At 43.0% G+C, this 144,179-nt stretch overlaps 1 protein-coding gene across 6 annotated transcripts; it reads left to right on the forward strand.

The window, feature by feature from the left end:
• The first annotated feature begins 28,018 nt into the window (after positions 1-28,018).
• PRR5 (proline rich 5) lies at positions 28,019-119,938 on the forward strand. 6 transcript variants are annotated; one of them, XM_086757685.1, is made up of 10 exons: positions 28,019-28,134; positions 28,595-28,677; positions 66,429-66,542; positions 77,075-77,155; positions 83,150-83,198; positions 83,878-83,935; positions 88,441-88,532; positions 90,741-90,881; positions 115,597-115,735; positions 118,566-119,938. In XM_086757685.1, exons 3-10 carry the CDS (start codon positions 66,439-66,441, stop codon positions 119,114-119,116), a joined length of 1,215 nt encoding a protein of 404 aa, XP_086613811.1. In that variant the 5' UTR covers positions 28,019-28,134; positions 28,595-28,677; positions 66,429-66,438; the 3' UTR covers positions 119,117-119,938. The 6 variants fall into 6 exon arrangements, with proteins under 6 accessions (XP_086613811.1, XP_086613835.1, XP_086613803.1 ...); XM_086757677.1 differs by having other exon boundaries at positions 28,079-28,286; XM_086757709.1 differs by lacking the exon at positions 66,429-66,542 and having other exon boundaries at positions 28,025-28,134; positions 28,595-28,696.
• Positions 119,939-144,179: the final 24,241 nt, after the last annotated feature.

Below are 144,179 nucleotides of genomic sequence, written 5' to 3' on the forward strand. Positions count from 1 at the left end.
CAGCCTTTCTTCACAGGAGAAGTGACACCAGATTTTTGTAGAAAATTGATAAATTTAAATTTATTTTGGTTTAAAGTCTGATGGTGGTGCATAGAATGGGACAGATTACACCTCCATCCCTGGAGAAAATGTTGTGGGATAAAACAATCCTCACAAACCTGAGGATCCAGCAGCTGCGGATTTATTTCTGACACTGGAAGGGATTTCAAAATGTCCAAGACCTCATGCCAGAACTGTAAAGCTCTTCCCTACAGGCTATATTGTTTCAGTGTTACGTCCTAGAGACAGCTATGATACCCCTGTTGACAGAGGCAGGGTTTTTACAGCTGGATAGGCTGGCACCAGCTTGAACCTTATTCATTATGAGATCAAAGATGGGTTTAGGCTGTTGATGAAGGTACCTCTGTAAAATTGTAATGACAATAGCTCATATTTTTGTCTTGAGCCTGTCTTATGTTTACATTGTAATAGCTTGTGCAGGTGTTATCCCAAGGCAACAGCTAAGGCAATCCTGGTTTTATTCAATACTGCTTCCAGAAAAAGAGAATCCAAGCAGAGGTACAGACCAATGTCAAAGACTTGTCCTATGTCAGAGTGAGGCGGTGGTCTTCCTAGGACTGGAAGGAGAACCCCATCTGATCATTATCTAGAATCTTAATTATTCCTGAACCCTCTAACCCATCAAATAAAGTGACAAAAGAAGCCATGGCAAGAGCTAAACTCTGTTCCACACATTTATGCTCGCCTTTCTGTTCCCTTCAGTTTGGTATTGAGTGAGAATGGGATTAATAAGATTGACCACATTTAAAGGCATATGCATGTTCAAGACCCTTGTTTGGGACTTAAGGAAAATCCAGAAATAATTCAACATTCCTGTATGTCTTTTGTAGTCTATAATGACTCTCACTTCCTAAGTCATTGTTTTAATATTTCCACTTCCAGACAGAAAGCACTTCTGAACCCATGAATAGGTAATCCATCTTTCCCTGGAAATCATCTTTATTACAACCATATTAGGCATTTCAGTGGAGTGAACACCTTCAGCAATGTGTTTGCTGAGTTTTTTTAGCAAATTGTTTGAGCTCTGTGACCTGATCTTTCTGACATCCTTTTTCAAGTATGTTTAATGTTCCTAGGAGTAAAACCGTACTTCCTCTTTGATGGCTTTCTCATTCATTTGCTTTTCCCCCGTTTGCTGAAACACTTCAATCTGGACCAAAGACTGACTTTCTTGATTCAGTGCCCTATTTTTACATTTAAAGGTGGCTGTGTCTGTTTTGATCAAATGTAGATGGTACAAAATTTGGGAGAAAAATCAGCATACCTCACCATTGAACCATGATGTCTTTTTCAGGTATATACCCTCCTTCCTTTTCTCACCTTCAGTAATGCTTTGACGTTTCCTGAAAGGACAGGCTTACGCGTCCACTGTTTCACTAACTGTCCCCAGAAGGAGAACCAGCTAAGAAGCCTAGATCTCAGCAACTAAGGTAAAGGAGATCATAGCTCCTCAAGGTACTAGAGAGGAAAAATGTGTTGTTTAAGACAGAACCATGAAGTTACAACCATGGAACAAAATTAGGGATGTCAGACTTGATTGAATGCACCAGAATCATACCTGATGGCTGAAGGTGAGAAGCAAGATCTTGAATGAGAGAGCGTCCCTCGAAATCCTTGGGACCCAGGGCAGTAGCTAAGAAGTTGCAGCCAAACTTAGCAAATGCCACACCACACAAATCAAATCTGTCAAATCAGTACTGAGCTGTTGTGGGAGAAAGGAGAGAGGAGTCCTTGACTGCATACCTTCAGCTGGGAAAAACATCTAATCTGGAGTTGTCTAATGATATGCATCCGTTTTTGTCACAGCCAAGCGTCTTTGGCTGCTTTGCATTTCAGTTGCTTTCATCACCAGTAAGAATTAATTTAGTGCTTCTTATGGCTTTTGCCGACAGAAACAATTACAGTCAACAATTCAATGACTGTTAAACTGAAATTTGGTTTAAAAATAGCAATTGGAATTAAACAAAACTTTGAGTTAGAACTCCAGTGAGACAAAAAAAAAATGGGCAATCCTTTTGGTTAGAAGTTGAATACTTTTGTTTACTAGCTCTGCTGCTCCCTTTAGCTTCAATTAGATTTCATTCCAAAGCATTTTATGCAATTCCATATGAATGGCAATAATCCATATTAAAAGGTCTCGGGCTTCTCACATAAAATTTCAGATGTTCGAAGAGTTGTCCTTGCAATAGCGATGCCAGTTTCAGGCAAGCTTACTCTCCAGTTCCTCAGCAGATTAGCTTGGACTTGCCTACTCTTTAGACTGCTTCTTGTTCATTTCCAAAGCTCTGCAGAGTCCAGTCTCCATCCCTGTATCCCTAGAAGACTCTTTTATCCCTGGAAGATTCCCTGCTCAGGAACCCATAATAATTTAGGGACAAATTTATGCTATATCTTAGACCATTTAACATCTTTCATTTTGAAAGATCCTGTGCCATGTAGAAGGCAGGATTGTCACAACTGACGATAGAGCTCAGACATGTGAGTAGTCCTTTATCAACTGGGATAAGTCAGTTGGGCTACAAATAAAGGCAAAAGTGTGTCTGTGCAGAGCTGTATGTACAATCCCTTATCCTCTACTGAAAAGCAGCAGGAGTATGACATATATTTAGCAGTAATGTGACTTTAATTAATGCCATCAGATACATCTTTCTTTAACAATAAAGTTTAGGTACAGGAGGAGATTCAGTGCAAAGTGATAGTGGCCACAATGGTTTGGTTCCCATCTGCCTTCTTAATAAATGCCCTGAGGAACCTTTAGGGAGCACAAACCACAGGAACTTGATTTCATTTCTCTTCAGAAGGTTTGGATCTCCTGAACCACAATGTAGCTCTTCATCAGGCAGGAATGTGATAACATGATATTGCTGCAGACAGAAAATTTCAGCTTATTCGGTCATGAGGGCCTCTGCCTGCTGCCGTTGCAAATGCATATGCATCCAACTTCAACAGCACAGTAAAAAAAAACCTTTTTATCCTCTCTGCTGTAGAGCTTCCTCAACAGCTATTCAGTTTTCTTCCAGTTTTATGGCATTTTCTGTTTACTTTTGCATCAGACATGTAAGTGCTAGATTCCTTTCTTATTTAAGAACTGTGGCAGTATTTTTGGTCTCTATAACACAAGTTTTCAGGACATCAGAAGAAACTTGCATGAGATACAGGCTTTCCGGTATCCAGGCAGGAAGGAGAAAAGACACAGAGACACCACATTCCTGATGTCCTCTTCTCTCTGTTGGCAGCTGGAAAACAAGCTGCAGTTCAGTCTTCACTTCCAGTGATGCACCATCCAAACAGCTCCACTACTGCCAGGATCCCTGGGAAGACAGTGGGGATGCCGCCCACAAATGTCTCAACACTTCCAGTATCAAAATGAGAAGGAAACACTGTGGTTTAAAAAAAGAAATCCAATTTTATGAGTGCATCTTAATACATCAGAACAAGAAACACAGGCATATTTTTGTTTGTTTGGACTTATTTTAAATGCTATTTCCTGTTTTACTAGCTCATAAAAAAATCAAGGTCATATATTCTGCTGCAAGGTCAAGGTCATATATAGCTGCAATAATTGCAAGGAGGCAACTCTATTTATGCTGCTTGAGACTCTGGCCCTTTTAAAGAAGCTTCATATGTCAGAGACTCTTTGAGCATACCTTGATGCAAGGAGCAGAAATATATATATGGGATTCATGGTTTAACTCTGCATGAAAATGTAACTCATATTGCTTTCATGCACCCTAATACCAGTTTATTAAAAAATTATAACTGCCTTCATTTTATCCCTTCTCTGCTTGTCGCAATGCAATATTTTATGTGTATTGGCTATATTCAAAAGTACCCAAGTGATAATTTCTCCTCCTTTATTATTGCTGTATTTCACACCTTGTAAGACTTGATCTGAAACATGTTTATTAAAAGTGACAGCTGGGAACATAAGAACCCGAGCGCAGTGAAGACGTTTTCTACCTTGCTGGGCTGTGCTCCTGGAAGCGTTCTGCTTCAGGCTAAGCTGCCTCTTGCAAGATGTTGTCATCTGAAAAGTCATTATTACACAAATATGTGCCTGGAAACATTGATAACAAAATCAGTAGAAAAATACACAATGAATAAAAAAAAAATGGCTAATTTTTAAGTCATTTTCAGTCTACAAGTTTTGCAAAAAAATAATTTTATGTCCCCGGCACAGTTTGCAAGCATTTTAATACAAAATGTTCTTTTGTTTTCCATCTAGTATTCTCTCTTTCATATCCTTTTTGTCTCTTCATATATCCTTTCCCAATCTCCGCACACTGCTAAGCAAAGGAGAGAAATAAGGGGAGAAAAACTTAAAATGTGCAGAAAACAGGTTTTTAAAGGAAGGGAGTGATGACAAAAAATGCACATTCTCTCTTCTTCTACAGAAAAAGCAGAAAATTGAGATGAAGATGAGATAAAACACTCTTCTCTTAAAAAGTCTTCAGCCAATAATTTGCACATTAGTTGTAATTAATTAATGGCATTAGTTCCTCTTACTACCACCAATTATTCCTTGCGGGCATAATTTCATTCTGTCCTCTGCAGAAGCACAGAAGGAGAACAGAATGAGGATGCTACAGCCCATTTCTGCAGTACTGCTGCAGGGCATGGGTCTTGGGTCAAGTAGGTGAGCATGGGGAGAAACAAGCCCCCTGATGAATCTCAGCACTAGACTTAAGCTCTTCTTCCCCTCTCACAGCGGCTGGGAAGATAGATAGGGTCAGAAGGGTTTCAGTCCAAAAGTGAACCTTGTTAGGTACAAAGAGATTCAAAGGAGAAGGGAACTACTGCTTCCAGGGCCAGCTGGAGTTACAGCAGATGAAGGGGATCATCCAGGCATTCCCACAGGGATGTACCTAGGACATGGGTTGTCATACTGCATTAGGAAGGCAGCTGTGGTTCCCAGCTGTGCAGGGAACATAGTGATTCGTGGGCTATATACAAATGTTTCATTCATGTTTTGACTGGTGCTGGACTCTGTGAGTAGTTCTGGTAACAGAGGGAGGTCTAGATCTGAAACAGAGTACCAGCCCACAAGAAAAGGGAACTGATGCTCCTCATCCAATGGAGAATTGTGCTAGAACTGGAGTATGTGTCCACTGGGCACCATCAGCGTGGTCCCCTTGTTCCTATACTCCATGTCCAGCAGCAAGTTTGCAGTCTTGTCCAGACTAGTTTGCAGTCTTTCAGGGGAAAATGAAAGGTACCTTATAACTAGTTATTTTGAAATATCATGTCAGCACATAGGGAATGTTTTCAAGATCACGTTCTCTCTACGATAGTTACTGCCCCATTGCTAAGCAGTACCAGTCATTTCTAAAACATCTGAACGCAGCTGTGCACAGATATATGGATGGTAGGATAGACAGAAGCATAAATATTCCTCAGCAGAAACTTAAAAGAGAAGTTATGTCCTCTCTCTGTTCCCAAAAGTGAGCAGGGCTCTGGCCAGAGGAAGACAGGAAGGTCTGTAAAAGCTTTTATGTTTTTGCTGCACTTGATAGGATTTCTGTCAGAGTCCTGAGGGCAGTAGTAGGCCTTAATGACCCTGAACAGCCTCATCTGGGGCCTCCACCCCCACCCATGGGCTCTATTTAAGCTCAGCCCTGAGGCATTTGCTCCTGCATGAAGTGCTAGTCCACAGCTACTGCTGTAATCACCCTTGATCTGGACCTCAATCCATAGGCTGACTTCCTGGCTTGACCTGGGACCTGCCTTGTCTCTATGGACCTGCAGTTGGTGGTAGTCCTGGGAGAGATGGGCTAGCAGAATGAGTGAGTAGCACAGGAGAGACAGCTCACACCACCTGATCAGTGGTACCTTGGCTCAGATCTTGATACCAAGTGACATTTGATAGTCCCATACTGTAGAGGAATTCCCTCAGGGAGGGTTGTAAAAGGAAACAACTTGATTGTGCTGTACTTGAGGAGTTAGGTCTTGTGTATCAGCCTCTTTGGTCTCCTTGGGGGCATGAGAGTGGGACTGGCTATTGAATAAAACATGAAATCGTTGGAACTAGAATGTTTAGCTTAACGTCTCCAGAACTCTGGATGAGACTTGAGCCAGTGTTTAAAGCTAGTGATGCTTTGAAGCTTGATCTGCAGCTGTTGTCTCTAATGAAGCCCTGGCAAAAAGCCAGTGTACTAAGAGAATAGCTTAGAGAACTTCCTCTACAATTTACTTCCTTCAGGGGAAGTATTTCAAGAGTGACCGTGGCAGGTTTTCAAACAATTTATTTAGAAAAGAATGGTTAAGGGGAGTTAGGTGCCAGGCACCTCATGGGCAATGAAGCAAATGCAAGCTGGATATACAGCTCCTACTTCTCTCCTATAAACTCACCACTTGATAGTACTGTGGTCTAACTGGCCTGCATTCCCTTTCTGCAGCTGATTCCTACCTTTGTTCAGGGAAAGGCTCTAGAGAATCAGCCCGTGTGATACTCCTGATGTTTATGCAGAGTTGGTGTGGTATGTCATGGTGAGGCTTGACTGAGCGCTGACAGCTTCTGTAAATGTTAACTCATGGCAAGATGAGACTCCAGAGCATCCTACACTTCCTATTGTGTTAGGAAAAAAAGAAGGGATGAACATTTGAGTGATGGGTTTGTCAGGTGTTTTCACTGTTATAGCTTCATCTTGCTCCCTTCCCACACTTATTTCTGCTCCAGCCAGCTCTGCTGAGTATTGCTGGCTAACTCTTATATGGGTGACTCAGAAGAACTCATCCTGCCTCAATATTTCACTGTGTAACTATAGGGTACCAAAGTTGTTATTAATGTTTGGTGCAATGCAAAGATATTATCTTCATTCTCCATATGTTCTGTCAGGACAAATGTTATTGCCACAAATAACATTTCTGTACCAAGTCATACAAATGTAGCTGTTTTCTCCTGCCACTGCTGTTCATTTTTACCTTCCAAATAACTGTTTACACTTTAGAAGATAAAGTGAATCCATCTGTGTTTTATAAGTAAGAGGATCACATGTCTGGAAGAGGTCAGCTGTAGACATGTTGAAACCATGGGAGTCAAGAAAAGCAGTTAAAACAGCAGCCATTGTACTGTCTTAATGATGGCAGACATTAAATTTGACGTTTAGCCAAATGCTTGTTCCAGACAACTTTGGAAGCAAGTGCCAATGACTGTCAGAGACATCCTCAGAAAGGCAGAATGCTCCATCCAGCCGAATGCTGGAAATGTTTGATTACTTGCTGTAAAATATACGAGTAAAGGGAGCGTTAAAGGAGGTAAGCGTAATGCTGTGCTGAAATAAGCAAAAAGGTGAGGCACAGCCACTGCTTTGGTGGGTTGCAGGACTCTGAATTTTGCACCAACAAAGTCCACGTTTTCTTCTCCTCTCCTCTAGACAGAGGTCCACTTTCACTTAGGAGGGCTATAACTGAAATCTCTTTTACCTCCTGAATGTCTCCATTCCTCGCTTTCTCCACTCTTGCTCATCACTTATAGTCCATTCATGATCCAAGTGTTGAATTTCATTTGGCTTTTGTCTTAGGGGCCATACTGAGCCTATGGCAGAACTTTCAGTTCTAACATCTTTGGTATTTGCTTGTGAACAGAGGTGGAATAACTGGGTTTTTTTAGCTCACTGTTCTTTTATACAGTACGAGTAATATTCATAGCTTCAACAGAGGACTACATCCCACCAGCCAACTCTAAAACTTTTATGCACAGCCTGATCAACTTCACAGAGCACCCAGAAACTTGAACATTTTCAGGTAAAAAGTAGAATTTGGGGTCTCTCGGGTACCTATAACTAGTCAAAATGCAGTGTATCAGGTTTACCCTCAGAGCATTTTGCATATAGTTTACAGACTTTTCATATTGCCATGGGGGTTCTGGCAGTGCTGGTATTCACAGCCAGCTCCTTTTCGTGGGTACAGACACAGGAAAAATCTGTCAGTGACAATCTGATGTAGTTGATGCAATCACAGCCATACTGATACGCTATTCATACCTTACTGTGTCCTGTGAATACTTTCCTTACGATGTAGTATCATCATTCTGTGGGATGCAGGCAGACTACCCATTCAAAATCCATCTGAATTTCAGCCAAGGCAGTAAAATTGAATTACTCATGAATGCCTGTCACTAGGCTTGCTTTTTGCTCACATTTTTTGGAAGAAAAGTGGATGAAGTCTCTTTGCCTTTTTCGATGCTCTAACTTGGGCAGCTGAGTATCTTCCAGAGCAAATCAACAATGATCAATGCAAAGTGAATTCATGCAAGTTGGACTAGTTCATCATGTGGAATTTATCAGGTACATAGGGGTGTTCATTGTTAGCTGCTCCTGTGCTTATATAGGAATTTCCAGATTGTCATGATATAGCGATTATGAACTGTTAGAAAAATCAGTCTGAAAAGAAAAAGGCATTTCTGGAAACATTTTTAATAAAAGAAAAATATTTAACTGCATATATTGCATGCAAGTCACTCATAAAACAGATGTAGCAATTCACTTTCAGTGCATCTTTTCCAAAATGCACTGGACACATCCTTCTGTATTTCAATATATAGATGAATGATAAATTAATTTATCATCAGTAATATGACTTTGTTATAACCATTATTTCTGAGATCTAAAAAAAGAGTATTTAATATTTTTATTATAAGTCATGGTCTTTATTAGTGTATTTGCTAGGTGTGCTGTAGCTCAGAGTGGCAGACTGCTGAATATGGGGTTTGGTCACTGACTGAAGTTTAACAAAAAACCCCTCAGAATATATATATTGGTAAGTTTAAGCATAAAAGCATCCCTGTTCACCGTGGGCCCTGCTGAATCAAGGTCTCCAGTTACTACAACTTCAGTATCTTTGGCATAGTGCAAGATTGTTACTATTCCTCAACAGTTAAATGTTACTGTACAATAAAACAGAGAATTTATTTCATCTTTTTCATCATTGCAACTTCACAGTGTGTTATGGCTCCTCCTTTTCAAAACATGTTGGCATTTTACATGGCAGATCTATGTGTATCTCTGAGTTATGCCCTGATGATTTACCTGCAATTATTTCCTTTTTTATTTACTTGTCATTACAATTGTTATTCCAGTCTAGTTTACTCATTGCTTTAATTTCATGCTCATCATTTAGGTATTTTTGAAAGCTAATAGCATGATCAATGCTCTGTTGTAAATAGGACAAGACATCTTAGATGTCTTAAGTAGTTTGTAATTGAAAACAGGTTGACAGCCATGGTTAATGCATTGCAATCCAATGCAGTCCTTCCTGGGTTTGTTTTTTCTGCTGGCTTCCAAATGTTTGACAAACTGATTTCAATTTTAGAGCACTGGGTCTGTGGTTCATAACTACTCACCAAATAACTTCTGCATCTTATGCTGCCAGCCTTCTGTTCTTTGGTTGTTGATGTTAATATTTGTACCTGGGATTTACATTGCTGCTTTCATGAAGATGAAAGAGATGTGGTAGATGGGCCACATAACAATTTCCATTCCCTCCTTGGATATTCAGGGATGTGATTTCACATTGTACGCCTTCTGATTTATGATCTGCTGATAAGGGTGGCCCTGTCCCCATCAGTCTCTGTGCATTGAGTATGGTGGCCTGCAGTCTCACTGGCAGGAGATCACATCACTCATCTCAAAGACAAGAAGCTTCTTTTCATGTTTCTGCAAACTGCTCTGATTCAACCCATGCCTGCAAAATCTGTATTTGATGCAATAAAACCAGTGGGAGGGTACAGCCAAGAGAGGAGAGACCAGTGCCTGCAGTTAGACAAGGCTAGGAATACTATTAAACAGTGCCACTAAGTCCCACTGATATTATTAACATTATTTGTAGGTTTAAAGGCAATTGCTCTGAGTTGCTCCTAAATCCTTGAATAGGAGACTAAGAAATGGAAAAAGAGTTAATAACAAGTGATTAATGTAATTCATTATTTACTTGTAATAGTGGTTTCCAGAATGCAGTCTAATGTCCAAGCTATAAGTAGACAAAAAAAGGAAAGGTTGTATAAAGTGTATGTCCTTCCTTTTGGGAGAGCTCGATGTATGAAATACATATTTCATATAGAATTTCATTCCGAGCAGATGACTCTCTTAATTTTGTAGAAAGCAATCCTTTCTTTTGCAATTCTTGAAAGCTTTTTGTCAGCAAGTGCTTTTGATGCTGTTATAATCTACACTTGTGTCTAGATTTCATGTATCTCATAAACTTGCTTCTCTTCAGAAAAGTAGGTATATCCTCAGGTCATCTAAGTACTCCTGAGGGATGAGCAGTGCAACCTTGCAAGCAGATCCAGGTCAGCATTCCCATTCATGATCATATTTCTTCATTATTTTCACCTAATCTAATGACAAGCCACTCAGATGAAGAATGCATTGATTTAGGTGGGTTTGGAGGAGCCCTGCATGAAGTGATGTAGGTATCCTAAAGATATATCATGTTCCTTTCATCTGCAAATCGTTCTAAAAGAGGCATGTTGGAAAGAAGGCTGCCTCAGAATTCCTGTGAATACAGGAAAAAGCAAAAAGCTGGCACATACAAAGAACTCAAAAGTGTAGGCAAGGATTTAGGGACGTCACTTGCCATATGTGCATGCCTAGTAAAGAACTGCAGCAGTTTCCGCCTTGTTAGCTATGGGGTTTTTTTAGGACAAATACCTTTATTGGCTTCTCTTCTGGTGCATTTATGTTTTCAACTATGTAGATATTTTTTTTAGAAAATTATTTACAAGGCTTGTTGCCCCCACTGATTGCTTGTCTCCTTCCGTAGCAGAAACATATGCAGGTAACTATGAAACAAACAATGATTTTTTTTTTTTTCTTCACTTGAATATAATTAGAATTTCCACTCTGACTGCAGATTGTTTCAGGTCTTGTGGCCAAGAAAATACCTAAGTTTTGCAGGAAGAGAATGTATCAAAAAGGGCTCACTTTTTTCAAGTTGACAGCTACTGCTTGGGAGAAGTAGCTGTAGATTATCTATGTAATTTTTTTTCAGTTTGTGAAGTGTGCTATCCTCAGACTAGAAAAAAACCTAGCAAATCTATCTTGTACATTCAATGGAATTATTTCTGCGGCTAAAAAGATGTAAAGATTAGGCACGTGTTATGAATCCCAGCCAGGAATCTGTGTTCATCCTGTGCCCAAAATTCCCTGGAGACCTAAAGATGTTGCTTCTGGGTAATGGTAGGCTCTTGTTTGCCCTAAGAATATTTCTCAATGAGCCTGATCCTTCCTGTAGTGTTCAACTAGGCAAGGCTCCAGGCCTGCCCTGGATACCCCGTTCCCTCTCGGTTCTTCCTATTCATTTTTCTGACAGGCTTTCCGTGCTTTCTCTTCCCTGCCCCCACCCCGCTTATTGTTCTATTTTTGCATGTGTGTTTGTGTGTTGTGCCTGTGTAGCTTGTTTCCACTGTAAGCCTAATTAAATCTGATTGCATTGCCTGGGTAGCCTTCTACAAAGCTTTGTCTGCAACATCCCATTTGGTTTAAGTCAAATGTTAACTAAATGTGGACGTCTTTCCGAAAGCGTGTCAAATGAGACAGAGCCTAGGCTATATAAAGCAAGCGTGGTTCTAGCACATTCAGCTTAATGGTGGGTAATGAGTAATAAAGTGGAACACCGTAGCGTAGCTGCTCTCTCTTCAATCTCTCCTTTTCTTGGACTTGTAAATGCAAGCAAATATTCTGCAATTTTGGTATTTCTGTTGTGGTTTTTAATGTGTAGGAACTCATGTAGGTTCCTGAAGGGCGATGGGGAGAGTATGATAAAGTGAGAAGAAAAAGGCCTTTGGAGTTTGAGAGGTGAGGGTTAAGGGATTTCAAGTGCTGAGGCAAGGTGAGAGCTCCCTTAATGCTACAGGGCATGGAGCAAGCTCCAGGAGAGCTGCATCCCTCAGTGCATCATTTTACTCCCCAAAAGGGGAAAGGCTCATGCTTATCAGGTGAACAGTGTTCACCATCCATTTGGGGCCTGGATGAAGCCCTGGTATGATGTTCTTGGTTGTATGTTTTGCAGGGACAAGGTGTAAAGTTTGCAGGAGTATTCTGGTTATGATAATGTTAACCCCCATGATCCAGCTGACAGGAGCAAGGGATGGGGTGTGTAATCAATTTATGTTCAGATGGCTATAGAGCCCACCCCTAGAGTCTGGTTCATGGGGTAAGGGGTGGAGTTTTAGTGAGTACAAATTGAGATTGGTATCATGTGAACCCCAGTAATCTGCTTGGCAGGGGAGGAGGAGTTCAGGATAGGTAGTAAATTCAGGCTGTGGTGATGTTAATCCCTGTAACTTGTTTCCTAGAGGTGAATGAGAGATAACTACATCTGCTTATTATTTCCATGTTGTGATCAGCCCTAACAGTCTGGTTTCCAGGGAGAGATCAAAGGAATTCGTAAAGAAAAAATAAGATTGTAGTGATGTTGAAAGAGTTTATAATGGATTTGTAAGAACAGGAGTGCCCCTGAAGGGGATGCCACGAAGGGGGCTGTGGCCTGTGGATGGCCCATGCTGGCGCAGAGGAAGACAAGTAAAGAAGCGTAGCAGGAAGAAACTGTTAGGCACACAATCCCAACCTCCAGAGCTGCCAGAGGAATTTAGATGGACTGAGTGTGACCCACTGCAAAAACTGGGGAAGCTGGGACAAAGACGGAGAGAGAGGGGTTTTGTTTAAGCTGAGCCTAGGGAACTCCTAGGGCACTTGTGTTTGTGCTCCTTTCCCCCCTCTTATTACCTGATTTTGTGTTCAGAAGTTGGTGTTAATTTGCAATAAATGGAAATAAAAATTCCATAAATTGAGACTTTTGCCTGTGACCTTGCTGAAGGACCAGGAATACTCAGGTGAAATGGAAGAACAATCAAAGAGTCACAAGAAAAGCTTTAAGGAGGAAGACAACCCTGGGTATCCAAGGGACCTAGATCCAAACTAAAGAACGCATGAGAGAGAAAGGAAGTTGAGGCAAGGGTGTTTACTGGTCTTACTACTTTGTGTGGATTATGTATTTCTTAGATTCCTTGGCTACATAGTCAAGAAAAGCAATTGCCTTGAGATTCATGTGACACTTCTGGTATGTGCCAATGTGACTGCATGCATATGTTTACACCTATAACACATCCAAAAAGTTAATCGTAAGACAAACAAATCGCTCCTCAGTCATGTGTTTGGGGTTGGAGTGTGTTTAGGTCACTACAGAGCAGGGACTTGGGAGGTGATGTCAGTGCAGTAGTTCCCTAATTGGTCACCATTCTAATCAAATAAAGATAGGTGTCTTTCATCTGGGTCTGAACTTTAACTTCCAGTCAATGCATCTTGTAGTACTATTTGCTACTAGTTTAATTATCCATCTAGTATCACAAGTCTTTTCTGTATGGAGCTTATTAAGAGATCCTAATCGAGTCTCCTCACACATTTATATCACATGATGAAAAGTGATGGAATGAAGGCAGGCTTTCCAGTCATCGAGTTGTCTCTCTTACTCTCTTATCCTTATACTTCCCCCCGCCCCCCCCCCCCACCTTTTTGAAACATGGACACCAGCAGCTCATCTGCTGCCTTGTAATTGGCAAAGAGAAAAGTGAAGAGAGAATGATCTTTCAATCTTTTCATTTTTGCCATTGAATTTGTCTTTTCCTTTCCCATGGGAGTCTGCGTATTTGGATAACACCAGACTTAGCCTAGAAATATCCGTAGTTCTTAGATTTACTTGTGTCTCTGGGTGATATAATGCAGATCTGTTTGCTAAGAACATTTTTTAAAGTGGGTTATTCCTCCAGGACCTAGGAGATTACTGTCTCTATTTCCTGTCTAAAAAGATCTTGGTCCTTCACAAAACTTTAATAGAATATATTTGGAAAGGGCTAATCAAATCAACTGGCTTTGGTATTAAAGCTCAGTGCTTTGAATTATCCATTCTCCTCCACCAGGAAGAGTAGCCTCTGTTATTCACTGGCTACCTAGGCAGCGTAAGCTCCTTTTGTGTTTGGAGTAATGCTTAGGCTAAATGCCTGAAGAAACTGGTGTGAATTTTCCCCTCTGGATGCATCTGCATGGCATGGTACAGTGCTGTATCAGGATATTCTTATTTCCATGTAGAGTCCCACTGCAGTCAGTGGTTCTGTATTTACAACACCAGGTCCTCAGCTTTGGTTGTTAAAATATAGAAATACTTCACTGAAGCGAGATTGATGTTTGATATGTGCATAATGATGCAACGAGACCTCATTCTTCTGAATTATTCTCCATTTACACATTCCTCTGCCAGTAGGACCTGCAACAGAAACACACTGAAATGATTGCAGAGGATGAGAATATTACAAAAATATGTCAAATAATATATTTTTAATCATATCTTTAACATTATGTGGTGTGTATGTAGAGGAAAAAAGGTGTTGTGATTTAAGGCCTATCCCATTAATGTTAACTTGCTGGGGGAAAGAAGAAAGGAATTGGGAATGCAGAATTAAAATTGGCTTTTCTGTAGCTCTTCTGAGCTGGAACCATGTGTCAGCAATTTGATACCTGGAGCACAGAGTTGCTATGATCTTCCTTGTTGAAGGAGAGGAGCTTCATCCAAAATATATCTTATGAATATCATAGAAGTTGCATTTACTATTCTGGTAATATTGTCATGAATGTGTCTTAGGTGCAAAAATTATATTTGATCTCTCTGCTTTCTCTGCAGATTCACTGTAGTGGGAGTAGGATCAGGCTTTCGTTAGATATTTTGTTCTGCACTCTGTCTATCTGTCTGCACCTCCCTCTGTTGTGCTGTCTTTAATCTTTCTGAGCAATTTTCTCTCTTCCTGCAGGGGTGATGATTGAAATGATCCTTTGAAGCAACCAGCTTTGACATTTGGAAAAAAGAAAAATCAAAAATGAAAGAATGCTCTAATTAAGCAAAACATCAGTTAAAGCTCAAGCAAAAATAGAAGATTCTGATCAGTTCTTTCATGTACGCTTGAAAACTGCAGTGTGTTAGCAGAGGGGCTCATTAGAGGGTGCTTACATAAAGTCCAGATTATTGAGCAGGCACCCATGAGTGATATCCAAGACTGTATGTAGGAAAATGAAATATTCACCACCCTTCACATAACACATGTTGTGACCTACTGTCCAGGCAGTTCAGGAAAAGACAAAACTGGGGCTGTTAAACACTGTTCCAGAACTTACAAGGGGCTCAAAAGGGTGTGTGTATTCTTCACTGCTGGTTTCACTGAGAGCTGGGCCCTCTAGGTCTAGGCATTTGCACATGTGTGTGTTTAATGGTACCCGTGTGATGTGTGAAATATATGGTAAGATTTTTAAGAAAAAGATCTTTTCAAGACCATGGAGTTCTGTTCTTCTATGGTGTTGTCCCTATCTTAGGTGTTTGGTAGATTGAGGAAGTCCTGAAAGTACAAGCTTCTCCTTGTATCCCCATGTCTTATGGCCACCTGATATATAAAGCTGAATTTGAGTGTTGTGAGAGCAGAGGTTGGCATTTCTGCATACAAAATGCCACAGCTCATTGTTTCAGCTGTACTGCCATTCTTCATAAGACAGAGATTACTTTTGTTGTGAAAATGACACACACGTACTATAATGAAGAGAGTTTAACCTGAGAGAGGCTCTCTTCGAGGCAGGGCTGGTGAGGATGTCGCAGGCCAGCGGGTTCAGCCCCCCTCTATGCTTTAGCCAGTGCATAATCCACTTCATAACAGTAGTGAGATACAGCTTAAAAATGAGTACTTGTGACATGCCCACACACCGCCTTTTGAAAAGCTGTTTAAGTGGAATGATATAAATCGTTCGCATTGTTTTACTCGCTTTCCTTTTCTTCTTTTGCTGAGTGAGGAATAACTTTCTGCAGTGAGGTTGTGCACTGCTGAGTTTTTTCTGAAGCTTTCTCAACTCATTTAGCATTCTTGGGCAAAAATGCTAGAGGAGCAAGATTGGTGGAACTCAGAAAAGACCCTCGTTTCAGCCTCCCTGCGTTTTGAGTATGCCCAGTTCCTAGCATGGATGTTTTTCATTTAGTCATAGGGTTTTTTTTTGCTCCAGGCCTGCAGACAGTTACATGCATCCTTAAAAGCCCTTCCATTGGAAAGATGCACAACCACAGGAGGCAAAATGGATGAAACTGGCACAGAGGCAGGAGGAAGGTCACAGCACTTTGGCAGGACTGGGAGTTTATTGCCTGCGTTAATAATGTGCTAGTGTAGGAGAAATAAATTTTGAGAACTGATTGCATGTGAGGGTCGTACTGTGCTATGAAGACTTTTCCCTGCAAGAATTCACAGCTTTTATCTTGCAGTGGTCATTTGTCACCAAACAGTGTCCTAAGGGACTGCACACCTGTAGGCTGGCAGCTTCTCCAGATTTTGCTGGGCTTGCCTGGCTTACAGCATGGGTATAACGCTCTCCCCCCGTGGACTGCAGAAGGAGCCTACTCAGTTACCTTAGAAGGACACCCAGGTGTTAGGGGGCAGACCATGCATGTAAGCATGGTCTTGTTGCTCTTTCAAGGCACCTTGCAGAAGTCTCACCGCTGGGGCTGAACAAGAACCTCTTCCCTCTGGCAACAAGAACTGTTTATGAGCACAGTTTGCTGATGGACAGGGGTGCTTTTTTGGGGACCACAGACTGGAGAATTCAGTGGTCAGTCTCGGTTCTGACATAAGACAACGCATCGTGTGTGTATGTAGAATAGCTTCTACCTACTTAGCAGTTGTTATGCTGGTGCTGCAGAGATCTTCATAGTGTAGTTAAGAGCTGGGAAAGATGTGGCGGCCTGGGTGAGAATGATTTTTCTCAGGCACAAGTACAGCATAGGTTAAAAAAAAGTGCTTTTTGGAAAAAATGAGCTCTGAAGTACTAAAATATTGAACTACTGGCAGAACAAGGAAGACCCTGTTCTTTGCTCCTTCAGTCATCAGGCTTTTGTTGACAATTATTTTGGCATGCATAACACACACTGTATGATTTACCATAAATTTATTCAACCTCCTGAAAAAAATGAGGCTTGTACTGGTGTTTGGTTCTGCAGCCTTCTCTGATGCCCAATGTGACAGAAAATAAGATCTACTACAGTAAGTCTTGTGTTCTTTTGCTTTTTAAATACATGTATTTTAGTTTTATATCATTCTACCAGAACACTTTCTGGCAGCAGATATGGCAATACCATTTTAAAGTTGACTCCTTTGATAGCTTCCATCAGATCTGACAAGGAGTCTGTTCCCAACAGAGATTTGTTGGGGCTTCTTGGCTAAAGCATCTTCCCAATCTTTTGACAAATTCAGAGTCTCAACACTGTGAATCTCACACTCACCACCCCCAAAATACTGTCAGAGCAAGTGGCTTTCTTTAGAAATGTCCTCTTTCCAAGTTTTGCATGCTGAAAGATCTTCTTCAGATTTACTAAAGTCTAGCTTGTGGGAGGATCTGATGACGTCTTCTCTTTTTATCATCATCTGCAGCGCATCAGCTGTTCCTTCCCTGCAGACTTGATGGCTGATCTGTCACCACACGGGCCCCTCTAGCCTGCCTGTGTGTCCTAAGGAGGCTGGAAAGCAAGTCGCTTGGTGCTGGTCCTGTGAGCAGGACCTTGCGCAGGGGAGCCTGCGTCACTACTGCAAGCAAAGGCCGGGAAGTCAAGCCATGTCACTGGATCGCCTAGCATAGTTCAGAGAGTAACAAATATTAATTGCCATCTGCTGACTAACAGTGACAGCTGTCTGTGACAGACAGTATCTGTTTTGTTTGTTCTCGCCTCAAAGATTATCTCCCTGTGTAAGAAGAGAGCAGCTGGGTGAGGAGGCCTCTGGAAGGAGAAGGGATGCTCCTTCCCTTGGGGAGCAATTGAACCTGCCCAAGGGAGAGAGAAATCCAGATTACAGGGTGGATCAGAGGAAGCAGCAGCAAGGCTTTAGCCAGGCAGCATTTTGCAGCACATTGAAGCAAGAGACTGCTGAGAGAAGCAGCGAGCACACTTTGAGCTCTGTGTAAGAGAACTTCTTGGAGAGCTGCAGGGATGCTGCAGATAATTGCAACCCACTAAAAAATTCCAAAATATAGCTTGAGAGCAATGGGCTGCCTTTCTAGGATACAATGGGCAGGGGGAGATTTGTTTATAAAACTTTTAAACTACTCACTACTAGTCACTTGGCCATCTTCTGAGCTAAAAAGTCAATGAGTCAGGTTTTTGGTCTAATAAAGACTGGCTTTTTCTAAGTTTGAATGCCTTCTAAGCTGTCTTTGAGGAGCACCCTGTGAAAGAAAAGGTCTTGACAGATTTGTATCAAAACTTGGGCCAGTCTGGGATCCCATCACACAGTCTGGTGGTTCTCATAAAATGAATTAGCAATTTGACCTGATTTGAATTGAATCATCGTAGTAGTAAATGTCATTTTGTTCTCATGTTACCAGACTTAACAGAAAATGCTAAGACTGAATCATTGGATCACCATGAAGATAAGGTGCTTTTCTCTCCTCTGTGCCTGGTCTCTGCAGATCTGCTCTGAGGTGCATGGCTGGGCTGCCTCTGCCTGAGTGGAGGGACTTCATCTTTGCAGAGCAGCGAACACTTCAATTCTCTCCTTCATCAGGGTATTGTACATCTCTAACACCAAGAATCTGCCTCCCCAAAATGTATCTTAAAGTTTTGCAATATTTTGTGGTAGGTTATGCTTTAGTAGAGGGCACTGGCAGGGGCCTGGACTTGTGGTCAGATGAAGTGTATGATGGAAAGAATAATGCTTCTTTGCATGGTGCTTTTTTCTGCCCATCTGTTCAGCTGGCATCTCTTGGAGCAGGAACTGTCTTGCACTGTGTGACTGTATGATGCACATTCGTGGTCTTGCTCTGGGTTGAAGCCACTGGAAGATGCTCTGAGGGGGAGAAAGGAGCATTTCTTTTCTCTGACTGTGGCAGATCGGTGTACTGCTGTTTTGCTGGCCCAGGTAGGCCAGGTGGCTGCATTAGCTATAGTTCCTCTCTCAGATGCTTGACAGCAAATTAAGTCATGAGGCAGGAGTGCATGTTGAACCCCTCCAAAGGTTGGCTCCGTAGCTCTGTTCTCCCTTTCCTTCTCCACGTCTCTGTATGGACTGAATCTGCCCTGAGCCCGGGCAGAAGCACATCCTCCCTTGCTTCTCTGAATCTACAAGATTTGCTTCTGGTGCTCCAAACCCTCCATCCCTCTCTCTGTATTTAGACTTACTACTGGCCTTAAGCTTTGGCAAAGGCAGTGAAAAACTTCTTGGGGAGAAGGAGGAAGCTCTTTTCTGCCCAGTATTCACAAACATGCCGGTGTATATTAAGTCCATACTGTCCATGTGAGAAAGAAGCACAGTACAAGGAAAATAGGTACCTCCCACAGGAGAGGGAAAAAAAAAAGCATCATCAGTGCACAGCTGAACTTGAAAATTGTTCTAGAATATCACTCTGAAACTCTTCAGTGGGTTTGTAGCTGGTCTAACCAGTCTTTTACATCATGGAATCTTCCCCTACATATTATTCATTAAACAAAGGTATTTATTAGAGCAGAAACTGCAGCACATGATATAGATAACATCTCTAGTGCGGGGGGGGGGGGGGGGGAAGCTCTAACCACTCTAAGGAACACATCTTGCTTTTGTGTGAATGGCAGGTAATATTCCTTCAGTGGCAAGGACAACATATTCCTGAGGAGCACACAGAGGATTTCCACTGTTGGATCCGTTAGGAGCCAGAAAACACCCTAATGCTGCTTCCTCCCCCCTCCTTCAGCCATGAGTGTTGCTCTTAGTAAGCTTTTCTACTTTGTTTTTCTGCATGTTTCGTGCAGTGGGCTCCCAGCTGCTTCTGAGGGGCAGCCTTTTAAATCAGTGCTTTTCACTCTTTTTTCCATGGGCGTCTCTGATTTTAAGGGGTCCATCCAAAGGTACAAACAAAAAAGCCATCCTGCTGGCAAGTGGGCTTACATTTGGCACGTAGGAGGCTGTGGAGTCACTTGGAAGGCTTTACAGTTGCACAGCTAAAAAGAGATTGAAAAACCCCAGTTTAAATGAAAGCAGAAAGGATTATTGTACTTGTACCCATGTATGTTTTGTCTGCCTGATAATGGCCTTATCCGAGCAAAGGCATTTTCCAGAGGACTTGAGTTACTAAAGGCGGTGTTTACCATTCTGGTGGTACACAAGCCTTTCTTCCAGTTATTTGCACAAGCTGTTCATCTTTCCATATTGACAAATATTTTTCTCTTTTAAATTTCTTTGAATTGTCTCTCTTCAAGGTATCAATAAGAAAAACTTAATGACTGTACATTGCCCCGTGATCAAGGATATTTCTTGGTAGGTCTCTCTTCCACAGAGGTGTTTTTTGACCAGGGAGCTGAGTTCCTCGTGATAGGAAAGATGTCCTTCAGGAACACTACATACCTATATGGCTGTGCCACTTGGCCTTTTGAAAATACAAAACTTGCCAACTTTGGATCTTGACCGAGTAGCAAACTGATATTCTGTTTTGTACAACTCCCAAAGTCTTCAGCCATTCCCAGCAAGAGAGATAATGCTCAAGAATAGCTGAAATTTTCTCAGTCTACCTCTATTGCTCCTGTCTCCCACAGTGAGCTGTATGAAAGTATCTGTAATGATGCCCTGCTTCCGTATGTAGCCAGTAGAGGCGAGCAGTTCAAACTCAAGAGACTCCTAACACACAAATACAGAAGATTTGAGTTAATTGATATTTGCTGTTGGAGAAAGATCCCCTATGAGTCCTGCTGCAAACAAGTGTTAGCCAGAGTATAAATGAAATGGCGCAGATCTAAACAGTTCTGGGCAGCCAGTCATTATCCAAGTAATGTGTCTGGATACATCATCAAAAGAGATCAAACGTTTTTTATTTGGAAACAGCAGTGGCTGTGCAAAGACAAATAGGATATGCTCTTGGAGTCTGACAGAAATTTCAGATCTCTTTATGGTAATGTTTTTGAAAAAACCATTGCAACGGTGGGTAAAAGGGAGCAAATATGTATGAATTATAATTTTATTACTTTTAGTCTAGCATCAGGTTCATAATGTTATTTATTAAAGTCATTTTGGTGTATGGATTTTAAAGACGATATTATAACTCCCTACAGCATTATCAGTGTGCTGCTATTAATATTTAAAATCTGTTACATAGAACTACTGTGAGTTTGATCTTCAGGGTATGAAAAACAGTACTTAAAAAAGAAAACACACTCTCTTAAGGAAGAGCTTCAGCAGTGTAATAAATTGTTTAAAAAACACATCAGGAAATATAAAGTGAAAAATATTAAGATTTTTTTTTTGTAAGAACTTGAAATCACTGTAAATTATACATGTGGGTTCTTTAACCAAACATTTTTTCCTTAAAATCTCTGTGCCATTTTGCACTCTCTTCTAAATATCTCAATGTCCTGAGAAATGTAATCATGGTAATTATGTACCATCTCTTCTTTAACAAAAGACCCGTAGCACTTAAACTTTTAATGATATTATGAGGTATAGGAATCACTTTTACAATCAGGGAAATGCAGCTAGCACTGCCTTGGAGTTTGGCAACTGCTTAGTAGCAAGGTAAATGTGCTACGTGTCATTACAGTCATGGAAGGAATTGTTGACTTGGATCCAGTGGTGAATTGAACAGTGGTCCCAATTTATTAATCACCTAAAATCCTAAAAAGGACAGACAGAGAAGTCCTATAACCTAGTTCCCTGGATCAGAGCAAGTTACTGATTCAGAAGGGCAAGAGCCCTTCAAGAAACCAACTCCATCATTCCCTGCAGTACCTGCAGCACAGCAGTACAGAAACAGTGTTTTACTTCCTGCAACACTTCTCAAGATTCAAAATATTACCTTTTTTTTCTTATTAGGGCTGTTCTGCTTTGAAGAAGTAATCAGATACTGCACATGGCCGGGAGAGCCCCAGTTCCTGCCAACCAGTGAGAGGGAAGGGAGGTCTAGACCTATGCGGAGAAGGAGGAAGGCTTGAGAAATGAAGGGACAGAGCAGAGAGAAGTGTCTGCAGCCCTGTTACACGTAAAGGACAGTGGGCCTCTCTGCAGCCCTTGCCAACAGGGGTGGTAATAGTGTGGAAGGGCAGCAATAGCTTCTTTGATAGATTGCTTTTGTTGGTGAATCTCATGTCCTAGGGATAGTGGCACTCCCACGATTCCTGTCATGACTATGCAGTTCCCTGATGTCCAACAGGAAGGTCACTGGGCAAAAGCCTGTTTGTTTCTTTGCCCAGTTCACACCAAACAATTTACACCAAATTAAATAGTTCCAAAGACAAGACAGAGATAGGTCCTCCCTCGAGCAACCAAAGTAACAGTTGTAGTTTTGCTGCTACAGGAGCTGTAGGAGACCTGTATGCAAATTCAACATTTGAATCAGAGCAGGAACTTGGGTCCCTGGCACCCTGGACAAGCGTTTTAAGTCCTCAGATGCATCATGTATTCTCAGGACAGCCTCACTGATTTGAATCAGAAGTTTCAGTCTGGATTTGAGACTTTTCCTATTGAAAGCTTCATTTGAAAATTGACCAATTCCGAATAGTTTGAGGTGAGATAAAAACAGGAGGAAGGACAGCGTCTCTCTAAGCAATGCTAAGTGCAGAAAGAGCAGAGATCCCAGCAGGCATCTCTGCAGAGTACTGCGGTACTGCTACCAGCAATTGTGCTGAGGGCTGACATTGCACTGAATTGCATCATCAAAGATGCTGGGTTTTGAAATGTCAGCTAAACTGCAATTCATTTTCCTTCTCTGCTGACTGTCAAGTTGAAACCTCTGGTTTATTTCATATATCCTTCAGTGTTGGCCAAAACAACTCTAAAATAAAAAATGGTGTTCTGGTGTTCAAACCGGTTTTTGTATTCTGAATGCTTGGTGGCAGCCGTCTGCTGCTGTACTTACATTTAACTTACCAGAACACTCTGAGATACCTTGAGGTTGGAAAGTTCCTGGGCCACTGAGAAGCCGTATGAGATGGAATATAGGATGTCTGAGACATATATCAGTGGTACGTTGCTGATTTGCTACATGGCCTTCAGAAACTCATACCTGTTTTTACGTCTCTTTTGGTGTAAGTACTCTCACAGGTATTTTGGTGTTTTACCTGTTACATGTATTTTGCAAAGTAACTATCAGTGTCTCAACTGGATGCTTTGACAGAGCTAATTATTTAATGTTACTGAAGCATTTGGTATTTTTGGATAAAAAACAATACAGAAAACTGTTATCCCTTATGTTGTAAAACAGATTCTACTCCATTCCTAAATACTTCCTTTATTTAAGGCTGATGGCAAAAAAACCAAGCTCATTAAGAAAAATGTAAGATACAGTTGCCTGAGGGCATCCTTAAATCAGGGATCTTTCCTTTTCAGATGAAAAAGTGAACATCTACAGTGAACAATTTCAGTAGCCAAGAAACAATAAAGAAAAGGCTTCACATGCTAAATTAAATAGGTGGTAATTACTTTGCGGCTAGAGAAGGGGTGTGGGAAGAAGGCTGAGACAAGCATTCCACTTCTGGGCCTCTTAAGCTATGAAGGAAGCCAAAGTCCTAAGGCTCCATGAAGCATCAGAAGTCAGGGGTCTTTATCCCAGTTGTCCCATAGCTGAGAAAGTTATTTAATCATGTACTTGTGCCTTGGTTGCCTAGGTAGGTTGCCTTTTCCACTCTGCAATGGTACCTTTGTACTACAAGCCCTATTTAAAATCTTGTGATTATGGCTCATCTTCACTTCCCCTGAGCTTCCCATCCTCAGCTCCTCTGATAACAATCCCTTGTGTAATGTGAGGAGATGCAACAGCAGGGACACACAAAACAAGTGCACACACAAAACCCATAACTGTGTGCAATAAAGTAAATCTGGCCTGATATTAATTTCAACCAGCTGGTGAAAACTGAGTTTTCTCTGTGCTCTTACTTCATTGTTTAGAAAAATGACTAGTTGGCGAGGTATTGTTCTTGCAGAAGGAGGGAAATTTCTGCCTCCAGTAATATCTGTGAAATGAAGTTGCCTGGAGTGGGCATGCTATGGCTTAACCGAGGACACTCTCTGGCAGTCACCCTCTTTGACAGTGCGAGCTGGTAGTTTTCCACAGCCTTTACTCAGTATCAGGACATCAACCTTTTTCCATTAACTCATCCTTTCTGCAGCTCTGTGGTTTCCTGTGCTTTTTTTAGTGCTGAATTTCCTTCCATGCACAACTTTGTTGCACAGCTTTTACTTCAGGAGGCAAGAGGTTTGCCCTTGTTTTGATAATTGTGAACTGCTGAGGGCACCAAAAGAAAAGTGCTAGCAGCTAATGCCCTACATTTCCCAAAGCCCTACATATTCTTTCTGCTGCCATAGCTGAGACATCTAAAAAACGTGCCGCCTCAGCATACTAGGCACTAGGAAATATTTGCTTAAAATTAAGTTTACCAGTGTCCTGTCTCTTTGTCAGCCTGAGAGAATGAATATGAGCACCAGCGTCTCCAAGAACATACGGCTGACCATGTTTCTTGCAGAGCTATCTCAGAGCTTGGCAGCCTGGCTCAGTGCAGCTTCTATAGATGCTCTCGCTGCTTCTCTCAGCCTTTACTGGTACCACTCAGGTGATTAACATCACTGGCAGCGGTGGCCCTGCTCCTTGCAAATATTCCAGTTGATTTTCGCCATCTAAGCAAGTCTCCTCTGTGATGTCACCTGTAGGAGAGAAAAAGAACTCATAAACCTAGTGATCTAACTTAAAAGCTGCTGCTGTCTCTATCCACATCTCTGATTATTTGTGTGTGATGCTGCTGCTCCCTTTGGTCACCTAGTGCAGCCAAATGAAGCAAGATGGAAGTTAGATGAGGTCCCATCAGTACGATAGCTCCCAAGACCTGGCCCCTCCTGCAAGGCATATTTACCTTGCTGCTTAGCGCAGACTGTTTGCTAGGCAAGCTCCCTCAGGTAGGAGACCTCCTACTCTGACTGTACAGCCGACTTGCATGTGCAAGACAGCAGGTTGGGCTTCTTCAGTGTGAGCATGCCCTGCAAGCTCTCACGCACGGCCTGCTAGCGAAGCCGCCTTTGCGAGGAGGTGAAGAGCAGTGAGGGGATCCTCCTGCATCACCACTCTAGGCTGGCTGGCTCTCCGCACCTCCTGTTTTGCTGGAAGCACATTTTCAGACAGGAATTCAAAACTGGCTCTGCGAAGGGAGGAACTGAAACACAGAGAATAGGGCTGAGCTGCCTTTTTTTTTTTTTTTTGGCTTCCGCTGCCTTCCTGGGCATGCTCTGGTTGATCACTTCTGGTTTTATACAGGTACTGAGGAGGGCTTGCCTTCTCTCTGGCTGTGCCCTGCGCACTAGGCTGACTGCAGTTAGAATGCTCCTAGTCTGCTCCTTGATGCACTTTTATCAGTATTGAACTGATGGTGAGCGATAAAATCAGTTGACACTTCCTCTAAGCTGCTGCTGTCTCCATGTTAGAACTGTTATCAGTGTAGCTGTGCTGTACTAAACTCTGCCCATCATCTCTTGCACTTACACTAGTAAAAAGTGTAAGTATACAGATTAGATACTAGTAGGAAGAGGTTGCTAGTGATGCGGGGTTTTTTTTTCGTGAAGCAACTGGATGCATTTGTCTCTTAGCAAAGGATTTGAGCGTATTGTGACTGATGGCAGTGAGATTAATTTGAATCCTCTGGTATTTTTTCCTGTTGTAATAACCAAGCATAACTAACTATTTCTCACACCACGATACCATATTGGGGTGGTATTTCACCTACCCAGAGTAATCACAAATTAATACTGCAACATGAGGCTCTGATCCCATAAGAGGTTCTTAACAGGAGTTTTGTGCCCATGCTAGTTTTGACAGAAATCAGCTGGGCTGTGCGGGGTTGCAGAGAGGTTGCTTATTCCGCAGTAGCCATGATCCTGGTAGTAATCGTTAAAATTAACTGTAAGTACCAATTCCCTCACTTTTATGCTTGCTAGGGTGTATGTAGTTTTTAAAGCAAAGCTTTCAGGTAACTTCCAGAGAGAATGTAACCTGTACATTTTTGCTTAAATTAAAAAAAAAAAGAATGTATTTGAGGCTTCCAATGGCAAATTCAGATACCAGTTCCTACCAAAAAAGCATCGTTTAATAGTGATTCTGTAACACTTATGGATCAAAGACCCAACTCAGGTTCCTTTTTATGTTAATTAAATGTGTTTTAATCGTTCGGTTTAGATTTTCTAAAATTGAGACAACTTAAAAGAAAACAGACAGTGATGAAGATGTCTCTTCCAAGTGCTTTAGTTTGTCTTAGAGACCTACTGTTTAAAAAAAATACCAGATCAGAAGAAGGATCTGCTCCCTGATCCTCAGATTAAGTCTTCTTTGCATTCAGGGACATTCCTGTCATTCCTCCACCCCAGGTTTAAAAGGGCAAAGTTGTCTTCCCCAAATTTCTGGGTCAGTTAAGCCGATAAGAAATCATGGCTTTCTTCTGTGCAGGAGTATAGTTTTATAGGTTACATGACTCTTGAACTACTTAATCATGAACTTGACTGTTTCACCATTTAATCGCAAAAGACACCGTGAATCCTGCAGGTATAAATACCCAATGACAGCTCGTGCACTGCTGTTGTCTTTGCAGTCAGCAAATAGGGGGCCGTGTACTTTATTAATTGGTTTTAAAGTGTAACGATTTTCCCTGGACACTGCAAAGGAGGACTCCTTTGTATGATCCTTACTTCTCTGTTAGATTCCTTCATCTAGTGTTACCAAAGTCATAGAATCATAGAATCTTAAGGTTGGAAGAGACCTCCAAGATCATCAAGTCCAACAGTCAACACCACCATGCCTACTATGCCTGGAGTGCCACGTCTACACATTCTTTGAACACCTCCAGTGATGGTGACTCCACCACTTCCTTGGGCAGCCTGTTCCAGTGCTGTCAAGTCATTATAGTCTGAACACAAGCCGGGACAAATCAACACAGTAAATCAACACAGTAAGTCACTGATGCCCAGCTTCCACTGAAATGGGAAGAAGGTGAAGCACGAGCAGTTCCTTCCGAGATCGAAAGATGATGTATTTTGAAGCCTATGGTACCATGCTGTGATGTCTTGGGATTAACACCCAACCACAGCCATCACTTGAGCCCACTCTGTGGCACCCTCGTTCCCTCAGGCGGGACAGCTGACGCAGGTAGGAAGCCGAAGCAGCGTGCCTGCCAGGTGCCCCAAATGAGCTACAATTTGATGTGGCTGAAACTGGCGGTGGAATTGATTTGTATAAAACTTCCTTTGGTTTAAATCCCCGCAGGGTGTAATCCCTGCGAACTCAGATCAAAACTACCAACTGCAGGCTGGGCTAAACCGCAAGTTTTGGTTGATACAGAGCCATCAGGCAAACTTCAGGACAGGCTTCCATGCTCTGGCGAAATACTCGCCCGTGGCCTCTGCACACGCGTGGCACAGGGCACGATGCTCACCCGTGGGCACACGCAGCGGCATCGTTTTTCCCTGAGAAGTGACACCTTCACCGGACACGTGTGCTCGTTGGTTCTCCTGCCTCCCCCAAACTCCCGCCTCAACCCGCACCTTCCGCACCGGAATGACCGGTCCGGTTTGCTGCCTGGGTGCCGCTCCCCTCTCTTCCCCTTCAGCAGCTCGCCGGAGCGGGGAGGGGGCTGCTCGGTCGGGCTTCAGCTCGCCGCTTCTTTCGCGACCACAGCTCGGGTGGGGTGGCGGGGCACGGACAACCTCGGTCCCCAGCCCTCCCAAATCGGACGCCGCTCACTCGCCCGCCAGCGCTGGATCCGCGGGGGAGAGAGAGGGACACGCGCACACACACACGACGACCTGCACACCAAGGGAAGGGGTTCGGCGGATTTGGGGTTTTTGAGGTCTTGTTATTTCTCTCGGCGGCGAGGCGGGCACCACCCCCTCCGGCCCCCCTCCGCTCTCTCGCCCCGCCCCGCCGCATTGTGCATCGCGCCGCTGCCCCGGGCGGCAGCGCCGGCACCGGTCCCTCTGCGCTGCGGGACCGCCGGACCGCACCCCCTCGCGTCTCCCCCCCCCCCCCCCCCCCCATCTCCCCACTCTCCTTCCCCTGGCGGCCGGGACCGCACACGGTGAGTGGGGGGCGGCGGGGTCGCGCACCCCCGGCGGCGCGGTCTGGGGGAACCGGGCGTTGCTGCTGCCGCCGCCGGGTCTGTGCCCCCCGCCCCGCCCTGGAAAATTGGGGGAAGGGAAAGTGTGTCTGCCCCTGACGTCCCCCCGGCGGGTGAGTGTGCGGTGGTGGGGGCTTGCGGGGCGGCTCCGGGGTCTCCTCCTCCAGCCAAGGGCCGTGCGGCGGTGGGAGGTCGGGGGTGTCCGGCGAGCCGGGGGAGTCGGCGGGGAGGGGGGGGGGGGCGGTCTGTGGCCCGAGGGGGACTCCCGGTTTTGTTTATTCCCGTTAAACGCGATGGGATACGGCACCCGTGGCCGCTGAGGTGGTTCCTGGTAATTCGGGAGCTCGGGCTCGCGGGTTTTGCACCCTGCGTGAATGTTAAGCGAGCGTTTGTGCAGACACGCATCTCCTTTTTCTTACAGCCTGAAACAGCCGCCTCAGGTAACCGGAGTTGGCTCTGAGTGTGATTCCTGTGGGCTGACTGCTGTAAGCCTCATTCACGCAAGTAAGATCTATATGCATGAGTAAGATTTTTTTTTTTTCAGGATGATGTTGCATGTTTCCACCCTGAAGTGTATAATCTCTAGTAGCTTTTGCAAAAGATGGGCTTGTCCGTTTTAATTTCCGTGCGCCTGCAGTTGCTGTTAATTTTGACAGCTCGTAAAGTGATTGTTGGTAAAGGTCCAGTGTCTTCATTTTCTTCAAGAATACATTAAATTGGATGTACGCCAATGCCTTAATGTTGTAGAAGCAACAAGAGAGGCAGCTTTAGAAAAGAGATCGAGGAAATAATTTAGCTTTTCTAACGTTCATAATTTCCAGCCAGCGTACTTTTAAGGCTTTCACTTTAAATTACAGGCAACAATCAGTTTTTTAGGTTTACCAGCATGTTGATTAATAATGGAAAGATAGATCTAAAACTAAATTTTGATGCTTCATTTGAAATAAATGGTTTTTGTTTCTTCTGGCTTGCACGCCTATTCTCTTTTAGGAAAAGACAAGAATAGTAGGTGATGATTAGGCAGCTTTCTTACAATTTGAATAAAAGAAATGGTTCAATATAGGTTGGCTGTAGAATAATGGCCACACTTGGCATCCAGCACCTAGTTGGATGTAGAGCTATGATGCTGCCTAGCAAAACTCTTCTTTGTTCTTAACTTTTGCTGTAGCCAAAGAATAACCTATCTAAAACTTAGTTCTGGGACTCGGATGAATACTGCTACTGCATGTAACTCTAGTTTTGCTACAGTAGTCTGTTAATGTGTGACTTACTATGAAACATGTATTGACAGGGATTTTGTATTTATAATATATGCCATTGATTGAACGACATGATGCTTGATCTTTCTTTTTCTGATTAATAATCCAATTAGGGAAAGACGCTGGAAGGAATATAGAATTAAGACACATCCCCAGTGGATATGCGGTAGAAAAGACACTGCAAAGCAGAGACAGTGTAAGAGGAAATTCCAAAAGCACAGAGCCAGATTTTGAACACTCTTAGGCTTGTGCTTAGGCTCCAGAGTAAATTTCTAGGTTTTCAGCTCATTCTTGTTAGTTCTCAAACTTTTGGATACAAAGTTCTTTGAGGGACCTTGAGGGAAATGTATCTGTGTAAGCCAAGAGTCTTTTAACACTGAAGAAAATCAATCCCTGATTCTCTTCAAAAAACCTGATCCTTGGGTTACAGTCATACCTCTCCCCTATTTCTATTCTAGAGGCCTTTCCTTTTAATTTTTATGGCAGATAGAATTATAGTTGTAAAATGTAGCTACAATAGAGCAAGCCAGTAAAATTACTTAAGGTTTTTTTTTTTTTTAATGTAGAAGCCAACAGGGTTAATGAACAGCTCCATAAATACACATGATAAAATGCAAGATCGGTAATAGAACTGTAAGTGGCACTTAATCTTTGAAAAAAAATAATAAGTAAGGGCTAAAAATAGTATTTCCTGTTTCAACAATAAATTTTGTAATGAATATTATCTATGACAAAGTAGATTGGTCCAGAGCTGGAGGCTCTGACCATTTGTACCCGCTGACCCTTTGGCCTCCTTCTCTGTTTTCCTTTAAAGTATCTCTCTTGCACGTGTGTTTGATAATAAACCACAAATGCAAACAAAAAAGCTGTTCTTTAAAGGGAAAGTCAGAGCTTTTTTTTCTGCACAATAGTGGCACTGTAATTTCTAGAACGTATTCTAATCTTGTGTAGCTCATCGCAAACTGCTGAGCTGTGTTCAGGTTGTGCCTAAATTTACACAAGTGATAGGTCCCATGCGTGGGTGAGAGCATCCTTGCACCAGAAAGAAAGCACCTAGGTCTGGTTCTGATTGTTTAACAGTGTTGAGAGTGTTTCAACATCATTGCTAGATAAATGCCTTCATATTAAGGTCAATGAAAAATTTGCCTCTCCAGTAATTCTGGCCATAGCCTCTCAAGGAGCTGCTGAGTTATGAGAGCTGGTAATTATCTGCCTACATCTCTGGCCTGGGACTTACTGGGACTGAGCACAAAGAAGAGAAGAAAATGACAAATGCTTGTCCAGAAGCACGTCCTCTCGGTGGCGTTTGCTTTCCCCCTGGTTTCTTACGATAGGACAGGCGAGTTTGGGGTGTGGAGAAAACAGTTATTAATTAGCTAGTGCATATCTAGCTCTTGGAAGATGGAAAATACTGTATGGGGATAATTTGAATTAAGTGTTGTTATTCCCTGTTATTAAAGAAATTGCTTGACTGCTCTACATCTCAAGTTGGAGCCATAGGCAATTTTAAACTGTGGTTTAGGTCTGTTTAAGCAGAAGGGCCAGGGAAAGTCTTTCAATAGGAAAAAAATAATAGGTAAATATTTTCTTGTTTAAGCCTTTTTTTTTTTAAGTAGCTGCAAAATCTGTGTGTATAGGAGAGAGGAAAAGGGAGTCGAATGGAGCTGAGAGAGGAGCTGTGCTGTGAGGTAAAATTCTGATATTGTTCTCTCATGCCACTCTGCAAATACATTTGCATTTAAAATTTCCAGGCAGCCAAACTGTAGGACCGGTGCAGAATGCTAAATGAAACCTGACAGCTAACTTGAAAAACGCCACATAACGATGCTGGGCATTCCCTCGCTTGGACAATTGAGTTGAAGATTGTTTCTTGTAATGATTACGGATCTGAAACAAAGACAGGTGCAGAAAAAAATGAGACATCAATTTTATTCCAGGTTATTTTCACTTGAAAGATGTTTACTTTCTGTCACATTACCCTGTGACTGCTGGAAGACTCACGGGAACTGTAAACCCCAAATCCCATCCTGCCCATCAGCTAGCCACAATGTACTCCTTTGTGTCGCTCAGGCTGAAATTCAATCTGCTTGGGAGGCTGACGAGTGGTTCGGGACGCAGTTGTGATCTGAAAGATATTGGGTATCAGCAGGGAGGTACCCTTTATGCTGCTTCTGTGAGCAGACAAAGCAGCAGCTCTTTTGGGGAAACTTGGTGATGCATCTCCTGTGCAAGAATAAAACATATTTATGCTCGGTGGTGGCGTGATGGAGAAGCCAGGATGATGACAACCGAGGAAAGAACATGAAAGACATCAGAAGAGTTCGGTGGGTTTTACTTTTTCATGTGTAAAACTCGAGTGTCTGCACTTACTGGGAATGAACTGCCCATCTGCAGACAGCCTGATAGTGCAGAACAATCTGAGGAGACTGAGGGATGGAAGTGGGAAAATAAAATGAGTGATAGGTTAACATGTGTATTGGGTGTGAAAGAGCACACGCAAAGTCACGGGGCTGGAACAAATCAGGGACCTGTGGTCAGGCATGGCTGCTGCAGTGAAACAGTAATACAAGGCAGCGCAGTTGTCCGTGATATCCCGGTTATGAGTGGAAAAATAACAGGCCTTACGTGTGTGGTGTGGATGGATCTGGCTCCCTGGCTTAAATATAGGACACCTGCCCTTTGAAAGCTTGAGAGGGAAGGGAAAGAGCTGATTTGAAGAGCAAAGGGACTGATTTCTGAGGAATGATTAAAGGTGCTTAATATAGATAGATTATCTAAGAAGCAAAGATACCAGCAATTTCAGGTGTGGGTACTCAAGAAATAATCACTTAGCCTTTGCAAGAGGATGCAACTAGACTTAATGGGCTGCAAAAGAAAAGGTAACTTGAAACATCAAGAAAAGCTTCTTGATGGACTGAAGCTGAATAATCTTCCATGAAAAATGCAAGTAGCATTATTGGTTAGGGTTTTATAAAGCTCCTAGAGAGCCCTGGAAAATGTCCTGCAGGGCTGGCAGCTTACGGTCACATCTCCCCTGGCTGAACTGTGCCCACGGATTAGGACGGAGGTTTTAGAAACAAGGATCTTGGTTAGCAGGCCAACTTCTCTGCTTGAAGTCAACTTCTTAACTCCCCTGTGTGGTCTGCTGGGAGGGACAGAGTCATTCACTGCTAGTTTGGATTAGATCCCTGTAGGGAGGGAGATGGACTGGATGAATTATTAGATCTTATTCTGTTGTTAGCCTGTGATTCAGAAAATGTATGAACACTTCTCTTGCTGGCAGCTGACATGCATGCCGTTATTCTGTAAAACAAACACTATAGCATCTTGTGTGCCTTTCTGATCACGTGGCAAGGGAGGATGGGAGGAGGGAAGTGATGAAAGACACTTTCCTGTGGTGAGCACAGCAGGCTGGGCTAGAAATATTGCTTGGCTTACATTGACTCTGTTTATTTGTGTCCTTGAAGCCATGTTGAATTCTCTTGAGGGAAATCTAGAAAGCAACAGGCTCAGGGTGCTTTCCTACTTTAAGTTCTAGCCATTATTGGGTGGGGCGGGAAGGATATTCTTGGACAGTAGATACCTCTTCCTGTGCTGAGTCCTGAAAAGACACAACATTGCGTACTTGCCGAAATGTGAAGAGCAACTTCAAAAGGTTGTGCAGCTCTGCTGAAGTAGTAGGTGATGCACAAACAGATCAGAAGGGTCAAGGGCCGAGATCCGAAATGCACTGCAGTCAGGGGAGAGACTGCTGGTTTGGATCAGCTCCAGCAGTTTTTCAGTCCAAGATCTTATGTTTGGATTTAATCAATTTATTTGAGATTAAGGTGTTTTTTAGAATGTGGTTCCAAGAATATAAAGAGGTTGCAATTTTGAACTTAATTAGTTTTATGGTGTTACTGTATCCTAGTGATATTACCTTGTTCCTCTCTTCAGCTATGAGGTGGGTCAGTTCATGAAGTCTGATTAAGGAGACCACGGAATAGTGTGATGTGCGATAGTACGATAATGTACCTCTCCCAGGTGGTTTGATATCTTAATATACACTCTTTCCTTCGCTGGATTTCTCATTGTATCCCAGAATAAACTGGATTCTGTATAAGTTAGCCATGTTCTCACTGTAGAGCAGGTGGAGTTGCAAGTGCTCCAAGATGGTATGTTGTTGCTAGATAGGGAGAAATATTTTTATTCTGATTCATAGTGGCAGCTTTAAAAATTGGAGATTGTTTGGCTATCTTCAGCATGAGTGGTTTATTGGAGGGCAGGCAGGGAAAGCACTGTTGACAAACATTTGCAACACTGGCAGGTTCTCCTTTAATTAAGTGTAACTTGAGTCCCAAAATTTCCTTATCTGGTGACTTGGTACCAGTTTTTTACTTCCTGCATTGTCCGTTTAAAGTGGAAGGCCAAAAGAAAATAAACTATGAAATTTTGTTGTCTTGGTTGCAAAGGAAATCAGAAAGCTGAGAGAAGTTAAGCATTCTTCCAGAAAGTGCATTCACCGAGTTTGGATGTGCTCATCCAACCCCTCCATAAGCCAGTACTGCTGGTTTTCTTTTCACCACTGTATTGGTTTTTCTTTCTGTAAAATGTTCTTTTAAGGTTCTCTCCAGGAAGCATGAAGGGCCACTTTTTTTCCTTTGATTAACTACTTATATCCTGATCTAGAGAAATACCAGCAAACTGGTTGAATTTGGCTATTTTCTTTTAAAGTACGGGCACTAAGGATTACATACAGAGAGTCTTGGTTCACTCCTGACCGCTCCACTGGTGGTGACCATTACTTTATGGTCATGGCTTTGCTTGTTTGTTTTGCTGGTTTTTATTTTTTTTTTTCTTTATTTATTTTAATTTTTGCTTTGGAGGACTTGGTAGAGGCCACAGTCAGCAAAACTCATGATTGGGTTTGCTTGGCGTAACAAAACCTCTACTCCTAAATAAAGCATTGTTCCTGGTATAAATTATCCTGCAGTGTATCCTATCAATGAGGTCTGAATCAGTCCAAGTCAAAGTGCCAGGAAAAAGACATTCTTGTGGTAATTCTGGCATCCCTGAAGATAGCAAGTATTGGAAAAATTGAGAGAGAGCTTGTTTTCATAAAATATCCAAGCCAGTTTTATGCAGCTGAGAAGCAGCTTGGGAAGTTCAGATAAGAAGCCAGATGTTGGCTTGAACTTGTGAGATTTGCTTGCATGGATTAAAATTGGCATTACAGCATGCTTCCCAGATTAATTCTGTAATGTATAATTCCAGCATGAGTCGATTTTCCATTTTATTCTGCATGACTTTTGTTCATTTATCATTATTAAACAATTTCCTGGGGATACTCAGGCTTAAGTGTGTTTTTGTATGACTACCAGAATTGTCTGTGGTTAGACAGGCAGAATAGAAAATATTAATGCAGGTTAGAAAATGAATTTTTCCAATTTACAGCACTGTGTAGACCTTGTTACAGTCATCAAGGATTTCTCAAATTTTGCCAGAAGATTTAATTTGAAGAATGGTCCCAGCTAGGAACAAGATCCAAGGTTGATGCTTAGCATACTCATGTATAGTAAATTCTGCTTTCCTTTGCTGTTTTTAGGGTCACGTTTTTAACATTGATAATACACTACTGGCATCATCCCTTTTTACTCTTTTGCTGGGAAAAGAGTATCCAAAAGAATATTTGTTAGCTGATTTAAATTCAATTAACTTAATTTTGCTATCATGGGGTTTTTAACAATGTTTAATGAGAGATGCAACTGAATTGCAGAGCTATTATCTCCCCCTGAACACATCGAGGTCTTTCTTGAATTCCCGTGAAGGTTTCTTGATCATTCACATTTTAACTCCAGCCCTCATAATTATTTTGTAGCATAAGGAAAGTCCTGTAGGTGCTAATTCTGGTAGCCTTTCTCATGCTTATTTAACAAATAGTTCCAGTCCCTCATTTATCTGCCTCGGTATCTATTGTTTATTGGTGATTTGAATTTTTTTTTCTGCCTTTAAAGCCTTGGGTTGGGGAAATAAGACCACCCTCTGCTAGTCAGAGTACAAACACAAAACAAAGTGCAGTTCCTGCCCTGCACATTAACGTTTTATTTTTATGACTAAATGAGGGAGATTCCTCTTAACTGGTCTGTACTCAGACCTCTCCAGACTCTCAGTTGCCACTTTAGCAGCATTTAAATATCCTAGAAAGCAAATCTCCAGCTAAGGGAAAACAATTTAAAACTGAGCGCCATTGTTTAAAAAACAAGCCTTGTGCTTGTTGGAAGCTTTGAAAAATTAAGTTTATAAAGCCTACCTTTTATCCGTGTGCTTAGGCAAAAATGTGATTGCTCTTTCCTCTCTTCTTTGCCTTGCTTTTCCTCTCATTCAGGCAAATGGGCTGATGAATGCTTAGGCAAAATGTACCCCTCCTATTGTCTGTCTTGTTTGCTTGCCTTCTTTTAGCTGCTTCTCTATTCAGTGTTAAATAAAAGGAGAAGGAAAACACTACTAAAAATGAAGATACTGTATTGTCACGTAATCCTGTGAAGAAGGATGTTCTGCTTCTCCTCAAAATGGTCAAACTGGAGAGGTTCCTTGCTGGCCTTAAAATTTGCGATGGCAACAAGAACGATAAAAGCACATTGAAATGACAAATATTTGCATGCTGAGCGCAAACTACTGTATGTGGAGCGCGCTGTGTCCGTTGAAGACCACAGCTTGGAGTGTCATCTTGTAGGCAGCTGAGGTTCAGAGGCAGAGCTTGGGGGTGTCAGAGGGCAGTTAACTGAACTAGGCTCTTTTCTAAATATTCTTTAGTTTTCCATACAGGCGCTCATACATGCAGATACACGCACAGACACATGTGATTTAACAGATGGAGCATGCAAGTTGACTCGCTGCTCTTAAAACAGAGGCCGCTGCTCTGCAGATTTTGCTGTGTGTCTTCACAGTGCCCAGTGTAACCTCATACAGGAAATTACATGGAATGTAGCTTCCACAAAGATACGCCGGGTAGCTGGATGATGTCTTTCTCGTATTGGTGCAGCTGGTGGAAGAAGTGCATGGGGCTTGCCAATCCAATACAGGAGAAGGCACGTCCAGACAGACCCCAGACAGCTTCTGTGCAGCGATCCCATCACCACTGATTGCTAGGAAGGAAGGATGGATGCGGCTTTACACTGGTAGAACATACCCTTTTAGGCTCCTTGCTTCATGCTCTCATAGGGAGTGTGGGGAATGCTATGTAGTCATGAAGACCAATGAAACAGCTGACACATCTGTTGGGGTTCCTACTCTTCCAACCTGAGCTTTCCAAGCCTGGCGAGATGTATCTGGTAGAGCCCTGAAGAGCTCAGAATGGCTTTTTATCCACAAGTCCTACTGAGCAATATTTACGTAACATGGGACAGGATTCTCAGTGGTTTGATCTTTGGGTATGACCCAACTCTCTGCCACTGTGTGATCCCATATAAAGTCTAGAGGCATGTTGTGGTTTGGGATGGCCACGGTGATTAGGAAAGCTTCTCCTGGAGGGGCATGGGGAGCTTAGACAACCATTGCTACTGCTTTGGCTGGCCACAGCAGCTCTGTCCACATGTTCAGAGATCCCAGATATAAGCAAATAAAAGCCATTTGCTTAGGTTCCCCCCACACTGCCTTTTTTTTTTTTTAACTTTTGCATCTGCTGTGCTGCACAGTCTCCTGCCTGCCTCTACATATGAGGCAGTAATGGAGCAGATTTATTAAGATGATAGATTAGAGAACAGGAAATAACAGTGGATTTAGTGGAATTTTAAGACAGTTCTGACCTCTGGGGGACACAGCATGGTGTGCTGGAATAAAGCTGAAAGATGGCGGTGCCCTTGGTCAGGTTGCCCAAAGTCACGGGGACTTTGAGAGACTCACTTTGCTTATGTTTTAGAAACAAACACCTTGTTGTTTTGCTGACTCTAGCAAAGCGCCTATCTTTCCACCTTGGAAACAAAGGACAAAACCTTTAGCGTGTTAGTGATGCCAGTCCCTCTCAGACCAGTACTCAAGTTTAGTTCTTAGTTTATTATGTTTTTTTGCTTCCGGAGAGGAAGTCAAATGGATTGTGGCTCTTTGGGTGGCGGCAGAAGGTGTTTGGAAACGGCAAGTCTGGCACTGTTGCAAACAAATCTTGGTGCTTGTGGCGTGCTTTGGTAGCTGCTGAGCAGGGTGTGATGAGCAGGATTTATGTGAACAAGTGTGGAGAAGTTGAGTAATGCCTATGCATTCAGAATAGCTAAAAGTATCGATTAGTTTTGCATTGAGTTTTTAGGTATGGATCTGGTCTATAAGCAGCACCACGTGTCGTTTTCTTTGGGGCTTTTCCATGCAAACAGTACTGCCTCATGCTGTAGCTGATGCCTGCAGCGCTGACAGCCAAGTCTTGTGTGCTGTCCTGTTTCCCATCCCTCCCTCTTCCCCACCCCTTCCAATTACTTTTCAGCTTCTTCTATTTAAAAACTAAATTACAACAGTAAACCTATTACTCTCTGGAGTTAGGTTTATCTGTTGCTAATTTCACTGAAGGGAACAGCCACAGCCTAAAAGATAAGACCATGTGAATTAGGATGCTAAGTCGTGTTGGGGGCTTTTAGTTTCTACTAAGTGAAAGAGCAAATATTGCAAACTTGAAGAAATACAAGGGAAATATTTACTGCAGCCTCTATACATGAAGTAATTTCAGGGGAGGATACAGATTTGCCAGCTGTGCTGCATCTCAGTACACCTGAGTGAAATGCAATGCAGCTGCCTGGTACCTAAGTGGAAGATGGACCTTGGCACAGCACCGCTTGATGCAGCTACCTTTGTGCCTTGGGACCTTGTGCTTTGGCCCAGCACGGTTGTGCAATGGGGGACAGTGGCAGCAGGGAACAAAGACAGAAGGAAAATGACCTTCCAGCTTTCTTTTGTCCCTCCCAGGAAAACCTGGGCCTTGTGAAGTTACCCTGAAGCTAAAGCAGTTTAAAAACTCACCGAGTCAAGCCACCACCCTTGCTGGAGAGCAAAAATCTGGTCTTCATTTCAGTTAATTCTGCTTGCTTCAGCCTCCAAAACCCTTGTTTGGCCCTTAGGGCGATATTCCAGCTGTTAATTTAAAAAGCCAGTCTGGCTAACGCCTTCTTGGAGGAACAGCCTTCCTCTTACTGGGGATACCAAGCCTGGAGAGACCTCTGGCTCCACAGTGAACATCTATATCCAAACAGAAACAAGCAGAGCTTTTTAGTGAATCAAAAATCCCTGTCTCCGGTGTGTTCACCAGCTGACTGCTGCAACATCTTATTTGCTGTGCTCTTGTGGCTCTCTGGCAGTGCTCTCCGCTGTTGCGTTTCATTGTATGTTTTCTGAGAACACAAAGGCATCTGTGTTAATCTCTCATTTTCCAGGCAATTCGGTATTCTCTTCCAGCCTCTGTCTGCCTCCTTTTTCTGAGATTTTTCCTCAGGTGGAAGTAAAATTTGGTAAAAATGAGGAACAAATGTGTATAAGGGGGATTGAGCCAAGTTTTCAAGACTTGAAAATTACTGTGAAAGGAAGCCAAATGGGCTTATGCACTTCTTCATTTCTGTTTGTTTGGTTTTTTTTTTAATAGAAAGGCAGATCTAGCCCAGCCTGTGAGTCTCTGTGGCTGTAGTAAATCAGGCAAGGCGAGAGGGACTCCTGCATTTCTTTCTTTAGCAAAACCTGTAGCCTTCCTGCTCAAATCCCACCACCTTAGAAAGACAGCAGATTATTTCCGCTCCTGAATGCAAATTGCGCTGTCACTGAAGAAAATGCACTTGGGGGGCTGTGGAGGAGGGAGCATTCCCTTGTCTGTTTTTCACTTTTAAGGGCTATTTTTGTTAATGTATTTTTTTCAATTCCTTAAGCATCACTATCATATCAGGAACTAACTTTTTAGAGTATCTTTCTTCTCCTGCCCTTTAATTAGTGGATGAGACCTACCAAACATCGTCCCACAAATATTTCACCAAAATCAAGATGTTCCTGGTGTAAGAGAAGGTAAACAAAGGGAAGGAAAAACCCAGAGTTTTGTAGCAGTCATAGAATATTAATAGTAGGCTTTCAACTTCTTGTGAGGCTTCAGAATTCATTTTGAGGCAAGGAAACAATTTTTTAATTACCTTTAAATAGAGCACTGACGAGTAAAAAAAAGCTGCGTTGACTCTGCGTGGAGAATGGAGCAGCAGTGACCCAGACTATCTTTCTTTGGGGACTGCTGTGTTGTCGTCGTCTTGGTGAGGTCTTCAGTATTCAAGAGTTGGATACCAACTCTGTGTGAAACAAATGGAGTCTGCCAGCCTTTTGTGGTGCCTTGTAAAAGCCTTTTTTTTCCTCATCGTTTGAAAATGAAGGGAAATTGGGAGGAATTTTTTGAATCTTCTGGCTTGCTGCTATGAGATTATGTGGAAATGCTTTTGCTGCTCTTTAGTTACACATGAATGACTGTGCTTAGAACATATCCTGAGAGAACATATGCTTCTGGTTTTGCTTATGCTTAATTATCTTTTTTTTGTACTGCCTTCCCACAGCACCTACCTTAGCCAGATTTTGGTCTGTGAGTCTATGACCGAGGCTCCATAGTTTGAGAATAATGCAAAAAACCCCAACAAATAATAATTCAGAATCCTTAAATACAACTATTTTTTATGCTGTTTTGTAGATGATTAGGAGCCTACTCAATGAAACTTAGAGGAAAAATTGTCCAACTTGTAGTTAATTTTTATTGAAGTGCGATTGCCCTTGAAGCTCAAAGAGAGTTTTCCCCAAATAAAAAGCCTGAGAAACTATGCTTAGGCTTGTGCAGGCTCTCATACAGCTTTCAGGTTTGTGGTTTGCATTCTTCGGGGTTTCCCCCTCTTCATTCTCTTTGCATCTGAACACTTGGCAGCTTTCCAGCATTGTTCTCCGACCTCCTGTGAAGGAGTGCAGGAACGGTGCTCTCTCGCCGCTAATTCAGCAGAGATTGAGCGATAACTTTTGCTAAAGGTTAGAGATGCCGGCTGAGGATAGGTTCAGAATCACCCACCTGGCCACGTACGTCACCTTGCGGTTCCTCCTCGTCATATGTGCCTATTTCATACTCAGGGCAGATAAGTGCTACCAAAGCTGGCTATCACTCAGAATCTCTCTTCTGATTCACTTTTTTTAGGGCATATTTTTTTTTGTTGTGTAAGTGGAATAACTGAGGCTCCAGTGTAAATACTGGCAAAAGCTGCTTGCTCTCCGTTCTTTATAAATGCTGTACAGATGATTGTGTCTCTGTATGATGCAGAACAGTGACAAACAAGATTCCAGGTAAATTCATCATCAAAGCACTTAGCAGCCATTATTGTCCACCAGCATGATTTTGATAAGCTCCACAGTGTGCCTTAATACCCAGATTCTTCCATCTCTTTGGTTATCACCTAACTTTTGCTGTTGTAATGCAGAGCTTTCATAAGATTTCCCAAAGTTTGCTTTCACATGTAGCAAGATCTTCTGGTTGGGTTGTGCTGCTGGATCTAAAATCTAAATTTTGTTTCCCTTCAACTACTTGTGATACTGGATCTCCAGTGTTTCCTCTGTTTCCATGGAAGCTTGAAAATTCTCCAACTGTATCATCTTTCACTGAAGAAGCAGTTTTGTTCAGGTTTTAAACGTCTCCTACTTGCATAGGGTTGTTACCTGCTTACAGAAGGGCTGTGGAAAGTGTTTTAAAAGTTTGTAGGTTTGCATTCTTCCTGCACCAGCAGAAAATCGCATTGAGGTTTTGCTGGATGACTCAGATAAGGCACAGCGAAGATTCTGTCTGTACTACCATCCACTTTGCAAACAGCTGTTTTCAGTTAAAGTAGGGAGAGGCCCACTTTGCCCCGGTTGTTTGATGCTGCCCTTGCCCCTCTGCAGTTACGTACAAGTTAGTCTTGTGTGTGTCTGCTTAGCCGAACAGACCGTGTGAGCACTCGCTAACCTGCTTCAGGCAAAATCAGAAAGTTAAGGTTGGACTGCGAATGGATAGCTGCGGTAGTACTGGTGTGGCTGTTCCTCCTCTGCCCCAGGCAGGAGGGATGGCTGGACCTGGGGAATGCTCTAACCCTCCTCCATCCGCAAAGGGAGCTGTTTGCCCAGTGTGACAGTATCTCAGCAGAAGCTTAGAGTGGTTTAAATAAATCCTTTTAACACTAGTGCAGCAATCGTGTTTTGGCAGAGCTGGAGTGTTCCTGTGAGCCTGGATAACATGTTAGTTTGCAAAATGTTCATGTTTAAAATGTTCAGTATTGTTTTTCTAGCAGCTTTTTCCCCTCTTCTGCCTGGTGAGAGGCTAACACTTCAGGCTTTCATTTATCAGTGGGTTTTTTGTCCATGTGTCTTGGTACACGCTCCCAAAGCTCACAGAGTGCTGTGCAAGTAGCGGGCTGCCTGTGGTCTCTCAGCAGGCAGTAACTCTTCCTTTGCTGGAACCAAACCCATCCATCCATTCAGGTGTGAAAATCTCAACAGTCATGGAAATTTCAGTAGGAATGAAGACGTGACAAGCTGTCCAATTAAAATGGAGAAGAGAAAGACACCACCACCCAGACTGAAAAGGGTCTTATTTTATAGAGTTTAAAGTTGTGTAGAACTTTAGCCAAGTTGGAAAACATTTGGGTAGTCCAGGATAACTCCTTGGTTTTACCAAGTGGAGGAGAATGGGGAAGAACTTTTAGGTTTTTCTTTTTGTTGATGAATCAAGGTTTGTATTTTTTCTTTCTTATTTTAGTAGTAAGGATGTTTCTTTTCAGTTCAGGTGACAACAGTTTAGCACTCAAGATGATCTTGAGGATTCCATGTTTGTATTCTCACAAAAGTGGCAGACTGGGACAAAGCTGTACCATGATGGGTGATGAAGTGACATTGTGTTCTGGCTATAGAATGACTGAAGGGAGACTCTTAGTGGTACTGCTGCTGTTGCAGTTATTGTACCTAAGCAATTTATTAGCAGAACCATTGTATTAGACTTTATATAAGTTCATGGAAATAGACACTTAAAATACATATATACACAGACACATATATATGTACACACATTCTCAGTTAATAAAAAATCAGAGGTCTGGTGTGAGTGAGAAGATAACCTAGAGCCAGCGCCAGTGAGCATCCTACAGCCTCCTTCAGTCACCTGATAAATGCCTAGTGTCAGCTGGCATGATCTAAGTCTATACAAGTGTAGGGGACAAGTATATATTAGGTTTTTCTCTGATAAACGGCCAGCCATCCTGTAGGAACAGTTTCCAAATCACACCCTCCTTAGCCGATAGGCAAGGCTTTCTTCCTTGCTTTCTTTGCAGCTGGTGAGCCAAACCAGCATCACACCTGCCTGCCATTCATCTGCCGGCTTTGCCCGTGCCAGACCAGCTGTGCAGCAGAAGTTGCCATCTGTCTGGGGTGAGGACAGATTGCTAGTACAGGGACTTGGGAAGTAATTAAAAGGCGAATTTAATTTGGTCTTCGAGCATGTTTAGGTCCAAGTAGCTCTCCCCCTGCTGAAGGAATCTGGGTGGGAGGGAGGAAAGAAAATTACAAGAGGGAAATATAGGGAGGAAAGAATCGAGCTGCGTCCTCGCCATCTGTCCACTGCGACTCGCGCAGCTGCTCTGCCGTTGACAGGTTGCTGTCTCTCCACCCAGCACAGACAGCCAAATGACTTGCATTGTGAACACAAACCATTGAAGATTAATATTGCTAAATAGCCTGGTCAGAATAAACTGTACCTGGAGGCTGAGCCCTTAACCGCTCAAAAACCTTCAGTATCTTCTTCCTCCTTCTTTTTCTTCCTTCCCTCCACCCAAGATTTTCCCAGAATTTGAGAGCCAAATATAATTTCAGTACTCATGCTTTTTCTGGATCAAATCCCATACCTCTGAATGCAGTGTGATCAGTTTTAGAACATCAAAACATCTAGATAACATCATTTGTTATCTAGAAGCAAAAGGGACTGGCCAGACAGAGCTACAGTGGGACTACTTCCGTGCTTAAAATTAGTTAAGGATGTGCTTAAATGCTTCATTAGCTCAAGGCCTCCTTCTGCTACCTGGGGCTGCACAGTTTCTGACAGTCCCAGCTCCAGGGGCACGTGGAAGACGACCTCCTCTATTTGTGAAGAATATGTATTTTGCATCTATTGTTGGGGAAACATGGCAAACGGGCAAACATGGACATTGAGGTAACAAATGCTAGAAACTAACAAAAATACTAAGAGTGTAGAGTGCTTTTCTGATTGGCTTTAGATATTTTTCTTGAAATTTCAGACGGGCACTCAGGAGGTGTCTGAGAAGGTTCCCTCAGCGTCAGGGTTGTGTGTGGAGTCCACCTCTCCTCTCCTGGAGGCTCTTCAGGGAGGGTCTCATAACAGCCTGGGTCCTGATCCAGTATCTGTTGACATCAATAGAAAAATACCTTGTGTACCCAATATAAAAAAAATCCAGCACGACACTATGTGTGGTTTTTCTCTTCTGGTATTACTAGTGATCATAGAGATTCTCCAGAGATTAGTCACTGGCAAGTGTCCCTTCCTGAGCCTGAAGGATCATTCAGGCAGTTGTTAATCCCCAAGAATAGCTCTGAGCTTTAGTCAATGAAAAATTGAATATTGTTTAGAGGCTCAGTGTGTCTCTCATAACTGTTCAGAGAGGTAATGGTGGGGTGACATTACACCTCCCTAATCTTTGCACTGTAGGACTTTAAATTTTTAGTGGTAAGAGCACAAAATGATAGCTGAGTTGAATCTAGTTGCTTTTTGAGATAGTCCTGTAATTGCTGCTACTTCAATTTACCTATATATATATTTTTTTTAAGTCAGTTTATTTCCCACGAAACCCTTCCCTGTGTACTGCCTCCAGCACACCAAGCCTTGACATTGCTGCACATCTAGCCTCTGGCTGGTTTCAGTGATGGAGGATTGATGGAGCCAAAAATCTGCTTATTCTGTATGATAAATCCAAACGCAAGATTCACATCTCCCCAGACTTCAGCAACTGAGAGATTAGAGACCTGGTCTGTCTCCTCCCAACAGCAGTTTACTCTGTTATCCAGGCATATCATCCTCACTAGAGAGAGGGGAGTCAAATACTACTTTTTTTATCCTTTTCTCCTTTTATTCCCAAGGGGTTCAGGCAGCAGTACCTGCTTTGAGAATGGCAGCAGATGCGGGCTGTGGAGCTGTAGTCTCATGTTACTAGGCTTCCTCTGGAAGCTTTTGACTAAGCAGCTGCAGTCTCATGCGTAGCCAGAAGCTAAGTCTGAGTGTGTAGTAGAAACATAAGAGGAAATTTAAGAAGTTGCTGCCGCCAGCTATCAGCTACCTTTCTTCAAAATCTGCAAGGCTTGTAGAGCAGAAAATATCTCAGTATTGCATCTGGCAGCTTCACCGGAACCTCACCTTCCTTGACAGCGGAGCTGACACCGCTGGATTTTGCACAGAAGCAGAGTATAACGCATCTCCTCTGCCAGCTTTACTTTGGTAGAGCAGGGGAAAGAGGCAGAAGGGGTAGCAGTGTCATCATTTCTTAAATTTTTCTTTCCAGACTTGGAAAACTGCTGTAATGAGCTTAAGATGAACTGCCTACTTATTGCTAGTTTTTTTTCTTTTTCTTTTCCTTTTTCCCTCACATTATTAATGCAAGTGATACATGACTGTAGAGTACTACCCATGCAAGGATAGGACTCTTTTTTCCTTTTTTTTTTTTTTTTTTCCTCTGCATTCCCCCTGGAAATGGAGGATTAAGATGTTTCACATTCCTTTTGCCCAATCCATGCCACACAACCAAAATTTTCTTTTGCAGCCAGGGCCTTGTAGGCATCTCTTCTTGTAGAACTCTGCTAGGGGTCCTGCATACATGTCTAATGTGGTGCCAATGCTGGCATCGTTGGACTTGGTTGTCCCAACTGTGGCCATCAGTAACCCAGATCTGCTTTAAAAACAGATAAATTTGAGTGGCTTTTGCTCTGGTGTGTGCCTCCAAGGTGCTGAGCCACAAGCTTTTTGATTTGAGAAGTCCATGTTAACATTGGTGGGTCTTGGAGTGTGTTCAGCAAAGTCTACAGATTTGTGAAAAGAGATAAAGTTGTCAAGAGGATTGACCTTGTCATTCCCTTATGCCATGCAGACTTTAACTTCTTGCTACATTGGAAGTCTCTTTTGGCTCTGCTCTGCTGTCAGACGCCTCTTTCTCTCCCTTTCCTGTTCCTTCCAAAGCTTGCTTATCGCTGGCCGTGCCAGGAGCGATGGATCGGATGAGAAGGGTGTGATTTGTTTCTCTAAGCTGGTTACGAGTCTCAGTTGCCCAGGATCCATCAGTCTCTTAATCTCTCCATAGAGGGTTGCTGTTGTTCTTAATAGGAAGCTACTGTTCACAGCGGATGTTTTTCACATAGGCTTCAGAAGCAGCTGCCTTAAATGTGGTCTGGCACCTCTGCAGACAGAGGCTGAGCACTGGGCTTAGGGGCTGGCATGGGGATGGCTGTGGGCAGGACCTCCTCGCTTATAAATAAGAAGAGAAATTGAAATGTTCCCTTTTTGGTTTTCCACCTCCTGCAGTTCAAATGTGGCTGCAGAGATAGAGCCAGGCTGCTGTGCAAAAAAATCCTGCCTGGATTTGCTCCGTTTTCAGAAGCAGGGGTAAAGCAGTTGACAGTCCTTGTCCATGAACTTGCTGAAAGTGACTGAGGCAGCAAAGGAGACCCAGCGCAGGCTCAAGTTAAATTCTTCCAAAATGCCCCTCATTTACACTCTCTATGTCCTTTCCAGTAAAACCATTCAAATGCTGCTTCAAAAATTAATGTGTTTGAGTGCTTTAATGGAAGCAAAGGAGAGACCTTTCTGTTTCGTCCTGAAAAAGCCCATGGAAAGTTCAAAGGGAATTTTTAGCATTTAGTTATGCTGCATTCACCCATCCAAGAACTCTTCTCCCAGAGTTACCTGAAGCTTTCATGTTTTATTGAAATTGCTGGGGGATGTTGACTTTCATGTGAGACTTGTAAATGGGCACCCTGAAAAACCAAGGCACTAGTATATCAAATATGAATTTAAGTTAAAATGATGCGCATTATGCTGAGGATTTTCCAGTCTCTTCCTGATGAAATTGTTAAATATTTGGTACTGATGTAGTTGCACATGCAAGCTTTGCTTGCAAGATGTTTTCACTTACCTGAATATGAGTTAAACTGAGGGTGCTGCGAAATCCAGTTCACAAGGTGCTCTCTGTGAACTGGAGCATCACAACCTACATCTGTGCCAGCACGCTCACGGTAATCTGTGCACCACTTCTCTGTGCCATCAGTCGGTCCTTACATTTAAGATTCAGTCTATGAGAAATGACGAATGAGAGAATATGAATTATTGGAGTTTTTGGTGTGGAGAGAAGTTTTGAGTGTGGAGAAAGTCATAATCTGAGATAAGTGGGATCTTTTGGTGCTTTTAGACTCGGTTAGTCCTGCTATTAGTCCCTCAAAGTTTTGTTCTTGGTTTTGGTGCATGTGCTAGCTTTTTCTTTGTCTCCATGGAGTAAAATTTGACAGATTTTAATGCAGAGCTTTCTATGACTTTTTCATCCTACTTCTAAGGGTAACATAAAGGATTTTCAGGAGAAATTATTGCCTTTAGGTTTCTATCTTTATAAGTTTATGTCCTCAGAGAGATAAAAGCAGATTAAGTGTCACTATTGCAGCAGAAAAGAAACTCAGCGGTACATGCAACAAGAAACAGACTGTCAGCAAAAAAAAAAAAATCAGCTATGTGAAGTTAGCATTAAAAACAATCTTCTTATTTGTCCGAGGTACAATGTTGCCCCAGGGAAAGTCAACAAGGGTTTTCCTATCCATTTCTGTAGCTAAAATTCATCAGAATTCATCCTTTAGTTCTAATTTGAATTTATAGTATGAGTTTTAATTCCATTAAAGGAGAAAGATCAGGGAAATAAAGCCCAGAAGGCTGAACAAAAAAAGAGATTTATCTCTTTTTATCTTTTTATCTCTGACAAAAAAAAAGAGATTAAAAAAAAAATTGTAACTGCAAATCTTCCACAAGTCTGAAAGTAAAGTGAACCAAGGTGCTTGGGGAGCCAGGTATAGCATAGGCTGAACCCCACAGCTTCACTTGCTGAGACCAGTTGTAGACTGGTTTGTTAAATGGCTGGGGAGGGAAAAGCCAAGAGCACAAAAGGCCACTTGCTTCATAGACTGAAATAAGGCTTAGCCACCACAAAGGAAAATCTGCATGTATGTAACTCAAGGAATAAAGTTAAGAGTACATATCGTATGTTTTATATCCATGTATTTTCATTCTTCCCATGCAAACCACAACAGCTTGCAAAACTGAAAGTAGTGACCAAGCCTTTGCAATTTCCAGCTATCGATATGCTTCCCAGTCATTGCAGCCTCAGACTAAATCTTCCAATAGAAAAAGATTTGTAATGTTGCTACTGTGGGTTTTCACACAAGAGACCTTGATCATATCAGCTTGCAAGGCTTGTTGTAATTCAATTGCAATCACCATTTCCAGCCAGCGTGTTGATTCTTGGCTTGCACCTTTGTAGACTGCAGTCACTGAAATGATAGAGTTTATTTGGCGGCCACTCACGGCTGAATTGAAAGACATACATAGTAATACCCGACATTAGAGTCCGTGTGACTGATATCTCTGGCCGTAGCTAGCTGAGCAGTAGGTGTAAGTGCGGCAACTGTGTTAGCTCCACTGAAACACTGATTTACAGCAGCTCTTGTTATTGGTCCTGAGGAAGAACTGACAGTCCCTTCACTGAGCAAGTTCATGCTGTATGAGAAATGAATTTCACCCAAACTCACAAGTAAGTTAAAGTACAGTCATTTAGAAAAGGAGGGCAGTTGTATAATGCACCTGTGATGCACGATCCTGTTTTTACCCTATATTTTTGAATACTCGCTAGTGTTTGGACAGTTGGCTTCTGCCAGAAGTAGCATTTTGAATTTCAGCAAATTCCAAAATAGCTGTTCTTTCAAGCAGCATCACCAGCCATGCTACACCTTTTCCTCCTCTGCCTCACACAGAATATACCTGGGAATTACACTGCCCTGTGGCTCAGAGAGTTTTGAGCTGAATCTGGATTTGGGGCAGCTTCGGGATCCAAAACCCTCTGGAGTCATGTTTCCTTCCATGCTGGTCAGGAAGTCTCTAAAGCCTACACGACGCTTATGTCTGCAGAAGTGTTTTGGGTTGTTCACTGTTGTTGCCCTCAGAGACTTTGCTTTTTTCCCTATAGCAAGGTGGAGGTATGGGTAAGAGTGCCCAAGAAAACAGTAAAGCAGTGGTGAAATTCTACCTCTGGGAAATGCCTGGTTTAAGGCATAGTATCAATACTTGATAACAAAAGGCTATATGAATTCTTGATTTTCATTACCTGCCATAATAATATACTGATTGCTCAACTGGTATGAGGAATGTGCTTAATTACAGTCTCCTGGAACTTCTGTACAACACCATCATGGGTTGGATTTTTTCAGGCATTCTCTTTTTCCCTTTCCCCTGAACCTAAGAATAGATTAAGATATACAGGATATTAGATGAAAGCAAGATAAATGTAATTCACAGGTTTAAAAAAAAAATAATTTATACTTCATGCATGCATTGATGGAATATCTGAGCTTTGATCATCAAAGTTAGGTGGATTTAAATAAAAAAGGCAGTGGAGTTTTATGCTGAGATAACCCCCTCAAATCCTGAAGAACAGCACTGTGATGTTGGTTTGTTATCCGGGCTAATCAAATTATCACAAGTTGTAGGCAAAATGGAGGATTTATTTTTTTTTTTTTTAATCTGCTGGCATGCAATTGTCAAAGCAGGATCTCCAAGCAAAATACTGTTTTCATACCCATAAGCATCTAATCTTTTGAGAACCAAATAGCTATTATTACACTTTCTGTCCATAATATCCATCTAAAATCAGTGGGATTTCTCATATACTTTAAATTGAAGATTAAGAATCTTCTTCAGTTTGCCTTTTAAGCAAGGGAGGGGAGACAAAATTCATGACAAGGCCTGTTATTTTAGATACATACTTTGCTAGTATCATTTCCAGCTGAGATGAGTTGGTCTTAGCTTTTAGAAGACCTCAGTGTCCTGACCACTCTAGCAGTTTTGGCAGACTCTTCTAATATAAACCCAGCTATAGCAAGAAAGCTCTACTGTGATACAGCCTGCTTTGCTTAGAGAGGTTTTCCGTATACTAGTACAATGTTCAATGTCCAGCTGTGTCCACAGGAGTTTTTGTTGGTATAGCATGTTTTTATCTAGCATACTATGCTCATATATTGGGTTTTTTTTTTTTGCTGTACATCCCTCACTTCAAATTTGTTTGTGTGTCATCTGCCAGATGCATGCGTGTCACTGAAGAGGTTGCTTTCCCTCCCTTGCCCTCGGGTACTCAAAATGCCAGTTCGTGTCTCTGTAGCCGACACGCTGTGGGTAATTTCTCGCATTCTGCAGGCTGTCTGCTGAGCTGCTTATGTGCGCGCTCCTTAATGCCTTGCAGTCAAAATGCACTGACTTCACACAACACTGTTATTTAAACTAACACCTCTGATTTTGACTAAAATAAGCGGTAACAGAATGAAGCTCACACCCATAGAGCAGACAAAAGGTGGGAGTATAAGGAGATTACTTAGTTCTCTCAAACGCGGGAAAGATTAACCTTAAAGTATATATTTTTAAACACATGCAGTTATTTACATCCTTTCAAAGTGGGTGTGAAATGCCACAAAACAAACGCAAGAGCGGTTTGTACCCAGGATAAACTGAACCAAAAAGGAGATCTATATATATTTCTAGTTAGATTTAGCAGTGTGTTAGAGCTGGTACTAATAACTATGCAAAGTGCAAGGCAAGAGGAACCATACTCAGAATGTGGATGCAGATGTGTGTGAATACTGCTGTCTGTCTGTGTCTATGTATGTGTGTGTGTATATATATGTATCTATTTTTTCCTAATATTGTTTTACATTTATTGACCAGTGATTTAAAAAAATATATTTAAATTATAAAGATGTTTGTATTGTAAGTCACATAATTATAAATTCTGTGCTGCACTAAGATATCCACTCTGGAGTTGTTTATTGTGTTAATAGTCATCTCAGAGAGGCACTTGAAGACCAGTCCTGGACAGGCAGTGATGGTATGACCATCATTTGAAGCCCTAAAGAAAGAATTTCCAGTAATTCTAAATGACACATTTAAGACTTTTCTGTACCTTACAGGACAGCTGCTCTCCAGAGGTGATCACTACAGATCATGCAGCATATTTCAAACCTTTTTCTGTCACCTCTTCACATCTGGAACACAGGACCAGGTTGGATGAGGCTCTGAGCAACCTGATCTGGTTGAAGATGTCCCTGCTCCTTGCAGGGGGGTTGGACTAGATGACCTTTGAAGGTCCCTTCCAACCCAAACCATTCTGTGATTCTATGACTACTTGCATGTGTGTGCCCATGGAAACTCTCTTATCCTCCTTAGTGACAGATGTAGCTCTTGGCGTCAGTGTCAATGAGTCGCTCCGCCCAAAGAAAACAAAACAGAAAAGGGAAAAGTGCAAGAAGAAATGTTTATTTCTTTCAGTGATGAGATGAAACAGCACTTGTTTCACTTCTGTATGTGTTGTGTACGGGCTTATTAGTGCACTCTTGAGAAACAATTCCTAGGACAGCAATATGTGCAATACTACTTTTTTTTTTGTGCATGTTTTGTTGCAGAGCTGCCTTTTTTGCAAAGAACTGGCTTTTTTCAACCAAATTGTTTCACCCGTCAAGAATTTTCCTGTGACTCTCGGAAACCTGCTGCAGAGTCTCCCCTATTTGCTATTCTGTCCTGTTTTCTTCTCCCTTTAGCAGGTAAGCACATATTTCTGCAACATTATTTGCAACTGGAAAATGTTTCCAATTTCAGACACCTGGAGAGTTAATTCCCTTGGATTGACTAGGGTTAAGATCTCTCTTCCAAGATTTCCCACAGATCCTACTTTATTTTCTGCCACAGAAAAATATCTGAATAACAATGCAGTACTTCCGGGCTTTTAACATGTTAAAAATGCATCCCTCTAGCTTTAGTGCAGCTTAAAAAGTGGTATGCATGAACTTTCAGCTGAGAATCTATTTACAGCTGAATCAGGGTTCTGAGCAAGCAATATAGAAAATTGCTTGAATTTCTGTTCTCTGAGAGGAGCCTCTAAATAACTTTGTGCCCTTGGGGAAAAAAAAAGCCCTGAAGTAGAGAGCCAGAATGGGTGATGTAAAAGCTCATCTGTTACCCACCACAGCGATCTCGAGCTGATTGAGAGGGTTCAGATACTGTTCACCAAGATCAGAGTCAGACAACCGTTGCAGAAACAGTTGAAGCCACCCCAGCTGCCTGTGCACCGAAGCATATGAGGAATTCTCAAATGGCCTGTATATGATTGATGTATACGTGGGCGTGGCAAGAAGCGGCACCCAACAGCTGAGTGGTAGTAATATCTTACACAGCTGCAGCTATTTCTGCAGAGATGCTTGGCACAGCCCTCTTGAGTTCCTTAGTATTCAGTGCTAGAATTGGATCTGCATTTGAGATTCAAGGTTTTTAGGAAGGAGGAAATTTATACAGGTTTCTTGAAATCACTTTCAGTAAATGCTAGTCATTAACAGAGAGTGTGTATGGGGGTGTGTGTGTACGTTTATGTGAAAGGAAAGTAAATGTGCTTAATCTGCCTTTGGTGTTGTTCTGTTTTTCTTTTAACATTATCATCACATGTAGTAGCTCTTATTATTTCAAAGCAACTTCAGAAATTTTCTCAGGGAACAATTGCCGGTTTCCTCCTCCAAAAGAATTTTCTTTCTGAACATATTAAGAGACTTAGTTTCCCTTAAAGATTTATTTACTTTATCACTAAGCCACAGAATCTAACCTCTGCCATGGCTTCAACTTTTTTTTTTTCTGTGTTTTTTACGCAAAAAGGTATCTTCTAAAGGGTTCACTCCTGAAAACTTCTATTTTCATTTACTTGGCTAATGCATACTTTCTTCCCAATTTGTATCAAGCTGTAAATGATAGGAATGCGTATTCCATGCTACTTAATTGCAGAAGTGCCTGGATTTTGCTATAGCGGTTACTTGGTCTCATCTCAAAGTGCAGGGGTAAATGGTCCCTTATAATCTGCAGCTCCCACTGAGGCCTTGCACCATAATCCAGTGCAAGGCTGTGACCTACAGCAGAATTTAGCTTGATCTCTCAGATGTTTAAAAGGGAGCGCAATTTTCACTTGCGTTTTACTTTTTTCCCCAAGAATTCCCAGGGTGTTGTTACCTACTGCCAGCCTGGATTCCCTGAGAAGTAAGTTAGCAGCACCAGTAGCAGAGAGGGAATATTTGACAGCTGTGCATTGTACAACAGGAAATTGATAGTCCCAGGTCATGAAGAGTACGGGTATGGGCATTGGTCATTTTGTAAGTGATTCCTCTGGAAAAGTTGAGGGAAGAATCTGGGTATAATTCAGTCAGGAAATCCCTGCTACTTCAGCCTACATTACTTCAAGCATACCCAGAAAATTTCTACTCCTGAACATTACAACCTTTTCTAAAACAAATACCCACATCTGCTATTAACTAAGTTAGCAATCTACCAACTAATCTGTTACCAAACGTGAGTTCTGTCAGCAGCAACTCCAAATACTGCTGTTCAGAGGATTCGGCCATTGCCAGCAGAACTAAAAGCTGCTCTAATGCTTCACTGAAATATTTTGAAAAGTTTACTGTGAGCACTCCATCTTTGTTTTGTTCATTGCTAAACTTTTTATTCTTGGTATTGTAAATAACTGCCTCTGAGAGTAAACAGAGAGACATGTGCATGCCTTCTGTTTTTAGCAGAGCATTTGCAAATTATCCCACTGTAAACTGTTTACAGATTACTATGTAATCTGCAGCTTTACTATGATGGACTGTCAGGTCAGAGTTCCCACCACACTAGGAGGCATTATTAGACATTATGCCTTGAGGAACTCACCATCACCCTGACAGAGTGTTTGCTGACTGGACATACCAATGCCTTAGGAAAAAACACTGGCTGCCCACTGCACACCCAGCATTTTATAACCACTTGGGTTTTTTCATTGCAAAAGCTGTAACTTCTCACTTGTTGGCAATATAATAGACTTTAAGTGATACTTATGGTTTTAAGTGCAGCATTGTATTCAAATTTTATATTCCAACCATGTGCATATTTTCACAGTTACATTTATTATTTGTTCTTTGTTGTGGTATGATATAATTTACGGGTCTGGTCCTACTGTAACAGGGGCCATAGAAAACACATATTGAAGGTTTCAGGCCCCCATTAGTTTACATCTGCAGGCCATGGCCTTTGTAAATGGTTGTACATAGATTTTACTTTCTAGATATGCAGAGTCCCATATTATTCCACGGAAATGTTTAAAGGTTTACAATCCAGCATGTACAGAAGCCTCATCATGGCAGGGGCCTAATCAGAAACAGCAAAGTAATGTGTTTGCTGTGCTCACAAGGAGACAGAAGTCAGTAGGAGAGTGCTGAGATAATAAAGGAGGTTAGCAGTGTTTCCTGCATCACAGCTGATAAGGACTCAATCTTTTCATAAGTAGTATTATGAGAAGTTCCTGTCAAAGTTGTAACTCTTTTCTCCCTTCTTTCTCCCTTTTTTCTCCTCCAATACAAAGAGGAGAACTTGACAGTATCTTTATTTATTATTTAATCCTCCTTGTCCACTGTTGAAGTGAGTGTTACTCTCAGCTCAACTCTTCCCTGAAATCTCAGCTGACTTCCTAGCCAGAAGATGCTCTTAACCAGCAAGTCCCATTTGATTTCTGTTGAGGCTGTCCCACAAAGGCTACAATTTTTGTCCTTTTCTCTCGGTCTTGCAGTGCTTTTGGTCAGCAGCAGAATCTCCTAGAAATACTCCTAATTTAATAACTCCCTACTTGAAATAGCAACTGAGCTTGTAAGCCAAAGATACCTCCCAAAGGTCTCTTCATCTAGGATCAGAGCATGTACTTGATGAAGTGAAACATTCATTAGTTAGATGCCAGATTATTTACACTTGTATCATGATCAACGTGGCAGTAAGAGACTGGGGATGACAGTAATCTAATCTAATTTTTTATATTTACAGCTTGGAATACCATATCCATATCTGAATTATTCACATTATGTTCTCTTTATAGTTGGCAGAGAGAACAGGCACATCCCAAGCATGACTTACCTGACCAGTTTTAAATATCCTTTATTGGATGCGACGAAGTGTGCCCTGGATGTGCCTAGTTTTCCTAGTTTTCTTCACGTTACTTGTTTACCATCTCAGTAAAGTACAGACAATAGTAAAATGTAGACGAAAGCATGTTGTCTATTGATCTGCCTATCTAACTGTATTTAAAATAACTATCAACTGTATAACAGCTGAAGTCTTACGTTTATTGCATTTAATTTTGCTATAAGGAAGGTGAAAATAGTATCTTTCATTCCTGTTTTTTCACCAGTTCCACACAAATGCAGCCCAACTTTCATAGAGCTGAGCAAAGGAGAACAAGTTACCTCACTGAGGTTTGAATAATCTTCCAAAAGTCAAATAATGAGAATTACCAAAATAAGGCCTTAAAAATCATAAAACAGGCACAAAAAAATCATGGTGTGGGATTGAAAATTTATTATTTTTCGTTTCTTTAGAACTTGTGTTCTGCTTTTGAACTGAAATGGGACTGTTTCAGCACCTGATGTTGAAGACTAGACAGCATTCCTTGATAAAGTAGTAAGAAAAGTATGCAGATAAATGCAAGTGAGTCCTGGTCACATTTTCATTAAACCTCTTAACTAGGACTTAACAAAGTATCTACTAATTTTGGATGTCTTTGGTTTTGGCCCTCTCTCTTAGGGAAAAATTGTTACACAGTATTAAGGATTCAGTCTTTAAAAAGGAAGGCTCCTATACTTTTTTTTTTAACACTATCGGGTACCAACAGTAGAGTTGGAAAATCTTTTGCCTTTAAAAAAATCCTTCAAAACATTTGAACCAAGCAGTTTTTCTGCTGAAAGCATAGGTAAGAAGCAATGCACTACAGTAAATGAACAGTGAAAGTTTCTATTTTATTCCAGCAGAATAAGTTTAGATGTGTTTACGTTTCATATGACACACTAAATTCTTATACTAAAACCAAGGAAACGCAAATGGAATCAATGAACCAAAAACCCGGATTAAAAAAGGTCTTTATCTTTATGCCAGTCTGAGTCAAAAGTTCAATTCTGGATACTCTCCTTCCTCAGAGTGTTCAAATCTGTATCCAAAAGTTTCTGTTGGAGCCAGTCTCTAAAACAGATGACTAATAAAACTAACATTGTGACACGGACGTATATAAATGCACGTATCTCCTTTTCAACATGTGGAGTATTAGCTGAGGGCTGGGATTGTTTTAGATTTATTTTATGTATAAAGTGATTCAATTCTCCCTTCCCTGTTCCTCCTCCCTTTTCCCACTCTGGCCAGATCTTTGTGCTGGCTCCTATTACTGCATAGCCAAATATTGTGGAAAGGAAGATGGCTTTTTTTGAATAATTTTCTTTTTTCTTCTTCACCAAAAAGGTAAAAAGAGTTTACTTTTTTCTCCTTGTGTTTGGCAATCAAATTAAACAGAGAGCTTAAAAATTGATGCAAGCAAATGGCATCCAAAGTGCTGTTGTGCATTTTATAATCTCAGCCAGCTGTGATTACAGTCTCATAGAATATATTTTTGCATTTTTTTCCTTTTGGTACATTTCACTGGTGATTCACTCCCTATAAGGGATTCATCCCTTTTAGGAGGGAGAGAATTCACTGGTTTCATGACCTTTTATTTCTGCAGTAGAAATGGGTGAACTCACTTGGAATAAATCTGAACCAAGCCAAAACATTACACAGAACAAAATTAATTCCAAATCTGACCTTTTTGCATCTTAGAGGGAGGAAAAAAAAGAAAAGGAAAAAAAAAAAGGTTGCTTCCCTCTGTCTTTTGACTGGTGCCCTACGATTTGCAAGCACCAAAATATCACAGCAGGGACTAAAGCTTTATGGATGTGTCTCCTGGTGAAAAGCAGATGAACAGCAAAACTGGAAGAGTTGCAGTGCTGTGGCCACTTCCCAGGTACGTGCCCAGCGTGTGATGAGGGGGCCCCTGCAGCCGCCTGGAAATGCCCGGGTGCCCCGGCTGGGTTGCAGGCGCCAGTATGCCTTGCCACACCAACGCACCTCACCACCACCGCTTGTGGTGGCTATGCTTCGAAAGAGCAGGAATGAGAAAATCAGCACTTAAAAACGTGGTGCGCATTTGCCTGCTGTTCCGTGCCACGCTATGGAGAACCGAACAAAAGTGTGAGGCAGGGAGGTTTTATTTGCTTGCCTGGGACACGAGAGTGTCCTGTGGAAAGCGTCTCCCACCAAGGAAGGGTACAGGGGGCCCTGAGAAGCTGCCCTCAGATTTTTGTCCCGCTTTAAACAGGGGGTGTCATGCCGCTGCTCCTGGGAGCTGCTTGAGGGGAACAGGGGACCAAGGACAGGCCCTGCCTGTCGTGTTTGCCCTGCTGCTGCTGCTGCCTCTTTCATGCCATCTGGAAAACCAAAAGACGGACATCTTTTATTTAAAAATCCACGCATGACACGACAGTGAGCGATTTACAAATGTTTGCGGGAGTTAAGCTGTTGCAGTCACGGGGCCGCTGGTCTGGCCGTCAGGCAGCCGGGTCTCAGCGGGCCGACCTGCCTGCCATTTTGTGTCGCCTCCCCCGCGGCCGGCGCGGCGGCCCCGCCGGCAGGGGGCGCGGCGGCGGCCGGCGCTCCCCGTGCTACCGCCGGTGTCGGGGCGGGAGCGGGGCCGGGGCCGGGCCCGCCGGGGGCCATGGAGCGGTCGCCGCTGGTGGGCGGTGGTGAAGCCACATTTTCGGCAATGTCTCTTCAGGTCGTGCGGTTGTAACATGCATCCCACCCGAAGGAGGCCGTAACAAGTCGCAAGGGGCTCAGTTGAAAAGTTAAAATCTGGTTAAGACCAACATGCTTGGGAGCACGCTTTCACAGACATTATGGTGCCTTTTAAATTGGCTTTTCCGTGTTTTACATGGCTGTTTTCAGGGCTTTCTCGCCACCCACCGAGTGGGTGAGGGTGCTCGGCGCTGCTACAGCAGCCCATGCACCGCTGAGGGGGGAAACACAGGCTCGGCCACTCTCCGTAGTGTCTTTGTCACCTCAGGTCTTCTTCATCCCTTCAGATATCATCAGGCTGAAACCTAGCATGTAGCTCAGATGGGCTTCAAATTTAAAAAAAAAAATAAGCAGGCTAACAAAACAAGTTTGTCAGTTTTTAAGAGTAAGGGTGAACAAAGGCTGCAGTTTCTCCATGAGGCTGAACTTTGTCTGTTGTCCTGTGATGCTCCCCTCAGCGACAACCATGTCTCACCATGAAAATGTCAAGCTGGTGAAGTTCAGTACTAACCTATTTATCAAGACCAAAGTATCTTAAAATGACTTGAGCATGAAGCTGACCACAGTCCAGGTTTTCAATTTATTTATTTTTTCCAATGATGTTTACAAAATGAAGTCTACTCCAGAGGAAGCAATTCAAGCAAGTGCTGGTTGCAAGCCTGGAACTACCTGGCCTATGGCTTCCTGTATGAAGGAGCTATGCATCCTAGAAACGTGGCCCAGGGCTTTCGGTACCAGGATCACAGCAGTCCAGCAGAGCATCTGGGAGCCTTGGTTGAGACAAGTCCTTCAACTTTTCTGCTTCGGAGTGAGGGAGCTCAGTCTACGTGGGTTTTCATACTGCTGGCTCTAGAGCAGCAAGCCTGAAAGACCTTGAATGACTCACAGCTCTAGATGCCATGAAGCCTAAAACGTTTGTAGTCCCTCAGTTTTCTGAGAGGGGAAAAAAAAGGCATTTTAGTTTTCCATATATTTAGAGAACTTGAACTATTTTGCAATGAAAAGTTAATACAGCCTGAGTTTGGAGAACAGATCATTTGAAATGACTAAAGGAAGCCTGGTTAACAAGAAACCTGGAGCAGCAGGACGCATCAGGAAAGAGAGACGAGAAAGATACTACAAAGCTGCTGAAGACACACAAATCCTCTGACACCTCTGTTCTTCCACTGCATTCCTCAGTAGCTTGAGGAGGTTAGTGTTTATGCTGACTTTAGGGAGGGAGGAGTACCTTGACTAATTATCCAGTTATTGCTACCTTGTGGGGGAAAAAAAAAGTTTTCTGGAAGGAAATGTAATGGAATTTCCCTTACCCCCTCAATAACGAGGCATTCCTTCCAGGTGTTAACTGAAACGGTGATATCATATTGATGTCTGATTGAAGATTGAGACTAGCTAATGAGCTGGAGTGAGAGTGAAAGGAGTTTTTCCAAACCTTGCTGTAGAGTCTAAAAAATTCCAGCACTCTGCCTTTTAAGATATTTCCCAGAGTATCTTGAGAAAACACTGACGTGATACGTACTGGGAGATCTTAGTGCTAGACCTGCTGACCTGGTGAAATGAAGATTTAAAATGCAAGTGTAGAATAGTTTGTGTGATGAATGCCTTTTTTTATCCTTGCTGTTTCCACTGCCCAGTATCTCAGTCTGCAGGGACTTCCTCAGCACGTGTGTATGAAAAGATGGCAAAAGGTCCCCATTTTTGAGTTCCTAGTGAAAGCTCCACCATGCTGAAGGCTACGGAGTCCAACTACAGAGCTAAATGTTGCAATTTTGGATTATCTTTAAAGTCTCTCTGGTGATTTTTCCATTCAGAAAAAATATCCTTGTGATGCCAAGGGAGAATGATAAATTTTCTTAAAAAAAATCTGTTTGTACTGAAGGCCAGGCTTTTGTGACTTTTCCAGGACTACAAGGTTTGTTCCAGAGAGATATAGTACCATTTGAGTAACAGCAGCATAGTACCACCAGAGTCAAAGATCCCCCAAATTTGCAGAGCTCTTTTTTGCATTGCTCAGTACTGAAGTGACCTCCCTGATTGATGCACAGGAGGTGGCAGTAATCTCAAGGCATGGTTCCTGTTTCCAGCCACACTCACATTCTCCTAGAAAACAAATATCACACAAGTGATATACTGGCTTTGAGAGTAAAGTCAGGATATCAGTCATAACTAACAGCTGGCCACCAGGCCAGTTTATTAAAAACTCAGCTAGTTACCAAACTGGGTTCTTTGTCTTGGTGACCTTCCAAGTCAATCAGATCCTTCTTGGAAGACCTTGAATCAGAAATGTTTGGATATAAGAAAAATAGCACTGCGCAGCACACAGTTTTGATCTCCCAGGCTTTACGGATTTGGAAGGCACTGTACCATATATAACTGTAGAAGACAGCACTGAGATACTGTAGCTGCTGCATCAAGGTCATGGTGTTCTGGGATCCAATTAAATTTGTGCAAGATAGGCAATTTAGGAAAGAATTCGCATAGAGCTCAGGAAGGAAAAAAAAGTCATATGCATTATGAGCTCAGTTACTTTGTAAGATTAATTTTCCACTATCTCATGATCTTGTAATAAGAGCACAAAGTACTTTAAACATTTGATTTGCTTATTGATCAGAGACCTTACTTTCTAAATCATAGTTACAGGTTTGACTTCCATTTAACAGCAAAGCTATGGGCTTGCCTTGGAGTATGCACTGGTTGTAATGGATTGTGAATTTGGTGAGTGGGCAACAGTGAAACCTGGAGCGGGCATATCTGATGCTCAGAAACCTGCCATGGAGGTGATGTGAATAGAAAAGTAATGCCACAGGTCCTGTGATCCAGAGCATTGATCCATGCCTCTTCTGACATAACCATCATGCTCATTTGGATCACTTCTCTGTCTTTAATTCCCAGAACCTATAAAGAGAAAACGAGAAATTATACTATGAGGTAGGGGTATTGCCATTTGATGGAAAGCTTGATATTTTGGATGAGGGTGTAACACGCCTATTCCTATCCTAATTCTCTCCCTATTCCTGTCTCCTGAAGGACAAAGATAAAAGATTTAACTATCTACTGTATTTTAAGAACCTCTTGTATTGTTACGCTCTGTAAACAAAAAACTTCTGCTGGCAAAGGGGATGGGATTTCACGCATGTTTTGAGCAAGGGTTTCCTTACAGGTATTGCTAAATTCATGACCTGTGTTAGATTAGGCTGATGACTGAGGACTTGTTCTGAGCTCAGGGCCCTGTTTTGCTAGCTGGAGTATAAACCCTGAGTAAAAAGGATAAGGAAGAGCTGAAGAAGAGCTCACAGTCCAAACAGGCAAGATGAAGACTTGATTCCCTTAGAGCCAGCCAAAGAGCGATTTAAAAACACTGTGTTAGTACCGGTATTTTTGGTCTCCTTTTTGTTTTTCCTTTCCCTTTCCTTTATATTTAAAAACTTTGCCTGAGGAAGAATTAGCTAAAGACAAAAGGAAGAGGGAGCACAAGAGCACAAGGTGAGGAGAAGCAGGAAGGGAGCGAGGTGGAGAGACTGAGAAGCTCAAACAGTCAGTGAACAGATAAGAAATGTCATCCAGAAAACTGTGAAAAGGAACTAGGCATGGATGGTTGCAGCAGTCCAGATGGTCCTTTGCTTAGATGCAGGTCTCTCTTTCTGCTGAGAGAGTCACATTTGTACTGCCCTGCCTCACACCAAGCAAAACTGGGAAGGGAAGGTGCAAGAAATTGCCCCCGATTGCATGTTGGAATGATTACGGGTGTCTGTGTTTGATGCAAGCCCGTGTGGTCTCCAAGGCAGGGAGTGGAACTCTGGCAGCCATGGCTGCCTGCGGATCGGTTCTGAAGCTTTGTAGGATGAACTGCGCTTGCAGGTGTTACAGCAAAAATGACAAGGGGGGCAGAGCATCCTTTTCTAGCGGTAGTCAAAGGACTCTTCTTAGATGTCGCCTTCTGCTTGTTTAGGAAGGAGATACTGTCTTGAGCATTTCTTCTTTTTCACAACGTAAAAGACAAAGAAACCCTGTGTGTGAATCCTACATGCAGTTAAAGCCCAGCTCTGTCTAAAGGGAGACAACTGCAGCCATGCAGGCACAATTAGTCAGAGGATGCAGAAGTACAGGAGTGCACAGGAGACGTTTCAGAGGTTGGGGAGGTGGCCTGGTAATCCCACGTCCCCTCCTATAAATTAGTCCTTGGCTGTGGTGGGGGCAGAAGTAAAGCAAAGGACTAGCAAAAGCAAGGCTGTCCTGTGACCAGCCTCAGTAAATGACAGGCAGAAACTGCCCTTGAGAGTGCCTTTATCTCCGGAGGTTGCAGAGAATCAGTGGGATGGAGGGGGAAGGGTGTAAATAGTGCCTATTTGGTTTCATACTTTTTAAAATTCTCATTATTCTTTGTTTTCTGATGATAAAGTAGATTTATGTGGATATAGTAGCAAAGGAATTGATGAGTCATAAGGTTTGCAACTTCATTTCCCCCTCTGCTCTTTTTATTTTTTTCCTGATAGTCACATCTCCTTCCTTTCCGCCTTGCCCCTCCTCTGCTGGTGCAGCAGGACGTGCTGCGCCTTTAAGAAGCGTGGTTTTTCAGAAGACTAATTCCTGAGCTTTGGCATGTGTTGAGGCATGCCCTAAGTTTTGTGGTGTGGTTTATGAAAAACTAAAGTGCATTTGTCTAGGGAGGTTTTTAACTCCTTTCTGCCATAGATAGACTTTACCTCTTTGTTCTTCTCTTGCAGAGCGTACACCGTTCAGCAGTTCTGTAGGGATTTCTGCTCTCTTCTCCAAAAGAGGAGAGGGAGATAACGCGAAGTAGTAGGCTTTTCTTTCTTTTTTTTTCCCCAATTAAAATTTATATTTATGGAATTGTTTTTTTTCCATGGCAAAGCTCTGGTGAATAAAGCTGAGACAGCAAATTCTCGTGTTGGTTGTATCCTCCCACTGGCACCAATATCTCTGCAGTGTGAACCTGTCATTGCAGTAGCAGAACAATGTTGCCAAAAACATGTTGACCCGTAGCAGTCACAGCATTGGCAGCTTTATTATGAATTTCATATCTTGAGAATTTCTTAATGTTCCCATTCATTAATACTACTTTCTCCTTCCTTTCCCTTCTCATCACAGTCAAAAAGAAACTTGTAAGAAGACAACACGATTGTACTGTAAAAATGAACATAGCATTACAAAAATAAAATACAGGGGTTTTTTTTATTATTTTTAGCAAATATCCCAAGTGTATGCTTAGGGAGGTCTGCCTGGACTTTTTTTAACATTTGCTAGGGGCAGCAATGCGGTCTTTAAACCGCAGCTCCCAGTGAATGCGTTACAGGCGTACCAGGAGGTAACTGTGGAGTTACCCTTGGTGATTATTTTAAAAGCCGTGTTTGCTACGAGGTCCTGGATCTGTAGGCTAACGTTGTATTTCAATAACAGTATAAAACCTCTTGGGCTTGTCTATATTCGTCTACCTGTATGTTATTTTAGGCTGCAAGATAGCAAGTAAGTCCAGGTGAGCAGAATTCCCCTACGTCTCTGGCACCATGGCGGCTCCGGGACTTACCGTGCAGTCACCTGCCGGATGTGGGCCCCCCAGATGAAAGAACGATTTCTAGTAGAAGCAGGCTTGTTTTTATGAGGGAGAGGCGTTGGAGGGGAAGGGAGGGAGCAGGAGCTAGGGCTGGATGTGCCTTCCACACTGAGGTGGTTGTGTGGCTTTGATTAAATCACTTAACCTTTGAGCTGCAGGTTTCTTGTGAGTGAAATTGTGGTATTAGCACTGTGTACGGGATGCTCGGATTAAATGAATTAACGTAACAGTACTTTGCAGTCTCGGCTCTGTAAATGTGCTGAGTGCAGTTGTTCTATTTAAGAAGCTTGTAGCACTCGTTATTGAGCCTACGGGAGGGTCCCCGCCAATCCCCCGTCCTCCCCTCCTTCCCAATTAGTCCAGTCAGTGCTCTTCTCCCTCTCTATGACCAATAGCAAGCAATCTCTGCTGCTTAGCCTCTCGATCTTGAAGCAGTGCTGTATTGCGACAACTCTCTTCAAAGTGGCTACAGAGGAACGGCCGCACCACAAGCCCTGGCGGGGAGCTCTGTCTTCTGCATCGCCCAGGCCCAAGGAGTCCCTGGCTACCCAGTCCCTGCAGCATCCCTTCGGTAGCATGCTGGAACGGGAGGTAGAGGTCCTGGGATCTCTTGACATCTCTGTCACCTGCTCACGGGGTGGCCTGGGCAAGTCACATCACCTTTCTCTTCACTGTTCAAGCTGAAGTGCGGATCGTATCTTTTACCTTCATACCCAAGAGCTGCTCAGGGCTGAATTAATGAATGCCGTGAAGTCAAGGATGTCTGTGGATGCACAGCACAATGTAAATGTGAAGTATTACTCGGTAATTATGGGTGGAGGTAGCCCTTGTTGAAAAGGATTAATTTTATCATAAATCAACATTTGATCAGGTGGAATCGTCGGAAGGAGTGTAGAGAAAGCCTGCCTTCTGTTAACCTCAATCCGCAATATTTCAGGAGACTGGAATGCTGCTTCTCCCATGTGTTTTGTGCATGCGTCAACTCTGAATCTAGTACTGGTTACTGAGATTGATGGGGTGGCATAAAAATAGTCTGACTTCTATAGGTGTAATATTTCAACATACAGAGGGAAGGAGATTTTTTTTTTAACATCTCTTGGGATTCAGTGTTTTATGAGGAAGCCAAGTACTACTTTTTGCAGCATTGTCTGGCGTATCCAAGGTTGACACAGCAGCTCCTTGGTTTCAGTCAATTTAGCGAGTTGAGGATTTTAAGAAAAAAAGCACATGACATGTTATTATGTAGTTGCTGAGATACTGGCATAATCTGAGTAGATTTTATAAAGTCTCTGGTGCTGCCAAGGGATCAAAGAGTTAAAAATTCCAAAGGTTTAATCCAGTATAATAACATTTTGCAAGGCCTATCAAATTCACAGCAAGTGAGAAGCAGAAAAGCAACTAAGCTAGGTGGAAAATGAAATTAGATGGAATTATATTGCCACAGGTTTGTCTAACTAGTTGTTTCACTTAACAGGGTAGACGCACATTTATCTGAGCCCTCAGGAGAAGCTCAGACCGAGTTGTGCTCCCCTGCTCTCCCAGGCTGTATTATCTACAGAAATGGAGTGCCCTTCATCCAATTTGAACAGAGCAGTGTTCTGCTGTATCTATTTTTGGCCACTGGTTTGTATGCTGTAGAAGCCATCTCATTCCTTAGAATACAGCCATATATTGTTGTGTTTGTTTTCCTTTTGCTGCTGTGTGCATAGTGGATTGTTGTTCGTTTGTTTGAAGGATTTAAACATCTGGAAGAGAATAGGGCATAGCGATGGCTTTGTACATAGGTTAGATGTGGAGCTGCAGGTCCCTTCCAAAGTGAAATGTTATATGCCATTTACTGTGGTGCTTATTTATGTACTTGAAGGTTTTGATGTGGGAAGGGCGATCAATATAACGCTAATCCAATGGGCTGGATAAAACTACTGCTGCTAAAACTAGCACAAGGTAAAAATGGATTTATTTCCCTACGTAGTTCTGCAACTGCTTCCCACAGAGGTAATCCCAAATATAAATTTTGGAAGTAAATGTTTATACGCAATAAGCTTAGCTGAGTTTGGGCGAGTGGTGAGAGGAATCAATTTTTACTAAAATGTGTCAGTAAATGATACACATAGGGCAGGTCTCACTGTGAGAAATCCGGTTCATCTGTAGCGCAGCCCCCTTCCAGTGAGCGGAAGGTTACTCTGCAAGGAGCTTTCGTGCCTTTTACCAGACTATCTGCAGACCAATGCTGTAGTATCAGAAGAGCAGTTCTTAGGCTCTGGCTCAGTCTGTCGCAAACAATTTCTTTTTTGAGAAAGCTAATTGCTGTTTTGTTATGTTACTTCCCAGCAGATGAGCCAGGAACTCCTGAATTTAAAACAGAACCATGAGTGAGTGACAGCAAGCTAAGCACGGGCTGGAGTCTTGTAGCAGCATATCCTTCAGCTCCAGTGCTGCAGTCAGAGAGAGAAAGGAGATTTTTCCTTTGAAGATAAGACATCTGGGGCTTTTGTAGAAACTAAGTATGCCCCGAGTGCAGCTGTCTCAATATAAAAAAAAAAGGCAGAGAAAGACAAAGCATCTGGCTCTTCTGTGCACCACCAAAAATTCCTCAAAATGCTAAAACCCAGACTAGCACTTTTCATTCTGCAGTTGTGTCGCTTGCGAATACTTTCCGTCTTGTGGCTTATGTGACACTTCCAGCTGAAGCGGCCTCCCAGGCAAGCCATGAGGCTGTGCCGTGTGCGTACGGCAGAGAGGGAGTGCGGGAGTGTGCGTATGTATATGTATGAGCGAGGGAGCGAGAGCGCGTGTGTGCGGTGTCGTAACGTGGCAGGGCACAGGCAGTTATGAAACTTTCCAATAAAGTCTCAGTGCGTCAGTATTGGTTGCTTGGGTGTTTTTTTTTCTGTTCGTTGCCCTCCAGTTTCATTTCCATTTATGAGTGCAGAGAGAGGGAGGGAGAGGTTGAGAAATGCTAGCAGACCCCCCCAAGCCGCCGGAGGAGCCGAGCAGTTCCCACGACAGGTGGAGCACGCCGCCGCGGCGCTGAGCGAGATTCGCGGGTCGTGGTGCCCGGGGACAGGGGGAGGGGAAGCCCTCGCACTCGGGGCAGCTGCGGTTGCAAGGGGCCCCTTCAAAGTGCTGCAGCAGCAGCCAGAAGTTCAACTTTTATTTTTTGAAAGGACTGGAGAAATTATTAACCACAGTTGATGACGTCAGAGTTGATCTGATTAAAGGTTTGTTTTCTTGCTGGCAGAGGTGTGCTCCGTAGAGACTGGTTCTCTCTTCTTTTTTTTTTTAAGTTTCTTTTTTGAACAGCAAACGGAGGGAACTGCTCGCATTGCTGCTGCTGCTGCCGCTCCAGCTGCGCGTGTGTGTGTGTAAACAGGATGGTGTATCTGTAGCTGCCACGCACAAACACACATTTGACCATGAGGACTCTTCGCAGGTTGAAGTTCATGAGTTCGCCCAGCCTCAGTGATCTGGGCAAGAGAGAGCAGGCAGCCTTGGATGAGCGGGGGACCCAGCAGCGACGGGCCTGCTCCAACGCTACCTGGAACAGGTAAGGACGCGCCGACTCCCCTGCAGCCTCTCCGCACTCCCGCGGCCGTGGTTAACGTGCAGGTAGCCGCTCCATCGGCTTGTGGGCTAGGCTGCCTTGCTCCCAGCCCAGCATGGTTACAGTACGTCGGGCTTCTGCATTAGCGCGTTACACGTACCAGAGTTTGTGTTTGAGTGAAAGACGGGAGCAGCATTTTTCCCGTTGGTGTTAACCTTTCTCTGAAGGCTGATAGCAAAAAGCCTTGCCTGCAGATGGCTCAGCCTGCTCTTCCTTGTGAGGGACAAGGACTTATTTCACAGGGTCCAGCTACAAATACGTCTTTGTGTCTATCTAGATATTCTTATTTGAGGTTTATTTGGTTTATTTTAGTTTTTAAAATGTATATATACACAACTATTCAAATACATTTTTAAAATCTGCATAACTATGTTTATTGCTGGTTGTTGATACAGATATGATAAAGTCACTCAATTTACTCACATTGATCCAAGTATCTCTGTGCGTGTGTGTATGTGCGCACGCAAGCACACGCACTTTGGACAGGGAAAAATAAGCCCTGATTGTTTTCTTTGTTGTGTTTCTACATCTGAATATTATTACTGTTTGACAAAAGAAACCCATACAAACATTTTATTGAGAATGTGTCACTTAGCACAGATAATCAGAAAGCATCTTAATGACCGTTCTCGTGACACTCTTAAAGATGAGTCTAAGTATCTAAGCCATTAGGAATTATATTGTTATGTCCTTTTTGAAAATGAGATGTCATCTCCTGGGTCACAGCTTGGAAAGCGTCATTTGTAATATTTTACAATTGTATGGCGGTACAGCTGTGGGAAGAAAAATACCAGTGAACTATAGACACATTTATTAAAGGTATTTGAGTTCTGAGCAAAAAAAAAAATTATAAAATATCACATCCTCTGTCTCTCTCACCACTCGATTTGTGGTTTCATGCCTGCATTATGAATTAGTTGTTTAATGCTAGCAGCACACCAAGCACTGAAACTGTAGAAGTCTTAGGTCTCAGAAGAGACTGAGTTTCTGCTCAAATATCGTGCTATTTATATGACCCGAAGTTGCCCCTGAGGTCTGGATGGTGGTGGTAATTAAAGGCTAGATTGGGCCACTTTGGCTCATGCCATTTGAGGTTTCACTTGGCCAGTAGCTCCGTGGGAAGCAGCAGGGAGTAAGATACAACTTGGTGTGAACCAAGGTGGCAGAATATGATCCCCAAAGCCTTTTTGTGATGATGTGCTGACAGCTTTTCTTAGCAGGGATTAGCATTTCCAGGTCTTGCTTAGGGGAAGGGAGCCGTGGAGGCGGATATGAATGGAGAGCAGGTCAGGCACCGTGCTTGCTGGGAGGGGGAGAGCTCCAGGCTTAGGGGCTGCTGATATTAAAACCAGAGGGTTTTCCTAAGTGAACTGAAGCAAAAGTTTGTTATTTTTAATTCTGGCAGGACAGGTATAGCTCTGGCCAGAAGTGGTTGCCTATCAGCAAGCTAGACTTCTGCGTGTTTCATCCAAACAATTAGACAACTGTCCCATCGTCTGGTCCTGGAACAGGCGTCCGCAAGTCATCTTGTCACTACTTTGCATAAACTCAGGCCTAACTGTGCTTTCCTGCTGGGGCTTGCCTTTTCCCTTGTGCAGAGATTGCTGAGTTGTCCCAGAGTTTTGGTGGCCTCCAAAATGCCTTGAGACCGTGGGCAGAGCTGCTGTCGTGCAGTGGCAGGCTGGTGCTACCTGCGGTGGCAAGTCAAGTGGGCATCGCATGCCTGTGCTGACAGCTGCCTGAAGCTATGGCAAGTAATGCAGATTACGAGCCAGTTGCACTGCATGGGCAACGGGAATGCCCTTTATTTCTTATTTAATAGTGCAAGGCTTTCTCCTGAGCGGAAGAGAGAGTGAGGGTAATTCTACTTTCAGGCACAAAGACTTGTATCCTCTCTGGAGCTTATCCTTCGGAAAGCCAGGGCTTAAATGACGTTGGATTAGTTGTATTAAGAAGTTATCTACTGTAGCTTCTGCCTATCATCAGTGCGGGCCCATCTTGGCCTGTCTAACATGGTCTGGTCTTGAGGGAGTCAATGTTCAGCTCTCCTAAAGAGACCGTAACATCGATGTGGCAAACTGGGTGGGCAAACTTTGACTCGCCAGGAATCTTGGGGTGGTTTGAAAATCTTGGGCTGTGGAAGGTTTTTTATTTTTCCCCAGCAAAATTAAAACACCCCAACAGAGCACTAGCATACCATACTTTGGGAATATTTATTCTTCCAAAATAAAGGATTGCCTGTGCTGTTTAATTCTGTGCAACATCGACCGTAAGAGCTTGCTGATTAAGGCAGTTGCGATGCACCAGCAGAGCTCTTCCCTCTTACCAAGCCTGGCTGTTCTATATTTAAATGTCTGCTGGTTTCTTGCCTAATGTTAGCAGCTGTGCTTGGGTGTGGCATGTATGTATCTGCTTTTGAAAGAGGCTTTGAACCAAGTTCATCAAAACTGATGTGGGGAGAGGTAAAGCACAACCCCACGGCAGGCCCTGCCCCACACGAGACTGCTGATGCCGTGCTGAAAGTCAGCCCTTTGACGTGGGGGCGACGATGCTGCCTCTGCCCTGCTGGGGACCATGCTGAAATGCTGCACCGCCAGAGTTTTGCTAGTGGGGTCTTCTGCAAGGTAGAAGCTCTGTCACCACAGGCTTTTTCTGAGGAGGATGTGCAGCTCCCCTTCTGCAGTCGACTTGAATGTGGCTACAGTCTGGCTGCTCCTCTGCCGCCTCTGCTCTGTTCAGACGGGTCTCAACCCTCAGAGTGTTTATACCAGAGGATGCCTGCTGCCTTCCGACGCAGAGGGAGGGCAAACTGCAGGAGCTTATTTGGAGGGTTCAGTGTGCAGGGTCATATATGCAGTGCTGGAAAAGAAGGTCTCTTCCTCCCAGATAACTTTCCTTCACCTCCGGACTAAAATGCTGTACAGATTCTCAACACAGATCAAAGGGAAATCGGTGCCGAGCTGCTGTCTGCTGCTATGCAAATTAGACTTTGTGTCACGGCTTTCTCTGAGCTCACTTTCCCGTGAACCCCAAAAGATCTGTACAGCAACACACTGGCAGTGCACGTTAACTAGCAACCAACAGCAACATAGTGGAACAATACGATTTCGTTACAGCTCACAGAATTTGCACCGGATTAAAATAGCTTAGATTTTTTCACTAGCATTGTCTTCAATTCCTTTTCTCCCCTCCTTTTCTGCTTCAGGCAAAAAATGAAGGCTGAATGCTGACTAAACCAATTGGACTGAGAAACCCAGGGTTTTTAATCTTGAGCTTGCAAGCCGCAGGGGCCCCTCTCAGGGCAAATAAAATCCATCGCGAGGTTTTCATTCTGACTGAGCTAGCACAGACTGCCTAATTGGGAGCTGATACTGTCTGAGTTCTGCTGTGGGAAGGCCTCTAGTCAAAGACACTTGAATCCTTATTAGTGTAAGAAAATGGGGAAAATTCATGGAAACGTGAAGGAGTAGGAGGTAGCAAAGAAAAGGCGAAGGAAACACAGATGAGATGCCTGACATTAGTGAGATCAGCAGTAAATCCAAGGAGATCCATGCAGAATCGGAGTTTTACGGTTTGGGCTAATTTTTACAGAGTTGTAATAAGCACAATAACTTGCTATAAAGTTATTTTTACAGTAATGGGAACCGTATTTAATCTTCTAATTAAAAAGGAATGTTTTTCCAGATCCCAGGAAAGTTTTTTGTACTGGAGAAAACATTCCAGACCAGCATATTTATCTGCTACTTCTACTTGGAAGTTTTCTTTCTCACAGTATTTAGTAATATTTTGAAATATTTTCTGCCTGTCTGAGAATCATCTTCTTTTTCCTGACCCTTTATTTGAAGCCCTCTTTGGAGTGTTTGGCCGTGTGCATGCATGAGGGGCAGACAGAGGCGAGCTGCAGAGTGGAGAGGAAGGACGGGGTGGGGGGTGAAGGGGACTTCCTAGCTGGTCAAGCCACCGCTGCACCATGGAGCGTGTGCCAACCTTGACTACAGTAATAAAAAGTAGTGGTGGTGGTGGAGAGTTGCTGCTTCTCATAATCCTCCAGATGTATTTATACTTGCTTGAATGCAGGTAAAATTGGAAGCCAAAATCTCCTTAGTCCTACACTCTGTAGGGATATTAACTTTTGGTAACCCTTCAGGCAAGTCACTTCATCTGTCTGTCTCAACGTCATGTGTAAGAGTAGTGTTCATAGTTGCGGAAGTTTGTGAACTAATGCCTGTCAAACTCTTTGAAGACAGTTTTGCAGACCAGCTTATTTTCACTTGTGTGATCCAGTGCATAACTGCAGCCTATCCCTCTTTGCAGATTGCTTTACCTTGGGTAGATATTTCAGAAACATAAGTGAACTGGCAGCTGCAAGCTTCTTTTGAAAGGGTCATGGAAAGCCTGTGGAGTTGCAGCTGGACTGAAGCTGTGCTGAACATGGGCTCTTCCCAATTGTATTAAGCTAATTCAGAAAAATGAGGTTTTGTTCTGGGGTGAGGGTGTCTTCAAGGAGGTGTTTCGATGCAAGTTTATCAGGTTAATTACTGTTAATTAGCTATTCCCATAACTGTCCAGAGGAAATGAGCCCTAAGTCACTTAGTCCCTTTTGAAAATGAAAATGTTGCGTTTCACTAGCTGGTACTTACAAGATGTGATTATTCACACAGCATTGTTTTTGCACATGAACTTCACTTGGAGCTCTGGAAAGGGGAGAATTTGCAAACACTAAATAAAAAATGATATTTTCACCCATGCTATTTGCATGCGAAGGTGGTGGTTGCTTTAGAGAACCAAAATTGCCTGCATGCTGTGCACAAATGAAAATGTGGGCCGCTCCACCTGCTTTGCCAGGGAACACCAAGCTGGAAGGGCCATGGCCACAGTCAAAGCAAACAGGTCAAGATTGAGACAGAGACGTGTGAGCCCAATTTTACAGTTGTTCCTCAACTCTGTGGACAAGCTGTTTTTCACCTGGCAGAAAACAGTGTTTTAATGACAATAGTTTTTTCTTCTTGGCTTCTTAAAAATATCGGTGAAGGAACAAGGGTGGTACTTCAGTACAACTAGCAATTCAAGGGAAATGTACGATTTGGTGGTATCGAGCTACTTAGGAAGTGGTTTCTATTATGCAAAAATCAGAATAATAAGCCCCACCCTCCCCATCTTGGTACTCGTGCTGTTACGATGGTTGGGAGTGCCGGCAGCGAGCATCCAACTTTGTGCTCTTGGCATTTACACCTTCCAGATGGCTTCGTGCTGAAGCGAACAGTGGGAAAGGTCTGCACTGTGTGTGGTAGAGCTGCCATTCCCCACATTTCAGGCAGCTGCGTAGTGAGTCCTGGAGCCATGAAGGAAATCTAGAATGAGCAGTCTCTCCAAAGAGGTGAAGTTTCTTAGGCTGCTGGGTTGATTTTTGTTGCTGTGAGTGCCTTCTTGGTTGCAGGTAGTTCTCTTTTGGCAATCAACTGCAATCTGTGGCAACTGTGGGACAGAGAAGTAGAATACATTGCTTGAGCCATCTGATATTTTGTCTTAATTCTAAAGGCAACTCCCTCAAAAAAACCTGATCTCTGCAGTTTTCCAGTCCTGATTTCCTCTCCTATAGCCAGCCTGCTCTAGCCATGCTTCTCGCTTCCCTGCCTGCCCATAAGAAGCCTCCTCCTGGGCTTCTTTCCACCCTGCTGCTGGTCTCTTAAAATGTCTTCTTCTAGCCATAGTCTTCAGACCAAGAGTGACCCATAGCATATGTTTTTATGGAAAGGTGCCTGCACAATGTATCTCAGTGCTTGGATTCAGGTTAAATAATACTGCCACAGCGATTTACCCTAATTCATACCAGTTGAGGAGCTGGCTAATGAATTGGTGGTGTGCTTTAAGAAATGCCATAATCCTGTAACTCAGAGATACACGTTTTCTCGCAGTGCGAGGGTGGCTGTAGCTTGTTTCAAAGGTGCACAGAGCTTCCAGATCCCCCTTGTTCCAGCAGAAGATAGTGGTAGGGGAGTGTTAGAAATCGCTTATTTCCTTAAGGAGGAGAAAGTGCAGGGCTGCAGGAGCAGGAGGTTACCTCTGTGCCTCTGTGGAAAATGTGTCTGTTGGTACAATACAGCAAACCAGAAGCATTTATAACCCTGGACATACCGTGTGAGGTCCGGTCTTGATTGGAGACTGGAACCTGCTTCAGTACTGAGCATGGGTGATTCACGAACTGACCTTTTTTGGGGGATATTTTGGGCATTTTTGTCTCCTCTGTGGTGCTTTGTTCTTGTGCACATATTTACACACACAACAACTACGGGGAAGGTGTTCAGAGTAATATCAGTTCATGAGTGCACCTATTATTAACTTTCATGTTGTAAAAGAGTTACAGAAGGGAGTTTACAAGGCATTTTCAGTTCAGGTCAAGTATTAAAATATAAGTTTGATTACATACATTATTGACTTAAGCCTCAGCGGAGGCTGTTTGCAGCCACAAGTAAAGGTGATCCACCCACCTCAAGCATCTTGCAGGACTTCTGTGTGTAAGCAGCAGCTCAGATTTTCTTTACACCAAGAAGTTGTACCATTCTGTCTAAACCCTTTGAAACAGTCACTCATTATAGAAACTATAGCATTACTTTGATTTCAGCAAGGATTGGGTTTGGATTTTTCATTAGCTTAGGGTAACTAAGAAGATTTAAACTAGATTTTATTATCCTGACACCAATTTATGCCGCCAATAGCATCCTGGTTGTTCCAACTCCTCTTTCTTGCTTCTTGAGCCAGTGTGGAGGGACAAATTGTGGTGGCATTCCCACATCACCTGCAGCCTGGGACTGCATGCCTGCACCCGGCATGCAAGTGCTGTTGTCTGCGTTGAGAAGGAAAGGCATGTGGTCAATGTAGTGGGGCCAAGACTTATTTTCCAGACAAGGCAGTTGTCCCTCGCTACAAGGGAGATCTCAGGCAGATTAAAAAGTCACTACTAGGATGTTTTATATAAGTGCAGTTCTACTACACAGGCAATAACTTATATGCTCACAACCTGTTCCCCTTAGATCTTGTTAAAAAAGCTTGCTCTCTCTTCTTTCTTTGAGTAATAATAATGGACCTGTTAAGCTGGAAGGAGAAAACCTCCCCCTCATTTAGAAAGGAGTGCCAGAGAGAAGGAGAGAGAGCATAGTGGTTTTTAGGAGAGATGTTTAGTCATTCTTCTCTGCAGAAGGCTGGCAGGGAACATTGCAAAGTTCATTTCCGAATCAGAAGAGCGTGTAAAGACTGCTTGTTTTATTCACTACATTAATCGTACTTCACATATTACTCATAATATTAAAATACCCAAGTTGCTTCGCTGTATACCAGAGACATTTAGCTGCCAGTTTTCAAATAATCGTAAATTGAGCGTGTCTGTTTGAGCCAGCCAAAATAAGCTGGGTTAGATCATGAGTGTGTGTCTGTCCACGTGGGTGTAAGGGGGAAAGGGGGACCACCATGGCAGGGGGAGTGCTTAACGGCTTGGAAACATCCTCAAAGGAGCGAAAGAGAAAAGAGGATAATGGCTCCTATTTTTATCCACTTGTGCATTTCTCCACAGTGGGTCATATCCTTCACCTGCCACTTTTAATTTCCTTTTTCACAGATGGATGTGGCTGAGCTTTTCTAACAGTGCGTCTCTTTGCTGTTCAGCGTTGTGTGCCTGCATTTCGAATCTCTCAGTGAGTAGCTTCAGGTTTCCCTTCCAGCTCAGTCCTCTGCTCCCAGCAAGCACTGAAAGGGGTTGGCTTACCATGGACCTGGGAAGGTTTAATGAGGGTGCCTGAGGTCCGCAGACATGCACCACTGCCTGGCATAGTGCCTGCAGTGACATCCCCTTGCGGTGGGAGCAACCACATGTGGCTGGATCTGGCCCTGGAGCTGACACCAAGCCAGAGCTGACCAAGCTCATCTGCAAGCAGGAACCAAGCTTCCTCCCTCTGGAGACCTTACAAACAGATAATTACTTTTAGCTCTTTAGACAGGGCAACCCCAAATCCTGGTGCCTCCAGGATGGGCAAATCTGGTCCTGGTTTTGCTTTCCAGAGCTCCAAAGCTGGTTGCTGTTCCATTGCACCAGACTCCAGTGCAGTGTGAACAGGGGGAGATCGGCTGCAGAGCTCTTAAAAACGATACTGCGGAGTCACTGGTAAAACCAGATCCTCAAGAGGGTTGTGAGTGCTGTAGCTTCTCATTCCTGGAAGATCTTTTCAGTACATGTTCTAGAGGTGAGATTCAAGTCAGTGGCTCCTAAATGCACTTCCTGATCATCCCTGAGGCTGGTTGTTGCTGGGAGGTGAATGAGAGACATCCAGGGAGATGGTGCAGAGATGTGTTTTTTGTAATAAGCCTTAAGATATCATCTCCCCTTCTCAAGTGCAACCTTGAACAGGAAGAGCTACATGCCAAAATCTGTAATTTCCCTTTGCGGTCAGGAGGATTGTGAGGGAAGGAGAAAAAACCAGTGACAATGGTGGCATGTAATACTGCTACTGCTAGTCACATTCATTGCTTTTGTTATGATTTTCATAAACATATCTTAAAATACCCTTAGTGGTCAGTGTCATCATCTTTATTTTACACATGGGGTAACTGAGGCAGACAGAAATGAAATAACTTGGCAGTCACTGCTAATAGTGTGAATGGTCATTTCAGTAAAAGCCATCTTACTGGAAACCAAGTAGCAGTAGCGCAGATAAAGGCTGCTTTCTTGTGTGTTAGCGTTGGGAAGCTAAAGCATCTGTGTGCATGTTGAATAAAGGCTGAGCTCACCCCGCAGTGTGTGCTCGGTCACTAAAAGATGCTCGTTCTACCCTAGCTGAAACCTAAAAGACCTTAATGTTTTGAGGATGTGGTAGAAGTTGCCAAGCAGTTCCAAGAGTGGAGGAGGGGTGGATGAGCTGACAGACAGAAGGATGGTGTGAGTCATGTCTCCTTTTGGAGTCAAAGCTGTGAGGCTATAAAAGGTGGCACGGGCTTGGGGAAGGGGAAGGAGACTTCTACTCCCTTCTACTAATGCTGGAACAGATTTGGTCTCGCCTTTCACTGATGTTTCTTTACCTTTGTCCTCAGACCTAAGTTCAGTGATTTAGGCTGATGTGTCATCACAATAATTGTGTCAGGTGTATTTCAGGAGCATTTAAGAGCTTCATCTTGAAGCACATACTCATTTCAGTAACCCTTTGAGGTGCAGTCTTGCTGAGTTCATGGGACCGGTAAGCATCCCTGCTAAGCACGTGGATTGCCAGGTACCTGCAGTACTTAACAGGTTTTTGCTATTCAGTGCCCTAGAATTTATGGGGCTGGTGGCCATATGCCCCAGGGACGGACGGTGTTGGGTGTGTGATTTTCTGTTGAGCTAGAAAATTTTGTGGTCTCAATCCTGTCTTCGGTTGTATCTGATTGCAGTGGAAAGTCACCGCCTTTAAGAAACATCTGCTTGCAGAACAGTTGCAAATGGTATTGAAAATAAAAAGGGAGCATTTTTGTAGGACAGATGGTTGGCCTATGCCAAGCACGTTGCTGCGTCTCTCACTGTCCACATTAGAAACTCTAGACCTGGTTTTAGAATCATAGAATGGTTAGGGTTGGAAGGGACCTTCAAAGGTCGTCTAGTCCAACCCCCCTGCAAGGAGCAGGGACATCTTCAACTAGATCAGGTTGCTCAGAGCCTCATCCAACCTGGCCTTGAATGTTTATTTCAGCTGAAGCCTTCGTTTTCCTTTAGCTGAAGCAAGAGCGTAAATTTTTGAGAAATTAGTAAGTGGTAATAGGAAACAGTCTTTGTAACCAATTGCTCCTTTTCTATTGTTTCATTTTTGAAAATGAATGAGAGATCAGTTAAATTGACTTAAAATTCATAATTGGCCAGTGTTTCTTTTTTTTTTTTAAGAACTAACCAATTTTTGAGATTACATTCGAGTGAAGGGATGCTATATTTGTGGGTTAAACTTCAGATACAGTGTCCAGCTTACATAAATGGTGATTTGTTGATAAAAAAATCATGTCACCATAGCTCAGACAAATATATACAAACAATCCCAGGAATATCGTCACTGATCTCATAGTGAATCTATTAATGGTCTCTGTGGTGAGCTACAGAGACAAAAATATACTTTAAAATACTTTAAATGTACTTAATGTATGAATATATTAGAAGTTATACTTAATATACTTAAAGTACCTAAAACATGTAAGTCTAAGTTTTCTGAAATTATTGATTTCAGATGTGCAACTGTTGAAGTTAATGAGTTGGAACAAATCAAAAAGAACTGATTTTCAAAAATGTCATCTACTTTCTAGGCACTAATTCCCTTTAAGGCATTTGAGATGGGGTACCAGAAGTCACGTACGGACTTTAGGACCTTTAGAAAGGTCCTACAGTGTCTAGGCAGAGACAGGCTTATTGTGGAAGTAATATCCTTCTAAAATGTGATCAGGTGCTAATGACTCCTAATGTCCTCTTTCAGTATCCACAACGGAGTAATAGCTGTGTTCCAGCGCAAGGGTCTCCCGGACCATGAACTTTACAACCTCAATGAAGGAGTCAGGTAAGAGACTCGACTCTATGAAGGGTGTTATTAGCTAGCGTGCGGAGTACTGTTTGGTAGCACTCGCACTTGAAAGCTTCTACAGCAGTGTTACAGGGTTTTTTCCCAGTGGTAGTTTCAACCAGTGCAGTCTATTTGGCCTCACTGAATAAGCTCTTGCTGATGTGTGTCAATGTGTCGCTGCATAGCAAAAGCTGCATTAATCCTTCTGGAGGGAAGATACTCAGCCATGAGGAAGATGGATTATTCAGTCTGTCTTGACATACCAGATTGAAACTCAGGAAGGGAAACCTGGACCCCTCCAGTAATGCAGCCCTGTTCCACTGCAATGATGCTGCCCTTTCTGTAGGTGCCAGGTGTAGCTCTGAGGTTCTTCCCTTAGATCCGTGGAGGATGTAAAGCCTCCACGCACTCAGCGTGACACAGCAAGGAAGGATGTCCTGTCTAGTAGTCCCTTACATCTAGCTGCTCCTTTCGCACAGGCTGAATATGCTGTAGGTTTTATAAAGCTGTCTATTCAGCACAATGACCCGAGTAACTTAGTTTAAGTTTCCTATTTCTTTCTCATACTGTGACAATACTGTTTGCAACAGACTAAATACAGACCCGTGAGATGTATAATGGGAACTTTTTTCCTAAATAAATGGTGAAAATCCTACCATTCGAGTTATTTAAGTTATAGTTGCAAAGAAAACTTTACCAAGAGATAAGCTGTTACCTGGATTTACAGCACTTTACTTTTTACTGCTTTTCCTAGCACTTACTATTACTTACTAAACCCTCTCTCACTGGCAAGGGCAGGGTAGCAGATTTCCTTTTAGAAATTTGTCCTAACGCTCTGAAGAGTAAACAGTGGAAAAGAGGCTGCATTTACAAAAGACAGACAGCTTCTTACATTCCCTGGCTGTCTTCAGATAAGAGCCTCAGTGATTCCCTTTCCCTTACTGCTTATTTCCACTCTATCCAGGCACCAGAGTCTGACAAAATCCACGGAATATCCAGATATTCTGGGATTATCTGTCCCTGTCTGATTCCCAGTCTGGCATAGCTGGCCCAGTCTGGTTCCTTTAATTACAGGAATATCTTCAGAGAAGTCCAGGCGAATGACATTTGGCCTGTGATCTCTTTCCTTTTCCCTCTGTCTTTTTGAAATTAAAAGCAACTTATTCTCCAGTTGTTTCCTACTTCTCTGGGGAGAAAATGACATACAAAGAATAGCTCTTCTAGGATGGCTGTCAGTTAGCATGATCCATCAATCATTTTGAGTTAGTTATTGGAATAATGGTTGATGATTATTACTGTAAGTGCAGTTAGGATTCCTCAGCTTTATCTGAATGAGAAAAAAAAATGGTAGTTCTGGGCTGAGATTTCCTGGCCCAATGCATTTGCCTCAGGATGCTTGTCTACTGGTGAGGGACAGAAGAGGAAGAATTATCTGGTGATGTGACAAAGACAAATGTAATCTTGTATGAACCAACAAACAGAAGATAGATAGATGGATGGATGGATGGATGGAGGTTATTTGGTGAATTGTGCCTAGATTTTGCTTTCATTTACCTGGGTATAAACGCTGCATCATGACGGAGCTTGATAATACAGTTGTGTTGAATTTATTGCAACATCCCAAGCAGCTGAACAGGCAAGCTGACTACAAATAGACTGATCTTTTTTTCCATTTATTATGGGCTTCGCTGCCACGCGATAGGCCCATTTGTTTTTGTTAGGGTAAGGGTAACATTGCTTTGTTGTTATCTTGGCTGATTGCTTACTTGAGGAGAACGCCTAGTGACTCATACCTGAGCTGATGGACAAAATATTGTGAAATCTAGACCAAGCTAGAAAGCTGCTGTCATAAATGAGGCATCAGCAGCATAACTCTCCTGGGATGAGCAAGCATTTGGTGAGATACAGTGTGGCTTTCAAGACTGGTTCTTGTCTGCTGCTTTGAGGTTGTCTCCTCTTGCCTTGGACTTGGCCTGAACAGCCTTCCAATTTATTGCCAAAAGCTATCCATCCTCTTGGAGACAACTCTGAGTTTGTTTCTGTGAAGCTTCTGTGCGTCATGCTTGCTTCATTCATAGAAAAAAGCGAAGATGAGAAAACTGCGAGTGGGCGAAGAGCCAAAAGATCTGTCTCTAGAGAAGAGCATGGTAGTGGTATTTTTTAAACATGCCTGTTCATACATCAAGCCACGGCCTCTTTCCAGAAGCTACTGCACTCCTGCTGTGTGCTTCTATTTACTGCTGACCACAGTCAATAATGTTTTAGGGCCTCCAGACTATTTGCAACTGAAGCCCTTTTGCCTCACTTAAATTCAGCTCAAAACCTAACTAAGAAATTACTCATTTGACACATACCAAAAATATCTAGCAGACTTAAATTGTTATTTAATTCAAAATAACTTTATTTGAGTTAATGTTGTTACTGAGTGCAAAAATATCTGATTTGTAAACATGACCTCAGAAGTGGGACAGGTGTATTTTTGCCCTAGAGTTGTTTTAAATGCATTTTCCCCACAAGTACATAAAGAAAAAGAAACAAATAGACGTTATTTCCAGAATTTGAGTGTGTAAGCATTGAGGTAAATGGCTACTATCAGTAACTTTTTTCAACAGTTACAGGACAGTAAAATAAGTTATTTTATTTTAGCACTTAGAGCAGATTCTGGGATACTTTTCATAATTAAACTTTGAATACCCAAGTTGACTCGCAGGCCAAGTGTAAATATTTGAACAATTCGGTTATGCCCGCAATATTTGCACACCATCATTTTGACTCAGGAATGTCACGTATGTCGCATACATGCAAACAAACACGTATAACTTCCTTTTCTGAACACACATCTCAAGGCTTTGAACCCTCATTATGTATGCAATGATTATTTAAGAAAACATCACTGGGTACAAATCTGCACAGTATCATTTACTTTTCTTCTAGGTTTGGCTCGTAAAAACTGCCACTCACTTATGCCAATGCTTTTTGACACCATTCCTGCATTCCTCTGACATTAGAAAGTGGCCTTAAATATGGAGTTACATAGTCCTTAGAAGCCCTGTTGCCAGCAAAACCAGTGTGTCATTTCGTTCTCTTTCGTATTGCTGTAACTCCTGAATAACTCTGCTAAAGCTGATGAAGTACAATAAGGTGATGAGAAGATACTCCAGTAACTGGAAGCATCACCAGTGTATGGCCTGTACATTACTTCTTCTGAGCCCTTACTAGGTGATTTAATACAGAATTGATTCAAAAGTCATCTAATAAAAATCTGTGTACATATACTTACTGTTTAGTATTTCCCTTCATGCATGTGTGTGATATTAGTAATCATATACTGTTTTTTCCTTTGTCATTTCATGTACCATATGTCATTTCAAAGTGTTTATTTACATCACTTGTAAATCAAGGAAGAAAAAGCAGGAAAGGGAAACACAGTGGAAGCAGGATGTCCTGTATTAAAGCTAATATATATTTATAGCTGCCTCTTTTCTGAGTTTCAGGATACTGATTTGATACAAACAAAGCACATTTTAGTGGCATTTCCTCTTTTGTGGCAAGAGTTCAAACCTAGTAAAATAACTTGTTTGCATTTGCTTCATTTAACCTTATTTAACAGATATTATACAGTGTTAGACTTTCCATTCTGATTAATGTTGCAAGAGTTAATTTCAAAATAAACCACAGAAGCAGCAGGAACCACAGGAAGACACAAAAAAGTCAGGATTGATTTTAGCATATTTTATGTGAATTGATATTATTGTCTTAATTTATGAAGTCATTAAACAGGCAATGAAGACCTGATATATACCAATAATATATAAGCTTCATAAAAGTGCAAAATGACTGGCTTCAAAATCAGATGCACTTGAAACAAGGTCTGCTATCTGATCAGGGATCTCTTTTAGGTTTAATCAGATTTTTACCTGGATTCTACCATGATGTCCACATATCTAGATAAGGTTATTCAGTAATCTGAATTATCCAGGATCTGACAGGTGACAACCTAACTGATTTTTGTTAAAGAAAATTAAGGAAAGATGAAAAAAAAATTGCAAGCAATGTCTTGGATTCAGTTTTGTTGTGAGTCTCCTTTAAATTAATATGGGTACAGAGAACATCAAACACCAGTGTTCTGATGTGGCCTGAGGGCCTTACTGTTTCACTAGAAATTAATTAAGTAGCATGAAGTGTCTGTATTATTAGGGATTCAAAAAGCAAGACACATTAATTGTGCTGTCAGTTCTTCTTCCACCCGGTAAACAGAGATGCTAACGTAGCCATAGTGCTGCTTGGTGTGATGCAGTCCCGTGCATATAATTAACTACAAGCTGTTTGTTTAGTTCATTCACAGCTGAAAAAAAAATGGAAATGTGGTGGGATTTTTTTTTATCAGAGGGCTAGTTATTGGATAAGTAGAACATAATCTTGTATTTCCTGCCCTAAATGCCAGGAATTATTGGTAGAACGTAAAATAAGAGAAGATAAAGTATTTGCAAATCACCTATTCAAGACTATGAGGAATCCAGGATGACTTCAAAGAGCTGCTAGCTTGAGGAGAGGGTTCAAAATGAAGAAAAACCTGTCAGCATAAAGTATCAGTATTTTTTTGAAACAGTGGCACAAAGAGGTATCTGGCATCAAATTGTCTCTATCATAGGAGAAATCAAAACTGCAACTTTGTTGTACTTTGGCCTAAAAATGATTTATCTATCCATGTTCAAACTAAGAAAAACCTTTAGTGCCATTGCTTAGGATCCAGAAAAAAATCACACCACTTGGACAGTCAATTCCCACTTTGAGTGAGCATGGCACAATTTGGCTATAGCGTCCTTGTACTCATTGACATACTCTTAAGGCTTTAAGACTTTAACCTTTAACAGTCTTTGGGGGAAGGTGAGTTTTAAGCCCTGCCAAGGGCTTGTCAGTGAGTACCATTGAGAATGGAGTCTCAGGGCGCTGCAAGGGTTGTCCTCTCCCATATGTTGCAACAGCATGCCAAGAGGGCTGGCCATACAGTGGCCATTCACAGGGTGCTGTTAGGTCAGTGTGGATATGTGCTTAAGGATAAATAAATAAGTTACTGTATTTCAGCCTCCTAAAGATTGACCTGTTCCTCCTTTCCCTGAACTTTCAGAAGATCTCAAGAGTCTGTGCTCAAGTATGTGTTAAAAACATCAGATCCAACTCCTACAGACTTTTTCATGGAGCGCAGGGATATGCTAGACTTTTAAAACCAGATATATATCTGTTTGCTAGTTAAATAATTTGATTGATTGGTTATTTTTCAGTAAAAGCCATAACCCAAAGGAATAGATGATAACATGCTATTGAACTACCTAATAACTACCCTAATTGAAGCAGGTGTTTAGATTTTAAGTCAAATTTGACCTCATTTTTTCGTGGGACCTGAGGTGGTCACACAGAGACAGGTTTTCTAAAGAGCTCCAGGCCAGATTTGCAAATGTTCAGAAAGCCCAGCTAAGGCTACATTTTATAAGGTCCAAGCTCTTGTTTATGCATGTTTTGTCACAGCTCTTTTTTTCAACCTTACGCAGGACAGGGATGATTTGGCTCTGAACACATCAGCCAAGTCACATGCTCGGGTTTTGGCTCAGACGCGCATCAGTTCTCCCACGTCTGCAATGCCAGGTGCCAGTGAAGCCCTGACACAGCAGGAGAACAACTTGAGCATTTTTAAAAGGGTTAGATGTAGGGTGGAAAGGATCCTCTTTCCGTCAAATCTCAATTTCCTTTCATATGTAATCATGCAACTGAACCATCTAAAAGCACAGCAGATATCTTTCAACACACGGAAATACTGGTTGGGACTCTTGGTATTGCTGACCCTGTTTGCTCTGTTTGTAGTTAGGCATTACTGACAGGCTCTGTGCTCATATGGAAATATTTTGCTATTAGTGACTTCCTCTTTTCTATGCAGTGCACAGCTAATGTGATTTGCTGATTACATGGATCCTTTTCTTATTATTTTTAATACAGGCAATTATTGAAAACAGAACTGGGATCCTTTTTCACTGAATATCTACAGGTAGGCATGTGTTTTCTTTCATTTAAATCAGATTTTGTTATATGCTACTGAACAGAACCATTTCACCCATCTAAATGCTGATCTGGAGCTCCTTCAAACCATTCAGAGATGTCCGCTGTCTTCTCTGTGTTCAGTCATTTATGGACTTCAAAGATTTGGATTTTCTATTTATGTGTAGTTAGATAGTGAAAGCTCAAGCTGTGGAATAGTTTTGTGCAGTCCCTTTGTTTCTGTATGACATTACTGTCTTTCAGTAGACTTCAGACATTCTCTTTTAACTGAAATTTTCAGTTCCTGAGCAAACCAGTTAAGTTCATTGTAGTATAGTTGATAGGAAAGACATTTAGCAGTAAGTACGCACTGTCTATTGAAGCAATATTCCTTCTGCTTCTCTAAGAGAGAGTACATGCTTTGAGGGTCAGCCACGTGAAGTTTGAGAAGCACTTTGTACTGCATGGAATACAAGCTGTATCCTGAAAGCAGTAGGTGATTACATCATTGTTTGACAAGTGTCTCAAGTGATTTAAGCGGGATGGACACAGGAGGAGTCCTTTGATGATTGATCATTAAAATAAAAGACCCCCTTCGTTGTCAAAAGTTAAGAACTTATGAAATGTGAAATATGATGACTGTAGAGAAGTACAGAATTGAGTAAAGTCGGTCTGTATTTTATTTACAGAATCAGCTGCTCACAAAAGGCATGGTGATCCTAAGGGACAAGATCCGGTTTTATGAAGGTAACTTGGATTTTAGCATGGCTATCTGTCGCAGGAGTTTTAGTGAATGCATTCTGGAGGCAGTGTGATGCTTTCCACTGCCTTCCCGGGAATATGGATTAGCTCGTGTTGATTCATTCCTGCAGTCTGCTGTTGTGTCCTGCCTTGGTGTTCCCATTGGCTTTCATCAAGGAGAGGTGATTGCCTAGAGCAGCAGCGAGGAAGTAAAGGAAAGATTACCTCCAGCATGGACACTGCCTTTTCCTTCAGTCATGGCCTGCTCATTGTTAAGGAGAAGTGGAAAAACAGAGTGAGATATCTTAATAAACAAAAATCTCAGTACTAAGATCCCAATTAGTTGAAGTCTCTGGCGAAGTCTGAAATAATGCTGTAGGTTGTTTTAAGAGTTATTGTGGATTCATGCTTACATAAACAAGGTCAGACACTGTCTCTTTTATTACAGTTAAGCCTTCATTTGTCTGTCTACACCTTCTGGAGGTGTCACCTTATGGAAGTAAACATCAAGGATAACCTCCACCCAATGTGTAATTTTACAGTCATCCTAATTTCGTGTCCTGTGCTATTGTGTGGCATTTTGATGCGCTGTTAAATATGACATTTTGTCCTAGATGTAGGCATATGCCATCAGAGGGTGAAATGATTTTAGAATATCATAGAATGATTAGGGTTGGAAGGGACCTTCAAAGGTCATCTAGTCCAACCCCGCTGCAAGGAGCAGGGACATCTTTGACTAGATCAGGTTGCTCAGAGCCTCATCCAACCTGGCCTTGAAAGTTTCCAGGGATGGGGCATCCACGACCTCTCTGGGCAACCTGTTCTAGTGTTCTACAACCCTCAGTGTAAAAATTTTTTTCCTAATTTCTAATCTAAATCTACCTCCCTCTATTTTAAAACCATTACTCCTCATCCTGTCACAACAGGCCTTACTGAACAGTCTCTCCCCATCTTTTGTGTAAGCCCCCTTGAGGTACTGGAAGGCCGCTATAAAGTCTCCCTGGAGCCTCCTCTTCTCCAGGCTGTATCTTTAATATCTTCAAGAATTATGCCCCATATAAACAATCTGAAGATCTCTGGGGACTCTTGAGCAAATTTTAAAGAAACACGTATTTCTTTTTCCAAAGCTGCAGTCATAATATTACTTTGTCTAAATATACTGTTTAAGCAGTAGTCTGGAGACAACCATTTCCATTAGTTTCAGCTCTCTGTAAACCTGAAATGTGACCTTTCATTACTGACACTATAGTTGATCAGATTAAGATGGTGCTATGGGACCCGGGTTTTCTGATGAAAAGATAATAGCCCTGAACACTGCAAAAATAGAACAAATTTCACATTAAAAAAATACCCCAAAGAAGTACCCAGACTCTTCTAAGATGAACGCAGAATTCCTCATACATGAAATAACAGCTTGGAGAGCACCAGGGGAGCTGTAAGGATCTCGAGGCCGTCATAGCTGCTTTGTAAATCACAAAGGAAGTTGTTTTTTAAGTATTGATTTGGCAAATTAGATGCAGAGACCTTCCAAAGTCCCTTTTTCTTCTGGTTTTACTAGCTTGAAAATCAAAAATACTATCTCTGATGTTTGAGTCAAAGCTGAGATGAAAAATTGAAATCTGAGACCACTAAATGGCTTTCAAATGTAGGAGCATGTTTAACACACATAAAATTTCAACAAGCTATTAAGTTTATTTTGGTTTTGAATTTGGTGTATCATTTTGTGGCTGCCCTTTAAAATATAGTCAGAAATGCTGGTAAGGTAAGGATTAAATCAGTCATGTTTTTTCCAAGTCCGTCTTTGGAAACGTCAGCTCACTGAAACTGGCGAGTTACAGAAGGGTAGTTGTAATTTAGGAATCTCATTCAGAGGCAGAGATCTTTCTGACAGACAGCTTTCTGTTAGCTGCCTGGGAACTGCTGATGGATGTGTGTTTCCAAGGCTGGAACTTGGGTTTCCTGGCAGCAAGAGGCAGCAGCACCCCACAGTCCATCCCGTAGTCAGTGACTTCATGGCTCCCAAAACACGTGAGACAAGGTTGGAAGCGTGGAAATCCTGGGAGCTCCCATTCTGAGCAGGGCTCCTTTCCTGGATCTGCAGCAGCAGCAGTCCTGCCCTCAAATTTCAGGTTGTCCTGCATCCCATGGTTTGAGTTTCCCTATCCAATTGGTGTTGAAGTTTTCAAAAGAGGAAAAGGATCACTTCAGAGCACATTTTGGAGACTTTTTGTCCTGCAGGAGGTTTTGAAAATTGTAGCTTTTGTTTTGAAATGGCGGGGGTTTTATGCTTATATTTATTTCAGGAGTTCAAATTAGCTTTTTGAAGCACTGTGAAAAGTACTACATGCATTTTTGTCACACAAAATTGACTATATTGCGCTTTGTTAAAATGAGCTTTTAGAGTAACCCAGCTTCCTGGAATTCGGCAAATGCTTACAGTAAATGAACGCATCTTTGCCTGACAGTAAAACAAACATATTCCGGAGAGGACTCAGAAGTCACGTTTTTCTGTGTGAAAGATGCTCATGATCAACAAACCGTAGGAATTCTTCCACAGTCCACAATAAAAGGCCTGCCTGGCAAAAGGCAGTTAACTCTGCAGCCTTCCTGAGCTGCTGCACGGAAATCCATCCCTTCACCAAACAAGCTGCCCACAAGATGAAAGGAGCACGCGACAGCGAAGGCCTGCTTATCTCAGCAGGGTAATTTGACTTCATGCAATTCTAGCAGCAAGATTTGAAAAGGACCAGTGTTCAGCACCCACATCTGGAGCCAAATTTGTAAGGGCTTAGTTTCCACTTAACCTCAACTTGTGGGCAACTAACGTATTTAACTTGTTTTAAAACTCTGCCCTCGAGGCATAGAGTGGTTGGGCTTCTCCTTGATGATCAGATTTGTATCTTTGAATCACTTTAGTGTTTCAGACATTAGTATATGGAGGTTATAATGCAATGGTATTTATTATTGTTGTTACTGCTATAGCTGCTGGGAAATTTTGGTCCTGCTTCCCTGCTGTCTTTCACTAGAACTGATTGAAGACAAATTTAACAAAAAATGAAACCAAGAAACCTTCTTGGTCTTGTGCACAAGGGTGTAGGACAGAGAGAACTCCTGCTTGGTGGTGCAGAAACAAAGACCTCGGTGTGGTTCACAAGCCAGCAGCTACATTATAGCACAGTGATCCACATTGTCACTGAAAGCACTTAAAGTCATCAACCCGGGAATAATGCAGGAGCTGCAGATGGGCCAGAGCTGGTGCTATTTGTCTTGTGCTTAAAAATGCAGGGAGATCAAGTATCTCATAATAAAAGATTGGCACTTGGCTAACTTGGAGTGTAGATGCTTTCATGCAGAGTTTCTTTGTGATGCTTGCGCAATTCTGGGCAAAATGTTCCCTGGCTGAGACCTTAAGTAATGCTGTAATACCAAAATTAAGAATAGTGTCTGATTCTGACACCAGTAGTAATATTGATTGATCGCTATTGAATTTCTTTCCTGATTGTGGTATTGTCTTGTCTGAATGCCTCATGAGCATTGATGTATTTATTTCTCTAATACTTGTTGGTGGAGGTGCAGTGGCATTGCCCTCATTTCACGGTTGGGTTAGAGGCACAGGGATGCTAAAGAGTAGCCCAAGGTCACACAGGCTGTTTTGGGAAACAGGGGTTTGAAGCTAGCTTTCAGTTATCAAGCCAGACTTCCGTAGATCTCAGCTCCTGCATTTGCCTCTGTGTTTTTACAAAATGTTCTTTGAGAAACTCCATGTCCAATTTTGTTGTAGAACCTGGCCAGAGCCTCTCTAATCTCCACTGGGGAGGTTTCCAGGTGGCTGCAGCTGGGGAGGGAATGGAGGAGGAGGTGGCCTCACTAAGAGGCCCATGGGGAACTCACGTCATAGCAGGTTTTGACTGTGTCCTTTGGAAGTTACAGTAAAAGGTCGAGCCGCAACACCATTCTCTTTTTCCATAGATATTGGGTGAGATTTCCTATGTAAGTAGAGATACAGGGAAGCTAAGGGATCAGTCTGAGAGGATGCTTTGTGGAGGATCTCCACAGAGCACAGTTTGCTCTGCTGCCTTACGGCTTGGAGGGCAGAGGGTAGTACGATGGGGGAGATTTCTCTGCAGGAATATTTCCACATTTAACCTGCTACCGTCCTCCGTAGTCGTCCTCCTACTGCTCTTATCCGCAATCTTGCCCAGCAGGTGTAACTGCAAGAAGCAGAGGAGGTAACCTGGGCTATTATTCTTTACTCTTCATGGGATTTTTCTGAATAAGCTTTAACCTCAAAGTCTCTGAGTTTACTAAGAACATTAGATGTGTCATCTGAAAAGACAAATACTGATCTGATACAGTGAAAGGAATACTAGTTCCAGACTGCTAATAGTAGATGTTACGTGATTCAACTTTGTGTATAATAGCGGATCCACATTGTTTCCTGCGTGTTTCAGTCTTTGCAGTTAACTGATCACAACCTAAGTGGTTCACTAGTTTGTTATGTGTTTTTGCAGGGCAGAAACTACTGGATACCTTAGCTGAAACCTGGGATTTTTTCTTCAGTGATGTCCTGCCCATGCTTCAGGCTATTTTCTATCCTGTGCAGGTGAAAAATTACTCTGTTAACTATAGAATCTTGAAAAACTGGAAAAAGCAACTTTACTGGTTCATGAACAGATTGATGCAATCTTTAACTCTCTCTCCTTGGGCCAACCTCCCGGTGCAGCTGTTCTGTACAGTCATGTCATGCAAATAAGTTACTTATGCAAACAGAGGTTTGACATGCTCAGGTGAAAAAGATGAAGGGGAACTTTGAAAACAGGAGTGGAATGGAGAGAAGACGGTTAGTCCTGATGTCAACTCACACTAAAAGTTGGAAAAGGTTATGAACAATAAACTGAAATATGCACACAGTGAAATAAGTGGAGCTGTGTTGACTTTAATAGATGCATTTCCTTCTCTGCAGTGGGAATTGGTCTTTGAAGTATCTCCACTTTAGAAAAGGAATTGTATTTCTGAGATCAAATTTTGTGCTACTGTAAATGAACAGCAATAGTCAGTGGAGAGAGACGATTTTATGTGAGCATAGAATTTGACTATAGTAATTTTAAATCCAGAATAGGTACTTGATCTGGTTTGGGTGAAGGCTCAATCTTCTAACTTAGTGATCGCCACAGAGTGTTGTTTATCACTTAAGTCCAAGGAAATCTGTACCAGATAGGTATAAGTGACCTTCTGGAGTTGCTCCTAGACGCCTACAGATTTTAGTGGGAGTTTGGTGCCTAAACGTATTTGGGGAAACTTCGGAAACCTTCTCCCATTTTTCAAAGTGGACTTTGTGCCTAAAATGATTGTCCAAATGTTAATGATATTACCATTTACATCTGCAGATAATTACAGGCATGAAATCTGAATTCAGTGGAAAAGCTGCAACTTTACACAGAATTTGATTCTGAAAGAGAAGAGCTCTGAAAACATACAGGGCTAGTTCACCCATTGATTTGTGTCTTACCAGGAGAAACTTCAAAGCAATAGAAATAAGATTGTATTAAAAACCTATTAGAACACAATGGGAGATTTTTCTAAGTGCCATATAATTTAAATCCAACACATTTGGGCACCTAGAGATGTGGGTAGGCTTTCAACCTGGCTTTCCAAAGCACTTGACTCATTTAGATGTTTTTGAAAATTGCACCAAATACCCCTTTTCACTATTGTGTTCCTGAGGCCTTTGAAAATAATTTAGCAGGACAAGTCTCCTCACCTTTCAGATATAATTAATTGCTTGAATTTTCAAAGGAATGTAGAGGGGGTAAGAGCCCTAAGTCCCATGTAATTTCAAATAGATGTAGGTGCCTGATGTTCTCACATTACTTCCCAAAGCCCAGCTGGTGCTTATATGCTCTTGTAAATTCTATTCATTAGCAATTGGAGAAGATTTGGAGCCTTCTTTACTTCAGTATAAATAATTAACAAAGTGAAAAGGAATGGGTGGAGTGGGGTTGGGTCAGGCTTCTTTATTCCAGACTAAGATAAGTCAATACCAGCTGAATACCAGACCTTCCAGAAGTTTTAATATTTGGCTGGCAGCAGTCATAACTGCACGCAGGAATATATATGTACAGCCATATATAACCAAGGAAAAAACCCTGATGCTGGAAACAGGAACAGTTTTATAGCTCCTCATAAGGCAAGCAGTGTTAATCTCTGCAGGTAGAGCTAGCATTGTATTCTTCAGATGAGATTTTCTTCCATCAGAAGATATTCTTGAACTGCAAAAAGATATCTTTGAAAATGCAATATGCAACTTCAGCTCTGCTGCTGCCTTGTAGCAAAGTCTCCCAAACTGTAGAGAAAAGGAGGATCCACAGGTGAGCTGAGTCAGGATTCCCACCATAATTTGAAGACAGTAGCCAGCCAGTACTCAAAATCTTGAGAAATAGTGCAAATTCAACTCTTACTCATCCCTGCCTCTTTTTTTTTTTAAACATAGGATACATTTCATTACTGTTAAAGTACAAAATATTCCTATATATCCTGTGCTTAGGTATAATCCCCCATACCCCACCACAATCCTTCATCATCTTCACACAGTCAGACTCAGTCATTGTCTGCAGCGTTCATTACTGCCAAATCAAATTCACTGTGCAGACTTGTAGGCTGCTCTGCATCCTTTGTTATATTTCCTTTGCTTTTCATTCAGGTTTACCATTCTTGTAATCTCTCAGAAGTGGAGGAAGGAATCTTGACAGAGGATTTTGAAACTCGTTTTCACACTGCTCATAATCCATCTTGCTTTGTTTCTGTTTCCAAGGGGAAGGAGCCCTCGGTTCGGCAGCTGGCTCTTCTGCACTTTAGGAATATAATTACCCTCAACATTAAATTGGAAGATGCATTGTCACGTTCCAGAGCCAGAGTTCCACCTTCTATTATTCAGATGCTGTTAATTCTCCAGGTAAATTGGTTACTTTTCTAAGGTGTTTTCTTTATATATCTTTCTGTACTGTATTCCTGAAGTCTTCTTAAGCAGTCTCTGATTTTACTCGTTCACTGAAAACTTCTTACCCAGAATGCCAGAGCTTCTATGTAATTAAATGTGATCCTAGTCTCTAAAAGCACTGTAGAGGTTCAGATTTCATGCCTTGAGATCCAGAGGGTCTGAGAGTAAAGACTTGTTTTGAAAATGTGGGCCTTGAAATACAAAGTTTTGCAAGCACGCTGGTGTATGTGGTAATAACATGATTTCCATTAAATGCTGCATGTTGCTGCATTAGCAGTTTTGGCTATGATGCTTCACATCTGGAGTAGGCAACAAAGTGAATATGCCATTTATGGTTGAAACATGGTCATATTTGGTCACTGCAACCAAATTCTATCAAAGCTGTTGATACAAAAACATTAAGACCATATCCTGGTATTTGCCTTCAGTGTGTTAGAATTTTTTTTTTTTTTTAGTAGTAGTGAGGAGAAACAAAAAGAGGAATTCCAGGCAAAAGGCAAGTTTAATATTTTTTTTTCTTAATTATAGAAAAACATGAGTTTGTTTTGAGGAGAAGGACAATGAAGCAGAAGAGAGGGAGAGAGCTAGGAGTGGATTCTTAGGGAGTGAGAAAGTTGACATTTTCCTCGCCAGTGATTTTTAAAATATAAACAAATAGATTTACAGCAAATGAAAAGATAGTGTTTCTCACACTTTAAATGTTTCTTTGATCTTCATCACTGTATGAATTAGTTCTATGTCTGAAATTGTTTTAAAGAGCAGGATAATCTAAAGGCCAGTGATGAAAATGGAGCAAGCAGTAAGATTCTCTCTGCTGGATCAAGAAGTGGTATTTCACCCCTGCCATCACAGTGTACGTTTGTTGGAGTGTTGGTGTGCTTAACTTCATTTTCTCAGAAAAAGACACTTATGCCATAGGACTGCCTGCTTGCCCCTTGTCTCCCTTCTCCCTAGCTTCCACCTTGCTAAATGCTTCCTGAACTTGCTGGCTGATTGTGGCACAATGACAGTGGTATCAGATATATTAAGGTTCCTAGGAGTTTCATGGAAATTAGTGTCTGGAGAGAGGAGAGGAGCCTCAGGGAAAAACTGGAGCATGGGCTTACCTGCATAATGAGACATCAAAGTATTCACATAATTAAACTGTGAACCCAGCTGTGTTAATAGATACCAGAGACTCCACATGAGAGAGTACCATCGCGAAAACCTTAATCACAGGAAGGTTGTCTGTCAGGCCTCATCCCTTAGATGAGAGGTAAACTGTCCATTGTAAACCAGGCTTCAGCAGTGTCATTGCTAACAGATCTGTTAGGATTTTTTGTGGTTTCTTCTTTAGAGGAGTTGTGTTGGCTATGGGCATGATCTGGCTTCGCGTGAATTCAGTGGTGAGCTCGGAACTGAATAACATCCTGATTTAGAAAGTTAATAGGAGGTGATGTGTAGTCATTTGTCAGGATCAGTGCTACAAGAAACAGTTCCTTTGCAAATCTGCTTTCTTTAACAAATGGAAGTGTTAATAAGGTGGATGGCTGTTTAGGGTAAAAGCCCAAATCCATTCTCATTGCAAAGCTGTTGATGGAAATCAGTAAGAAAGTGAGAGGGAGTTTGCCCCTGGCTGTTTAGTTTTGCATACGTTACCCACAGTTGGGTGGTGGGGATGGTGAAAGTCCTTCCTCAGCAAGAGCTTTGACAAATCTGTGGTTTAAAATCTAATGGAAATTACAGGAAAAGGCCAAAAGAAGACGTGGGAATGAAGTATTTATATGCTAAGGACTGTTCGTCAATAACTGGATTTCAGAGCAAAGGCTTTTTCCCAAATTCAAACGTCACGTTAAACAAAAGCAAATTTTATACATCTGTGGCATAATAATGGAATTTTCTTGACTTAGATTAACTCAACGTGTGGGTAGGGCTGGAAGAGAGATAACAATTCAGCTGTCCAAAGAGCACATTGTGGGCTTGTGTGCATGGATTTCCCAGACTGAGAGACGGCGTCTTGATGTGGACATTGTCTATTCCCTATTTCTGACTACCCTGGATAGCTCTTCCACAACAAACTCACTGGCACTGGAGCAGACTCCCGTCGTTAGAAGATGAGTCTAGTGATGTCGACCCTGGACCAAGTGTTGAACTTGGTGCGAAGTTTCCCTGTTTCTGTGCTTGACAGCCTTGTGCAGGTGTGTTACATAATTAAGGAGTAGGCCATGTTCTTCAAGACAGCAGCTGTAATGTCAGCTGAAGGTCACAGGTTGACAAAGGCTCATGCTGACATGCCCCAGTCTGTCCTGTTAGACTGGATTAAAGTGGCAGAGATTTGGTAACTAATGCAGGGTGCATCTGGTATTGCTCATGTTTTAGCTTGTCATGGTGTAGGAGAAGAGCTCTGTCAGTTTGTCAGGAGGAGACACTTTCCTTACAAAGGGGAAGGGAAGCTTTTTAAAGAGGAAATGGAAGCTGCAGCAGTCCTTGGACTTTATTCAGGAGGTAGGTGCTGATTCAGCAAAGCTCAGTAAGCACACATTTTACCTGAGCATGAGTTAGCTTCGTTGGCTTCAGCATGTGAGTGATTTCATTGACCTCTGTGAAGTCACTGACCTACTGCAGGTTGCACACATTCCTTGCTTGCTCAGCTGGCCACACTCTGGCAAGGAGAATAAAACTGTCATTGCCAAAGACCTCCTGAACCAAACGGCCTGAAATGAAGTTGCACCCCTTACTTCATTGTTTGGGTGACTGTTTTTCCTTCTTTGCATAAAATTTTTTTTCCTCTCCACAATGAACTATTTGCTGGAAGTATGCCTACCAGCCATGCATTTAATACCCTACCAGGTGATACCCACACCAGTCCTCTGGCATACAGTGACATGAGAGAGGATATACATTGGGACAGAAGAAGTCACCAACCTGACACATACCTCACAATTTGCTCAGAGACCCAAATACCTCAATTTTTTTTTTTTTTGGTGTTTAAGACATCAAAGACTAAAAAAAAAGAAAAAAAAAAAGGCAGAGAGGAGGAAGATCTTACATCTGCTCCATGCAGTCCCTTTATGAAGGAAAGAAGAACATCAGTTTCTGGGATAAAACTGTTAACAAGTGTTGTAATAGCAGTTGTATATCTGAAGCTTTCTTGTAAGATACCCTCCACTTAAAGGATCAGAAATCAGGCCTTGGCTTAATTATTAGACTTGGATTCTTCAGTCCAGTAGAGCCACTTCTCACCAGTGCTATAACCTGGTCTAATTACAGTCCAGCAATCTATTGGGAAAGAAGCAGTCCCCCAGAACTGGGGGAAGGAGTGATATTCCTGTGTTTTTGAAGTCAGTGGGAGTTTTATCATGGCTTGGAAGAAGGGCCTTATACCACTTAAACTTCTATTTGCTGGCATAGCCTGACCCAGTTACAAAGCGCAAACTGAAATGTTAATCCTTTGTGGCTGCTTCTATGCAACACAAGCTGAAGTGCCTCTAGGATGATCCTGTTTAAGTTGCAGGGCCTTCAAGAGCAGAGTCATTACTGAGGGAAGTAAAAGAAGTGAAACTGCTTTTGAGCACAGAGCGATGCACAGGAGCTCTGTCTGTTGTCAATCTCAACAGACAACAGACTGGATGAAATTAGGAAGCTGGAGGGAGAGGGATAAACAGAAGGTGAAGTTAGAAAAGAATTTTCTCCTTTACGCTCTGTGAACCAAAGAGAGCAAAACTATAACCAGAGACTAAACATTCTGATTTATTTTCTAACGCGTGTTGTCAAAGAAGACCTTTGCCACTGAAACAGGAACGTCTTATCTCCAGGTATCTCTCCTGAGGTCTGAGAAAGTTGGAAAAGAAGAGTTAAAGAGTGTTTATCTGCATCTTTCAGTTAACATCAGGACTATTGGAGTTCACAGAATCTCTCTAGGTGACCCAAGGTATTTAAAAGTGTAGAAGAGCACAGCACAATATTTCTCGTGCTGAGGGATGAAGCCTCACTAAACATAAGCTCTGAATAGAAAAATGAAACCTGTGGTTTCCTCTTTGGCTTCTGTGAGCTTCATTTGAACTCTCTTGCCTGTTGTCTTTCTCTGTAAAGGAGGACAAAATAATACATAAAACTGCTCAGTAGGACCTGTTCCCCCTCTCTGGAAAGTTCCTAAATGTAGGTTCAGCTCCTTGCACTTTAAAGAGGTGGAAAAGCACATTGCAAGAGCTGAAAGCAAAATGCAGAGAGAGTGCTATTTTTCCAACTCAGCAGCCACACAGCAAACCAACGACAGCATAGTGGTTAAAAACAAAACACCCTTTGCTATCAGAAAACTGCAGGGTCCTGCCTGTGGAACAACAGATTTGCTGTAACTATAATGTGTGTCAACAGAGGTTGTTTCTTTGTGGCCACAGGGTTTAGAATTTGGTGGTTGCTTTTGAGAGGTTGTCTTACTAAGTGTTTTAGACCTGAAGCATAGGTTGGACAAAGTGGTGTGGGCATGAGGTTTCAACACGCTTGTAATTTCTCTACCTTTTTCTGAATTCCTGGTTTATAAGACACAAAAAGTAGAAACCAATAAATGCATGTATTGTAGACCCTATTTAAATATAAATCACCATATAAAAAAACAATGCTTCCCCTGGGTTTCCATAAATGTGTTTTCTTCCTTCCTGGTGAAGGGGTGACTTGTCTGTGTCATTTGCATCAGCGCGTAAGGAGTCAGGTAAAAAAACTTACAGGCAGGACACTGCCTGACACAAAGAGAAGAGTCCTCCATTGGTTTGTGTTTACACACGCCAAACTGAGAATCTGGTCCTTAAGAGTATTTTGTAGAAACAATGCTCACTTCTAAGCTATATCCCCTGTCTTGTTCTGTCTTATTTATTGTCTCTATCAGCAAGTGCAGTTTGCAGTAATTAAATTGACACAGGTTTGTTATCCTGGAATGAATTTGTATTGCCATGATTTTTAACAAGACATAATATTCATTTGTTGTAGGAAAAAGATTGTTTTGAAAGAAAATCTTGATCTTTTTTGCTAGTAAGGAGTACTTGTCACTGTTTTCTAATTTCTTCATATGTTTTTTTGTTATTGTGCTGGGAATCATATCTGCATGGAAGCAGCAAAAATGCTAGGACTATTTCATCTACATCTTGGAGTACTGCCTCAAGCAGGTTGAGCTGTGTTAATAAGTATGAGACGAAAAGCTGGGAACTGACCAGACGGTTCAAAAAAGTGACAGCAGTAGTAGTCTGAGTGCAACACAAGGGAACCAGAAAGGTCTAAATGTTCATTACAGCAGTGCTGACACTTTGGTCAGCTGATGGTGCCAAGTGGGAGTGTTAAATACACTATTTGTACTAACCAAAGTACCGCCTCCCCTGCCACAGCTGGGGACCTTGGTGTAAATGGTAAGGATGGGAGTCAGTGGCAGTCGGTGGCTATCTGTTTCCCATTTACAAGCTGTAGACTTACAGTTAAGGAGGGAAACCACATCAGAGGCATTTTCCCTCTATAATGTTTTTAGCTCTGTTTCCACCTGGCACTTATTTCACTTCACTCACAAATATGTTTTCTCTAGGGGCAGAGATAGGGGGAGTGGGCATGGTTGCTATTAACCATTCCGTAAGTCTGATTGACAGGAGGATTTTTTAGTAGTAACTGCAATGCAGCAGCATTTCTGCACCATGAACCTTGAAAGATCTGTGCTTATATAGACCCTCTTTGTAACCAAGGCAAGTGGAAATCCATTCCCATATGAAAAGAGCAGATTTTGTTTTGAAATTGAGTACTCTCCAAAACTAGCTCTCAGCATATCTGACAACACTACACGTTGTCACTTCTGTAACCTTAAGCAGTGGAAAACCAGGAAAGCAGTATAAAGTGTTGTCATTGTTTTGCTTTGTTATATGTGAACCTGCCTCGTGAACACCATGGCATAGTCATTCAAATGTGCATCTTGTCCCTCCGCTTAACAGAAAGACAGTGTTCAAGGGAACATGACCATAACCTTGTCCGTACCAATTAAACACAATTATTTTAGAAGGCAATTTGCATTGTGCAAACTGCCTGTGGGCATATGCTCACAGTGCATTTTAAGAGTACCTCTCATTAAGTAAAATGTCACTTCTGTGAAGGATACCTGTTACTTCACCAAAGGTGTGGCTTCAGACGGAGTTGGTCAAACGCCACAGCAGTTGTCTAGACTGCCCTGAGTTGTGCTATTACCATCCATCAGGTCCTCTGCAGTTACCAACCATTTGCTGTCTTGCGCTGTGGTAGGTGAGAAGTGCTAACTTGTCCTCCTTCAAATTACTCAACACTTGCCTTGCGGCTCAAGTGGGCATGCATGGAGTTAAGGTGTAGGCTAGCTGCTGCCCACAGCACCTAAGACTACCTGAGCCCACAATAATTTACTTGTGCAACCTAAGTGTGAGTTGTTTCAGCTCCAGTCAGTTAGATAGATGTTTAACCTCAAGTAAACCAGATTGTCCTTACTAAAATACATGTCTGTCTCCTGGCGTTTGCCTCCATTAATGAGACTGGACTATTAATACCAGTACAAGTTCATTGGCGGGCAAATCCTTAATCCTTTACAAAATAGTGAAATCAGTAAAATCATTCTTAACTTAAATTAGAATGTCCCTGCAGACCCTATAATTTTATCGAGTAAGAGGGAGAAGGATTTAACTAATTGCATTAGTTTGTACAGATGTCTTTTGTGGACCCATTTGGGCCAGTAGACTAAAACTGGCATAAAAGATAGCATAGAAATCTTTACTATTGAAAAACTCTGAACAGGAAACGTTCCCACGGTGCAAGAATCCTTTGAGGCGGGGTGCTTTAATACTGTAATTCATGGGTTGTCTACAGGGAGAACATAAGAAAGTTAATCTAAGCTACCTTTTAAAGAAGATTAATTGAACCTCATTAAAACTCTGTATGGACATCCATTCTGAAAATTAAAGGAGTAGGAAGGGAGGCGAGTTGAATTAATGATGCTTGAATTCTACATCAGAGGCCTAAGCACAATTTATCTAAACAGCTTTATGTTCTTAATTTAGTGAATATAATTTCATTTTCCTGAATGTCCCCAGGTAGACAAAGCCTGGAAGGAATTACGGCTGTTGAATTGCCCAGGGCATGACCAGAGGGAGTCCCCAAGAGGTGGCAGGCACTTCTCGGCTGTTATGGCCAACCACAGACCTAGGAGCCAGTCCAGGTGCCGCCGGCACCGTGGGTGATATCTATCAGGTACGACTGGTGGCACCCGGCACAAAAGGGGAGGAACATTTGCTCTCCGTGATTGAGTTGTGTCCATGCAGGTAGCAAGGTCAGGTTGGGGTCGCTGGTGCAGCACCTCCTGTTCTGTCCTGCTGGGATTCACCTGGCCCTGCTCACGAGAAGAACGACAAAAGTAATTTCCAACAGAAAGACTGTGCAGGGTTGTTTCAGAGTGTTGCATACATAGGCTTCCCCATCATTTTCGGAGGTGAGTCGACATTGGTTTCCAGTCAGATCTGTACTGAGCTGCAGCTTAGTGTGGAGCGGCTTGCATAGTCTCCTGTGCAGGTACCACCATGCTCCTGCTTTCTCACTGCCTAAAGCTTTCTGGCTGAACACAGGGCTAGCAGAGAAGCTTCCCACCAGGAGACTTCAGAGGCAAGTCGTGTGCCCATTCTCCTGCTCCTTGAGCCTTTCCTGCAACAGACACAGGGCTGCACAGTGCTCACTGAATTTTGAACACTGGTCCTTCCTGGTAGCACAGCTGCTTCTCCCATCATCTTGCTGGCTGCTTTGTCACCTTTTACCTTCCCATACATTGCCTTCTGACTCTTCTCCTCCCTCAACACCATCTTATTTTCCCACAGGGCGGAAGGCAGGAAGGCAGAGAGGGAAGTAGCTGGCAGCAGGTTAGTCACATGGAGGGCAGCTGGAAGCTCACCCTTGCAGGCAGCTCTTTTTCTGATTTCAGTATTCCCTTCCTGTCTTCAATTATGCCCATAAACTGAGTCGAGACCCAGTAACAGCCGGTTGCAGAGTGCCAGGAGGGAGCTGCCCACACCACAGGCCCATTAGGTGGTCATGACTGGTGAGCATCTCTGAGTGATGCCTGAACCTCTGAGTCCTGCCACAGGCAGCAATGACCTGAGCGAGTTACGGGGACGCTCCATTTGCCCATGTAGGCAGCGGGAGCTGGAGCTGGTTGCACTCTGGCAGGCAGCCAGCTGCCTGTCTCATTTGGGGACAAACAGGGGCACAGCCAACACTCCTTGCCCTAGAAAGGGAGTGTCCCCCGGCAGCAGGCACAGAACGATTTGCCCACACCGATGCGAATGGCAAATTTGTGGAAAAGTCCCCTATAATTAGAGGAATGAAACAAATAGTTTTCTATATGAATTGTTTGGAAGCAACTCTGGCAGCTGTTTGCTTTCCATCACGAGTGATTTCTCCTAAGTTTTTGGTGTTTTCCATTTAAGCTGACAGGGTGATTAAAACAAATTACATAAAACATCTTAGCCTCTGCCTTCTCCCCAAAAGGTGCACTGAGAAGGGAAAGAGTTGTGAAAGGTATGGAAGCTCCTGCTCTGCAATGCCACTTGAGCCCCATCCTTAAGCCTTTCCTCTCCTGGTCTGGAATTGCTAGTGCCAGAGCCAGCAGCCCATGCAGACAGAATGTACCAAGCTGGTAGCACGAGGACTTGTGCAGAGGGTAACTGCTTTGTGATGTATTTCTTCCAAAAATAAAAAGGCTCTGTGTTGCAATCTGCCAAAGATAGGGGAGTTATTGAATGAGTCTCTTGGAGGCATCCTTTCTCCCATGGTGAGTGGACAGGGTTAATTGTCTTCTGACAGTAATTTCAGTCTTACCCTTAGCTCTGCTGTGGCTGCAGAAGAAACAACTATGTGGCATGGTGATGTGTGACGCATACTGTGAAATTCATTAACTCGTCTCTACCCAATGTTTACAGGCAATTAAAAGGTAAATAGTTAATCATGTGACAGAGCAGGATTCAGATTCCATTCCTTGATTTAAACTGTTACCTGTTGGGAGCCTTCGGTTGTTTCCAGCTTGCTTCTGGGTGGTTGCAGCAAAAGTTCTGCAGTGCAAGGTGGCCATGATGTGATAGGCTGTGCCTGCGAGTCAGGTGTGCGGGCAGTCACGCCAAGCATCCCAGATATGTTATTGCTTTGCTGTGAGCAAACTGGCTGGCCATGGCAGTGCGGTTTTGCTGAGAAGTGACCATCCATCAGAAAAAGGGTGGGAGCTGTGATAGGGCAAGGCAGGGGTGCGAGGAGGGAAGGGGACCCCTCCCGACTTGTGTGCCCTTCAAAAAGGATCCAAAGGCCTTCGGTTTGAAGTCATATGAGGATTGTGCTTTAGTGCGCTCTGATCCGAATGCAAAGCAAAAAGCAAGTGTGCTGCAATCAGGCAGATGCTGGCAAGAGGAAAAGCCATCATTTAGCCTGTCTGAAATCTGTCAGAAAGGTATTTCGCAAAATACAGCTGTTGTACTCAGAGTGGTCCTCACATAAAACCAATTAAATTTCTTCTCAAGCAGCTAAGAGCTATCAGCTGCTTCTATTACCAGCTACCGTGTACCTCCAAGCCTCCTTTCTTGCTAGCATGAATAGATAAGAGCCTTCATGTACTGGGCACTGTATAAATACAATGAAAATATGGTCCCTGCATTAAAGGACATGCAGCCTCATGCAAGAGATGGTAATCTATCTGGACAGACAAGTGGGGAATGGAAGGAAAGGAGACAAACGTACTAGAAGTGGTTTTTATGACAAATAAATACATAATTGGCTGTAGTGGTCCGGATATCCTTTAGAGGCTAAGTGGTCCTTCTTGTCCTCTGGTTGTACATTGCCTATTGAGCTCCAAGAAAAGATACATCCCTCATTCCTCCTGTATCACTCACGAGCCTTTCTTGTGGTTTTCTTGTTTAGTGGAAGAGAACAAAACCTTGGAAGAAGCAGTGGGGTATTTCCATTGTTTCTCAAAATAGCTGAATCACATGAGGGCAGATGTTCAGGCAGTATGAAGCTAATGAAGCTCTACTAAAGCCTGTGTATAGTAGAGGAGGAATTGGGCAGTAGTTTTGCCTGAGAAGTTCGAGATTATGGTTATATGCGTAGCAGTGCTGTTAACATTTAAAACAGAAGCAAGAAGGCTTGCTCTGTGGACACAGCTGTGTGATACTATGTGAACTAAATTAAAGCATCAGCCAGCTTTGAGTGGCAAAAACACCCAAAAACTTTCCTTTCAGTAGTAGGTCAGGGTGTCTGTTGGTTTCAACCACGCAGGTTTCCATTATATGTAGATCTCTCACAGTTGTTGCAAGAATTGTTGAATGCTGTTGAATTTTGGCAGAGCGTGGCGTTGCCAGTGTGCGTGTTCCTGACGGCTGATGGGGACGAAGGAGGGAGGTCAGTCCTTTAGAGCCACTCCTGTGATCACATCCCTAATCTGTGTACTCTTTGCATTTGGGGAGTATGCTGCTCAGTGCTCTCTGGCTGTAAACTCAGATTTTGAATGCTTGTATGTCTTTGTTTCCTTTTATCCTCTGCGCATTGGGTTGCTGAGAGAGGGCTTCCACACTAGATCAAGTTAGTTACTCTCTGAGTATTTTGAATTGGCAAAGACTTTTTTTATTGAAATTGTTCTGTAGGAATGTGTTGCTTTCAACAAAGCTTTTGCTGCAAGCCAGGAGGGCTCCCTCAGGCACAGGCTGCCGGGCACCTGAGTGCCAAAACTTCTGTGTTCTGGGATTGATGGAAGTTCAACTTCCTTATCAAGAGAATAACCATGAAGTGCTTGCTCAGGAGTGTGCTGCTCAGTTCCCAGTTGTCCTGGTGGTTTGCTCCCTGCCTGCACAAGCAGCCCACTGAGGGCAAGCAGCTGTCCTTAGTGACTTTGTGCCTGAGCAGGCAGCTGCCCATGGGTGGTGTCTGAACCACGCACCTTCTTAAGCCAAGGTAGATAGGTGATCTGGTGGTGATCTGCTGCTTTCTGGCTGACAGGGGTGAGTTCTTGGTGTTGAAAATTGTGTCGCTACCAGAAATAGCAAAAATTTAAAAAATCCAGAAGGCACAGCTGACACATCTGCTTGGTCTATTCAAGAGTATTTCAAAAAATCTGTGGAGTAGAATCAGTCACCTGCAAAGGATGAAGCAGCATGGAGGATGCTGAGGCGTGAATGTTCATTAATGATTGAAAAGGGGAGTGTTGCTGTGAAAGGCAGTATCAGAAATCCTCACAAGTAGGTAACAGCAGTCAAATTAATGTTTGCAGCTCTTCAAAAGCATTTCTTGGATGTCTCTTCAAAAGAGCCTGGATGCGCTGAGAGAGGGCTCTGCCATCCTTTTTTTCTGTTTGAGTACCCTCCTAAAAATAAATGCAAGATGGGCTTTCTTGTCATAAATGTTAAATGAGAAAATACTCAGAGCCAAGACTGGGTAAAAGACTTGAATGCTCAGAGTTAAAAGTCATCAGTTCCCCAGCAAGGTTAGATGAGCTTAATGTGTATAGATCAGCAAGAACTTCAGGAGGGAGTCTAAAAAGAATGAGAAGCTTTATTCTCTTGGACATTAAATATCACATCTAATTATTTGGTAACTCACAGAGTGATCTCTGCATGGGGCTGTACACACGCTTCCATACACGTGTGGGTTTGCCTGTGAGTTTAATGCAGCAGTGCCAAAGCATTTGTAAATGCAGATAAATTAACTCCAGCTCAAATTTATTCCATAAACAGCTCTTCAGAGACACTAACCTGTGCATAGATTCATTTGGAGGGTTGTTTCAAAGTCACATTAGCTTATTTGACTGAGATGATTGCAGCTCTCGTCTGTGCCCAGGAGAGTCACTTAGCTGGGAATCAGACAACCTCTAGCCCTAAAACTATGAAAGGCAGAAATACGTACCATTATTTTTGGTGGATCTTTATTAGCAAACTCACTGTTCAGCTTCTGCAGGATCCTAAGCACTGTGTTTAAAGTATCAAACTAACTTTCTTACTTCTAATAATTTTGTATCTTTTACTTATCTTTAGTCTTGATTTTCTACTTTGTCTTTTGCAGTCTTATATAAAATGTTTAATAACAGTTTAAATAAAAATAATACATTGAATTTCTGTGGGTCAGGGGAAGACTAGCCTGTTCTTAGTGTTTGAATCTTTCTGGAAAGAAAAATCCTGTTGCTATCTTTCTGCAGTTGAGCCATTTGAAGAACTCTCACCAGCTGAACACAAACCATGTCTGGATGTTCTGTCTTCCTTATCTTTTGTCTGTGTCTCAGTTCCACCAATGAAAGGAAGAGAGAGACAGAGCAGCTTCTCACACTGACGTTGACATAACTTGGCACTTGCTGGAGATTAAAGTGAATATGACAAGAGCTTTATTTCTGAGGCAGTCACAGCAATCTGAAGTGCTGACTTCTGTCAGTATGGTGATGGCAAGCCTCTCTGGCTCTCCCTCCCATGAACCCTGTTGCTATGAGAAAAGGAAGAGGCAGAGATGAAACAAGACATGATTTAACCCTTCAAATATTCTAGGCTTTACTGGTATGCCAGTGGCTTAGGGTAAAATGAAGTGAGGGGAAAATAATGTGAGGGAAGACTGCCAGCATCTCATAACGATACAACCGTTAATTGTGTGGCTGCATCTATCCAACACATGCAGAAAGGTGCCTAGGAACGGACATGGACTGTGTAGGGCACAGCCTCCACTGATTGTAAACCAATATAAAATTATTAACCTGAAGGGGTTGTTCTGACGTAAAGCAAGAGTTTGATGTACAAGTCCTACTTTTCACATTTCCTCTCACCATGAGAGGTACCTGTTTGCAAACACACATAGCATAGTCTTAGGGGCTTACTGAAAATGAGTCCATTACGCATTCTTAGCCCCCTCCTCAGGGTTGAGATAGCCCTCTGAGAGGGAAAACTGCTTTCTTCCAGCTTGTTCCAGTCTGCAAAGACATGGCCTCCATTTCCCCCCAGCCCAAGTGTATTTTCTCATTCTGCCTTTGGACTGCTGCAGAGAAACCCCCACAGGGAAGAGGGCACACATATTTTAAGTAGATCAGGTTCAGCTTAGTCAACACAGGCTTGGACAAAGCAAAATTTAGTCCCTGCTTGAAGCAGTTTTGATCTTGTTTTGAGTCTGTTTCCTAAAGGCTAAAAAATTAATGATTTGTCTGCTTGGGATGAAAATGGCATGAATCATCAGGGAAACCCAGGAGGAAGTACCTGAAATTTTCTGTCCTGGCAAACACAGACAAGTGGGCTAAGAAGCAGAAGCAGGAAGATTAAACTGCCAGTCCTTGACCTCTTTCTGCTCTCAGATAGTTTGATGCAGGGCAGTTCTTTTTACCTAGATGTCTCTTTGAAATGGATCAGTTGATCTTCTATCCCTCTCTGTGAGCTCCCAGAGTTTAACTCAGCATTTTTATGGGACCTGCAGCTCTCAGATAGATAGTCTTCCAGAAATGCTGAGCTCCATTAAAGCTAGTAGAAGAACACGAACCACCAATGTGCCCTTGCTGTAGAGGAGGCTAATGGTATACTGAGCTGCATTAGACAAAGTATTGTCTGCAGGTCGAGAGAGGTGATCTTTCCCTGCTGCTCAGCACTCATGAGGCCACAACTGGAGTGCTCTGTCCAATTCTGGGCTCCTCTGTACAAGAGAGTCATGGACATACTGAAGAGAGTCCAACGAAGGGCCATGAATATGATAAAGGGACAGGAGCATCTCTCATGTGAGGAAAGGCTGAGAGGATTTGGGCTGTTTAGCCTGGAGAAGAGAAGGCACAGGGGGATCTTATCAATGTTTATAAATACCTGAAGGGGAAAGGTAAAGAAGATGAAGCCAAGCTCATCTCAGTGGTGCTCAGTGACAGGAGCAGAAGCAGTGGGCACAAACTGAAGCACAGGAGGGTCCATCTGAACATAAGGAAGCACTGTTTTATTGTGAGTGTGACTAAGCGCTGGCACAAGTTGCCCAGAGAGGTGGTGGAGCCTCTCTCCTTGGAGACATTGAAAGCTATTTGTATATCGACCTGGGCAACTGGCTCTAGGTGGCTCTGCTTGAGCAGGGGGGTAGGACCAGATGACTCCAGAGGTCCGTCCCAGGCTTAGCCATTCTGCGAACATCAGGATTTCATCAATATAAGTGGAAAAATTCACCACTCTCTTCATGTCTTACCTGTTTTCACCTTGTTTCCACCCTTGCTGGCTTGGGCTGGACTGCCAGCTGATGTCAGTCAGCATAGTTCCACTGAACTGCAATTAACATTCGGAGTTAAATTGAATAATTGTTGCCAACAGTCCTGTGCTGCCTCCTCTATCAGACAGCGGAAGGGTTCAGCATTGCACTCGCTCACCTCCTAAATAGGAAAGCTGCAGCTACACAAGGAAAGCACGTAGCAAGAGTACCAAAGAAACCTGTTGTTTTCACTCTTCAGAGGACTCAGTAGTTAGGCTGGTTCTTTATTGCTGGAAATTAGAATCAGTTACTGACCATCTTCATCTTGTTGGTTAAATAATTTCTAGCACAGATTGTTTATGCTTAAGGGCTACTGCAAAGTCCCATGCAGCAAGTTTTTACATCATTATTTGCCAGAAGCACCAACTTATTCTACAAGAAAGTTCACACTGAGGATGCCCTATTTCCTTTTTTTTGCCCATGCACTTCTCCTGATATCACTGTTAGCAAGAAAATGTTGAATTTAGTTAACATTTGTTCTGACACTGCACGGCTGATTCTACGTGCCCTGTTACCTTTGGCGTTAAGGTTGCAAAGGCTGAGAAGAATGTTAGCACATCTGATACCTCCATGAGTTTACTCATGAGTCTGCATTTACTCCATGTGTAAATGGAGGCCAGATGTTGCTCTACAAATGTAATTCCATTTGTATAATACCGCCAGACTAGGTCTGCAGGGCTGACTCCCAGAGACCAAGGTGGGCAGTTGAAGGTGAGGGAGCCCAATGTATCCACCTACTTGGGTTTCCTGATTTTGTGTTGGAGCCCAGGGAGTTCCTGCAGGGGGTATAAGAGCTTTTCAGTAGAGTGTTGTGCACATCAGCTGGAGTAAACGTGAGCAAGAGACTCCCATGACGATGCTCCGTGGTGCAGTAAGAGCAGCAGCTCTGAACAGCTGTGCACAGGAGGACAGCTTCAGCTGTTTGGGCAACAGTTGCTGCTCTGAGAGCCACTGTGATCTCCTCCAGTGCTTTAGAGAAAACAAAAATTCTACACACCTGGGGACCACTCCTGAAGCCTCTTCTCAACCAAGTAATCCATAACGTAACTTTGCTGCGATAGGGTTGTGTGTGAGCATTGCAAGATCAGTAAAAATCAGATGATGCTATGAGACATCTGAAGTAAAAAAGCCACAGGATATTAAGTATGTGCATGTATGTATTCAAAGGAAGATGGAGGGATGCAGACTGTAGTCCAGAATGTCACCCGTAGTGCAGCTGGGAGCTCATGCTGTGCTGCTGGTGGTGCACATGGCGAGGACTGGTGGCCCGTTTCTCCCCAGTTCCTCCTCACAGCGATTTCATGCCTGCCTTGAGGCTGGGTTGCTGAAGTTGCAGAAGGTTAGGTATGATGCAATGAAAGGTGCTACATGCGCCAAAGTCGGGTAGCAAGTAGTCATGGCCTTTAAGGGCACTGGTTTCCAAATCTCTTACAGGCAAGGCTGCTGCTCTCTCTTTGACTAAAATAAGAAGCAGGTCTTGCCATTTATGTGGTCACTAGGGTGTGCGCTGCAGTCTGCACAGCGCTATCAATTCTCCACCAGCAATGCTGGCTGAGTAATGTGTGTTTTCACTATAGATATTATTCTGTGTCTGTCTTGCGATATGTCTTGTGACTTCTAATTTCAGTTTTCCCTGGGAGTAATTGGACAACTATTATTATCCAGTATTTGTCAGATTATCACCGCTGCGTGTGTTTCTTTCAGTCATATTGATCTGGCCCATTGCCAGTTAAAAAAATAAATGCATTTCTTCATGCATTTTTCTTTCCTCCAAGGAATCTGCTGGTTTTAAGCAGAAAATTGTTACATTTCTTAGCTGTTTTCCTGTGTGGTTGAGACAGGGCAGTACATGTGGCCAGGACCTCATTTTGCCTTTGGCTTGACCCCGTAAATGCTTCCTGCCTCACGTTGCACGTAGCACCGTGTCAGGATTGCTTCAGCAGTAGGTCGTGGCTTTTTGTTGGTAGACCAGGGTGGAGTCTAGCTGTTAAGGACACCCCAGCAGACCCAGGCTGAGACACTCCTGTACACCCAGGCTGAGAAAGCCTCAGCTAACTGGGGTCCAGGATGTGTTATTTGGCCATGAGCTGAGCTGTACGCAGCCGCTTCCTGTTGCTTGGGTAGAGGACTTTGCTCTTCTGAGCCAGCAAGTCACCAAGGATAATGGTTGCTGAAATGACTTCATTAAATCATCCAGAAGTCTGGCTTCTACTCTTTTCTTTCTTGAGTCCAGAAGTTAGTAATCCAGCATCTGGCTTGCGGCTGTTCCTGCTTGATGTCCCATGTAGGAGAGTTGCTCCCACGTCTAGCAGTAAGAAGGGATGCTGTGCCTCTCTCGGTGCCATGTCCAATCCTGGCAGGGTGCTGGGCTTGGCCTGCTTGTTTTGCCCATCTTGATCTGGGGGAGGACAGATCTTATGCATTTTTAAATTTATTCTATTTTATTTTTCGTTTAAAAGCTATCCAGCACCTTGCCAGTTGAAATAGGAGGCAGTCTTCTATACCAGTACTTACTCATGTAAACATGCTGATCAACTGAAGCATTAAAGCTAAAGTTGAGCGCTACATCATTTAATCAATGACCAGTGTATACCTCTGCACATCTGTAGCTGCAGGTGGGGGTGAAGTCATTCCCACCATTTTGCCCAGTTGTTAGGGTACACTTAGACATTGGAGTTATCTTTCCATGTATAATTTATTAGGTAAATGGTCCTGTAATCCTCTGTGCTAAAGAGGGAAGTGAAAAGCAACCGAGTGAAACCACCATTTCTGGATGCTGCTAGTGATGGGTGCTATTTGTCAGAGCTGGAAACTGTGAAGGACCTATGCCCAGCAAAACACTAAGTTACTGCTGGTCAGTTAAAAGCAGTTTGGTGTTCAATAGTGGTTTATGATTATTTTCAGACACAGATGGGAGGGAAGTAACCTGGGGCAACTTGAAGTTGTCCAGCCAGAACCGAAGCAGCCTGTGGTAAACAGAAATACAGGGAGGCTCATACAGCACAAGAGCTCAGCAGGTGACAGGGGGCTTCCCCAGGGCCCGAAAGAGGAAGTCAGGATGGATGCAGAGTATTATGAAACAGCAGATGCCAAGAGGGCAAAGCAAAGGGTTAAAAGGAAAGGAGTCGGGCGTGAGAGAGTGATGGCCACGTGGAGATCCAGCCGAGATGCTGAAGTGCAGTAACATGAGCCGAGCATCAATGAAAAGCAACCAGGACAAGCAGGTAGCAAAAAGAACAGCCAGCAGGTAGGTTTATTTCTAGCCTCTTGGCATGCATGAGACCTCCCCCTTGGGTGTGCCTGCTAGCCAGAGGATGTGGCAGCTTTAGCTGTAGCTCTTCTGTCTGAAACTGTAGCGATTTATGTGCTCAGGTCTCTGGGCTGATGCCTTGCCAGCCACAAAGAGAGTGAGGCATTGCAGCATTTTTAGAGTAAGTCTTTTTTTAGTCAATATAACCTAGTCAATATAGATTCCAATTTTAGTCAATATAGATTCCAAGACAGTTGGATGAAGTGAATATACCATTTTTCTGCTGGTGGCTGCTCTGCCCACGAGGAGTACCAGAGAGGAAAATTTCATCTTTGTTCTACTTAGTGCTGTACTAGCAAGCGCTTGTGAGTGGGCTGTGATTCATGGAGCAACAGGGCAGAAACTTAGTCAGCCTGCTCCATCACCCGGGAGCAGTCCCAGCTCCTAGGGCTGTATTTCATTATTAGTCTCCCTGAGCAGGCTTTCAACAGTAGGGAATTGCCGCCAGTTTTTTACCATTAAAACAGTGAGGTTTTGCCACATCTTTGCTCCCTAATACAGGGAGACATGCAGCTTTGCATCCAGTTCTTGGGATGAGAAGCAAGAGGCGTAAGCAGCAAACAATGTACAAAACCAACTCCCTTTCTGCCATGTGCTAAGTTTTCATGAGCAAGGTCTTTTCCGTAAGGTGTCCTGCATCTGCTTATAGGAACATGGCAGCCTAAAACTCTGCTTCCTAATTTAGCTGGGCTGTCTAGTGAGACGTACCGGACCATCAGCAGCCTAAATAGTTTTTCATGGCTGTGGCTGTCTTTGAGGATTGCTTCATGTCTGGGTTTTTTGACCAGAGCCTGAGGAAGTGAAGTAGCCAACACCAGGTGAAAAGTGGTGGGAGGCAGATGATTAATTTCTGGGCTCCTTTGCGACTCACAGCCTGAATGCCTCCCCGATGGGCTGGGCTTGGTGCAGTGAGGTTTATGGTCATTAGGGAGTTTGCTGAGGAGTAGTCATGCGGCTTTAGGTACCGTATCACCTCCTTACGTATTTCAGAGCATTTGTTAGGAAGTGCTGATGCTATCCAGTTGTGTTTTAGGTGTCTCTTCTAGCAAAAAAAAAAAGGATTTCAGTTATGATAATGAATAAAAAGACAGAGAAGGAGACTCTGGGAGTATGCCGTGATGACTACCTAGCTGCGCAGGGGCAGAGGCTGCAGGCAGCCTTGCATCTTATTGACACTGAGTTGGATCGATGGCATATCTACCTGCCTGTGTGCCACTGTCACTGTTCACTGCCGATGAAGAAAAAAGCAGGGTGTTAAAAGTGAATATTACATGATATAGAAATAAAGAGTTATGATTGTGATTATTTCATTGCCATAGTAAAATAAAGCAAGGACACTTGATACTCTTTTTGGTAAGAAAAATTGTGGCAATTGTTACTGAAGTAGAGATTACATTTCTGACAACTTTGCAAGTTATGTAGCCTACACTTAGATGTAGGCTGTTTATAATGGCGTAATAATATTTTTTTGTTAAAACATATATTCCTTTAAAAAAAATCTTCAAAGCAATCCATCTTTGTGGTACAGCACGCAAAAGGTTAAATCTATAAACCTGAGCCTTAGGCACGTGTTTGAGAAGGACTCTTCAAGTCTTTAAGTGCCTGTCTGGAGTGGTATCCACTTTAACATCACTTTGAAGCTTAGAGAAGTCCCATATATCGAAAAAGGAGGCTGTGGCCTTACATGAGGTTACTAAACCCCTCGCTGTCTTTCTGAACCTATCTGTTTATTAGCAGTGCCAAAAGACAAATTTATTGTTTCCCCTGCACTTTCGTATAAAGCCCTTGTGTCCTTTAAAAAGTGAGTAGGAGTTTGTGGTTAAGTTACTAAATTAAGAAGGATGGGAACCTGAGTGGTTCAGTGCGTCCGTTCTCACTTGAGTGATTTATGGTTTTGACTCACCAAGTTTTGTTCCCAAACGCAAGGAATGTTTTATTCCAGTGACGTACTCGAGTGCAGCAACAGGGAGGGATGTGTGCAGCCAGTGCCACGGTTCAGCAGACGGGGCAGTAACTTCATAAAGGAGCTACCTCGATAACCTACAGTCTTGAGGGTATATGGCCCTTCTGGGAGTGCTTATGGATCTACATATCAAAAATAGTAGCGCATGTAGTTTTAAAGCTTTCAAACTACTTTATACAATTCTGTGTTTCCAAATGATTTAATTACAAGTTAATGAAGAAAGAGATTTGGATATTGTTACATGCAGAAATACCTGTCTCCCTTCTTGATGCTGAGTATGGACCTTTTCCATTTGCAATGGTGTTCACAAATCCCGATTATCCGTTCCTTGAGAGTAGGGCAGACTCTTGTCATAATATTACATGATAATCCTTCCAAAGATAATGAGATGACTCTTGTTGCATTTCAAAACAGTGCGACCAAGATGAGGATTTGATCCAGCAGCTACACTCTTCCAGAAGTGTGAAGGTACTTGCAGCTATTTGATATTGAGAAATAAATAGGTCAGGCAAGGCCTTTTAAAGGAATTTAACAGATACATCTAGCACTTGCAGAGAAGCATGAAACTCCTGCTAAAATGAAATTGGGTTCACGAAAGACCACAGTTATCTTTTAAAATAAGTTTTTGCATGTCTACAGAGCAAATATTGCATTAAAGATAAGGGTAGAGTCTCTGTTTTACTGATAATGCTCCAAGTTTTCTTTTTTCCTCCAAATTATGATACAGCTTCCTGCAAGCTAAGCAGCCAGCCTGCTAGATCTGACTTCTCCTTTATTGCTTTATAGTGACATACCAAACTAGTAAGGCATCAAGCAGTAAGTACAAGAAGAGCCCTGAGTTCCCAAAATAACAGGAAAATATTTTAAAATTTATTTTATTGGTGACTTCTAAGTCCTGTCATCAGTTTTTCAGAAACTATTGTGATGTGGATAACTTTACTCTAAAGCCAATTTTGCCTTTATAAGCACAATCACTTACAAATTTGGGAAAGGGTCTAAAAAGGACGTTGTATATTTAAGTATATATACATATCCACGTAGATAGATGTATAGATGTCTATACAGGTGTATCTATTTATCTGTATTTACATAAAGATACAGGAAGCCTTTAAAACCATACTTTCCTCCATCCTAAACTTCCACCAGAAGTGCCTTCCCACTGAATTAGAAGGTATCATACAAAAAACTGATTTCACCTGGGGCACAATGGATGGGGTGGAAACCGCGAGTGGAGAGAAGAGTTTAAAAAACCCTTGGGGCTGGCAGCTAAAGCAAAACAGAAGCTTCCCCGGGCCTGCTAAAGCTGATCTGCTTCAAGAGATGTCCATCCCCTGAAGCTCCTTGCACCCTTCAGCCCCATACAGTGCCAAATTACAGTACCCTCTGAAGTGAGGTTTGCATGCTGCTGTGTGAACAAGAATTGTCAGGTCCGTTACCGTTTCAGACCCCTTCTCTGACACAGCTGTGCTGGATACTAATATTAGTTAGTGAGGCAGTAACAGCTGGGACTCTGCAAGCCCCAGCAGGGCCATGGGACCTGCTGCCTGCTGCAGCCCCTGTTGCTGTGGGCTTGCTGTTCCCCACGTCCTGGGACAACTTGCTCCTGACTGGCTTGGAGGCACCGGTGCCACAGCAAGCCTTCATCTAGGCTGCCCTTCAGCTGCACCTAGGGCACCACAAGGTACACCTGGGGTTCATTAAAGAAACAAATTGGAAGAACTGCAGAACTTGAAAGCCCCATTTTTTCAGAATAGGGTTGTGGGGCACCCCTTGGTATATCTCAGCTAACCTACTGTGGGCTGATGTATGAACCTGCAGCTACCTCCTTCTTAAGCCATGATGTCAAAAGCTCATGAAGAGGAGCAGGGGCTGCCTTACACCTCATGACTCAACCTTTGACAGCCTACGGCCTGGACCCTGGGCTCAGGACACTTACCTGCCATGTCATGTCGACACAGCTGCAGCAAGGACCAGCTGGCTCTGGGACAGGGGATATTTGGCTTTGTGAGTGAAATGCAGTGACTGCAGTGCGGTTTTGTCCTGCCCCTGGGCAGAGGCTGCAGCCAGGCAGAGGTGGCTCCAGCTTGATCTTAGCCTACGGACACTCCTTTGGGCCTTCTGGGCTGGCGCCATTCGTGATGATGATGTTATTCAGGTCATATGAAATTTTGGGTTTGGAATGTTGAGGTAGTCCTTGCTGAATATTGGAATGTACTTATATTTGGTTAAACAGAGGCCTGGAGGGTGTTTGTCAATGAATAACACAGCAGAAAGAAATGCAGGAAAAACACTCTTTTTACAAGTTCAGGATGTGGTCTGCAGCCTGTTACGCTTCTGCTCTCACAGAAGCTCCACACCAAGAAAATGGTTTAAGGGAACTGCCCCATCGGGCGCCTGCAGGAAGGCCTGGAACAATGGCTAATGCAGGAAGGATGTTGCAGGTGGATACGGCACATTTGTCCCAAGGTGCAGAGCAGAAGAGAAGTCACCACCGCTCTAGCAGAGGCCAGCTGTTCTATGACTTCTCAGTATGTTTTGAAAAGCATCTCGCGGATGATGACAGAACTGAGGAATGAGACTAATGGCAGGCTCTGTAAATACTGGGTGGTTTTACACTCTAAAGGTGGTACTTTGTGGCCTCTTCACTTTGAAGGTGGGAGCCTGAAGTGAAAAGAGGGGTGGAGATCAGCACTTGCTCTTGGGCAAGCAGGAATGGAGGTTGAGGGCAAGACTGAAGAAGCTGATGCAAGTGGTTAGGGAGCTGAGATTTTGAGAGAAGAGGGTGGTTCCTGGAAACACTGAGCCAACGGGCTCTCCAGGCACAGCAGCTGCAGGGCAGTCAGTAGTGGCGGGGACAAGGCAAATCTGTGCCCTAGCACAGCTGCTCCGTGGCCCTGTCATGGACAGGTGTCGCAGCAGCTGGCGCTTGGGGGTTCAGTGTCCATCCTCTCTGCTCATCCCAGGAGCCTATCCCAACCCAAGAGAGTTACTAGGAGTATCCCCAACAGAGTAGCAGTCAACGCACAAGACAGCTCAGACTTTTGAGATGTTCGTCAGGGAAGATGGAGCGTATAGCAGAGGAGATAATTCACAACAAGAGGAAAACCAAAATAACTTTTCAGGCATATAAGGCTGATAGGAAATCAGACAGTGTTAAGATGCCACTGGAGAGGGACACTTTTATCACTGGTACAGTGTGGCAGATCTGCTAGTGTTGAAAATTATTTTGTGGGCAGCATGGTACCAGTGAATTACTGGGTTCCATTCTCCACAGCTGATATTTCACAAGTATCAAAAATACTTAAATGGCAGAAAAGTCAATAAAGCCTTACCACGAAGTCTGGGCATGCACAACGCTAAACATCACTGGCTTTTGCCTCTAGTATTATTATATGTAACGTTTAGGAGCCCGGTTCCGGAGGTAATTGGAGTGGGAGCCTGGAGCAGATAGCCTAAGGCACTGTCCTTTGCCAGTGAGTTATAAGCTTGATGCGATCATGACTATGTAGTAAGGTAGCAGGCATATTGCCCTTCTGAGGGCTGAAAAGATCTTGGCTAAGTCCCAGCAAGACAGGAGGGGAAACCCCTGAGCAGATCTCAACACAATAAAAACGGAGACCCTTCCTCCTGTTATTTGAAATGTTTCCTCTGATACAAGCCAACTTAGAAATAATGCATGCACCTTCACTAAATCTTCTGAATTATTCCTATGTAATTTTTATCTGTTTTAAGTTGGCTGGATAGCTATGGGCTCATTCTGCTGTTACTTCGGTGTTTGCAAGCTGTCAGATTCAGTGCATATGCCCTTGTGTTCATATTTGTATTTGTGACTCTCCTAGAATTTTACAGGACCTAGCACATCTCCAAAGATTGTTACTCATTATTTAAAACCTGCTGAATTGGAATCCAAATTCTATTCATTCTCTGTTGGATATTATTTATTTTCTGTTCATAAACTTCTATCAAGTAACGTCAGGCGGCATTCAGGCAGCGCAGCAGCCAAGAGGTGAAGTAAGCCATTCACAAACGCGTTGCAGGCTGACAGTCACCAGTAGACACTGGTTAGTGAATCATACTGAGCAGCCAATACATCCTGAACATCAGGATCCTTTCACATGCTGAAGGAAGTGTTGCAATTGTGCTCATTTGATCCGCATATTGCTCTCTGGAGGCTTTCATCCCAACATGTTTCTTTTTACAGTAATTCAGGAACATATTATGAAATCTGGAGTTCTCCTAAATTCAAGCAAACTTCTTGCTGAGTATGACATTTAGGATCTTAATTCTGCAACTAGATATGTCAAACATATGGCCACATAGCAACACACTAAAATGTGAATTTACTTTGGGTTGCAAGAGGAATCCTACACATGAGTGTACAGGGCTTGGCTCAGACAACGCAGAAGCACACATGCTGCAGCTGTAAGTGAAAGGGAGACTACAGCTCCGCAGGGTTTTCCCATCGTCTCTGCAGCATTATAAGCCCATTTGTGGGTACAAGTGCAGACTTAACAGCTAAGGGCAAAAGATTTTGCCTGTGGGTGAATCTTACCGTGCTAGTTATAATGTGACTTTTGCCTGGATGATGGCAAGTGCCAGGGAGGGAAAGAGAAACTTCTTCCCTATAAATATTTGTTGTTGAAAATGTCCTGTAAGAAATATTTCTGAGCATCTCCGTCTCACTTTTTTTTAACCCTGCTGGTATTGCTTAGATGGCAGTGACACCCTGTGGTACCAGCCGCTGGTGCAGTTTGTTCAGGAAGTCAGTATGAGATTGCAATAACAAAAAGTCCCGGGATATTTTAAATTCATCTTCACAGACCGCATCCTCCATCATCCCTGAGTGCCCTTGCCCTAAGCAGGGTGTACCTTTAATTTAAATTTCCTTTTAAATTTTATTATTTAAATGTCCTGGAAGTAGCTACTGCCTCTTTTTGAGCATTTGTGCAGTGCCTGCATGGTGAGTCTCTCTGGTTCGCCCCACATCTCTTGGCTTTACAGTAAGAGGAATCAGCTGTAGTAACAAACCTATATCGCATCACAGTGCACCTTTGCTAACTTAGTGAAAATGCTTGCTGCCTTTCTGCTTGCCCCAGTGAGCAATGAAGGCTAGTGGTTGGAGGAGACAATGCTCATCTTGGGTATTTTCTCTCTTTCAGGGGGTTCACGAGTCGAAAGGTGTGACTGAAGATTATTTGAAACTGGAATCCCTGATCCAGAAAGTCGTTTCACCTTACTTGGGAACATACGGTCTGTATTCCAGTGATGGACCCTTCACGCACTCTTCCTGTATCCTGGGTAAGAATAACAGAGGCTTGATTGGACACAGCACAGAGGGCTTCACCAGAACCTTGGTCCACACAAGGCCAGGGCCCACACAAGAGGAGACTGCCAGTACTAACACAATGTGGCCAGGCTCCTTTTCTAAGGCCACGTTCTTTGCAGCATGCAATGTCACAGTGAAACTTGCCAGTGGCAGAAGATGAAAACAGATTGTCATAACAGTGTTCATTAATAAATCTGAATCTGGAGTGTACTTAGCATTTCCATGCTACCTTTTAATGAGAGAGCTTTAACACAGAATGCTTTATGGACAGTGAGAGGAAGAAGCAAGAAGCCATTTCTAGACTGCTGAGTAGTGCACAAAGATCATACAAGGCTGTTTAAAGCAGGGAAGACAGTAGGAATTTGTATTAGAGAAGACTAGCCAATAAGCCTTTAAATATGTAAAAGCTTTCTGTAGAGTGGAAGGTAATAAACTGTTCTCCATCCCACTGGAAATAAGAAAAATAGAGTGGACCGCACTTAGCAGGGAAAGTTCAGATTACATGGAAGGAAAAATCTCTCATGCCACATAAACTGCCTCCGGAGGCTGTTGAATCCTCACTGCCAGAGATGCTGTATACATGTCACATACATAGGCATCCAAAAGGAGCAAGATGGGTAAACGTGGTCCTGCCTGCTGGCAGAGGCTGAGTGAGTGACCTTCTTGAGTCCCTTCCACCTTATTTTCTATGATTCTTTGAGCTCTGAAGCATTCAGTGACTTCTGTGAATGCAAGACTTGGCCAAGATGAATGTCTTTTGTATATCCCATGTAGTAATTCAATCTGTTGAAAATGCCAGGGGGATATTGCCAGCATAAATCAGAAAGGAAATGCGGTAGTACCTGAGTATTTTAATGTAAATACTATGATTGCCTACTTGAATAGAAAAGACAGAGGGGGAAATTAAGTTCAATTGTGTGTTTTCTATGCAGTCAATCTAATCTGTTTGCTTGTCAGAAATGGTCGATAAGGTAGCTGATTTTCCCTTGAAGCTGAATGAAAAACATTATCATATTGCAGTAGGTGTTTAAGAAACAAATCAGTTTTACGTTAATAAATACAGGGCAGTTATTTATGGAAAATGGTACAGGATTACTACCTTGTGTTCGTTGCTTGCCATTAAAAGGCCACAAGCATTTAAATGGAGCCTCTAATTGATGTTTTCTGAATACAAGCTCTTGTATTTCAAGACAGAAAAAAATGCCCCCAAAGAGAATAAAATTACAGTGAAATGGATTGTTAGAAAATACGATGTTGTATTACATGACTGCAGAAAATAGGAAGGTTTTGGTGGACCAGGCACTTCCCCTTGCTGTGGTCTAGGGTGTAGATCTGTAGCAGTACCTCTGAATAGGTCTTACTGTATTCAGTGAACCTCGATCCAAGGGAGCTGAGTCCGTAAGTCTCTGCTGCTGTTAAACTAATGCATCTAGTTCTGTCCAACTATTTTGGTAGTGTGATTTAAAGCTGTAACATACTCTCTTTGGGACTGGTGAGGCCACTGACCTCTTTTCTTCCCTGTCTGGCCAGCACACCCAGCCTTCCCTTCAGCCAAGCCACAGTGTGTAACCAAAAAGCCAGAGTTCCTGTGGCAAGGCAGGCCCAGGGAACCTTTTTTGTTTGCCAGGTTAAACTCCTAACAAAGAAAAAGTCCAAAAGTGAACTTGGCTCAGTTGATTTCACTGCTGAGGCAGACACAACTGCAAAACACAATCTTAAGTACAGAAAGTGGCTTTTTTAGTAGTGCAGCATATGACTGGAATTTGTGTCCAGGTAGGCACATAATTTCACGTAAGTATAATTTTAGAAGAGACTGGCATATGCAAAAGAAATTGCCTGGTTTGGAGGGGAACATACACCAGCATCCTGATTTAAAAGAGACAATTTACATACAGTGGTTGTCGTTGACTTCCAGAGTGTAACTCAGTTCCCTTCCCCAGTCATGCCCCTTCCATGGGGTTAGAGAAGTGAGAGTAGCAGGGAGAAAGCTTCAAAACTATTAGTTACACCACATTTTTTTAGCACAAGTGAGTCAGAGCAATGAAGTCTGCAAAAAGTTTTCATGATGATGGTTTGGTCTAGCTGCTGGAGAGCACTCCAGTCCTCAATCACCGGTGGTGGATCTCCGTGCTGACTTGCTGCCACCTACTGCTCATTCTTTGGAAAGAACTCACTTGGTTAACAGCCGTATTCATAAAAATCACTGCTGGATCGAGTGCATATTTGTTCGCCAAAAAGGTTGCTGTGAGCACTACCTTCCAGTTAACATTTCCAAATGCTTTTGGTGCTCTCTCCTTGTGTGATCTCTGAATGATGCTTTGAATCTAAGTTTTTCCAGAACTGTTAGTAAGACTGCCACTGCCTGTCTTAGAACTTGATTTTCCCAAAGTGGGTGAAAAAGTTAGATTTCAACTACAAGAAATTAGTGATGACCTTTATAGTTTGAAGAAGAACAGAGCTGCACTTTATGTTCTTGTCTGAAGAAAGTATTTGCAATTGTATATTAAATCTCCCAGAATATTTACTGTTTTACTCCTGTTGCTGAAGTTGTATAAATATAAGGGAGTCTCAGCTATTATTTGTAAAAAATAGGTTTGGAGTCTTCAATATGCTAAAGAAATCTAGGAAATCTGAAGCCTATGGATCTATAAAATGAGCAAAATGCATTCTTTTATAAAAGTTTATGTCATTCAAAAAAAGCTCATGAATATTCAGGCCTTGACTTTTGAACACTCGTAATTATTAGTACCACAAAAATAGGAGACTTTGCAGATATTACTCTGGATCTTTCTCTATTTACAGAGAAACGCTTCTTCAGGCGTTCAAAATCAGGTGATATCCTCGCCAAGAACCCTGTGGTGCGGTCGAAAAGCTACAACAATCCACTGCTGACGCCAGTGGCCGAGTATGAAACCGAGAGCATGGCCGCCAATGGAACAGGCATCCGAAGGCACTCTGTTTCAGAAATGACCTCCTGCCTGGAGCTCCAGGGGTACTCAAACCTCACCACCATCATGGACAACGGTTCCAAGAGCTCCATGACAGCCACCAAAAGCTCGCTGTCAGGAGACCAGGAGAGGCCCAGCACCGGCTCAGTGCAATGCTCTAGCAAACTCAGCACAGTTGAGCAACAGAAAGGACTCTTCCACTCGATGGATGACCCACATAGATCTTTTGAGCTGGACAGGGACCCTTCCTTGATCCCAGTTCCTTCTTCCAGCCCTGAGAACATAGTGGATCAGATTTTGGAATCGATCGACTCTGATTCTGAAGGCATTTTTATTGATTTTGGCCGAAGCTGTTCCAAGTCATCAGCATACAATGTGGACGTGAACAGACAGAGCATCATGTGAAGGACATTAAGAGACAAACCTTGGGTTTTAAATATTACACATGAAAGTAACTAACGCATGGAGTCGGACTATGGGCAAGCTATATATGTCTAGGGCAGAACCTCTGTTGTAGGTTATCCCAGCTGTACTGAGGTACATAAACACAAGTTTACAGCAGGCAGGAATCTGCTGGGAGGGGGAAGAAACTCCAACCGCTTCTACCTGTCCCCATCACTCTGCAGTCTGATTTCCTATATTGTCTTTCTAAACCTAGGGATTCACAAACTGATAAGTGTCTGGTAAAATGCTATTAGTGCAACTGGCAGTGTTCATTCAGTAAAACAGCCTAGCCAATAGCTGTGTTCACTTTTAGTTTTCTGAAGAGATTTCCTGTAGACAGCAGGTTGTTCTCTGAACTATAACACCTCAGCCAGAGTACAAACATATCCTTTTAAAAAACAAAAACCAACAGAGGCTGTGGGCTTTCATGCCACAGAATATGGCAGAATAAAGAAGTCTCTTTTAATCTTTTTCTTGTACATCTTGTATGCACTCATTTGCCCAACGGTGGGTTTAGACTTCTTGAAGAAAGGCAAATAAACAGAAATGTGCTACCTGATGTCACGTGATGCCTCATGTCTCATGTTCTGTTTCACAGCCAATACCTTGTGTCTGTGAGAGAGCTGTCTTGAAACTGGCTTTTAAGGCTGTGTTAATTTGCTCTGAATGCGGCACTTCCAAGAAATCTGTGTACTGTCAACTCCTGGAGCATCCGTTATATGGAGAGATTCCAGCAGAATTCAAGTTACTTGTTACCTAAATAAATAAATATATGACCTCTCAGTGGAAATTTTCATTATATATTTATGTTCTTAAAGAAATACCAAAATGCATATACTGTCAATTATGTACTGATATTTGAGGAGTGTGACCCTTGCAGCTCTTCTCATCCTGTGCACTACCACCTTTTTCATTCTCCCTCGTCGTAATACGGTGTAAGAGCTGTGTCAGTGGTTTTATGGAGGACTGATACACAATACTAACATGAAGTAGAAATTCTGATGCCTGATAGACTTTTGATCAGATGGTTTTACAGTGAAGAAAGAGCTACTTCAGGTCAGTCCATTGTAGGCATCTCCTCTGGAGGAGAGAGTCAGCGGGTAACTCCTGAGCTGCTCAGCAGAGACTGGGTGTCCGTACGGTCTGGCAGTGCCTGGAGCTCAGCTTAGCTGCTTAGGGACTCTCCAGCTTCGCTCTGGTTTTGCACTGCTGACTCCAACATTCGCCAAACTCGTTGTTGGGTTTTGATGGCATTTCCAGGCTCAAGGCCCCAATTCTGATACTTGATTTCCTTTGGCCTCACTACTTGACCTTTTGGGAAGTGTTAGCTCAATCTTTTGCTATCTCCCTGCTTCCCTGCTGGACGTTTCAGCTTCTGGATAGGTGTGCAGGCTCCCTGTAACACAGGGATTTGACAACCTCAGAAGCCAGATGAGGAAGGAGCCCCATAAATAAGGCAGGCTTTTGTGTCTGGTTTGCTTCTTTGTGTTTGGCATGTTCAGCTGTGCAGCCTTACCTGCAGGTAGGTATTTAAGTTAGGTCATACTTAATTTTTTTTTTTATGGAGAGGTAAATAATTTTTTTTCTGTGTCCAAACAGTCTCAATCCTAGCAGCCTGGGAAGGCATCTGGATGGGACCATCCGATGTGGAGCAGAGTCAGCGTGGAGGGACTTTGCCAACACCAGCTGGCGGAAATGCAGGTGCAGCAGAACATACCCACAGCAAGGGCAGCTCCGCTGCCTGAATGGTGCCTTGAGAGATCTTTGAGGTACAGTAAGTTAAATGGCGTAGAATGTAGGCACCTCACTGGCCCTCTGGATGTGCAACTAAAAGTTGTAGATTATCAGGTCACCCATTTGGCCACTTTCTGGCCACGGTGAGGCCTGTACATCCTGCAGTTGTGCACCAGGGCACACTCAGAAGTGCTTCACTCCTGATGGGGCTGAGTATTTTGGCAGCTCGCTCACATCTTGAGTTTTATCAGGTTCCTACTAACTGGTTGGTGCTACCAACGGGTGTTTGCCCTTACTCTCCTGTCTGGGGGCATAATGAGCCCACATAGTCTCAAGGCACGTTTGGTGCCACATTTGGCCCTGTGCAAACCACAGAGGAGAGAAGAGGTCTCACTGAACTTGGATCCAATATATGACAGGATCAGTGATTTCCAAAAGTGTCCTCAAGTGTTACAAGCCCCTGTGCCCTCAGACCCTACCACCCTTCCTTCTGGCAAACACTGTTCTATTTCCTGAATTATTATTTAGGTCTCTCCAAGAAGAGTAGCCACAGCTTTGTTCTAAGGACACAGTGCAGGGGAGGAGAAGACAGAGTCAAATCTAGAATTAAAAATTAAATCTATCAATTAATTTAATCTAAAATTAAAAAAATAAAGTGGATCAAGGCCTCTGCACACCTTCTTCCTTTAGGGAACATCAAATGCAATGAGTTATAAGCTTAATTACCAGGGAATAGTTAAGCACAGTTTCAGCTGAGGAGAAACAGACTGCTAGGACACTTCCCACCTGAGCTTTTGTGTGGTTCATGCCCTCCCCTGTGATGGGACACCTTGAATCCCCTGCTATGCTGGCAGTGAACTAACCTCTCCCACTTTGCACATGTGGAACCAGTGAATGAAAATCTTCCTCTGTTTCAAAAGGTGATTTAAAGACAGAGTTCAAGACAGTGTCAGTGTAAGAGGAGTATTTCTAACGGCCACCTCAGAAAACCTCAAAGAGGAGCAGGATTTAGGAAGCAGTCTTGTCTTCAGTGTTTCCTCTTGGCCAGGGCAGGCAGCCTGGCGCCTGGTGTAAAAGCCTGTTCTTGGACACTTTGCTTTCCCGTGTGCACTGTGTGGGGAACCAGCTGTCCTGGAGCGTTGTAGCATTGCAGCCCCGCACTTCCACTCCAGCTTTTACATTTCTGACTCTTAAAGGGTCTTAAAGGATCAAAGTGCTAGCAGCAGAAAGATCTACTGCAGGCTTTCATAAGCAGCAGGTAGGCTCTTCAGAAGATACAGACCAAGGCCCATTCACCAGGGCCATGTTGGAGAAGGGCAGAAAAGTGAAGCAAAACCCAGGCCACCCTACTCCACCCCACCCCCAAAACTGTGATTTCCAGCTGTGGTAGGGTTGAATGAGTGTTTAAGGAAGTTGGGTTCAGTCCTGTTGGGATTCATTCCTTGTTGTTATGTGCTGGGATGGTTTGTGAGTGCCACTGAGCTGAAGTAAAAGACTTATATTGAGCCTCTTCAGGATGAAGAGAATCTCAGTTGGCTTCGGTTAAAGTAACCTGATGATGCTGTAATAGAACAGGCTGAGCTCTGCTGTTGTGGTTTAGAGATTGCTGAACTAAATATGCCTCTCTGCTAGCAAATGTGTTTACAAAAGTGTTTCTTCTGCTGTGCTAAAGCTCCTCTACTGGGGTAAAGACTAAAGAAGGAGCAGATGCATTCTGACTCTAAGGGTTCAAGCTGCAGTTTCAGGGTTATTTTTTAATTAAAGAAAACATTAGAAACTCAGCAGGCTTGCTATGAAGAGCCTGAAAATCTGAAGTTGGAGTTCAGTTCCCTACCACAATGGTGATAGGGTGGCATTTTGTCTTTCCTTCAAGTTTATATTAAAATATGCAGGCAGATACGACTGTAAACCTGGGTGTGGTGGTCTAGCTAATTCCTGTGATAGCTACCATCTCCGTTGTCCTCAGAGATGAAGTTTCTCATCAAGTCATTCCCCAAGAAGTGGCATGACTGAGGGCACTATGTACTCTACAGAAAGATGCAGATAGAGCTGTGCCCTGGCTCTCTGCTTTGAGCCTTCGTGCAGGTCTGGCTTGTAGTCACAAGATCATGCATGTGAATGTGCAAAGTGTAGAGGGACGTGGAGTCAGACATAGCCCTGGGAGGACACATCACGCAAGTGATGCTGAGCCAGGCATGTGCAGGCAAAGCCAAGCGTTCAGTGACTTTAAATGCTGCACAGATGCGAGACTACCACAATCTGTGATCCTTCTACTAGAAATCCCAGTGCAGAGGAGTCAGGGATGTGGTCCTCTTAGAGACAAGGAAGAATGTGTATCAAAAAGAATAGTGCAGGTTCTTGCCAAAATATATTTATGACGTGATGGCTTTCAGCTTTCAAATGCTGCGACATGGCAGTGCCCAGTGCACCAGTGATACTCAGGCTTTGTCCCTGACAAAGGAGGCATTCTCAGTATGCCAATTCTTCCTCTCCACCCTTCCTTTCTTACAATGAACTGTGTCATTTTATATCCTAATCCAAAACTCAAAAACTCTCTGCTCTTTCCCCAGTGGGGACATGTTCCAAAACCCTACGAGGGAGATACAGAGCAACAGATAGCAGCACTTAAAGCTCCTGTCATCTGGCACTGCAGGGTGAACGTTATGCAAACAAAAGGAACTGGGAGACTAAACTAATAAACAGCTGCTGAGCTCTGTGGAGAAGTAATACAGCTCCCTAGAGCACAACTGAAAATAGCAGAATAATTGGCTGCAAATAATGCTGCCCAAATAGAGGCTTTTTTTTTTTCCATAGAAATAGAGAGAATGACTTTCCATTATTCAATTAGCTCCTGGCAAGCTGGTTTTGATAGTGCTTTTGACTAAAACAAACACACTTGCTGATACCATCTGAACCACTAAGCTATGGGCCACCTATTTCTAGGGCCACCATAGAGACATGGGAGTACATGAAAATATCTGGTCTCTCTCTAAAGTTCTGGTTAGAGTTGCCCCTTTATTAGGATAATATCCTGCAAGAACATATTGGAAATAAAGATGTCAGAAAGTTGTTAGTGTTGCTTTTGAGCTTTGGTCTGCAGAGGTGTGACTGTCATTCCAGAACTTTTCTCAAAGTACCAAAATTTGGAGGGGGGAGCAGAACCCTAGATATCAGTTGAGCTGGCAGTGCTGCAAATAACATATGCAGCCATTTTAATAATACATAAATACTTGCCACCATGCCCTCCAGGAGAATAAAATGCTTGGTTCACAATTGAAGTCTTGTTTGCATCTTTCCACAAAGGAAAAATTACACTTCTAAATGAGGAATAGATATATTTTTTTTTCTTTAAAAGCCTTTTAACATCTCTTTCTCTTCACGTGGTGTGTTAGCCACAGCAGCAGATTGCTGTGTTTGGTGGTTTGCAAGTTCCTAAACTCCCCTTCCTGTGCAAAGGCAGAAGATGGTGCTTGGGGCTGGAAAAGCAGGCCAGCATCTGGAGCTCAGCACAGGGTCAAAGGTGCCAAGAAAGCAGCTGTGCCATTGTGTCCTCTAAAATCCAACTCCAGTTAGAGCTTCTCGAGGCAGTTTATTTGTCTTAACTGGCAGCAGGCTTCAGAAAACCACAGACCACCTGATGTTTGTTGGGCTGATGCAGATCAGCCGCTGGTTCACCCTTCCCAGGAGGATGATGTGAAGAAGAGCTGCTAGGGAATGGCTGCTGGAGGCATCCAAGGCAGCTCCTGGTCATTTCATGTGGCCTGAAGGATCTTGGGCTCCTGCCTGTTTTCTGATGTTACCAATGGATTAGGCATCTCTGAGGAGTGGAGATCATACCAAATGTTTGAGCTCCCCAAGCTACTGAGAGATGTGTCAGAAAGTTGTTCAAGTATTTTGTGTGGTCCCACGTGTAGACGCGAACTCTCCCAGGTGCTCTGTGTTGGCCTTGTTGCTCCATCAAAACTGCTGGTTAGACTCGACTGGTTTCATCAGACTCTGAATTAAGCCAATACGTTGTCTCTCCAAAAGAGCCCACCTTGCTTAAAGCTGCTGCTTACTCCTCTGTATCGCTCTCAGAAGCCAGATTTTTTTTGGGGAGATCTGCAGAAAGGATTTAGCTTTGACCTACTGTCTCAATGTCATAATTACACTGGTATTTTAATATTCTTCAGGCAGGTAACTTGACTAGTAATTTAATAATGAAAATAGCCTATTATTTCACAAATGGTGCACCCCTCAGGTCTTGCAGTGCATAATTGGATTAGCAAGTTGGCCGCTCGCCTGCCTATAGCAGGATTGCCTACCTGAGAAATGAATCGCCAGGATGCTCTGCCAAAGCCAGAGGAGAAGGAAGGGAAACTGGGTGTGGGAACAGCCATGAACTGCTGGGCTAACAAACCTGCCAGAAGTTTGTTGTTAGTTACTTGCCTTTGTAAAATGAGGTATAGGTTATATTTCTATTACAGAGGGTCTGCGTCAGCATTTTCACCCTTAATGTTGCTAACTCTTCCAGAATATATTTATCTTGTAATTATTTGGGGATTAAATATTTTTTTCTCCCGTTCAAAAGGAAATAGTCTTAGAAAGAGTTTTAGCTAGGTTTCAATATGCATTCCCTTTATAAATCCTAGCCCTCTGAACTCTGGGTTTGAAAATCAGGGTTTCAAGGGAATTCTTAGGGCACCGTTGTTGTTTTACAATGAAGATTAGTCTTGGGGTCGGATTGCTGAGCTGGAACTCGGGACTGGGATGCCTTAACTCCATGTCCTCCATGGGATTTTTGCATAGATTTAAGTCACTTAATAGATCTATACCTCTTCAGAACATGGCAACAATGTTGTTACCTGGCTTTCGTACATTTTAAATTGTTGAGTGGATTGTCTGTTGCTTAGAGGTTTCATAATAAGGCATGCACAACACGAGGAGAGGAGGCAGTGTATTGGAGAATGACTGAATGTAAATTAGCCACCTTAACTTCTGTGCGTTTAACTTTGTTGCCATCATATTCTTTTAATGTAGCTACACCACTGATGTCAGTCTATACATGCTAATTAATTCTTAGTTACGATCCATTCCCTGTCTGTCTTCATGCCTTGTTTGGCTTTCCTCCTCAACAGCAATCTTCACTGACATGTTTACAATGACGCTAGGCTCTGTTTCTTTCACTGTTACCTCTTCAATACTCCATGATCTTTGAGCACTTCATGGTTGGTTTGGTTTTTTTTTTCCTTCAGTCCATGTTACTTTGTCATTACCAGCATCAAGCTTCTTGTTACCCATTACTTTAAATAGTTTAGGTCCCTCTGAAATTCCTCATGTTCTGTCCTGAATATATTCAATAACCCCCAGAAGCAAATATCTCTGCTTCACACTTCATCCATCTCTTCCAATCAAAAAAAAAAAAAAAAAAAGGAAGGCTTGATTTCCAAAGAGGAAAATTTCTTTCTGCTTGAAGTAGTTTTGTGGAAAATTGAGACCATAATGTTCTGTTCCTCATGATCATTCAAACTGTTTTTTTTTTTCCCAGATAAAGATGTAAATGTTGCTAGTTTGTAAGCATTTGGATCATATCCTCAGGCTTCTATTAAAATACAGGTATGGTACTTGTGCTGCCCGGTTCTCTACAACAATGTCTGTCTCTCATAAATACTCCATTTGCTGTGAATAAGCCACTTCATTTTTAAAACTCATGGGTATGCAGTCATCTGGGATGGTAACACAGAACAGAAAGCTGGAGAAGTTGGCAATGCTGCATCTAAAAATTGGAAGCAGAATGGCATGTGGGTGTTCGAGCAGATAAAAGGCACAAACCATTTAAAGACAAAATTTACCTGACTTCAAATGCAGCTAAGATCTCACCCCACGTCTATCCCAGCAGCTTTGTAATGTCCGTATTCTTGAACCTTGTTCAAGCCTCCCTGGGGGAGAAAGGTGAACAGAAATTATTCTGAAGAAAAAATTGTACACAGCTCTGAGTGGATAATTTTGTAAGGCTTGTGAGGGGAGATGTTTGGCAGGGTAGGGGTGGAAAACATTTTCAGTTTCACTGGCTCAGTTTAAATCTTAATTTATCATACAAATGTTCCCAATCTTTGGTAAAATTGGCTTTTAAAATTATTTTTAACTGCTTTTAGTCATCCACTCCAGGAGTGAGGAGTGGTCACTGTCAAGTACATCATACTGCTAGCAAACCAGGCAGTACTCAAGTGGATAAAAGCTTTCTGAAGCAAACTCCTGATTTCCAGGGCACATTGACTGAGAGGAGGAAGAAAGGGCTTTGTTGACAAACATTCCTACAACTCCCCAACTGCTGCTGTGCACAGCGAGGGGGAAGGTGATCAGCTGCACTCTCTGGGATATGATGAACATTGCTGAGAAAAACAAGCTTGGGATGTTAGTTATTTTCTAAGTTCACTTCTCCCTTCCTTGGGTCAAACACCAAGGACTCTGTTCATGCACAAAATGGCATTTGGATGGCAAGACCCAAGGTGGCATTTGAACTCTTCCTCTGTCAGATGTAGATACATTCAAACACATCTGTGGCAGTGCTAGTTTCCCTCCCTCCTCTTTTTCTTCTACCTCTTATAGACAAGTAACTGCTGATTATTGACACAGTTCTAATACTTTGAAATCTGTCTTGCATGAGTCAAGCCCTGGAAGGTACTATAGAGGCATCCACAGTGTATGGATCCATCCAGATACTTCCAAGCTCGTCCATGGAGCATCAGGGAGCCTTCTGCAGTCAGAGACTGCAAGCATCTTGTACCGCTCAGGATCTGGCCCTGTCAGTCTGGAATTAGCAAATTATGAAGAAACAGAGTAAAACTGATGCCTCACTTAACAGAGAAAGAAACTGCACATTGATGCCTCCAGTTTGCATGTGCAATCTGGAAGGACCATGCATGTGGTTACTGTGCAGATTCAAGAGAATCCAACTTTCTGTCAGCTAGAATTTCTTAATGATTTGCTCACACTGAAGAACTACTTTGATATTCTACCTTTTGCATCTTCCGAAAGTTATGCCTTACATGTTGTGTCTGGGCGGGGGCTCTTGGCTGGTAATGCTGCAGTTTAAAATCTTCATTTCCAGTCCTCACAGTGGATGTATCAGTCTTGGTTCAGGTTGTAGGAGCATTCAGATATAGCACCAAGTTACTCCTAAACAATCTCATACATAGGAAGATAATTTTTTTTTTCCCTTACTCTTGAAACTGTCATATAATTTCCTCTTACTGATAAAGTAGAGTTCAGTGATTTATGTGTGTGGTGGGTGGGGTTTTTTTACTCATTTATCTTTTCCCAGAGGATGCTTTAAATTAAACCTGAACTCCTGCTTTTCTACTCTTGGCACATTCTGGGATGTCTTTTCTAATACAGATGACTATACTGGTTTTAGTTCTTCTTTTTTACGGTAACTCTGCCAGCTAGCTCACTGGGACACTTGTGACAAAGTGGACCACTGGCTTCACATACGGAGATGCTCCCTCAGCAGTGTGCCGTTGGCCAGGCTGCACATTTAAGAAGGGAGATGTAACTGTAAACAGGACTGACCAGAATGGTTATGCTGTTTGCTCTTTCCACTGGCATTTCTCTTTTCCCTCATTAGTCAAGCTGCTGTTGCCTTTCTGACCAATATTGGTGACTCTACAAGCTACAAAGAAAGACAATGCAGTAATCTTGTCAGGGTTAAGGATCTGCTTCTTGGGCTCCTTTTTGCACGGCCAAGAAGCCTGTTGATGAGGGAGGATGTCGTAGTTCAGCCCCAATCGGGATCAGACTACACAGTCTCTCTCTCACTCCCCCCACCTTCCAAGAGAATAGGGAGAGATAATATAAGGAAAAACGGCTCGAGGTTTGAGATAAGGACAGGGAGAAATCCTTAAAGTTACCGTCACGGGCAAAGCAGACTTGACTTGGGGAAAACTATTCATTTATTACTACAAACAGCAGGATAATGAGGCAGAGAACAAGATAACCTCCCTCCACCCCTCCTTCTTCCCAAGCTTAACATTATCTCTACTACCTTCCCCTCCCGAGCGGCACAGGGGGGAAGAGGGAATGGGGGTTGCGGTCAGTTCATCATACGTTGTTTCACGCCGCTGCTTCATGGTCGGGGGAAGAACTCCTCACATTCCTCCCCTGCTCCGTTGTGGGGTCCCTCCCATACACCACAGTCCTTTGTGGAACTGCTCCGGTGTGGGTCATCTCTTCCACGGAGTACAGTCTCTCCAGAATGGCTGTCCCAGCGGGCCCTCCACAGGCCACAGCTGCCTTCAGGCATCCACCTGCCCCGGTGTGGGGTCCTTCACGGGCTCCAAGTGGATCTGTGCTCCTCCGTGGACCTCCATGGGCTGCAGGGGGACAACCTGCTCCACCATGGTCGTCACCACAGGCTGCAGGGGAATCTTGGCCAGGAGCCGCATTACTCCTCTCCCTCCTCGTGAACTGACCGTGGCATCTACAGCCGTTCCTCACAACAGGCTGGTAGATGTCTCTCAGGATCTTTTTTACATCTTATTCACTTCTCATCTCCTCTCCACTTCTTGCAGCCGGGCTGGGCCAAGTCAGGCCCAGTCGGCGGGCTGGTGAGAGGCCAGAGGGTGAGGCCTGCAAGGCCCATGAGGCCTGCGCCTCCCCCTCTCCGCCTCTGCCCCCACTCAGCTTCTTCACATCTTCTCTTCTCTCTTTTTTTTTTTTTTTCTGTTTTCCCCTTCTTAAATACGTTATCGCAGAGGCGTTATCACGGGACATTCTGCTACCAATCGGCTCAGCCTTGGCCAGCAGCAGGTCCACCCTAGGCCTGGCCGAGTCCACTGAACAAAGGGGAGCGACTTCTAGCAGTTTCCTACAGAAGCCACCAGCTTAGGCCCCCCCTCACTAAACAAAACCACAACAGAGGTGAAGATGGCAGGGAGATGCACTCAGAGCTGAGTGTCTCCTTGGAGCTACTCCTGTTGCAACCTAGCTTGCAGGAGACAATTTCTCATCTCATGTGGTCAAAAGTGGTGAACAGTTTCCTTCAGCAGCATGTCATCTTCTCTCTTCTCCAGACTAAAGAATATATATAGATATGACACCGAGCAATGAGTCTGCTCAGCATAAACGCTTTCCCTTCCAGTGGAGGCTTTTCAGGAGGGCTATGCAGCGCAAGGTTTGCTCAAGTCACCGCTGCAAGCTGACATTTTCCCAGTGCAGGAGTCCCAAGGCAATTCTTGGAGGAGAGATCCTTCCTCACAACTGACTGTGTAGCAGTCGATGCCAGACTAAGATTTTCTACAGTCTCTTTCTCCAGGATTTCTACGGCCTCATCTCTGTGATTCCTTGGATAAGCAGTGATATCAAGCCTACACCTTTTCCTTTTGGGATTAAAGGATCCTGCATGTCCACTTCTTTGCCACTCTATGTGTGCTCTCCAGGCTAAAATACTTAGTCTATAGCAACAGATCAAATAAATCCACGTTCCTGCCTTCAGATGCTGGCCCTCAGAAAATAAACGTATTTAAGACGTTCCTTTATTATTGACAGGGGCAGTGCTAATGCCTTCTAGATGGTGGGCACCTCCTCACTGGAGGGCTGTTGTGGAAGCAGTGTCCTGCCTGGTCTGGGGTGCAGGTCCTCTTCTGGAACCTGCTTTCTGCTCCAGAGCAGTGTGGTGCTGGGCTTGGTGCCAGCATGCGCAGCACCCGTGCTTCGCACCACAGGGAAACAACACTCAGAAAAATGTTAGTGAAGGGTGTACAGTTTTGTGAGGATGGGCCCTACTGCCCCTAAAGAAGAGCCACCCCATTTATTGATTCCAACAGCTCAGTCCTGAGCCTCTCTTATCCAGAAACGCAGATCCTCTGTGCATCTGTTAAGATCATTTATCGATAGACATCACTGCTGCTCTGCAGGCTCGGTGGTATTGCAGCTCCCTTTCTGTGCTTCCTGGTTCTGCAGTGGGTTAGAGCTTGTACAGTATTACTGTGTTACTCTCCAAACTGGCCACTGGATTGCACCATTGCTCCAAATAAATCCATCTGAAAGCAATGCAGCATCTGAGAGCAGAGGAGCCAGCTCTGTATATAAAAGGCCTTTTGTCTTCTCACTTTCCGAAGTCCCTCTGGGAGAACAGCAGTAACATGCTGAGCTTGCTAGGAGAAAATCGATCACTGATCTAACTTGTGTCTTCATTTGTGGGCTGATAGGGACCAAGAAACATGACAAGCTTAGCACCCCTGGATTTCCTGGGGCTCTGGTTCCTGTGACATACTCAGCCAAAGGTGACGAGCTGGGCAAGAGCTGCTGCATGGTGTTTCAGAAGAAGGTGCCTTCTGTGGTCTCTCATCTCATGGTGAAGGTGAGAAGACTGATCAACTTGAAGAACTAATTGCTCTTTTGAAAGACACTGGTGAGAGGAAGAAACAGTAGAGGGGCAGCACAGAAAAGCAGAGTCCAGGCTGCCCAGTATAGCTGTCACAGCAGGGCCGTCTCCTGAGATGTGGAGAGCTGGAATGTGGAAAGGCCTTTTAACGAAAGGGAGCAAATAGCTCTGGCAATCGCTGTCTTGCTTCCACCCCGCACGTCACCTCTCTAACACCAGGCATATCTGTACCCCAGCCCAGGAGCCAGCAGCCTGAGAAATGAGCACTGCCACAGGGCTGCTGAAGCTCCATAACTAAAAGATCAATTTCTACACAGAGATCAGAAGACCCTCCTAAAGATTTGGACGAGGGTCCCCACATGTACCTCCTCTGCCTCAGGCACTCTGCAAGGCAGGGACCTCTTCTCTTCTCTACCATCAGTGTTCAGATCCACTAGCAGGTCCCCTCTGGGGTCTCTGGGGGAGCTTCCCCAAACCTGACCTGCCACACTTTGTGCTTATATTGGTGGTCTCTGGTCATCCAGTTAGTTAGATCCCTTTTTGTCTTGCCTTTGCGCTGTTCAGTTGTCATAAGTCTCCAGGGGACCATGACTCTGTTGTGACTTCCGATTGGCTGCTTTGCAGCTATAGTTCGTTTCATATCCTGCCCATCACCTTAAAGCCACAGTTTAGGCATTTCTCTGGTGCATGCAAAGTGTCCAGGGAAGGCCCTGCAGACTCCTCCAAAGGTTCCAAGCAGAGAAAATGGGCAGGTTATAGAGAGGCACAGAGGGACTGGCCATGGGGTCAAGAGCTGAGGGCCACAGTGTTCTCAGCAATGCAGTCTCTTGTTCCTTCCCAAGCGTGAGGTTTTCAGGATGCAAAATGCTGCTAATAAGCTCACAGGCACCTTGGCTTTGAGAAGCAGCCTCCCCTGATCTCCCTCGGTTCAAATGGCTTGCTTTTCTTCTAAGTGGTGAAGAAGAACCTATTCTAGGTTTTGGTTTCAGCCATGAGATGGTTGACTTCTCCATTTCATAGCATCTTTACTTGAAACACATAGTTCAGTATCTGCTAATTGTGTATGTGAGACCAGTGGTCTTTATTGTGCTTTCTGCCTGGCACAACTTTTCAGCCAAGCGCTTGGTCCTCCTTTTGTCTATGTGCCTGTGCCAAAGCTGTGCCCTCTATGCTTCTGGATGTCTAGGCTGGGCTTCTTGTATCTTCCCATCTCATCTCTGCCCTGCTTATACCCCACAGCTCAACACAGGATATTACCTGTTTTCCTCTGCTGACACTGCTCCTCTCATGACTATTAACTTGATTGCTTGTGTCTGAAATCTGTGATACTAATTCTGTGAAACTTTTGGACCATGAGGTCACCATCAAAGACTCTGTTACACTGAGCATATGATGAGTTAATGATGAGGAAAACCTTAGCATTGATGACCCACCTTGGTGGCTTTTCTGAGAGATGAGGAGGATATGAGGATGCTTGCACAGAATCAGTACAGCTGTAGGGTGGGAGAAGAGGTGGCACTGAAAACATGAGAAGAGCTTTGCTTTGCTTCAGATGGTGCAGGGGACCAACACAGCTAAGGGACAACCATTCCCAGAGAACACAAGAAACAGAGTGATCATCATTGCCTCTGGCTGTTTAGTTCATCTATAGCTGGTCTTAAGGAAAGGTAGACTTCAAAACAATTCCAAACTGAGGTGCTTAACTCATGCCTAGCAAGACATATTAATTGATCTATCACAGTGCCCCAAGACCTTGACTAAATTAAAAAAAATATATCTTCACTCCAATGAAAGTCAGTGGGATAGCTGTATGCACAGAGAATCCAAGCGCAGTTATCTGTACAACATACTCCAGTGCTGTTATTTAGAGAAATAAGGATAAAATGTGTATTAATTTCACTGAAAACTAGATATATTGTGCAAAGATGAAAGTTAAGCTTAAGTCATTGTTGAGTTGTGATTTAAGATGCCCTCAGGAAATGCTGAGTTAAAAAATAATCCACATCCTAAAAATATATCCTCAATGTAGGTAGGAAGTAACCTAGCTTTACAAGTTGCCAAATGTCTGTGATTCTTGGAGACTATTTGATATAGCTGTTCTGTCATTGTCAGGGATGCTTTGGGTGATTCAATTAGGCTTGCAAGAAGGTTTAACACTTTGTTGATAAAAGCTCTATGCTACTATTCCTGGCTGTGATACAAAAAAATGTCTACGATATTTGTCTGATGAATGACTGAATGTAATATATATCTTAGAGCATGAGATAATAGGTTTTGTGCTTTTATTTATATATATTAGTGTGGTAACATATTAAACTGTAGTGGCTGTTTTGTTTTGCACAAGTAGCTTAAAAAGGAAAACTACAGTTAACTTGCTGATATTGTCAGATCAACATATTTTATATCCTATGAAGATGAATATTGTGGTCAGTTTTTTAAATCTTTAGGCATGAGAGGAAGGAAGGTATAGGTGAAGGGAAGGGCAGGTGTAGCTCTCTGCTGGCATTTTACACCATGTAGAGGCAATCTGGGACAGCATTCTTGCAGCCTAGGCACACTGTGATATTAATCGTCTCCTTTGGGACTTTCTATATTCCTTTTAAGTAACCAGCAAACATAATCCAGAAGTTCAAGGGCTTGTCTAAGGCTATAAAAAGAACCTATCTAAATTCATGATTCAACAGATCGTTTCATAGTCCAGTGAACACACAGTCCTCCAGGCTCAGGCATGAAACAGAACTGAGAGACACAAATGAAACCTTGAGAAGTGAAAACCTGACAACACATGTAAGGGAATTGCAAGGAGCTCCCATCAGTGGAGAGAGTCTAATTCCTAGAAAACCAGATTGTGATCCTCCACCCTTTTGGAAGTCCTTCTTTCTTCTAGCTGTGCTGGAGGCTCACATCAAGGTAGCACAAGGCAGCTGCATGAGACAGTGCCAGAAGATGCTTTTGTCGTCTCCAGATGTTTGCAGTGCTTGGGCCTCTTGGCTGACAGAGCCTACGTTGAGCATTGCTTGTACGATTTCTGCTCTCAGTGCCAAGGAAAATGGTCCAAATCTTAAGTGGCACATCTACTTTGCAGACAGCCTTTTCAGGCTCTTTTCTGTCCTGTGCCACATGAGGACAACTGGGAAGAGCACAAGATGAAGCCTATCACAAATGGCTTTCACTGGGATGGAGTGATGGTGTTCAACATTGTTCTCAGTTCAGGAGGTGACATCATACTTCTTCCCAGTGAAGGCTTTCCTCTTCCAGGAGGACAGACAGACCTCCTGCAACCATAAGTGAGAATGCTCCAAGATATATCAGAGCAAGGTTTCTTCTCTCTTTGAAGGAGATAGAGGTGGCTCTGAGTCCTCATGGAGAGAGAGCATCAGGGTTGGGGCACAAGACTTGCAAGTATTTGCTTGTCTGGGAGACTGACCACAGCCCTTTTTTAAAAGGATGGAGCTTAGTCATCCTTGAGGACTCCTTAAGGAGATGCAGTGATATCACCACTTGGAAAGATGCCCGGTGAAGAGGTGGGCAAGGCCAAGGCTGAGGAGTCCTGCCTGGGGTCTGGGAGAAGAAGATGGAAAGCAGGATCTTGAGCCCTGCCACAAAATGCCTCTCCAACTCTGGCTATTGGCCAAGACCCATGGCAAGGATTATTGCTGACAGAAGAGCTTTTCAGGGGTTTCTTTTCCTTGAAAGGGCAAAAGCAGTCCAGTCCACTCCATGTCTGCCACCCCGCTGAGGCTCTTGGCTCAGTGCAGCACACGAGCTCTCCGCAATCTGGCCTTTGAGGTCATGCAAGGGCCTCTGCCCTTGCTTCTTTGAAGGACCACTCAGTCAGGCCTAGTTCAGCTCCACCCAAATGTCTCCTGTTGACCCAAATCTCCCTTGTGTGGGTGCACCCAAGCTTCGAAAAAGGGCATCAGCCTTTGCCAAGCACGTAGTTAAATCACAGCTTAGCCCCGATCCCTGCCTGCTGCTTCCTTCACAGGCCTAACCAAACTATAGAGAAGCCAGTCCAACTGAGGCCCCAGATCATTTTTTTGCCCAGCTCCTTTCAAAGCTTCAGCAGTCATCCATCTCCTGTGCCAGGCTACCCAGAGAGCCTTGCTCAGTGTGATCACAGACTGGATGGGCACAAAGGCAGCGCTGACCACAGAAGCATGGCAACAGGGGCAGTGTCTTGGCAGGAAGACAGGTCTGTGCATACACCAAACCAAAAAAGCAGCAGGGGGGTTCCTGCATGGGTGCAGAACAAGTCAAGATATAAAATCTGATTGATTCTCCAGCATGTCATCAGTTTGGGGCTTGTGATTGTAAGGAAAACCTCTTGAGCTCTTATTAGGCATAAATGGAACTCTCTGGTCAGTAAGTTTCTCTTTGGGAAACATGCCTCAAAGGTTGCTCTCAGAAGCAGGATCTTTATCTCTGCAACAATATGCCTACCCTCTGTTAAACACAAGCCTTTGAGAAGGACCATCCCGGGGAGAAGGATTGGCAAAGAGGCCGGTGGACAGGTGGACAGTCCGTTTGGCTGAAATTTCTCACCATCTACATTTAAAAAGAAAGTGAAACAGTGGTGCGATTCCTACATTTCCAAAAGAGATGGCTTTGCTTTGATTGAGCTTCTGTCTCTTTCTTCTGGAGAACCAAATCCCTGGTTTGTTTTGTGTGCCTTCAGACTGTGGTCTGGGAAGTTCTTGGATAGAGGTGCTTTGAAGACAAAGTGAATAGAACAATGCTGGCTATTATCTTGAGGATAGTTTGGTCATAACCTTCCACAGCCTCCTCTCATTCTTGTATCTGCTTTGCCTCCAGCCCAGCACTGCAAACAAGTTGGGCAGGAGTAATCACCGGAAGAGGAAGTTCACTCTGCCTGCATGGTTACACTGAGTCCAGATTTTCTCAGTTACTAACAAAGTCACAGCGACAGGCATGGGACCACCTCCTACGCGAGCAAAAATAATTGCATATGAGAAGGTTATAAGGTCCCTTCCAAGCCAAATAATTTAGTTGTTGTCTTTTTTTTTTCCCTGAGTTTGTTCTTTAAATCTTTATTGCATTTTTCCCATGCTCGTAGACACTAGAAAATTTTCTGTTGGGATGCCTACCCCCAAGATTTGCCACTGTTTCACAGTTTAAGGCATTGCCGCGTCCTGCTCTCTTCCTTGCTTCTCTGCTGATCTCTGAACTCTACAAGGTGTCTGCCAAAGGCAATACTGGTCCCAGCCACCTCTCCTGTTCTTCCTTTCTGGGCTGTAGTCAATACTATACAGGAACATATGGTTTTGTTGTAGTCAGTTCAGAGCTTGTTTGTTTAAATTAAATAGGCTCAAGCAATATATTTCCTGCTAAAAGAGAACAGGCATGACGAGAATGAGGTGGAAGGTGGGGAAAAACAGACAGCTGTTCTAAAAACTTCCTAAAATAATCATAGCAGGATTTATCGGATGTGCCTTATCAGTTTTCAGCCCTCTGTGGTTCAGCAGTGCAGCACATCCAGCTGCGAGGTTTGTAGGGCCAGATGAAAATTGCCGCAGCTACAGGACGCAAAGTGCTGAACTGACAGAAACTCATTCTGCTGATCCCATTTGTTTTAAAAGTAATTATAAACCAACTGGGCATGAGCAAGGTGGAGCAGGGGCTGTTGATCCTTTTACACTTAGCATAAACTCTGCATCATGCGTGCTGCTGAACTTAATGTTAGTGTGATCAACGCTTGACACAGGCTGTATTTTTATGGTTAAGCGATCTGGTCGTATGAAGATCTGGCATCAGACTGGGTGGAATTGGGTGGTCCCACAAAATTTCATCTGTAATTCCAAGGGATTTTACAATGGAGTGTTTCTAGAAAGCACTTAGAAAAATACTTCTGATTACAAGCGCCTGCTGTACACTGGACTAATTAACAGTGTGAATGATGTGATGGAATTTCTTTAACCTTGTGAACTAGAGAAAAGGGCTTGTAACAAGCAAGGACAGCAGTGTTTAATCCATGACCTTGCAAGGAAAGCATAGCAGAAGCATCATTTTGGACTCCCTTTGATAGACTTTGTGCAGCCAGACATCAGAAATGCAAAAAGGGGCAGAATATCAAGTGGAAGTAAGGCACCCCAAAATCCTTGGAGTAAGAGCATGGTGTGAACTCAGAGCTATGCACATAAGATCACACTTGAAGCTGAGATTTTCAAAGAGATTGAAAAAGAGCAGAGTGGCAGTACTGCTTGTGTTTTCATCTGGAGCAGAGCAAGCAACTCTCAGGTGGGACTCTTCTAAGGTTTCTAATCCACAGGGGTTTGGTCTCATCTCTCTAACTCCATTGAGCGTTAATAGAGGGGAGACATGCGGGGGTATTGCCAGCTGAATGTTTTATTTTCTGTTTACAAATGTGAAGACTGTTTTGAGGCAGGAACTGGTCAGAGTCTGATGGTTGAATATGGGGGAGGAACAAGATGTGGAACTTGAATTCTAATTTCTTTGGCTTTGGAGCCTTCTGCTTTAAAGAAGGGCTTGGCTCTGTTTCCCTCTCTAGGAGTCTGACTAATAAATCATTCAGGTTCTCAGCAGTATGGGGTCAAAGCTCTTCAAACTCCTTATCCGGTCCTTAAGTCAGAGAAGGAAATACTTTTGTATTGTAGTGTCAGTGTGTGTCATATCTGCCAGGGGCTGGGTAATACCATGAAAGGCTTTGTAAAAACAAAACTGACTGTTAATTAGGAGAAGCCTGCACGTCTGTCTGCATTTTTTTTTCAAGGCAGGAGCACTGGCTGCAAACAGATGGGGAAGAGTTTCTCCAACCACATTTCCCCAAAGTGTCCTCCTCTCATCCTGCCTAGAAACACCCTCTAAGGAAAAGCTTTCTCCGAAATAGGAAGTATTCTTCTTCAATAGCATCCAGCTTACTATTTTATATGTGAAGTGTGGACCTCTGTAAAGGGTTCTCTGCAGACAGCCTTTGGTATTTGCCACTACTTTTCTTTCCCCAGATGCCTGGGGGTCTGTTGGATTCAAAATAGTAAATCTTTTCACTAAAATGCACTTGTAATACTTGCTAAGTGGCACTGAGGTGTAAGGATGTGCAAAGGGATCTAGAGACGGTGAGGTAACAGAGCAAATTGCTGAGTTCCCCACCCTCCCACTGGGACTAGCTGCAAGAAGTGATACAGAAATGAATACTGCAGGCTGCAAACATTCTCCCAGTTAAATAGAAGGTTGGAGAAGAAAAACATTCCCCTTCATCCCATGAATCTGAGAGCCAATGAGCAAATATTTCAATATACCTTGCTAATCAGTAACACCAAATAAAACTGTACAGCCTGGGCATGTTCCTAAGCCAACTCAAGAACGTCAGTGGATTAATTCTACTTTCTTTTTCCCCCCTCATTTTAAGTTAAGTCATATTTTAAGGTGTAACAGTTTTGGGAGAGAGAAAGGAAGAGATACATTTTAGTTGTTTGGTTAGTTGTATGCAAACAAACAAGAGGTAAAACCATTGTGAAAGCTAACATCGGTTAACAAATGAAGATCATGGCCATGGAGACCTTCATCAGTAGTTAGGAACTACTTATTTGGGGTATGAATCTAGTCTTTTACTCATATTGGTTACACCCTAGATACACATAGTAAATCCCCTTTAGTATTTATTTTTTTTAAAGCAAACCCATGGTGAGGCAGGAGCTCATACAGTATCTCAAAAGCATGGAAGTTAGATGCTTATTCTCCACAGATGGTTTGGATGCTCAGTGGAAGAGAAGGAGCAATTCAGAGCCACAGCCTAACTTAAGTGACGGATCCTGCATCTCATTTCTAACTGCATGGGTATCTCACTGAGATCACCACAATCTCATGGGGTGCCTGTTGCCCTCCTTCCCCTTGTTGCTACATTGCAGAAAGCTTATCCTTCAAGAACAACCCTGAAAAACCTTTGACTGTTTCTGGTGACATCCCTGTCTTGTGAAAGTGCAGCTATTAAAAAAGTAGGATACTGCCTGAGAGGAAGGGGAGAAGAATGCTAATACCCTACACTTGGGGCCCAAATCAGATCTTGTGTAGGTGCTTGTTGTTGAAAACAAGCAACGGTGCTGATGAAGATAGACCAGGGATGAACTGACTGAACCCCACGATCACATTACTTCCATGTTCTTCCTCATCAGTAACAACTATGCAAAGGAAACACATCTTGATTCATGGGTCATAGTACTGTTTAACCTACTTCCCTGAAAGTCACTGACAGTGCTTTAAAGCTCTGTCTGAATAGAAATAAAAATGTATGTCCCTTGAAGTATAAGACCTAGGCTGAAACTTTCCCAGCAGTTCCACATCAACAAGTCAGATAAGGCGACTGTGCCTCAGATAGCTGAAAATGAGAATCTACCGATGCATTTGTCTGGTAGAATTGCCCTCAAGTCTACCAGCTATTTCTCACCCCTGCTGTAGGCATGTGCTCTCTCACAGTGCTATCGTGCTCAGATCACTTGCTTTTTTAAATGGATTGGTCAAGCTGCCTGCATTAGTCTAGCTTGGCACTGATTCGGCTGTCTAGAATTAATTCACCCTTAACTGGAAACTTTGCATTAAGTACTTCTTACATGGTATAAAACATGATGCCACTAAGATAATGTGAAAGAAGCCAGGGAAGACTTATGAAACAGAACACTAACCCAAAACAGTAGTAGCTGTACACAGTCTCATTTCTGCTGTATATGGGAAATAAAATAAATCAAGCAAAAGAATTTAATTGGAAAGAGAGGGGGAAATTCAGGGCCATTCTCTGACTAGCTGTACACAAAGGCCTGATGTAGTTAGTTCCCTCTGAAGTGAATGGGGTGTCTTCAGTAATTCAAGTGCAGCCCTACACAGCTGAAGGACAGAAGACATGAAGGCCTCCAACTGCTTTCTGTGTGCCCCCATGGGTGAAGCAGCCAGTTTTCCGTGTTTAACATCCTCAATTTATAGTCATGCACAGTTATACTAGAGCCAAAGTAGGCAGTGCTAAAACGAATGGGAGCCAAGCTATGCCGTGTTTTAGTTGGTTCCTTCTTCATCATGCAGCAGAATGGATTTAGTAATTTGTTTAATACTGTTGAGAAGTGGGAGAAAGGGTTGTCGCTACTGTTTTTTTTACCAAAGTTACCGGGTCATAGATTGAATTGGCAGCACGTTTGCAGACCTAGGCATGGATTAACCAGGGCAGGGGACAGCTGGAAAGAACTTCTTCAATTTGCTTTCCCCTCACGTATTCTTCTGCTTACCCACTTGTACTATATCCTATGCTCCATGTGAAAAAAAAAAAAAATAAAAAGGCAATCAGAAGGTTCACACTACCTATACGTACTCACCTGCCCTGGTCCAGACACTGCCTAGATAGCAGTGTCATCTGCTAGTACAGACAAGGGAGTGTTGGGTGGCTAGCAATAAGATGGAGTCATATTTCATTTTAACTTCTCAGTGCTTGAGATCATTATGCTGGAAGTGATTTGGTGGCTTAAGAAGTTTAGGCACAACTGAGGGAAGTATTGCCATAGTGTCAAAATACTGCACTCAGCTTCAAGTGGTTGATATGCAGCTGTAAATATCACAGCCTCTTTCCAAACGCTGCTTCCACTTTGAGCCTTTTTGCAGTCACCTGTGTGTGGTGACCTTGAGCAATAGCAGGATGTCCTTGAAAACCATGATTTCTTCTTGGCACTCCTCCATAAAGCCACACATCTCTCCAAATCTTTCTGCATGACCCACTTTATTGCAAAAATATCTCTAAGAAATCAGCAAGCCAAAAGGAGCTGAAATTACTGAGAGCAGATGTTTCCTAAAAAGCCACGTGAAGACCAAAACTGCAATCACCTTTGGGATAAGAGAGTTACACAGCAGTTACACATCCAAGACCATTTGATTTTATTTCCTTCCATTGTTCTTCTTTTTGTCATTTCTTCCTTTTAGCCTCTTGTTCAAATATAATTTGAGATGCTTTGGGGTGGATTATGCCTCTGCATGCGGGCTACTGCATGCAGCATGTTTCTGCTCAGAGCCTCTCCCATACCACCTTATTTTTCCCTTCTCTTACAAGGACTCTTTTTGCCTCTTCCAAGCTTTCTACTGAATTGTAGTTGCCCTTCACTCTGTTTTTAACTTTTTTGGGGTTTTTTTTTTCCCCATTCAGTACTAAAATTTTTAGGGTTTCACCAGAAGCCTAGGTACTAGAAGCATGGTCTGATGCTTCAGAATGGACAGGGTATGGCATTCAATAGCTACCATGTTAAGCAAAGCAGCACTACTCATTTGAGTGTTACACCTCATACTCCACTTGGATGAGCAATATCAAGCATCCATGCGTACCATGCTCTCTGGAGAGCTTCCCCCTTGCTCTCGGGCTCCAGCTGCACAGGCGTAGCTTTGGGATGCATGCCGCCATGCGGCCCTGTGCTGCTCATTGACTTCCAGCTACAGAGCAATGCCACGGTGTTTCTAACTGTAAAATGATGATGCCTGCTGCCTTGTGCCCTGAACTCACTGGTGCTTGTCTCTGGGCATTCATCTGCACAAACTAAAAAGCACTCTATAAAGAGAAAATAACACTGTCAAGAAGGGACAGTGTTGGAGACAGACTGCAAGGAGGGAGAGATATTATCAAAGCTTGATTCCCTTTTGGATTCTCTCCTGTTATGTGCTACACAACCCTTCCTCCTGTCCTTTACATGTTTGACAGTCAAGTAACATGTGTTGGGATTATCCTTCTGTAAGGCCATCTCTTGTGATTTTTGACAATGACTGGGAAGGGGGAATTATTTTCTGTCACTATTACATCATATGTCAAGTAACAACCACAAAGAACTTGCTGACAATTAATCACTTGGGGGTTTTGTTTGGTTTTTTTTGGGTTTGGGGTTTCTTTTTGGGTTTTTTGTTTTTTTTTTTTCTCTCAATGTGAATTCTGTCCTTTGGGAGGAAGAAGTGAACTGAAATTTCTATACAAAGATGAGGAGCAGAGTGTCAATCTCATTTCCATTGCCCCAACTGCATCAATGTAACATGGAGCAAAAGCCCTGTTTTCCCTTTGGTCTCCCTGCTGAGGCGGTTGCAGTAGCTGGTGGTTGCCGTTCTCTTGGTGTAGATTAAAGCCTTCTAGAACTGGATTAATAGCAAACCAGATTATATTAAATCTGTTTTAATTATCCAGTTGATATCATGGTACTGATTCCTTGCATAGTCCCTGAGCCAAAGCGCTCAGATGCTATAGCTGACTTAACTTTTGGAGTTGAGGCAAGTGACTACTGTGTATGGAAACAATAAATTGATTTACAAGCCAACAGAGCTTTCCTATCCAGAGCTGCTAGGGTCCTCCAGATGGTCAGATGAATCATTAGCAATACAGAAAATGTGGCATTTGTAGGCTAAGGTTAGCCTTTGATAAAGCATAAGCAGAAAGAGAAATGGGGTCATACAATAATTTTCACTAGTATTGGGCTGTGTTGCTCTGAATAAAAAAGTAAATTGACTTGTTAAGCTGAGAGGAATTTTCACAAAAATTTCTGGCAAACTACAGAATGAAGTCCCTGCCCTGACTCTAAATGGACAGTACATTATCTATGAGAAAAAAAATCAACATTTTCTGCATTTTTTCAATCACAAACCAAGGTATATAATGATGGAAGTTTCAGAAAAATTTTATTTTCATCCTGTGCTGATTCTCTTGACACCAGCAAGATTTAAATGGCCACTTTGGAGAGGAAGAAAATCCCATTCTTTGATGTTTGTGAAAAGCAGTGTGCAAGAAGCCCAGGCCAGGGATGAAATCTGGAAAACTGTCACTTACTCCAGTAAGTAATTCCACCTAAGTAGCACTAATAACATGCCAGCACTAATGTAAGCACACAAGAATCTGCTGAAGGGATGAGGCTTCAGGGCTCCCTGCCTGCATGGAGCCATTCCTGTTATTTTCCAAATGGCAGGCCTGGTTTTGATCTCTACATCGAAGCACAATGATGTTTTGGGTTGTGTTTTTTTTTGTAAAGAAATATTTATCTCTTCTAATATGCTGCTTCTTCTCCAGAAAACTTCTCAAGTTGTGTCTGCCTTTCATCACCAAAGCAGGAAAGATGCTTTCATCTTCCATCTCTAGTTATACTTCTCTCGCTTCATCTTTAAAAAAGCTAAAAAATTCCCCCTTAGTAGCAATGCTGTTCAGAACTTTGGTGGGCAATTCTTTGCCCTCGGTAGCCTCTCTGTCTCCTGAAAGGAAATGGGTAAACACTCTAATTCGAAATGGATGTGACAAATATCTGTGCTCAGCTTGTGGGAAGCACAAAGATAACTATATACTCTGTAATATTGGCCCACACCACCTAACAACTGCAGAACAGAACATGTAAACCGCAAAGCAAGGAATCTCTCAAGACAGGAGAGTAGCCAAGATTCTCTTAACAACTTTGACAATTATTTTGTCTTACCCATGAGAGAGAAAGAAAGAAAGGAAAGGACCACATAAAACTGCTGGGGAATCTGAAAGCACCTTCGCAGCACCGAGGTCTGCCGCGCTAGTTTGTATTGTAGCAAAGGGGATGTGGCAAGATACTTAAGAGTGAAAGGCCTGAACCTAAGGTGGGGTCTGGATTTCATTGCAGTATCGGGTCCTGACTACAGATAGGAAAGCTAAAAATGCAACAGCAAAAAATGGGGAAAAAAATTAAGACAGAATTATGACAGAAGGATCTAGGTTACATACATATAAGCTGGCTAGTTTTTAATAGTTTAATTTCAATTTTTTTTTCCCTACTAGCGAGTGTTGTCTATATATTCTTGTCTTACAACTAAACAGTGTCCTTCCCACTCCCACAAGTTTCTTTTCCTCCTGCGAAGCTACAATGCCTGTGACCTTGTATTCAAGGAAACACCAGCTGAGCCGTTTTTAGCCTCAGTGTAACTAGCTGAATGTAA

The sequence above is a fragment of the Chlamydotis macqueenii genome, chromosome 1 (assembly GCF_036417535.1).
Source record: "Chlamydotis macqueenii isolate bChlMac1 chromosome 1, bChlMac1.mat, whole genome shotgun sequence".
In the NCBI taxonomy this organism is placed as follows: Eukaryota; Metazoa; Chordata; class Aves; order Otidiformes; family Otididae; genus Chlamydotis; species Chlamydotis macqueenii.

Coding starts and splice junctions, on each gene's coding strand:
- PRR5 (XM_010117027.2), top strand. CDS start 66,412: ATGAGGACTCTTCGCAGGTTGAAGTTCATGAGTTCGCCCAGCCTCAGT. Junction 77,156..83,149: donor AACCTCAATGAAGGAGTCAG/GTAAGAGACTCG, acceptor TTTTTAATACAG/GCAATTATTGAAAACAGAAC. Junction 90,882..115,596: donor AGATGCTGTTAATTCTCCAG/GTAAATTGGTTA, acceptor TCTCTCTTTCAG/GGGGTTCACGAGTCGAAAGG.